Genomic DNA, 144,179 nt, shown 5'->3' on the forward strand with positions numbered 1-144,179 from the left:
TAGAAAGGTCTGCAGACTTTAGGAATTGTTTGGTTTCTCTTTGGATTGAGGAATGTTTGTATGGCTGGTGGCCAGGATATCTGCTAGGATCCATTTTTTGGAATATTATTATTTTTTTCATCTGTGATATAGTCAGCTGGTTTCCTTTAGTAGCTGAACCATTCCTGCCTGCTGCCAAGTGTCTGCAGGTATAGGGAAATCATAAACTTATTTTCACATAAGCGTCTGTCTGTTTTCTTAAAAATATAATGGGATTTTTGTTAAGATCGTGTATAGTGAGCAGGTTTTCTGTGGATCATGAATTACCAGATACAACAGCACTAGTTCAGTACATTTATTTACACAATTTATTAAAACAATCATGACTATTTACAGTATTTTAACATTTGCTAGATACAGTTTTGCTAGATTAAAATAAGAAAAATTCAGTATAACAATATATGCCTTGGTGCAGCACACATCAGCTTTGTTCCAGCCAGAGATCAGCTTGAGCTCACAGCTACCCTTAATAACTTTTTTTGATGTCTCAAAACAGCACAGCTCCTTTAGCAGAAAAGAATGCTGTCTGCAATATACTGTAGGTTTTAAAGCCCACTAGTATACTCCAGAAAGCGAGGACATGTGTCATTGAGGATTCAAAAAGTAATTAAGACTCTACAGGCCTACTTGCTTTGGATCTGCTACCGCTTCCCAAATTCCAGTAGCCGGCCAGCAGCTGCAGACCTAGACAGCTGTGTAGAGTGCAAATCTCACTCCAGAGGTCCAACATGCCCCCCTAATAAGCCACAGATAGAGCTTACCAATCAGCAGATAACATGAGCTTTCCTGATTAGAGAACTCTAGCTCTGAAAGTGGGGGGACATGTCAGACCACTGCAGCCAAACTCACACAATACTGCAGTCTGGCTCTGCAGCCGTTCATTCTATTTACTTTCAGAGCCCTGAATTACATGGTTCATTTTTTTCTCTAGGGGTACAGTCAGGCTTTAACCTTTTGTTTTTAAAGTTTTTTTTTTAAGGGAAGCTGCTGAAACAGATACCTGTGTGCCATATGTGTGCATATACCTTTTATACCTTTCATTTAAACATTTTTATTCACACTTAATTAAATATGAGGTTACTGCTTTATAACAAACACAAATAAAGTGCTTTTCTTTTTCTTTACAATTATACAAAAAAGGGAAAGATCTTGGAGCACATTACGCTTTGGTAAAGTAAACCTGGAAGCAGTGAAAAACAGTCTGTATAAAAAAGGCACCCTTGGGTACCTTGTCCTACCCATTTATATGTGTATTTTCTTAATAAAGGTCCAATTCTTTATGTAGTAGCTGGTTTACATGCACTGCAGTTATATTTTTAAAAGTAAACTGAGTTTATGGTTTCCCACGTTTGTGCAATACACTACTCGGTGCAACTTTCCTAATTAGGTGTTAGTAGGCCTTTAGTGAAAACCTGTAGTGAGCAAATACTGAGGTTGCCATTTCTGATGTACTAATATTAGTTGCTTGGCTGTCTCTGGCTTCTATACTTTTTTTAGTCAATGACAGTGAACAAGAATGCCACCTGAAAAGACAAAAGTCCAGATCTGCATACCTGTTTCAGGTCAATGACTTACAAAGTACTGATGTAATCTGAACAGCCTAGCAGCCAGGAAGCTAGCATTTTTTGAAGTTAAAACCAGTAATGGCAGCCTTCAAAATCTCGTAGTAGAGTTTTCTTTTATCAGTGCCTCTATGTTGCCACTATGTGCCATAGGAGCCCCTAAAATCCTATGCAAATACAAACCTTGTGAAAGTTAGGGCTAAGAAACACTCCGACAACTCTTACAACTGACTCTTTCCCTGCTTTGACAATTCCTAAGTCAAGTTCACATATATCTGATTCCTGTGTGCCAAGTTTGCCTGGGTACACTGGCCCATTTATTTGGGGTTTTATGAATCTCTACAGGACAGTATGAAAATCCCTGTTAGGGCCAATTCAGAGTACTGTGTTGCAGTAATGCATGTTAGAAACAAGTTTCCCTAACATGTCTCAATGCATGCCTTTAAAAGTGTGGCGTGTTGCAGGTCATTGTGAATGGCACCCTATCACAATCACATTCCAGAGCATCACAATGTCATCTGTTGCAGTGTTCTGCACCAAAAAAAAAAAAAAAAAAAAAGGCTCACGTGAATTTCTACTTGCATTTGGACATCATTCTTACTAAATAAGTGCCCCAATACAATGCACGTCAACACACAACATAACACAGGTTAGTGCACATGTGGTGACACCGCAGTTCAATGAGAATATGTACTCCAGCCTAAAGGCACAACAGGGCGCCTGCTATGCAGAATAAGTTAATATGATTCCTTTGTACTGCTTACATAAAGGCAAAAGCAATGGCAGTAACCCATAACAACCAATCATCCTGCATGGTTTTAAACTGTCCTATAAATACTAAAATAGATTTTCATTTACAGCAGTCCAAGATTTAAAAATTGCTGTGGGTCACTGCACTTTGCTTATCACCATTACATTTTTGGACTTAGAAATTAATAGGTGGGCAATTTTCTGGCAATGGTTTGGTTCTGAAATCTGGTTGGCCGTCAAAGACATTACTTAAGTGACAACCTGGTCAACTGTATACCGGACACTGTGTCATCTAAGGGATAGACCATCAGGCAGCAAAGTCTGATGACCAGTCAGGCTTTAAAAAACACCCCTGCTGCTGTCAGTTATTGTGAAACCAGCATTTACTCTAAAATCATAATACAAGTTAGAATTATAGGCAAGTGCATTAGTTCAGGAATAAAGGTGAAGCAGTGTATCGTTTACTATAGTGTTCACTAAAAGTTTATTACAAACAAAGTGAAAGTAAAGAGTAGAAACCTTTAAAAAATAACTGTCAAAAAAACAGTTCACATGAATATAAAAAATCTAAAAACAATGAAGTGCCCAAGATCCAGTTACGTACAGTAGCTTTTGGAAGTGCAGGTGTTAAACCGGTCATTCGCCCTGTGGTTTCTCTCTCTAGTAGTTTCCTAGTATCATTTTTGCTGTGTTTACATTATTTTACATTACATTAACTATTTGCTTCTATTAGGAAGCACATTTTTGGGGGTCCCAGTACTACAGCAAACTAACATCTGTAGTCCCAGTGTAAAGTCTTCAGCGTGACATTAAAATATAAAATCATGTCAAACGGTCATAAAGTTAATCATTTCTAATATGGTATTAAAAACTACAGTAGTGAGGGCAGAGATAATTTGGAAGAAATGCATCAAAACACACAAGAATGGATAGCTCCAAGCATTCTTGACAAAAAAACAAATTCCTTTATGTACTGATTGGGAGAGTGAGATGGCTTCCTCCCCACCAGTACAAATGATTGAGTTTGGAAGTATGGCAGGTAGACTTTGCTGTTGGGAGCATCCAAGTAGAAAAGGAAAGGGCAGTTGTGCCTGCGTGCAAATGCACCCACTCACATGCCAAGGGAAATTTACAACAATCTCTGGGATACAATAATATGGTGATTATTTTTCCATTATAACACTGCACACAATGAAAAGCACTTTGTTTTTAAATAAGGACTAAATCCTATGCTCATTTTTATTTTTCAAATGATTAGATCTCCTATACAATCTGATTTTTTCAGTCCCTGCTTTTATTAATATGAATATTTTCGTTTGCTCATTTGATTTTATTAAGCAAGCTTATAAATTTGGGTGCCATCACAGAATGCAAAAAGGTCATGAAAGAGGAACGTTCCAAGGTGGACATGCACGGTGCACCTCATCTGGCATTTTACATGTCACCATGTTCATAACATAAGGTTAGGTATACCTATATCAAAATAATTATATGGCCATAATGTTTAAAGCTGAACACTTGGAACATTGTGAGCACCAAGATGAGGATTATGTGTGCCAGTAAAAATACTTTGAGTGCTGCTGGGTCATGACAACCAACAGGACAAATGCTATATGCCTACCCTTGTGTAAAGGGCTCAATATCCCAAAGCAACCAACTGACAATTGTTATTCAATACCATTTCTACCCTTAGGTGAAATCTCTTGCTATGTTGGATCACTGCATTTTTTATGTTCATGTTGCCTATTGCACTGCTTTATAATATACGCCCATAATATACGCCCACTAGGGCAGACTAACATAACCCATGAGTAGTAGATCAGGGGTATTTATCATTTAGCATTCACAAATGCCTGTCCTGGTGTTTTCCCCTTAGTGGAGTTCTCTATGCTAAGATGGCGGTGCTAACATTTTTATTACAATAAAGACATTTCCATAATTGTGAATCAAAATAGAAAAGATTCAACACTGCATAACAGGACCAGCAACTTGTGGCTTTCCCAACAGCAAGTAGAACTTGGAGAGTCACAGATTACTATATCATGCCGTCTACCATTCACAGTATAATGAGAATAAGCAAATTGCCTTTGTGGCAATGGTTAGCAAACTGTAAACTAATGTGTTTGTGATAGTTACTCATTTCATGAAGCAACATCTAATGCCAAAAAGAGATTACATTGCTCTTAACAGTCCTATGTCTAAGATAGTGTCAACAATGATATTTTGCACTCAGTGTTGACTGATTATATCCATTGAGCTAGTATAGCCAAGGAAGTGAAAGATGAATGTCTGTTATGGTTACTGCACTTTGCATTAGTAAAAAGGCCTCATTGAGGTATCTACTGCTTCAAAAACTGGAATTAAAAAGACAAATATATATTTTTTAATTAAATATAACTATATTTAGTGTGAATATATTAAAATACAATTTTTTATAGGATTTTGTTGGTCTGAGCTATATAAACCTGAGTTAGAATATGTAGGGACAAAAAAAAAAAAAAAAAAAGATTCAAATCAATGAACAAAAAAAATTAAATAGGTAAGGATTTTCCAGCTTCTGCATTCTCCAGGTCGGTTACTGTGATTTATACGAATAGAAATAAAACCTTTGCAAACAACATTTTTGCTTTGCGGTTAAAAAAAATAAATCGCTGTACAACTAAAACTCTGCATTCACTTAGGCTAGACAAGCTAGGTTCTGCATGTCCATCTTATGACTTTACATTGTGCACGTGGGAGGGGTTTTCATTTTCAAATGTCGGGTTGTCTACGTGTGGAAGAACTTCAGTTGCGATTGCTGATGAGTCGTTGCTAACAAGCTCAGCATTTTCATCTGTGAAAGAAAAAGACAAGCTTGATTAACAGACAGAAAACAGATATTACATGGCAAAGCAGAACACTGCAATAGTAATTTGCCAACAATTCTTTTTTTTCTCTAGACTGATATTATGGGATGACTGTGCTCTGCCCCATCTTCCAATGGCTGTCTTGTGTTGTCACCCAGTCACATGCACTTCTACACTAGACTATAAGTGGCCATGTTCACACACAAGGCAGATCTGGTCCACTTGTCACAGGAAGGTCACTCCGAGATATTCAATGATTGGAGTACATTCATGTGGACAGAAAATACAGGCAATCAACAGTGTTGCAAACACAAAAGATCCTGCGCTAAAAAGTAGGGATGCACCGAATGTTCGGCAACCGAACATTATTCGGCCGAAAATAGCAAAAAAAGCACTTTCGGTGTTCGGCCGAATAAGTAAAAAGGCCGAATAAATTTGTGCCGAACAATAGGGCTGAACGATAGTCGATATGATATCGACTATCGTTCTGTGGCCGTAGGTGATATTCATATCGCCGAGGTCACGATATTTACATAGGCAGAGGGAAGGGACTCGGAGGAGGACAGGAGGACTCACAGACTTCCGTGTTAGGCAGGGGAAGCCGGGACACTTCAGCGGTGAGCATACATACATTACTCACTCGTGCACTGCAGCCCGCCCCACACATTCAGTGAGTCTTACTCTCCTCCCTAGTTTTTTCAATGGCACATTCAGGGAGCCAATCACGCCGTGATTAGCTGCACAGCGAACCAATCACGCGTGCCTGCACACCCGATTGGTTCCGCTGTGCCGCTACTCGCGGCGTGATTGGCTTCCTGAATGTGCCATTGAAAAAACTAGGGAGGAGAGTGAGACTCACTGAATGTGTGGGGCGGGCTGCAGTGCACGAGTGAGTAATGTATGTATGTGGCTGTGCTCCTTTCCAGGCTCCTACTAGTCCACCTCCAGCCTCCTACTACCACCACTATGAGAGACTGTCACTGTATAATCTGATCGAGTCCACACTGACACTGACTGACTGTCACTGAGTAATTGATGTTACCATATTAACCCTGACCTGCCCAGTGCCCTGTATCTGCAATTAAAATTTACAAGGCTGCCTGCATGCTTCCTGATTTCCATTCCCAGCATCCTTCCCAATCCCTACAGTGTCACTAACATTAACCCTATGGTACAAGGCTGCAGTGTGCACTGAATCCCATTCCCTACAGTAACATTTAGGGAGAGAGAGACATGAGAGGACGAGAGAGAGAGAGACACGAGACGACAAGAGAGAGAGAGAGAGAGACACGAGAGGACAAGAGAGAGAGAGAGAGAGACACACGAGAGGACGAGAGAGGACAAAAAAATTTGCAAAATAAATGGAAAAAAATGTGAAACACTGCGTTCGGTATTCGGCCTTCGGCCTTCGGCCAAGCATTTCATTATTATTCGGCTTCGGCCAAGAATTTCATTTCGGTGCGTCCCTACTAAAAAGTGATCAATTGAATTGATAACTGGTGAAAGCAGCTGAAAAGACTTGATCAATAGTAAAATCAACAATATAGGGCAAAAGGTAGTGCAGCGCTATCAGATATGGTACAACCCATATATAAAAAAGTGAAATATTAAATAAATAAATAACAATAAATAAAAATGGTGAACAACAGAGTCCATGAAGTGATGAATGTGAATATAAAACCAAAAAGTCCCAGAGAGGTGATGTTAGACCCGAAGACTTGAATCCAAAGATAAAGGCAGGAGTGCACCCGTGGAATAAATAACAGAGTGGCAGCTTACCAGAAGCTGAGGCCTCCAACTTAATGGAACGGCCACACACGCCAAGATATGAATCCTAATGGATTGCCTCCTTCATAGACCAGGTGACATATATTCCTCTACATCATATGGGAACTCCGAACATGGTATCGTAAGTGTGTAAGGGGAAATAAGCAGCACATAGTGTAATCCCGTTTAATTGCACACAAAAATTTATTTGAAATTGCAATTATATAGGTATCTTGCATATAGGCACATCAAAATCAGAGCCAAGGCAGAAACCGCGGCATCCCGCGTGTGTGTAAAAGCCGGCGTCTAGGGGGCGTGACAGTTACCTATGTAAGTGCAATTTCAAATACATTTTTGTGTGCAATTACACGTAGTTCCCTCCAGCAAGCAGGGACTTGTACTTCTATCTATAGTGGGCAGAGGGGTCTCGGACCCCTGGTCTGTCCTGCCCATGGAGGTGGTGTCCTCCTCCTCTGCTCCCTGCCAGCAGGTCAGTCACCGCCCCTCAATCACCTGTCACTGCTGCACTGGGTTTGTTAGCAGAGCCGGCCAGATAACAGACCATGACCGATCTTGTAGGTGAAACGCCAGTCGCTGTAAAGTCCTGCCTCCTGTGTATAGACTCCACACTGGTCCAATGCTCTCTCTTGGTTTTTTTTTTCTCATGCAGACATTTACTTGGGCCACATGCTGATGTAAAGCAGCATGGCCTGTCTCTCTTCCGCGGCTGGGGATGTGCTCATATACACCATACAAGCACGGATTGCGGTTAGAAAGATCTCAAAGCTACCACAGGGAGGAGGAATATTTCTAACACTGAATTATAGCAGAGTACAGTGGGTAAAATATATAATTTTGGGCATGTTTCTACTGTTCTGCAACTTACTGCGCATGCATTCCAACATGGCCGCTATGCATTCCAATAGGTTTCCTAATGTGACAGAACAAGAAGCAGAGGACATCTTCTTACACCCATACAAGTCTTGAATTTTACATTTATTTTAGTAGTAAACTCACCTTATATACTGAATCACAGTATAACATTTGCATTAATATTGTATTCTAGTAAGTATAGCAAGAAACCTGCAGGCAGAAGGTGGTGACGGCCATCTTGGTACAAACCCCACTGCTCAGCGACAAACTGCTGATTATATAGTGAAATAGTCTTTCAGTATATAAGTGGCATTTACTGCTAAAATAAATGTAAAATTCAAGACTTGCATGGTTGTAGGAAGGTGTCCCCCGCTGCTTCGTGTTCTTTCACATTAGGAAACTTATTGGAACGCATTGGAACGCACAGCCCCATGTTTGAACGCATGGCGCATGCACAGTAAGTTGTTCTCGTCCGAACATCACTACCGATTGCAGAATCTGATGAACAGCCTCCCACATTCACTGCAATTCTCAAAGCATGGTGGGAAGTGTAGTTTGAATATAGTGTAGAGAGAGTAGAGGAAATTATGTAATCCCTTTTGTAACAGCTCCTCCTTGGCAGAACAGATGCTGCATCTTTTGAGTTAGAGAGAGGACTTCCTGAAATTTGATTAGAGTTCTCTCTTCTTGTGTAGGAGGGGGGGGGGGTGTACTAATGGGGGATTTTTTTGCTGATCACAGAGTTTTGCTTTAATGATTATACTACCAAAATTAGTGTGTGCTTTAAATTGCCTCCAGCATCGTTCCAGCCATTTTGATGAAGCCCAGAGCCTCTGAATAGCAGTAAATCTTTAGGCTGTCAGCAGATCGGCCTCTACAAATTCGGCACAGTGCCTAAAAATAGAGAGCAACAGAGCATGTGCAGAGCAGGGTGAGACAGTGTATGCCTTCATTTTAGAAACAGTGTAGGCACTTATTTTTAATGTTTTACATAGCTATACCTGCAAAAGGGGCCAGCCTGAAGCGATCTAGCAGGACTTCATTTCTGACTAAAGTTCCACTTTTAGTAAATGCCTTCCGGTTAATGTTTGCATCTATGTTAAGCTGTACAGGTAGTGTGCCCGTCAGCAGATGTAGTTCTTCTTAGTGGGTGACAAATGCAAAAGAATGTTCTTCTTACAACCTCCAACTAGGCATTGACTGAATAATTCATACTTTCTCAGCTCCGTTTTATTTGTCCTGCAGTAAACCAAACTGCTCTGATCCAGACCATGATAGTGTAGAAAGCTGACAAGTTCCTTGTTACTATTGAGCTCTTTTCTGTAGCAGGTATGACTGGTTTGACCCAGAGCCCATGAATGTAAAAAGATCCAACCACTTGTAATAGGATAGGCTTAGGAAAGTGTCAGAGATGAACTCACAAATGCAAAGAAAGGGTCTTGGTAATTATTATGAGTGTTTTGTAATGGAAAAAAGAAAAAAAAATGCTTCCGTGTTAAATCACATTAAAATATGTGCTTGGAAATCTAAGGCTTTAATGCAGTTCAGGAATTTTTCAATTTGTCATTGGCAGTATTCAACATACACTTACATATGTTTTCAGAGTCTTCTACTGGCTCATCGGCACCTCGAACAGAGGCATATCCAGATGACGCGTTATCACTGCGGGTCTCATCATCCACCTGTACAGCGCTCCTCTGCAGCTCACTAGACACAGATGCGATCACCATAGCATTATCTGATTCGTCTTCTTCAGCCTTAAAACATTCACACATTGGAGAGATTAGAATACCAAACTATGTATATGAATGCCGGGCTGTTATGAAAATAGTTACAATTCTGGTATGCTCATCTGTTTCACAAAGGTAATTTTCATTATTTATTATCGCATCTGAACTGCATCTTTTGAAACCCAAAAAAGAAAGGAAAATAGAGGACACACCAGTCTAGTGCATTATCCTTTGCAACGAATTATTATTCAACAAGTATGTGCATCATACTCACAAACCAAGAGGAAATACAAGCAAAGTAAAAAGTCCAAGTCCACCAAGTTCTCCATTCAGCATGGTCTTAAAGTTAAAGATAGTCCTGGAATGAAGACCTCGAAAAATAGCTTAACATGTTTCGAGGATGTCCCCTCTTCTTCCGAGTCTTCATTCCAGGACTATCTTTAACCATAAGACCATGCTAAATGGAGAACTTGGTGGACTTGGACTTTTTATTTTGCTTGTATTTCTTCTTGGTTTGCGAGTATGATGCACATACTTGTAGAATAATAAATCGTTGCAAAGAGTAATGCGCTAGGCTCGTCATCCTCTATTTTCCTATCTTTTTAGAGTTTCACCTGTGTCTTCCCTGACTTGAGAGTGGCAGCACAGTCTTGTAGGCGACTACACCGTCAGGAGTCAGGGTGTAAAAGATCAAGTTGCATAGCACTTCTAAAGCGCAGGAGCATTACATTTATTTTCCAGTATCTTTTCAAAGCCAAAGCAGTTATACCAATTGAACAGTGGGAGGCAATGTTGCATTATTAAATATGCAATAGGTACAAAAAAAAAAAAAATGGTTTGTATTTCAAGTAGGAACTCTTCATGTATGCAGTATAAAGCAGAAAATAAGTAGTAATTTTAGTTTAAAATTCTAAAAACGCAACTTACATGAATTACATGTATAATGACAGCTTCTCCTTAAGAAATTTCTAATACTGATGACCACTGCTGGCGAATCCAATTTTCACTCTTGCAGAGAAAGTGAAAATTGTATGCTGCACAACATGAGGATCTTCAGCGTCTGACACTGCTGTGTGCATCGGATGCTTGCACCTCCTCGCTGCATGCTATGACCCTGTAGGGAGAACACTAGTTACATAGCAGCTGGCAAGTAGAGCCACAGCAGTCAGCGGAGAAGGCGGCATCCCACACCTGATGTTTTGAATGTTATAGATCCTAACAACACTTCTATTTCTGCTAGAGAATGAATTTGTCAGAGGCCGTATTGCCAAATATAAAAACACATATACATACATATGTACTAACAACAGTGTCGCCTTAAATACAAGGCATCTAGCAGAGTAATTCAGGAAATGAAACTTACTGCAATTCCTAATGATTTCAGAATGTCACACTTGCACATAGGGCATGTTCTGTGCTCAAGCAGCCAGGGATCAATGCAGTTTTTATGGAAGAAGTGGCTGTGAAATTAGAACAAAAACAGACAGTGAGAAATGATGTTTGTTGGCATACAAGACCTTTTTTTCATGAAGGCAGTGGCCCAGGATATGTAGCATGCAGTCACTCCATCTCTATATTATGATCCTCAAAGGCCAAGCATGCAAGTTACATAAAAAAAATAAAAAAAAAAGATGCAGCATTTTTGTAGTGTTCTTGCCAGTGCCCATACACTGTATTAGAATTAAAGGCTTTACCAAATGTGCATTTGGCAAAGTGCTGGTTTTAATGTATGCTGTTTTGCCTTCAAGTCAGGCTGCAGCATTTGGACTTGTGTTAATGAGCTTTCGACTTGTTTTGATGGCATTAGCCTGACATCCGTTTTAACGCCAAACCACAGGTTCCCTTCCACTCCAAGTAGTTCTTTTAGGCCAAACAAACTATTTTGCAGATTGGTGTAGTTGTCAGTGCTGTAAAAACTGTAGCATCAGCAACGTACATTATACAGTGCTGTGTTCCAGCAGCGGTACTGGGACTTTCCGTCTACTACCAGGACAAAATCAAGTTGGGCCGAGTGCTTCTATTTGTATAAATGAATACAAGGCTTCCTCTGACTGACAGAGGTGGAAATTGTGAGGTAATCCCTGCCTCTCCACCTCGGCCAATCAGAAGCAGCCTTGTATTCATTCATAAAGGTACACAGTTTCCTGTGAATGGCTGAGAAGCACTCAGCCCAACTCAATTTTGTACTAGCAGCAGATAAGACGTTCCTGTACCGCTGCCAGAACACAATCCTAGATACTGTATGTAGCTGATGCTCCAGTATATACGATGCTGACAGCGGCTGCATCAATAAAGGAAATATTTTGTTTGGGCCAGCTTGGCTAGAACAAACTAAAAACTGAAAATAAATCTGGAGTATAGCTTAAAATGAATTCCAGCTTACACCCAACTAGCCTTAAAATTTCCCCCTTCTTAACACCTATGCCAAACAACCGTTAAGAAAGCTATATATACTTAATTAGTTTAAGCCCTCAGGGAGAGGAGAGCGTGCTCGAACAATGGCTAGTAAAGCCTGGAGTAGTGATGTCACCCATAGGATTCAGTGGCCTATCTGTTGTCACTCCCTCCTCTTCCCTCCAGCCATGTTTGGCTGATGCGGGATCTGGATCCTGTGACCAGGCCCAGATAAACATAGGGAGTATTGGGGCTGCAACTCCAGGCCCCTACCTTAATGTAGGCCCAGCAGGGGCAGACTGACCATTACTGAGGGCCTGGGGCCAGTAGGGTGCCCCATGAGTGGCTCTTGGTATCTCCTGCAGCAGGGGAAATATTTCTCCCTGTATGGGTCTCTAGGCTTGCAATTGCCCCCTCCCCCCCCGCTGCACCAATCACCCCCAACTGCCCATAGCCCCCTCCTCTCTGGCTGCTGCGGGGCATTGTCAGGATGGACATACTGATCACCAACTTCGTTCATTCATAACTGAAGCATAGTAAACCGTTTCCCAACTTTACTTTGTGAATGGACAGCAGCCTCTGTGTCCTGTTCATTCATCTGCAGTGCAACAAACTACAGAGAAAGGCACTGTGCAATGTGTCCTCAGTCCCTTTCTTGGACTCAAAAGTGAGACTTCAGGGGTCTGTTTAGATCCCTGGTATCTCGCCAAAGCCCCCCAACACTGCTGTTTAAAAACAACTTGCAATAAACAAAAAACAGAAACCATAGAATAAAAGTAAAATAACTACTGACACCATCCACTGCCACTCGCCACCCCCACCAAAAAAAAAAAAAAAAAAGCATTGTGAAAAAAAAAAAAAAAAAAATCCTCTGCCCTAACATTGTCCATTGCCCCCCTACCAAAAAAGCATTGTGGAAAAAAAAAATGTAAAATGGGTCCTCTTGTGCATACAGTGGGAAAGAGCGGTTTGCTTAAAATTTCATTTTATTAATTTCCATAAAGAGTTTCACCAAAATCCTCAGCACCAGGCCCATGATGTGTCTAATCCGGGCCCTGCATGTGACCAGATCGCAGCAGCCTGAAAATAGGTACTTTCTTAAACAGGTTAGTATAACGTTTTAGAAGAGGGAGGGGACAGTTGTAAGGCTAGTTAGGTGTAGTTACTTCTGCTCAGGTGTATGAAATGTCCAGATCACTGAGCTGTACTTGCCAAGTACACATTAACTTCTTTTGTACAGTCATAAATGGGTATTTGTTACAATCTTTATCCCCCCCCCCCCCACCCTTTTGAATTGCTAAAATATATGATTAGCTGTCAATTTCTTGATTTTTCCTCTTTTTTTACTTGTATCCACAGGGCAGAAGATTCAGGTTAAAAGCCAACATAGAGGCTGCCCTATTTTCTGCCTGATCTCAATACCAATAACAGACCTAAGGCAAAAAGTCAGGATTACACGTGAGAAAAAGGCTTTGTCTGGACTCCTTCAGCAGTCCAGAGATAATGGCGCACATTCAGGTCTTGAATCAGCTTCTGTGTGGGGTTTATAACCTGATATTTCTGCTTTGACAAGGAGAGAATGCATAACAGGACACACACCTATCCCTGAGAAGTAAAGCTGCATTATGTGTAGAACATCCCGAGACTGGAGATTTACATTATTACACAAACCTTCACTATATTACTAAAAGTATTGGAACGCCTGCCTTTACATGAACGTTAATGCCATTCCAGTCTTAGTCCGTAGAGTTCAAAATGGAGTTGACCCATCCTTTGCAGATATAACAGCTTCCAATTTTCTGGAAAAGCTGTCCACAAGGTTTAGGAGTGTGTCTATGGAAACATTTCTTCCAGAAGCGTATTTGTGAGGTCTGGCACTGATATGGACGAGGAGGTCTGACTCGCAGTCTCCACTCAAATTCATCCCAAAGGTGTTCTATCGGGTTGAGGCCAGGACTCTGCAGGCAGTCAAGTTCCTCCAACCCAAGCTCGCTTAGCCATGTCTTTATGGACCTTGTTCTGTGCACTGGTCCAAATCATTTGGTGGAGGGGGGGGGGGGAGATTATGGTGTGGGGTTGTTTTTAGGGGTTGGGCTTGACCCCTTAATTCCAGCGAAGGGAACTCTTAAGGCATTAGCATACCAAGATATTTTGGACAATTTCATGCTCCTAACTTTGTGGTAACAGTTTGGGGATGGCCCCTTCCTGTTCAAACATGACTGAGCACCAGTGCACAAAGCAAGGTCCATAAAGACATGGATGAGCAAGTTTGGGGTGGAGGAACTTAACTGGCCTGCACGGAGTCCTGACCTCAACCCAATAGAACACTTTTGGGATGAATTACAGCAGAGACTGCGAGCCAGGTCGTCTCGTCCAACATCAATGCCTGACCTCACAAATGTGCTTCGGGAGGAATTGTCAAACATTCCCATAGACACACTCCTAAACCTTGTGGACAGCCTTCCCGGAAGAGTTGAAGCTGTTCTAGCTGCAAATGATGAGCCAACTCGATATTGAACGCTACGGACTAAGACTGGGATGCCATTAAAGTTAATGTGCGTTTAAAGGCCGGTGTCTCAATTTTGGTAATATATTGCATTCCTAACTGCTCCTCAGTCAGTTATCTGTAAATATTATGGGGGGCATATTATTCTTTAAGACAAGCATCGTTTTTTTTTTAGTTTTTAGTGTATAAACCCAACAAAATAATATATTGCAGTTCACCAGTTCTTCGATATTGTGGCTGCATTAGATTTCTTCTTAGATTTTTTTTCTCCTTTTTCCAATGATCCTGCCAGTAATACGTTTTCTGCCCTAGGGTGTCGACACTCAATACAAGCCAAAACACGACTGCTTGAGATTTCAGTGTAGCATTGTCAGCTTAATACTGAGGGTGTTCATGGTCAGGAAATATTTACTGTAAAGTCAAATCAGGAAGCCTTGAATTTATTGGTTTAAATCCTGGGGTTTTTCTTTACCCGCTCTTAACCTTTGATCTGTTCTGTTAGTCTTTTTGTCCCAAATACCTTGTGAAACCAGATATACTCTAAGGCAGGCCATAGACGATTCGAATTACGTACGATTTATCGTTCGATAAACGAAAGCGGCACTCGTGCACATCATCGAGTGTACCATCAATCTCTACCGGACACACTCCCTACTGTTCTGTGTTTTGTTAGGCGAAATCATACAACTCCCCCACTAATGATACGAAATTCGGCCGATTTTCGCAAAAAAACCCAACATGTTGGATATGTGAATTTTTGCTGTCGTACGAAAATCGAACGTTTTACATACCACACTAACGATACGAAAATCGTTCGATAACACTGCCATTTACGATTTTCGAACGAAATTCGAATCGTCTATGGCCTGCCTAAGTCCCCCATCCAGGTCCCACACCACTGCTTTTTTCGGGCGGAGAGACCACTGATCCTGCCCTACAATGCCCTTGAGATCGCAAGTCCCATCCACTCCCTTACTCTTAAGTCCACCTTTTCCTCGATCCCAAGAGGACCCTGCCGCAGACCATCCTATAGAAGTGTCTATGTAAGGCAAGTATTGATGTGGACACCGAAAGAACCACCCAAAAAAGTAAACCGCTAAGGAAAGGACTTGGAGCTTGAGCAGCAAGTGACCACGGCTACAGGTTAGTAAAAAGGTGGTGGCTTTTATTAATATAGCAATTTGAGCTGGGAAAATTTTATCCTGAAGTGGGGCTTTAAGAAAAAAAAAAAATGAAGAAGTCCCATAAATGAGGAATTTTATTGTTCACTGTTCATATCAGCGTTTTACTAGTTCAGTGATAGCGGTATAAGTCATTTGTATGACAAATCAAATCGAAACTTGCAATTTGGCACAGCGATTATTTATTGCACAGCATTACTCTAATCTTCCTCTTATCCAGGCAAACAAGTTACTTAGCATCAACTAAGATGAAAATAACATTTAATCTGCAGTAAAGCTCTAGAGTTTTAAAAAGACTTGTGTCAGCCATTAGAGGACGTCCGTGTGGGGTTTTTGCTATGGAACAATAACAGCTCTATGATAAGTATAAGTGCCACAGTAACATTTTGAAAAGCTAGAAAACTGGTTATTGAAGCATGCAATTTATGTACAGTAAATAATGTAATATTGGTTATGATTGTATGAAATACTTACTTGCATGTTAAAATACGCACAACATCATTTGCTTTGTAGGTTTCTATACACACAGCACAGCTATCACCATCCGGTCCAAGTACCTAGGGAACAGTAAAACTGAGTCAGACACTGAAAAAGAATACATACGCACACGGTATTGCCAAATGGTTATAATAGGTTTGATTGTATAAAAAAAAAAAAAAATTAATTGACGTGGATTATAGCCTGTTCAACAAGTTCTCCCTAACATTTATCTTTGTAAATACTTGTGTAGACAAATGCCAGTGCCAAATTCCAGATGGATTATTAAACAGGTTTCAGAATAATAAATAGGGGAAAAGGAATGATACATAAACACAAATTGTAGCCGGTTAAAGTAATTTTCCAAAAATATAAATTTATTGATGGCAGTTTATAGTGGTTTCAAAAACACTAAAAGTTGCAAGCTTCTGTGAACAGGGTACTCGACTTCACTACTTTAGGGGCCAATCACACCAGAAACTGTACATAACTGCATGCTTACATGCATTTAAAGCATGCTTGATGTGCAGTTGAATGCATTTTACATGCATTAACACTGCGTTTTCATGTAGTTGCAGTGCATTATTTTTATTTTTGGGCTTGCTTTTTTGGCTTAAAGGGGCGCATTTGAAGCATGTTTGTAGCACGTTCCCTGCATTTGCGGTGCGGAAAAGAATGCAGCATGATTTTTTTTTTTTTTAATTGCACAGTGCTGCAATGATGTGAACGGTGCCCATAGGATTACCTTGCTTTTGGGCTGCCTATGCAGTTGGGAGTGCATTTAAAAGATCATCCAATTGCATCCCACTGCGTTTGGTGTGAAAGGGCCCTAACTGTAAGGGCCCTTTCACACCAAACGCAGGGAGATGCATTTTTAAATGCACTCCAACTACATAGGCAGCCCAAAAGCAAGGCAATCCTATGGGCACCGTTCACATTGCAGAAAAAAAAAAAAAAAAAAAAAAAAAAAAAGAAGGAGTATGCTGCATTTTTCCACACCACAAATGCAGGGAACGCGCTACATATGCGCTTCAAATGCATCCCACTGCGCCCTTTTAAGCCAAGCCCAAAGACGTATAGAAAAATGCACCGCAAACCCAGTGCTAAACGCAGCACAAAACACATTCAAGTGCGTATCAAGCGTACCTCAAGTGTGTCAAGCTTGCTTCAAATGTAAACATGCAGCCAAAAACACTAAGATATGTGCCATTTCTGGCGTAAATGGGCCTTTAGAGTCACATTCCCGCCAGATACAGTAGGATGCGTTTTGACTGCACTCCCAACTGCACAGACAGTTCAAAATCCAGGTTATCTTATGAGCATAGTTCACATTATTAAAGTACATAGCAGAAAAAAAAAAAAAAAAAAAAAAGAAGTACAGCATGCTGCATTTTTCTGCATGGCAAATGTACAAAAATGCACTGCAACATAGCGCAATACACATAAAAGCCCAAAGAAAGAAGACGGAAGTGACCTCAAAAGGAAATGCGAGCTTAGGCAAAATGCACTGTAAATGCTTGTAAAAAAAAGTGCATCAAATGCACATAACCGCGCACGCAAAAATGCACAGTAAATGTGCGCCCTTAAAGCTGAACCCCTTCATAAGCAAGGATTATCTAAATACAAAAGGAATGTGCATTCTTACTTGAATCTTGTCATGCTTTGTGTATTTCTAATTTGTGAAACTTTGCCTTGTGCAGGAGCCTATTGTCCTTAAGACCAGTCACTGCTGCTCTCTCCCCTTGTGCAGAGTGACTGGTCTCTCTCCCCCCCCCCCCCCCAGCTTTCTGCAGGCAGCCTGTAGTGGGTGGAGTCTGCAGGGTTCCTCCCCCAGCTTTGCACAGAATATGTGACAATGCATGCAAATTTTTTTTTTTTTTTTTTTAATCCTTTGTGGCCATTTAGGGATATTTATTTTTTTTATTACAAAAGGTTGTGCCTGGGATTCAATTATTTTGTTATATGATCAAGCTGCTTAGGAGTATTCTGTGGTTTAAACAAAAAAGGGCTTGCTTTATATGCAGACCGCAACATTTCAGGCACTAAGCATTGGTGGGGCATAGCTCAAGCCAACAGACTTCAGAAAGGTTTAAGAGGCCTAAAGTATAATGTAGTGAAATACATTCAGGTTTGTGATCTAATAATCCCTTGGGGTAGATATTCATTTTAGTAGTGTTTTGCATTTTTGGCGATAACTACACCCCTGTTTGTTGCACAGGCGTCACAAAGACTGATGCAAGGGAAAATTTTACCAATAGAATCTCAAAAAAAAAAAAAAAAAAAATCCCACATTATAAAAAACTAAAAATACATTTAGAGCTATAGTTAGGCTTTATTAGTAAAGAATAATTCTGCAATAACTCAAAATAGGCTCTTACTGGACTCAAAGTGTACTTTTCCTTTAACAGAAAAAGAGCTTCTGATTATCTAGTTTTTCAGGTGATCGGGTTTTCCGTTATCAGGGTTCACGGATTAGGAGTAAGTTTATTTCCAAACAATAACAAATAATAAAATGAAGGCTTTATCATTAATCTGATGAAACAGCATTATCTCTATGGGCAAAGTTTTTCATGCAGCATGTGAACAGGTCTGCAAGTCTTGAATAACAACAAGTGGCCCTATGTGAATTGAAGAGATGGAAATCGCTCCAGGGATCTATTGCTGAGGTCATACAGAAGGAAAGCTGACAAGCGGATAGGAGCTTTTCCTGCTGTGACTCACAGGTCTTCTCCCTCTAGAAAAGACATGTTGTTTACAATGCAGATTTATGAACTTTTCTCATTAAACAAAAAAATAAATAAAAAAATCAAATCTTCCACTACTTTATTCTTGTCCTCTGGGGACTTTTGTGAAGATAAAAAAAAGGTACCGCATGAATTATTGTCCCACCAATATAGAATGTACATTTTACCAAAAAAACTCTTGCAGGTTTTCATTACAGTGGTTGTAAACCCTTACATATACCCAGTTCAGTGACTGGCCTCAGGTGCTGCACAGGGATGAAATAAATCTGTTGTAGCAGTCTATCTGCAATCTTCTCTACATTAATTCAAAATACTGCATTTTTAAGCTTATCTGAGAGTTCAGAAAAAAAAGGGGAAAGAGCTAAAACTACACTCTGCAGAGCTCAGTGATTAGAGCTCCGAGAGCTGATTGGAGGGAAAGAGACCCCCAGGGCCGGTGCTACCACTAGGCAAACTAGGCGGCCGCCTAGGGCGCACTACCACCTAGGGCGCAGCCATGGCCAGTGAGACTTTCCTCTCCTGTCACCTCCTCATCCCCGGTGGATGTCACCTCTAGAGAGGGGAGGCACCTTGTATATAAAGGGGTGTGTGGGGTTAAAGGGGGGCAGTGTGTATATGAAGGGGGTGTAGGGTTAAAGAGGGGCAGTGTGTGCAGGAAGGGGGTGTAGCAGAGTGAAGTGTTAAAAGGGGACATTATGTACAAGAAAGGTGGCAATGTGTGCAGTTATTTTTTTATTTTGGGGGGGGGGGGAGGTGTGCAAGTAGCTGGTCTTGCCTAGGGTGCAAGATAGTCTAGCTCCGGCCCTGGAGACCCCCCCCCCCTCCCACCCCTCTTCACACAGCTCGCAGGAAAAGGGCAGAGGCGGCCAAACAGCTGGAGATCCCTACCCGGTCACCTTTTTTCTCCTGCCATCAGAAATACTGACAGCAGACGTAAATGACACTTAGTGCTCTTAATTGAAATAAGTACACACTAGAGAGGGATATGCATTGTGCATATTTCATGTCTGAGATCTACAACCACTTTAAAACTATTAGGTCATAGGCACACAGCCATACAGTGACTGTGCCTCAATAACTGAAAGAAAAAAAAAATACCTAAAAATATATACACATTTTAGGCTGGGTTCACACTATTGGAATTGGATGCGGGTTTCATATCTCCGAAACGGCTCCGGTGCAAATTGCACAGGAGTCCCGTGCGTCTACTGGTCCATTTCAGGTCCACTTGAAATTGGGCCTTAATGGTTAATCATCTTATTGTGCAATTAAGAGAGTCTCTAGTCAAAGTGCTTCACAAAAATACACGCTGGGTTTACCACTCCCCAACTTATGCACTATTCACCAGGTGAAGTGCAAGCTCACCTTCATTGTAGACCCCTGAAGGGTCAACTAAGCATGTAAGCTGTTGATCTGGTTTGTCGCTGTGTATCTAGCTCGTTTTTTTTTTCGGTGCGGTGGAATAGGGGGTTCTCCCCAGGTGCTTTACTATGTCATCTTGGATGAAGGTAACACAGGGTCAACCACAAAAACCTGTTAATAAGAACCCTATGACCTGCTTGTGAGCTGTGTGAAGCCATTTTGGAGAGGGGACCCTATTGTCCTTAAAGGAACCTGAGCACTAGGGATGATCGAACTTTTGAAAAGTTCGGTTCGACCAGAACACCCGAACTTCACGAAAGTTCGGCCCGGATTTCAGAACCCCATTGAAATCAATGGGACCCGAACTTCTGTAATCAAAAAACACCATTTTTAAGCCCTAAAACCCAATAAATGCCCCTAAAAAGTGCCTAGGGTTCTGGGTCATGCCCCATTAACTATTAATCACACAAAAAAAAGTTCTTAAAAATTGTCATTTTTGATAAAAAAGCCGATTATTGAAAAATTAAAAAAAAAAAAAAGAGATTTTTTTGATTTTTACTTTGGATTTAGTATCTGGGGGGTCTAAAAGGTGTGCATGTGAAGTTTCAGCTCTGTAGCATGTCCAGAACCATGAAAAAAAAAAAGATAATTTTTCAGTAGAACAGGGATGTGGTTCGGGAGCCTCCTTTAACTTTAACACCTATATGATCTTTTTTTCTGGTTCTGGACATGCTACAGAGCTGAAACTTCACAGGTACACCTTTTAGACCCCCCAGACACAAAATCACACAAAAAAAGTTCTTAAAAATTGTCATTTTTGATAAAAAAAAGCCAATTATTGAAAAATTAAAAAAAAAAAAGAGATTTTTTTGATTTTTACTTTGGATTTAGTATCTGGGGGGTCTAAAAGGTGTGCATGTGAAGTTTCAGCTCTGTAGCATGTCCAGAACCATGAAAAAAAAAAAAGATAATTTTTCAGTAGAACAGGGATGTGGTTCGGGAGCCTCCTTTAACTTTAACACCTATATGATCTTTTTTTTCTGGTTCTGGACATGCTACAGAGCTGAAACTTCACAGGTACACCTTTTAGACCCCCCAGACACAAAATCACACAAAAAAGTTCTTAAAAATTGTCATTTTTGATAAAAAAAGCCAATTATTGAAAAATTAAAAAAAAAAAAAAAAAAAAAAAAAATTGGATTTAGTATCTGGGGGGTCTAAAAAGTGTACATGTGAAGTTTCAGGTCTGTAGCATGTCCAGAACCAGAAAAAAAAAGATCGTTTGTATTAGAAAACTTTAAGCACAGGAATATGGCTTCTCTGCTGTAACACCTTGCCGGTTTAATAGCAGGCATTTTTTTGGGTTCTTTGCAGTCAGGAAAAACATCTGAACTTGTGTATAGTGGTACTGTGCACAAGTTCTGATGTTTTGCCTGCCTCCAAAACCCCCCAAAAAATGCCAGCAAAAACACACCTGGGCATCTTTTTTTTTTGACGCTAGCGTTTTTTTGGCATTTTTTGGGGTTCTTTTGAGGCAGGCAAAACATCTGAACATGTGTATAGGGGGTATATATAGGCATATATGTCTGAATATATACCCCTAGACATATATAGGTGTGATAGTAGCAGAAATATATTACTGTAAATGATTTCATTAGCGCAAGCATTTATTTCTGCTACTATCACACCTATATATGTCTAGGGGTATATATTCAGACATATATGTCTATATATTCCCCCTATACACATGTTCAGATGTCATGTCTGACATCAAACATGTCCTCAAAAAAGCACTGGCAGTGGCAGCCCCTGCAGCATTAAAAAATGCTTGCTGGTGAGAAGCCACATGCCTGTCCCGAAGCAACACAGAGAAATGATCATTTCTCTATAGCGGTCACCCTGCTATGGAAGGGTTTTGTCACCCTGCCATAGCAGTCACTGTCAGTTAACCCTACACTACACTACGGTCCCCTGACACTTAACACTTTCCCTACAGAAACTAAATTTTTGAAGCTAACTTAAGTGTAAAGGAGCACTCTAACTACACTAGATATCCCTTTCCTCACACTAAAAATAGCTAAATGACACTTTTAAAGTAAAATTAACAGAACTGCTTCCACTCTCTTCCATGTCCAGTATAACAATGCTGGGAATATGGCGGGGGCGATCTTATATACTGGGGGGCGTATTCACTAATGATTGGTCTAGGGACCCCCTAGTCACTCCAATCACATTCCTAGCATTCTCCTGCCCCCTCAATTGGCTTTTGCTAATGGTTCTGGTCCAATCACGGGCTTTTAAAGCCCATTTCCTGAAGCATTGCATTTTGGGCGGTTCTGGTTGCCGAATTCCGAACTTTTTGGGCAAAAAGTTCTAAATTCGGCCGAACCTCGAACACCCAATGTTCGGGCCGAACCGATGGTGGACCCGAACCGTTCGATCATCCCTACTGAGCACCAGTATCTGGTCCACCAGACTGGTTTGCTTACATCACAGGTGTCAAACACAAGGCCCGTGGGCTGAATCTGGCTGCCAGGCCATTTCATGTGCCACTCAGACCCAGGGCTTTATTTCAGCTGGAAAGTGGTGGAACTCCATTCCGCCACCTCTGGTTCTTGCAAATCCCTGCTTACCCTGCATGGACTCATGGGGAGGCACAGCAGTGCTGACCAATGATCTACCTGCAAGTGAGAGAGACAGGAAGTACTAGAGCCGGGCAGATGAGATGTGAGGAAGCTTTTTGGGGGGTGGCACTCTGTACTCTGCATGCTGCGTACGTCTTATCTTTGCACTCTGCACATAGAACACCCATAAACACAGCACACTATGTCATACACTCCTCAACCCTGCACACTTGTGAACTCTACACTCTGTACACTACATACACCCGAGTATCTAAGTAGATGCATAGTCTTACAGATACAACCGGCCCCTTGAGGACAACCCTAATGCTGATGCGGCCCACAATGAAACTTCGTTTGATACCCCTGGCTTACATGCTTAGTTGACCCTTCAGAGGTCTGAAATGAAGGTGAGCTTGCACTTCACCTGGTGAATAGAGCACAAGTTGGGGAGTGGGGAAACAGCGTGTATTTTTGTGTAGCACTTTATTGAATAGAGACTATCTTAATTGCACAATAGGATGATTTACCATTTAAGCACAATTTCAAGTGGACTTTTTATTGCCTTTTCTATTACTTCCTATGTGTGTTCACTGATAGTTTGCACTGGCACCTCATTTCTTTGAAATGTGTATATATTTTTAGTTATTTATTTTTCAAATATCCCCTTATTCAGTTGTTGAGGCAGCGCAATCACATACATTTATATACTTTCATTGTGAATGTGGGAACACATTTGAGGATTGCAGCAGCTTTACAGTATTTAAATGTTTTCCTTAATAGGTAGGAGCGCGCTACTACTTTATTTACATACAGGGGCTGTAAAGTGTGCAGAGCCTGTGTAATGACATTCCTGGGATGCACTGCCTTCACCTACAACTGGCCATTGAGATTCATTAGAACATAATGTACATAGTTACATAGTAGGTGAGGTTGAATAAAGACAATAGTTCATCCAGTTCAACCTGTGTAGGTGTGTGTGGCTGTAATCATCTCACATAGCCCTGAATGTTCTGATCCTTGAGATGCAAGTCTAAGAGTCTTTTGAAAGCCACCATACTTCCCGCAGGAACCACCTCTTGTGGTAGAGAATTCCACAATCTTGTAGCCCTAACAGTAAAGCACCCCCCCACGTTGCCTGAGGTTAAAACGCTTCTCCTCTAATCGCATTGTATGCCCTCTTGTCCTCATGCAATCCCTTCGAATGAACAGCTTTTTTTCTAAGCCGAGATCCCCATTGAGATATTTATAAATTGCTATTATGTCCCCCCTCAGGCGTCTCTTCTCCAGGGAGAATAAATCGAGCAATTGCAGACGCTCTTCATAGTTAAGGTCCTCCAATCCCCTAATTAGTATAGTTGCCCTTCTCTGGACTCTCTCCAGCTCCAACACATCCCTCCTGAGGACTGGCGACCAGAACTGGACAGAATACTCCAGATGCGGTCGAACCAGAGTTTTATAAAGTGGAAGGATTATAGTCTTATCTCTGGAATAGATCCCTTTCTTTATGCATGCTAATATTCTGCTGGCTTTGGCAGCTGCCGCTTTACATTGCATGCTATTGCCTAATCTATCATCAACCAAGACTCCCAGATCCTTCTCCATTTTTGATTCCCCCAAGGGTTCCCCTCCTAACGTATATTGTGTTTTTATGTTTTTAGTGCCCAAGTGCAAAACGTTACACTTCTCCACATTAAACCTCATTTGCCATGTCGTTGCCCACACCGTTATTTCGTCCAGGTCATTCTGTAGGATATCTGCTTCATGCTGTGCAGTTATTGCCCTGGCCAATTTTGTGTCATCTGCAAAAACTGATAACGAACTACTGATCCTGTCCTCAATGCTGTTTATGAATAAATTGAACAAGGTTGGTCCCAGGACTGAGCCCTGGGGCACCCGCTTACTACCTCAGACCAATCTGAGTATGCACTGTTTATTACCACCCTTTGGACACGCCCTTTTAGCCAGTTCCATATCCAAGAGCAAACCCTGCTGTTGATACCTGCAGACCTTATTTTATAAATTAAGCACTTGTGGGGAACTGTATCAAACGCCTTAGCGAAATCCAGGTACACCACATCCACTGGTCTGCCCCTATCTAGCTCACAGCTCACCTCCTCGTAGAATGTTAAGAGATTGGTTTGACAAGAATGCCCATTTGTAAACCCGTGCTGATTACTGCTGATGATGTTGTTGTCTTTAGCATACTCTACGATATAGTCCCTTATCATCCCCTCCAGAAGTAGTATGTGGTTGTGCAGTGAGGATTGCATAAAGCAGTGATGGTGAACCTTGGCACCCCAGATGTTTTGGAACTATATTTCCCATGATGCTCAACTACACTGCATAGTGAATGAACATCATGGGGAAATGTAGTTTCAAAACACCTGGGGTGCAAAGGTTTGCCATCACTGGCATAAAGCACCTGCATGGGCACTGACATATATGCCGAATGCAAACTATCTCTTCGTGTGGATCATACTTCGGTATGCATGCACTGTTCACAGCCCTCAGCACACAACAGTGTACAAACCACCTCTAATGAGGTATGCGACGGCAGTGGGTCCTGGGAATGTCATTGCGCTGGTTCTGCATGCTGTACAATCATTTTCATGAAGCCTAAACCTTACGCAGTCCAAAATTTTTTTTTCCGTATGTTTGGCAATGTTGTCTCTTGGTATATAGTTTTCCTAAGCAAACCATCTTTTTGTAAACTGTTATTAATACCTATTTTTATAAGTTGTAGGCAAACGTTAGCGTTTTATGCATTTGCCTTCTGCCGTGTCAAAAAAGTACCTAAAGTTTTTAAACACTACCATGAGTTGTGCATTAGACATAACTAATGCTGTGACCTAGGGTACAAGTTACAAAAACATATTCGCTCTTTGCAACTACAGTATATAGTTTTTATTACCTTTTTAAGAGTGCATTTTTCTGATTTTTACTTTGGAAATCTAGAATGAATTTACAGAATTTGGAGTGAATGCTTCTAAAGCTAAAGTATGGAAATTGTTCATGTGCATATAGGGTAAGTAACAGCAATTTACATTTATTATCTGGTTACCTTACAGCAAAACTAAACTCTCAATCCATATTACCCATTTTATATCATTATGAGGTTACTCTTCGTAAATAGATAGAAAGGTATAAATATATTTACGTAAATATAAAAAATAAAAAAACTAGGCCAAAATGATGGCATGCTTCCCAGGAGGCATCATTGGCATTTTTTCACTTTCATCTGGAGGTGGTGGTGGTGGTGGGGGGGGCTTTCCCAGCTAAGTACGCCTACCTGTCTGCTTGCCTGAGCTAGGGGCAGTGGGATTTCAGGAAGTAAATGTTACATGAATCTTTCCCTACTCAGGATGGTCGCAACTAGAAATACAAGGGTGTTTTAAGTGATTTCTCAACAAAATAACACACGGAGACATGGATAGATGGGAGAGTTTGCTTTGAATAGTAAAAATTAAGTTTAGTTTGTGGTGCTCAGATACAGTTTTGTTCTGCTTTGGGAAAATTACATATAGCATTTTTAAGGCTGTGATTTGGTGTGCAATTTACTGCACTAAGCATACATAGGCTAAATTTTTTTTTGGGGGGGGAAAAAAAAAAAAAAAAAAAATCAGAATAAAAAGGAACTTTACTTACCTTTAGTGAAAGGTGTCCTATGTTCTGCTTTGACCACCTTTCGTCCTGCTCTAATGTCACCCCCCTCCAATATTTCAGTGCAAGGAGGGGGGGGGGGGGTTAAAAGAACTAAGGGACTGTGATAGGCATTATGTCCATCCTTTCCACCCAGCTTCTTCATTCACAGAAGCTGTACTAAAATTGTGATCCTTGAATGGAGGGTGGGGGGGGGGGGGGGGATGATTGAAAAGGTCCACCCCCTCCATTCATAGATCTTGTTTAATTCCTAGAAGCTGTCATTTGGCTTCTATGAAGGGAGAAGCTGGGCAGAAAGGAAGGGCATGGTCGAGAAATCTTGATGAGTGCCCGTCACAACCCCTTAGTTCTAATAACCCCTGCTGCACAGGAACATTGTATTGGGGGGGGGGGGTTAATTGCAGGAGGAAGATTTTGTGCAAAGGGGACACATTTTGGAAGCACAAGGGACACATCTCGGCTGCACAAGGGACACATCTCATTGGAGGTAAGTACGGATTTCTTTTAGTAAACATAGGCTTTAAAGCTAAAAGTAAATGCTATAATAATGAAAATCTGCAGCAGGTAGGGTCTTTTGTAGAAGAGAATGTCATTTTTTTTCTGCAAAAAACCCCCTAAAAAACGGGTGAATAGAACTTTTTGCGAGTTCCTCTGGATTAGGGGCCCGCCCACCTGGCTCTGAAGATCTTACGAATGCCCAGAGTGGAGGTTTGGCCTTACCGAATGCGGCGCTATACTATACGGCATGTCATTTGGCTAGGGTCCTGGATTGGTACAGGCATGGGTCCCTGGAACAATGGGTCCAAATTGAGGGATCTATTGGGGCTTACTCCCCGGCATCTCTTCTGTGGGGATCACATCCCCTGTCGAGATTGGTAGCGGCCCTTCCGAGGATCGGTGCCACTCTGTCCATTTGTCAGAGGGTTTGCCAGGACGGACGGCTCGCTCCCCGGCCGCCCCCCCTGCTCCCAGTGGTCGATAATCCGGACTTCTCCCCGAGTGTGAACGATCCTGGCTTTCGCACTCTGAAGGCCAAAGGCCTATATCAAACTAGATACTTTATTCATCGAGGACAGTGGGTTTCAAGGCAGATACTGTGTTCCGATCGCTCTTTTGCGCTCTAACATTTTGGCAAAAGATAACTTGCCCATTTCTTGCATTCTCTTCTGCTGCCAACCTCCTTCGCCAGACGTCTCACGCCCTTTGAAAACCTATGCGCAGATGTTTCTCCATTGCGTCACGCAATCTCCCTGCTCTATCGCCTGTTGTCGATCCCTGAGCCTACATTCCGTCCCTCCTATATCGCCCAGTGGGAATGCGACTGATTTATCCTCATCGGATCACCAAGTCAACTGTCTCTTGTTCTTCCTGTTCTAGAAATCAGGAGGCGGGATATACATTTTTTAACTAGGTGGTATTATACCCAGGTCAGACTTCATAAAGCGTTTCCCTCCTGTTCTGACCTCTGCTGGAGATGTGGGGAGGAAGTGGGCTCCATTCTCCATATCTTCAGGTCCTGCAGCCACATACAGTCTTTTTGGCTGACCGTATTGCGCATTACACAGAAATTCACTAGTCATACCCTTGCTCTGGACCCGGCCCTTTTCCTCCTGCATTACCAGTTCCCGAGGGCGTCTTACCGGATATGGATATTACCGCTCCTGCTTACTGCGGCCAGAAGCTGCATCCTCCTGCTTTGGAAGCAGTCCCAGCCCCCCACGGTGGCTATGTAGCTACGTAAATTTGCGTATATTAATGGGATGGAAGATCTTGTGCCCACCGAACGGGGTACGAGGGACAGGTTTCTTCAGCGATGGTATTACTGGCATGAATTCACATTTTCCGATGAATACAGAGACCTTATTGCCTAAAAGGACTCGGTCCGATCGGATGGCCATCTCCATCATCCCCCCCCCCCCCCCGTCCTTGCCCTTGACCTTCTCTGAGCTACACCTCGCTTTCATTCTGCTTCTCTCAGTTACACCCAACTTCTGGGCATGGAAACAATCTCCTTTCCCCCGGGCATGCTTGCAGTCAAGCTCTCATCCTGAGATTACGGTTGTGGCTCGTACCCTGGGTTGCATTTCCTTGTTCCCGTATACCGCCCATGTGATAGCCGTCGGTGGGAACGGGATCTGCCCCCCTGAGGTGTACCACCTTGACTTCATTCCCTACGTTCGTCTCCACAGTTGGCACTAGTAATTCTAATTTGGTTAATTTGTTAGCGAGATGCTAGTTACTTTAGCTTGCAGGTTATTTACATGACAAAGTAGGAGCTGCTCTCATGACTAGCCGTTTTTCTCACATGTGCATATTGTTATTTTTGTTTATCTTGACGTGCTGTTCTGTTATATACAACTGTTCACGACTGTATTGTATGCCTTCTATATCTAAATAAAGAACTTACAAAAAAACCTTAAAGCCTAGGAAACACCAAAAAAACTGACCGCTCCGATCAGAGTCGCTGTATTAACAATCCGATGTTAGTCCAGCATTCTCCCCTGCTGAGCTATTGTGTTTTGAAAGGGGGGACACCCCCTGTAATTCAGTTTTAAAAACAGGCCATCTAGGTTGTAAATTATACAATACAAAGCAATCTGTATTGATATGCTGATGCAAGGATGCTAATAAAATGTAAAAGAGTTATGATCTACATCATCCGAAATAAGAAGTCTATGTTCTGCACAAGGATCTTACATGTAAAGTATTGCAGCACATATAATAATAATCATGCATGTCAGTTACCTTATCTCCTTGCTTTATGGTGCGGAGCTGAAGCTGACCAATGGCCTTCTTTGCATCATCCTTTAATCGTTTCTGCAACACAGAATTTGGGTATTACATTGTTAAAAATTTCACACAAAAAAATAAAAAAATAAAAAAGAAGAAAGAAAAAAAAAGAAAAAAACAAAAAACAAAAAACAAACAAAACAAAAACTGCTGCCCAAAAGGCCACACTGTTTTAAGGTAAAATGGAAAATCTCACATACCATAAATGTGAAAAGTAGATTAACCATAGCTCAGGTTTAAAATATCCCACTATATATTACTGCATTTAAGAAAGTTTCTTGAAGAAAGGCATTTATATTCACACATGACCTTTCTGTAAAATATTCTTTCATCCATCTCTTTACTTTCCTTTGTTAAAGGACTAGGTGCTGAAAGCTGCTAAACAACTTCTTATAAAATGGATTAATAAAACTGAAAGTCCATGCTTCATGTTGTCATAAATGGCAGTCATCAGTGATAAGGCAACCACTTCAAAGTGCAAATAGATAGTATTCAAACATGGATCACTGCCACCACCAGAAAGATTGCAAACTCACCTGATGTCATGGCTGCCATTACAGCAGCAAGAAAGCCTCCAAAATACTTGTGTGTCACTCTGGGTATCAACCCAGTGGATATCTTCCGCCAGGTTACCGTAACAGGTTCCAACTTGAGATAAATCAGCTCAGCTGATGAAAAATTACAGCTATCATTGTCTGAATCTCCTTGGTTCTGGCCCCATAAATCATAGAATTACATATGGGTGGGATGAGAATGTAGAGGCTGGTGAGGGTATAAGGAACATGGAGTGGAATGTTTTGTTCCTAGAACACTGCCTGCACAGCAGGTGGAAAGGAAAATGCAGTAACTTGTTTACTGTGGGAACTTCCTTTCAGTTGCACGGTTTCCCCAGAGTTATGCATGTTCACAATCCACTCACCAGCCTCTACATTCTCATCCCACCCATGTGTAATCCTATGATTTATGGGGCCAGAACCAAGGAGATCCGGACAATGGTAATTGTAATTTTTCAGCACCTGAGATAATTTATCTCAAGTTGGAACCTGTTACTGTAACCTGACGGAAGATATCTACTGGTATGATACCAGAGTGACCCATAAAAGTGTTTGAGGCTTTCTTGCTGCTGTAACAACAGCCATGACATCTGGTGAGTTTGCAATCCTTCTGGTGGGGCAGTAATAGATAATTGAATGCTATTTATTTGCACTTAGAAGTGGTTGCCTCATTATACGGCATACCTCGCGGTTGTCTACACAGCAGCGTCCTATTACACCAGCCGCGAGGCTGAATAGGAGCTGAGAAGTGGCTGGAGCGGAGACTCAGCCATTATTGCTTTTGCAACGTTTTGCATTTATTGCAGTTGGGCATATGTTTGCTGTGACACCTATTGTTTGGTGCTTTGGAGTGAAAAGTTTTTTACCACTGCAGTGTTTTTTATGGAAGTTTTTTTTTTTTATCTACACTGATGTTCGTGTGAGGTGTTAAATAAAGGTTGTTAACCTTCTACACGAGGAGGAGCTTCTTTTTTCTTTCATTTTGAGCCTACATCAGCATTTCAAGGATCCCACTCATCTACAAACCAAAGTTGGAGCGGTGTACAAGCGCAGTTTGATTCTTTTTGGCGTACGCCACAGGAATCCACGCCATCTGGTAAGTGAGCTACCTCACCACCTAGCACTTTGCGGTGAAGCGGAGGGTCGCTGATATCACTACACCAGTATTATTTGCACTCAGAAGACTTTACAGCGCTATTGCACTTTTCTTTTAATCAGCAGTATCACAGACTTTTATTGAAGCAATTCACTATCACTTCATATTTATTATTGCATATTAATTTCTATTGCACTTTTAATCAGCAGTATCACAGACTTTCATTGAAGCAATTTATTATTGTATATTTTAATGTCTTAAATATTTTGGATTTGGTATTATTCATGCACTTATATATGCACTTTTTGATGTTTTTGATGTATTTGAGATATCGCAATATTTCAAAATCACTATAGCACTTTATAAGTCCTCACAATAACTTAAGGTTAGCGCAGTTTTTTTCTGTTATTTACTTTATGATAACATGAACTTTCAGTTTCATATTCTTAATCAATTTTATTTTTATATGTAAATTTTAATTCACATTTAAAATGTGTTTGATTAGGTTTAGTGCGCTACACTTTCTTATCTCTTTAAAGTTGGGTATACAGCTTATGTGCTAGCCGCCTTGTTCTTTAGCATACAGCGCAGAATCCTTTACACCTTTTTATTTCTCTGCTAAACAACTTGATTGCATGAATATAGCTAAAAATTATACTAAAAAGCTGATAAAAAAAACAGGCATGTCATCCTCCTAAAACAAATACAATCACATAGATCTCCTCTGACCCGAGAGTTTTGTATGACAACAATTATGGCAAACTACTGGAACAGATTGCAGTAGACTTGAAGACATAGCATGGACTACCCCTTAATGTGGTTCAGACTTACAAATGTGATAAAAGTTAACATTCTCCCTAGGATAATATATTTGCTGCACACTATACCGATCCTATTGCCTCAAGCTTTTTTTAGGTGCCTATATCCTTTTTTAAAATTTGTCTGGCATGGTAAATGACCCAGACTCGTATATGGGGTACTACACAGACACAAATTGGATGGTGGGACAAGTCTATCAGATGGGTCTTTATTACAAAGCTATGATGCTAAAGAGTATCCTTAACTGGACTCATGACTTATCTACGAAAGTCTGGGTCCCTTTAGAAAAAAAGACTCTGGCGGGCAGGAACCTAGCGCGAGTGCCCTGGTTAGACGGGGGACAGAGGATTTTCAAATTAGACTGATATTTGCTTACCCAGTGTATCTGGGTAAGCAAAAAGAATAAGCTCAAAGTAAGGGAACATCGGCACCTACAAATAAACATTCTCTGGTCCAACTGTAAAAGGCTAGACTGGGCAAACAAAATGAAGGACTGTAGGTAACCCAGGAATCCCATAGATGGTGACAGGATATAAGGTGAAACTGGCGATGTGAATACGGTTATCCCTGACGGATAGGGGATCAAGTAACTGACATCTACAAAAAAGGCTTTACAGGCCGGTTAAAAGAAAAACTACAGCATATTTTTAGTGTGCACACATTTTAGTTCAATAGTTTCAAATTCAGTGGTGATCTAAATGGTTTTTGGTGGGGCCTTCATAGTTTTACATGCATCCATTTCATATTGTAATTGAAAACGAATCTGCACATTCTCGTTTCACATCATGCATAGCATTTAGCATCCCTGCAAACTACTTCTAAGATATATGATATTAGACACCCCATTTAAGCAGACTAATAAACTGGTAAGAGAAGAACATTAGATCAATACACAATACATAACATGTACCTCAGTTCATATTGCACAGCCTAAATGTAAGTCAATAAAAACTTTAAAGAAAAAAACAAAAAAAAACAAACACTATAGATATAGAGTACTATAAAACATTTTATGATTGTAATACGCTTTGTATAGACTGGAATCAACCACAAAATATTGAAAATCCAGACATACTGGAAAACTTTAACCTAAAAGTAGAGAGACTGTATGTAAATACAGAACCTTTTATGGAATACAGTAAATTACTTCATACTGTACAAACAAGTTCCATTCCCGAGAGCACGTTCTTAAAGTGTTACTTTTTCCACAGCAGTATTATCAGTCTGTATATGCAGTAAAGCATGCTTATTATACTCAATGTGGAACCTAAGGGGTTAATCTTCTGCATGGAGTATAAAGGCTGTGCAATCCTGTCTTTCTGATTCTCCTTTTAACTGACTCCAACCCATCTCGTGATAGAACAGAACATTCGGAGTCAGGCTGCACATGCTCAGTTTGGGGTGTATTGCTAGTAAAGATGGGTTTGGGCACATTCACGTTCCCACGTGCCCAATCCCGCAGGAGGCTGACACTGCACTCCGCTAATCACAGGTGGTGAGATGTTTCCCGATCTGTGCAGCTGCCGATCAGGAAATCTCTCACTGCCTGTGATTAGCGGAGTGCAGTGTTGGCTTCCTGGCGGGATCGGGCACATGGAAACTCGAACACGCCCAAGCCCATCACCAATTGCTAGAGAGTTTCTTTTTTCTTCGGAGAGCGCAAGTGATCAGCACAGGGCCAACCAGCACTGTCTAGACAGGATCAGGAAAGAATAAAACTCTTTCGACAAGCTTTACTAGGAAAGGATACAAGTCCCAAGACTGCTATATACTGCTGATGAGAAAATATATTTAGCAGTTTATATTTACTAAAATAATTGCATTTCCATGTTCAGTGTACTGTGGGAGACCAGATATAGTGAATGCAGGTTCTGGGTTTAGTTTCACTAAAAATTTGTAAGTCCAACAAAGTTAGCATGGTACTCAACCAACACAATCAGCCCAATAAATTACTGTAATAGGTTTAGAACACATTTCACATGAAGAAAAAAAAAAATGAAAGATAGCGTACTATATACAGTAAAGTACACACAAGTAAAACCACTTTTAGGGGATGCACGCATAAGAATATATATGTTAGCTCTTTGCCCCCTACCCACCCCTCTCTCTCTACCTCCCCCATAAGAAGACATACTACTTTATCATTTCGGGGTGGGAGACGGGTATCGGACACCTCTTAGGGTGTGGGATGCAGGCCTCCCCCCCCCCCCCCGCAATTTCCTTTCATACAGCTACATCAGCCCTCTAAACCCTACAGAGAATAATAATGCGTACAATTGCACAACTGTCACCCCCCTCAACTACTGACTCCAACCACACTTGATGACAGATCAAGAGGACTTGAAATTCTTTCCTTTATGAACAGACAACATTTCTTAAACATGTATATTAAATCCACTTTCTAGGACTTTTACAGTTCTGATGTTCCTCCTGTTGGTTAGTTCTGATGCCACAGAAAACTGATACTCGTATGTTTCTACTCACGAATTATGTATTCGCAAGCGCATACTGTGTCATTAAATACTTGTTTGCATTGAAAATGCTGTATGTTTTACATTTGATATACAATATAAATATTTTGGGAAAAAAATATATGTCAGAAATGTTAACTAACTCACATGATTGGACATGTAAACCCATGTTTGCATCTTTGAAAGTTTGCAACTCGAAAGTTTAGATGTAGGGGACTAACCGTACATACGGTATAACTTACAGCATAGCAAGTTCACTCCCCATAGAATGGTGCGCTCACTGCGTAAACTCTAATAAAATTGGATTAACCTACTTCAATACAGGGCACTTTCGCCCCCTGCACTTACTGGCACTGATGAGGTAGCACTAATATGCAGCAATGATGGGCACTAGTTGGCATCTTTGATGAGCATAGGTTGGCACTGATAATGCAATGATTAGCAGCGCAGACCCCCCCCCCCCCATCAGAAGAGCCGGGCTATTCGGCTCTCTACTCGCTCCTGGTCGGCGCAAACTGAAGAAAGCTGATAAACGCCACTTCCTGGTTGCGGGTTACGATGTGACCAGCTGTGACTGGACACAGCTGATAACACGGTACGTCATAGGCTCTTTACTGAAATTGGAGATGCGGTTTGTCAGAGCGACATACCGAAGCACTGATCGCCGTTCTGCGCATCCTCACGGGCGCGCGCAGCTTATCCTGCTGGACGTCATAGGACGCCCAGTCAGGATAACAATCACTTTGTGGTGGTCATTCTGCCATATGGGAAGGGGTTAACAATTTATATACCTCTGAACACAATAACTGAATTCCACACATCACAAGACATTAGAGGCAGTCTGTGCCAGTCTCTCTTCACAAATCAATTACCAGCGATTGTGTTTTAATCAAGATGATGTCGGCCAGTTAGCTTCAGAGCAAAGCTCTGACAGATAAATGAAGGTTTCCTCATAGGTAAATGGTTTAAAAACAGTAATTGTAGCCAGGGCTGTCTCCAGCCTGTACATTAAATACTGAGTAACAGCCATTGTCAACAGTAATCAAAAAGTCCCGATGTCTATTAACTTCATCTGACAACTTATCAGTGTTATTTTGTTTGGAAATGCTTGGCAAAATGAATAGGTCAATGAGATCATACTTTCCGTCCCAGCTTTCAGGCTAAGTTCACCTTTTGAACATGTTACACCCGAATGTAGGGTGTAACATGTTCAGCAAGCCTCCTCGCCCCCTTCCCTGTGACAGCATGGAGGGTTCCTCTCCTCCGCAGCCACTGTACCATTTTAAAATCTGTGTGGCCTTACGGGGCTCTTTCCCCACTGCTGCATCGTTCATTCAGTTAATGAACAAAATACAAGCCTCGTCCCCCACCAGGGGAGATGGACTTGTAGTTTCAATGAACAGCGAAGCTTGCTGATCAGTGCACTTGTAGTCCATTCACGCTCCCTCCCACTTTTGTTTTAAAATTTTTTATTTATAACTTTTATAATAGAACAAACAATACAAACATAGAAAAAGTCAAAAACACTCCCCCCCCCCCCCTCCACCCCCTTGGTAGTGCAGTGGTTCTTGGCATGTAACACACTAACACAGAGAAGGATGAAAATACCCCCTCCGGGTGCTTACTAGTAATCAGGAGCGGCATAGGAACCAGTCAGTGCTTCAAGTTATCAGACAGAGTCTAGGCCAAACTCCCCAAGTCTCAAGTACGGTAATCACTCAAATATACATCACTTATGAGTCTCTTATGTAGCCAACCAGCATTACCAGATCTTCTCAAATTTGTGGGGACATCCCCTGCTCAAGTAAGTAGCCTTATACAATGGGAGCACTTTGTTGACCAGGTCTTTCCAAAAAGGACAGGGAAGGAGCAGCTTGCTTTTTCCAATACAGAGGAATAGCTTTGCGCGCATAAAAGAGGGCGACCGAGAGCAGAGTCCTCGGATGTCGTCGCGGTGCTATGCCCTCCACCAGGCCCAATAGGCACACCGAAACAGATAAGGGAACTGCAAGTGTAGTGAGATCACCCAGAAATCCAGTGACACCCTTCCAGAAATCTTGTATCAACGGGCAGAGCCAAAAAACATGGTCAAAGTCAGCTGGAGACGCAGTGCATCGCCAGCATTCCGAGGAGCCTGAACCATAAATCGTGACCAGCCTAGCCGGGGTATAGTAGGCCCTCTGTATATACCTCTCCCTGGCCGAAATCAGCATATTGAAGGACAGTTCCCACATGTCATCTAAATCCTCCCCCTGCAAATCAGGGACCAACACGGTCCACTTATCCCGACTCCCTCCCACTTTTAAACTGAAAACCTGTAAAGAGGTATAGGCAGAAAGTTGGAGGGAGAGTGTGTAGGAGCCTGACACCTACCATGGGTGCAATATAGGTTCTTGTAGAAAATTAAAAAATACACATTTTTTTTAAGCTGCAAAAATATGTGCATTTTATTTTTTTTGTTAAAGGGGAGCTTATCCTGTGCGCAGGGTATAACATTCTCAGTGCCAGTGTGTACCCAGCCTTACTTTCTCTATTCAGGATGGTAAACATTGTATACAGACAAGTAGGCAGATAAGAGTACATTCCAAGTAGTGTAAATAGTAGCTGGCCAGTAATAACTGACAGTACGATGCCACTTTTTGGGTGGACATCCCAAGGCGATCACAATTTTTGGAATATAAGAAAAAAACATGCTGGTATAAAGGCGGTTAGGTGTGCTTACTTTTTAATAGTCACCCACTGAAGTCAAGTGCAAGTCTTTTGTCTAGTGGACAAAAGATTTCTGGAGACTCAAACTGAATTGTATGCCATTGCTAAATGTCAAGGATAAACCCCAAATACTTTATACCACCTCCAAAACTACTATTGATGGTCAGTGACATTTTAAACACCCCCCCCCACCTCCATCATTAGTGGTCAGGGACATTTCACCTTCCCTCCGCTCCGCCCCCAAAAACAATCCCGCAACATTGGTGATTAGTGGCATTTTAAAAGCACCCACCCCTCCACCTTCTGGGGATTCTTTCCTCTGCCTCAGCTGGAGGATTTCTTAATGGATTATTTCAATAATCCTCCACTCTCCCCTTTCTCTGTTGCAAGAAGAAATCATACACTGTTTATACTCGTGATCGATTGGCTCTGTAGCTTTTGCCTGTGATCTGCTTTGTCCAATCACAGCAGATCACTACAAATGGATGCACACAAACAAGGACGTACGGGTATGTCACTCCACCAGAGTCGGGGCACCAAATGCTATTTAGACTGACAGTTGTAAAGTGGTAAAATAAAGGAACATTTTTTTTTCTAAGGGCCAGTTTACACCACATGCAGTCCAGTGTGCGTTTTTTTTTCTGCATCAAAAATGCATGGATAGTACGTTATATGGTGCGTTCCTGGTCCAGAAAAAAAAAGTACAACATGCATTTTTTCTGCACTGAACTGTACTGGAATGCGGTAAAACACATCAAGAATACACTGGAAACGCACCTAACCACACCAAAATTCACTGAAACACGTCCTTATTTAAAGGTAAAGAAAACAAGAGCGAGGGGAAAATGCACTGGAACGCATCAAAAAAAGCACTGGATCGCACCGAAAATGCATTAAAAAAACATATGCAGAAAAGCATCCAGAACACATCTGGATTGAGTTTCTATGGTGTGAACTGGCCCTTAGATCCCCATCATGGAAATGTACTCTGTCTGTCCTGATCACCAGGATTGAAAGTGATGGGTAAATCTTAGTTCTGAGTTCCCACCAGAACCAGAATAGAGGGGACATTTTCCAATGGGCACATTTGTTGCCATGACAACTGTCTAAAGAGCTAATTTCCCTCACACGGAAAATATGTTTGCACTTCCTGTTGAGTTTACAGGACAGGAAGTGAAAAAAAAAATATATCTCTTTATGAAGACACAATAAGGGTGGCAAAAAAAAAAAAAAAAAAAATCTTAGAGATTTACCTATTCCCTATGCGAAAATTAAACAAAAAAAAAAAGTTGATTCTAGATCTACTTTCAGGGATGTGAAGAGATCACACCACCTTTTACTCTTGAATATCTATCATCTGTGGCCACCTTAAAGCTGGTCATTCACTAGGACGTTTGACCGCTTCCTGGGAAACCAGCCAATCCAAGTTCACATAGTGAGTGGCCCTGTTGGCTGCCTCCCACCCAACATCCATTGATTGAAATATTGAAGTATCTAAGTTGTCAAAAGAAAAACATTAGCCAAACATCCAAATCGGATGCAGGCATTGTTCAGATATATTGACAGCTAGCAGGACCAGCTATCAAAATACAATCGGCATAGTGGGAGATTTGTCCATTCACACTGTTTGCAGGCTAAACGAAAAAAAAAAAAAAAAAAAGAATGGCCAGCTTTAGTCTGTTCACTTCTGAGTGAAATAGCATACCTTCTGTACAACACTCTGTTATACACAGCTCCGTACAACACTATGCACAGCTCCGTACAACATAATACTCTATACACAGCTCCGTACAACATAATACTCTATACACAGCTCCGTACAAAACTATGCACAGCTCCGTACAACATAATACTCTATACACAGCTCCGTACAACATAATACTCTATACACAGCTCCGTACAACATAATACTCTATACACAGCTCTTTCATATATAACAGCTTATCTTTCCCCATGGAACATAGAATTCGGTTTTGTTCAGGGTTTGGAAAAGATTGAACAGTGAAAATCAATGGTGTGTGGAGCCTATTGTATTAGGGTGTGCACCCCAGAGCATAAACACACATGCATGTATATCAGCAGAGCAGTGGATGGTGTCAGCAGAGATTGGTGACAGTAGTTTATTTTCACTCTTTTTTTTTTTTTTTTTTTTACAATATTTGTTTTTTTTTTTTGTTTTTTTTAGGAGCCCCATTGGGGGGAGGCTTTGGTGAGATATCAAGGGTCCAAACAGACCACTGACGTCTCACTCTTGAGACAAAGGGATTGAAGACAGATATTCCCCTTTCTCTGCAGCCTCAGCTGCACAGGACAGTGAATGAATGGGAAGTGCTCTGTGCTAAGCGCCTTCCTGTTCATTCACAAACTGAAGCATAGTAAACAGAGTTTACTATGCTTTAGTTAACTGCTTGCCGACCGCCCACAGTAATATTACTGCGGCGGTACGGCTCCCCTGGGTCCAGTCACGTAGTACTACGTGACTGGAGGGGAAGCGGTTTCGGCGGCGCGCTCCCGTTGTGTTTAGACACGGCCAGGGGAGGAGAGGCGGCGATTGCCGCCTTCCTCCCCCAATCGTCCGGGAAACGGAGAGAAGACCCGTCTGCTTATGTAGACAAAGCAGGCGGATCTTCTCACTGACAGGCAAGGACAGATCAGCAGTTTCAGCTATACTGAAACTGCGATCTCTGTGCCTGTCACAGAACCCCCCCCCCCCCCCCACACACACACACAGTAAGCATTAGGCATACATTTAACGCCTTGATCACCCCCAGCATTAACCCCTTCCCTGCCAGTGTCATTATTATAGTAACAGTGCATATCTTTAGCACTGATTACCGTAGTAATGTCACTGGCCCCCCCAAAAGTGTCAAAAATGTCAGTTAGGGGTCCGATCTGTCCGCCACAATGTCGCCGTCCCGCAAAAAAAATAAAATAAAATAAAATCGCGTATCGCTGCCATTTCTAGTAAAAAAAACAAAACAAAAATAAAAATAAAAATGACAAATCTTTCCCGTAGTTAGTAGATGCAATAACTTTTGTGCAAACCAATCAAAATACGCCTTTTGTGATTTTCTTTTTACCAAAAATATGTAGCAGAAAACAAATTGGCCTAAAATCTTCAAAAATTGTGATTTTAAAATTTTTATTTTGAGAATTTCATATAAAAGAATGTGAAAAATAAGGTTTCCGTTTTTCAAAATTGTCGCACTTTTTTTTTTTTTGTGCTATAAACAAAAGTCGCACAGGTGATCAAATACCACCAAAATAATGCTCTATTTGTGGGGAAAAAAAGGATGTAAATTTCGTTTGGTACAGCGTCGCACTTGTCCGTTAAAGTAACACCGTGCCGAATCACAAAATAGGGCCTGGTCAGAAAGGGAGCAAATCCTTCTGAGGCTAAAGTGGTTAAGAATGAACACAGGAGCGACGGGTACAGATCACTCATTGTGTTCATTCAGAAAGGAAGGGGCCAGTAAACTAAATATTTACCGACCCCTTCCCCCGCTTTCCATCCTGAACATTCCCTGCAGCAGCCAGTGGAAGAAGAGAGGAGGGAAGCTGGCAGCACTGTAAGGTGGAGACAGGGCACTAGGAAAAAAGGGAGAAATCGGCACTGCACAGGCGATTGTGTGCCTAGGCACACCTGGCACACCCTGTGTGCATGCCTATGGTGAAAATATTACTTTTCTCCTTTCAAAAATTGAGTACAAAAGCCAAGATTAGAATTATCTTATCTAAAGCATTAGCATATTGTGCGTACTGAACAAAGGTGAAAGTACAACAAATTATAATGAGAGGTAAACATTGATATATACCAGGATATGAAGCCAAGAGCTCCTTTCATTTGTTTTACTATTCACATGCATGCAGTAGCTAACAGACATCTAAACTTGTTATTCACTCCAAAAATAGAAAGTGCCCATTTCTTTTAGACTACAATTGTTAACCAAGAATAGCTGCAGTTTCAGGGCAGACTGGTCTCTCAAGAGTATATGTTTCTTGGGTGGATCCCATGCTCATGTTTCACACTGACTTCTAGGTTCAGAGGATTCAAGAGCAAAAAAAAACAAAAACTGCACTACAAGTGGGCTACTGTAGGTAAAGCACCTGTTAAGGCAATAAAAAAAAAATAATAAAAATCATGTTTTGTAAATGTAATCACTTGCCAACTGCCCCCATACATCTACTGCGGGGCAGCACCTCCTACAGTGAAACTACGTACCTGTACGTCATCGCCTCTTCCGGGTCTGGGCATGCACACGCGCTGCTGCCTGTGACCAGCACCCACTTTGATTGGACAGTGGAAGCCAATCAGTGTCGGGACCCGCCGATCGTTCACGAGAGAGGCAGATCGCCGTTCTGCTAGTAGAGGAGACCGAGATCCTGCGTTTCTGCTAAGCAGGAACATGGATCTCTGTCTTCTTTCAGCCAAAGCACCCCCCCCAAGCTAGAAAGCACTCCCTAAGCACATATAACCCTTTGATTGCCCCTGATGAAAACCCCTTCCCTGCCAATGTCCTTAGTACAGTGAGTGCATTTTTTTTGGCACCGATTACTGTATTGGTGTCACTGGTTCTGAAAAAAAGTGTCACTTAGGGTCCATTTACACTAGCGCGACTTGTCAGGCGACTTGGTCACCTGACAAGTCGCGGTCGGTCGCCTGCCATTGATTAGCACAGGACCCGTTCTAATAGGAGCGACACAAGTCGCTCCGACTTAGAAAAAGGGTCCTGTACTACTTTGGGGCGACCTGGAGGAGACTTGCATTGACTTCACTTTTTGTAGCTGCTGACTTTTAATAAACACAGAAAAGGCTGGAAACCCACATCCAGTTTGCATATATGTGAACCCTGCCTAAGTGCCTTTCCATGCACTGTATATTTTATGGGAGTTGTGTTTCATTGTTGTATCTCCCATACAGAAAGCATGTTTGTCCCTCCTCTGAGTCATTCAACTCTGTATGTGTAACTTGAGATCCTCATATTATGTGAATTTACAATAGCAATAAACATCTGAAACCCCGGAGGACCAGATTTCTAATTGTTGGCTGAAAGGGGTTCATAGGAAGTATAAAAACATTAAAATTTCTACTGCTGAACATAATAGTCACAAAGAAGGTTCCCGTACCCCAGGCCCAGACCACTTAGCTATACAAGAAGTTGTGTGTATTACATGTAGGGCATAATTCACTAAAAAGGTTATCGCATACGTTAGGACAGTCACATGACCACTCAACGCATGCGATAATGAAAATGTAAAATCACTATGGCTCTTATGCGGTATTTAGCGCAAACCCCTAAAAACGTGTTCAACTGGTCCAAGCTTGCAATTACTATGATTAGTTTAAAAGATAGGTGGGAAAGTGCAAGCTGGAGCAGGTGTCAGCTAGGTTTTAGTCAGAAGTTGTTTCTGGAGGCTGGCAGAAGGCATAGCAAAGATGGAGCCCTTTGAATTCAACCTTCTGGAATTTAAAGCAATGCAGAAGAGGAGCAGAAGAAAGAAATCCGGGGACTTTTTTTTTTTTTTTAAAGTAGTAATGGCGACAATTAGCGACTTATAGCGTGACTGCAATGTGTCAAAAAGTAACTTTTGACACTTTGTGGGAACCAGTGACACGAATACAGTGATCAGTGCTAAATATGTGCACCGTCACTGTACAAATGACACTGGCTGGAAAGGGGTTAACATCTAGGGCAATCAAAGGGTTAAATGTGTGCCTAACAAGTGTTTTCTCACTGTGTGGGAGGTGCTTTCACTAAAGGAAAGCATAGATCCCTGTTCCTGCTTTGCAGAAACACAGGATCAATGTCTTCCATATGGACAGAATGGCTATCTGCCTTGTTTACATAGGCAGACTGCCAGTCTGCGGGTGTACAGAATGATCCACGGGTACCAGCGGACATTGAGTCCGTCGAACCGACTGATCGGCTCAGATACCCAGAAATGCAGCAGGACTATCATGGCTCTGGCTGGCTCTGTCACGACATGACTGCTGGGTGCCAATGGTGAACTTATAACCAATAGGTTAACAAAATCAGCACCCAGCAGTCAGGTTATGTGACACACTGACAATGCACTGCCAGCCAGAGCCATGAAAGAGTGCCTGCTGCCCGTGAGTTATACCATCCATTATGCCAGAGAACCTGACTCCGTGTTACAAAAGTCTCACTCTCCGGGCCCCGACTACTACTCCGCCGGGGAAGGCAAGGAGATCAGGCGTCTGGCCGGGACTTGAGCCAAGGCAGAAGAAGAACATGCGAGCGGGAGCGGAAGGGGCATGCGCCCGAAACTGAAGAAATAGTCCCTCCGCCCTGACCGGCACATGATCATCAGAACGGGGGGCAGATCAAGGAAAAAAAAATGCACCCCCTAAGCTAGTAGGAGCGGCAAGTGGGGGTTTGCAATTCAGAATTTATTTTTTAATTCTGCACTAACTGGCTTTGAAGTTGCCCAGGCCCCTGTTCAAATCCCTCATTCCGGGGACATCTGGTCACCCTATTTTAAAAAGGAAAGAAACTTTAAGGAGCACATACTGCTGGATAAATTCACGAATGCTGATACCTTGCAGAAGTTCAGGTTATTCAAGTCACTAATCATGGAGATTTAAATCCAGCTCATAGGGTACCTTGAGCCCTCAACACAGAGAAGCCATGCCATGCCAGCCATGACTAAATTGCTGGCTGCCTTACACTTTTTTGGAAAAGCTTAATATCAGATGATCGTGATATCTTTCTGAAGTATGCCCTAAATACTGCATGAAACTATGCGGTTAGTTAACACATGCAACATTTTAAGAAGAGTTTCTTTGTGAATTACAGTTTTTTTTCCTGAACGTTGTGCGCTATTTTACCACATACTCGGATGCAGTAAAATATCGCTTAGTGAATTGTACTCATAGTTACTTAACTGTAGAAGGTACATGTGAGTTCCTGACCACATGGATTAGTTGACAAACCATAAAGATGATAAAAGTGAATATGGTGTCTTGTCATGTTATATTATGGAACGGTCCTTTTAGCCTTTCTGTTGTTCGTGTCTTTGTTTTCCTTTCCGGTTGCCAAGGGCACACATACAGCATTTAGGAGCTTTATGATTTGTGTGGTATTTTATCTTGCATTTGTTCATCCTGTTTGTGATAAGTGTGGATATGACCCTATTATTTTTAAGGCATCATAGTCCCGAAGAAGCAGACAAGTGCCAAGAAAGCATTGATATTATGGATGTCTAAACAAGGGTACATTTGTAAAGTGGAAGTATTTTTTACAGATGTGCATTTTATGTACAGTGTATATTCTTATAAATGCAATTTTTAATAAATTTAAATTTGAGCAAATAAAAAACTAATGAAACAAAAACAAACCCAGTCTTTTTGTAGGTTTCTTCATATCCTTGCCCCGCACTTGCTCATTGTACTAAACTCCCATTTGCAAGGACCAGGCCTTGCCATTAGAATCAAACTATGGCTCAAATCATAGTGATCCATAAAGGGGGTAAGGGTCTCTCCATTTACACTAGTTACTGTTAAGGTCGATATCTAACAGGTTCCAAAAAGTTTATATCTACCCTGACCTCTTCACTTTAACTGTACTATCCACCCCCACCAAGTGGTCCATATGGATTGCAAGTGGGCTTCTCTCGAGACCATCCAAGCAATCATACAAAAAATAAATAAAAAAAATTAGGATGGCTTAAAAGCAGATGAGGGTAAAACACAAAATGCTTCAAAGTCACAATTAATATGGGGACATGGTGTATATCTACCAGACATACAGCATACATCTCTAGTGCTGCAAAGTACACCTTACTAGGATAAGAGATTGGTGTACACTTGTGTTGTCAGCACTGCGCTCGCACCCGATCATGGGATCTACATGGTCAGTAGTCCAAGCCCTCCCCAATGATTATAATACTGGGAATCCCTCCTTCCTTCCTCAGGTATCCAGGAACTGGCATTCACATAGGGCCCTACACTTCATCAAAATGATATTGGCCTTGAAATTGGCCTTCTTATGCTGAATTCTACAGGGACCCTGAGTTAGCCCCTATGGGACAATGGTAATGGGGACAACTAGCTTACTTTCTGCGTTCTCCCCCCATAGCCTCCACCTTGTGCAGAGCTCCGGCTCTCATTGAATGAGAATGCATTTATTCTAAACTTGTCAAACACGCGCTAATTTTTTAAAAGCATTCAAGAGGATAATGACCTTGTACTCGCTTTTATGAATAAATGGAAACCAAACCTTCAGATGGACTCCGCCCTGAGAAATGTGCAAAACTTTACACTGGTTTCTTTATGGCTACATTCAAATGAGTGGGCAGGGGCAGCTGCCAGCGATAAAACATAGATTGACAGCAGAGCTACATGTTGTATGCACACAGTGTGTGCAAACAGCAGTGGCTGTCAGATTTGTACCCTGTAAAAATCAATGGCCAAGGTCATCTCTGTTGTATGCAACTGCTCATCTGACTAGTAAATCTTCGTGCTCAGTTATAGCTCTCACCCTCCTAAATTCTTCAAAAGATCAGTTATAATCACATGGTGTTTTGTAGAAACAAGCTAACATCCCTACTGTGAAATATTGATTTGACAGAATCAATGACCTCAAATCTATGACCTGAGCTCTCTAAAAAAAAAAAAAAAAAAAAAAAAAGGCATAGATGAAGAATTTCGAATCCTTGGCTAAAATTCCCGTCTTCATTGCTTCCACTGGTGAGACCAAAAAAAAAAAAAAAAGGAGGCCGCTCTGTTAAAAGCTGTCTAATGCATTTCACTCCTTCCAAAGCTTAACTATAAAGTCAAGTCTCAAGAATTGGCAAAGGGGGCGAATCCCTGAAACACATTGCCTGCTAGTCCCATTGGCTCTTTCCTTCCACATATGCCTTCAGCTGTTGCAGATGCTGCTTACTTTGTCAGCTGAGCTAGTCCAACACATTCATGCTTTCTACAGGAGTGACTGCTCCGCTTATTTTGTTTCAACTCTGTCAGTCTCAATTCATGCAGACTGTGGCCATCTTTGGATACCAAGCATGTGACTGGATATTGTTTTTACTGCCAAATAAATTTGCTTGCGACCATAGCTGATCCCTGGAAGCTAGAAATCACTAAAGTAGACACTGCCACTTCAGTAATTTCCAGATGCTTCCAGGTCCCATGCTGAGCGGCTGGCCTGCTACATTGTGAACAAAGGAAATCAGCCGCTCAGCACAGGCGCCATTCAGAAAATGCTTTGCAAGGTTAGGAGGTGGGAAGCGGGATGATAAGGTCACACTCTCCACCTCAGAGAATGCTTTGCATTTATTCAGAAAATGCAAGGCATTCTGAGTGGCACCCATGCCAAGCTGACAATCTCCTCTGTTCACAAAATGATGAGCCAGCCACCCAGCATGGGCCCTGGAACCCAGTTGAAATCAGTGATTTAGCAGTGTCTGCTTCAGTGGATTTCCACCTCCCAGGGGCATGGTGTGTATATATATATTACACACACACACACATATACACACATATATATATATATATATATATATATATATATACACACACACACACACACACACAATATATACATATATATATATATATATATATATATATATATATATATATATATATATATATATATATATATATATACACACACACACACAATATATACACATATATATATATATATATATATATATATATATATATATATATATATATATATATATATATATACACACACACACACACACACAAAAACACATAATTACATATGTCCAGCTTAGACCAGTGTGTGTGTGTGTGTAAGGCCCCTTTCACACAGGCGGACCGTTCAGATCCGCCAAAAAAACGGACAGGCGGATCTGAACGGTCCCCCCATGTATTCCTATGGGGCATCGGATGTCAGCGGAGACATGTCCGCTGACATCCGACCCGATCCATCAAATCTGGACGGATGGAAACCCTATGTTCCATCCGTCCAGCGGATCGGATCGGATGGGATCGGGTGAGAACGGACTGACGGTCCGTTGACATCCGATTTCCCCCATAGAGATGCATGGGGAACTGTCAGCTGTGTCTCCGCACACAGAGCGGAGACACAGTTGTCCTCCTGCTGCTCAGCGGGGGATCGGCGGCTCGATCCCCCGCTGAGAAAAACGGACTTTGTCCAACGGACGGAGTGTGTGAAAGAGCCCTAAGAAAATACCCTACCTGGAATTCATATTAAGTATTTCCTGAGAGAACCAGAAGTTCAGGGAAGCAGCACAGAGAGCAGGAGGTAGTAGCATTGAAAACTGTAAACTGCAAGGGCTGGGTAGGAAGTTTAACAAATAGTTTACTGGGGAATGTTTTATTCTGCTGTTCTCAATGGATTACGCTATAAATGCTGCACATCTAATACTACTTTAATAACTCCATATTTGTGCCAATGACAACACAATTTTGCTGATATTGTATGGCCATTGGAACACATCCCACCTCTTCCTTCCCCCACCCCAAAAAAAAAAAAAAAAAAAAAAAAAAAAAAAGTCTCATACCAGGAACCATTTGAGAGAACTTTAAGAACATGTGTAAATGGGTTTTAGGACTGGGTGTGAAGCCTAATGGCAGTGAAGGTGCAGGTAAATAGTCCCCATGCTGACCAAAGTCCATTATTTCGTATCTTTAGAAGGAAAATAGAAACACTGGCACGCCCAATGAATCATGAAAGCATTATCTAGGAATGTAAAGTTTCTGTATCTTTCATCAATGAAACTGCAAAGTCTGCCTTGATGAAACACCACACTAATTAAAAAGGAAAAAAATAAATAAATGATAAATTACATTATTAGCCAGATATAATAAAGTAGAGCTTCTGCACCAATGGGAGACACTTTGCAAAATACCGTAATAAAGTAATATAGATATTGTATAAAACAAGGGCTCTCGGGCTGTCGTGGGAAGTGAATGTATGGATTGGATAATAAAGGTTGCTGCTGGCACTTAAAGCTGATCCTACGTCTTAAATGTGTGGTAAACTGTAATAGTGCTGCGCTACCTTTTTAAAGTGCAAGAATAATAATATTAAATGCAAGTGGATGAGTTACTTTATGTGCAAAAAATGCTGAATAGTTGTTTAATAGATGAGATAAATAATATCATGTGTGCAAAGGAAACAGATATAGCATAAAAATTATATCACATAAAAATACATAATTATCAAATTCTTGTTCTTAAAACAATTTATATTATATAGGGTACACATTCATGTGATAAAGTGCTGATATTGCATATTAGTGTGCAAGCATAGCGGTAGTGCAAGTGATAATAAAAGTGAATCAGCTCCACTGGCTGAAAACGTAGACTGAGGATATGGTGAAAGAAGGTATGCTACGTGACATAACAGTAACTCCACTGGTGATAAAATCTCTACAGAAAAAATAAAAGTGAAAAAAAAAAAAAACATTTTATATAACAAATAATGTATTAAGTGTGAAGTGTCCAATAGTCTTGTTGTTGAATCGCATGCACGGGTTACTTCAAATAAATTTCAAATTTGGCGCTTAGTGATGTAATCAACATACATAAAAACGGTCATGCAAATTGGATCATGTATGTCCAGAGAGGGAAAACCAGTCATGTGACGACAACCTTTGGGTGCTGTACTAATTGCAGAAAGTGAGTGTGAACTACCGTGATGGTGCCTCCAAACTGTGTGGCCTGGCTTCTCACCTCTCACTTTCTTGCAAGTAAGCCTTGTATGTAAACCGGTAAATTCAGGGGGTCCTGGGTGGGTGGGGGGGGGTCCCTCTCAGGGTACACTTACCACTGAAAGGGTGGGGGGGATCCCTCTTTCATACGGGCAAACTCAGATTAGATCAGCAGGGGATCTGTCTGCCGATCCCCGGTTGATAGGTCTGTGTCCAATCAATTTCTGCAGTGTAAAGACTGCTCTGCTACATGGGTGGCCAGGTGTAAACAGACTCTGCCTGTCTGTTTACACCCAACTGGCCTTCGATCCACCTACATGGAGGGGGACTGATCTCTTTCAGCTTGTTCTGAACAGACGGAATCGGATAGGGAGGTAGGCAGGTGTAAACAAATCCATTTACACCCACCAGTCCATAGGGGTGAATGGAGGTCTGATCAGGTCCACCTGAAAAACTGACAGGCTGAATTGATCAGACCCGTCATTTGAAAGGGGCTTTATTGTATGCACCGATATGGGATGCACTATACATTTTTTTTTTATAGCTATTGTATCATATTGCGACACTATTTTGATTAAATTTTTCACTAATACAAACAAAAATGAAAGTGTTGGTTCACACTACCGCGACTTGTCAGCCTGACAAGTCGCGGTCCATTGTGTGCTAGGGGAACCGTTCTAATAGTCGCTCCGACTTAGAAAAAGGGTTCCTGTACTACTTCGGGACGACATTGGAGCGACTTGCATAGACATTCATTATATGAAGTCCGTGCAAGTCACGCCGAAGTCGTGGTGCACGCGACTTCACAGGTCGCCCCTGAAGTCGTGCCGCGTTAGTGTGAACCGGCACTAAATGTATTTTATTTGGATTTTAGGTAAAAAACCAACACAAAGTGACACAGAATTGTGAAGTGAAAGGACAATGATAAATGGTTTTGAAATTTTTTTTACAAATAAATGTGAAAAGTGTGGCATGTATTTGTATTCAGCCACCCTGGGTCAATTACTTTGTCTTTTTGGGTATGTCTCTACCAACCTTTGCACATCTAGGAGACCATTCTTTTTTGCAAAAAAACTCAAGCTCTGTCAGAATCGATGGAGCATCTGAACAGCAATTTTCAAGTCTTGCCACAGACTCTCAATTGGATTTAGATCTGGACTTTTACTGCGCAATTCTAACACATGAATATGCTTTGCTCCAATTCCATTGTTGCTCTGGCTGTAGGTTTACGGTTGTTGTCCTGCTGGTGAACCACCTCCCATCTCAAATATTTTGCAGACACTACAGGTTCTCTTCGAAGATATCCCTGTATTTGGCTCCATCCACCTTCCCATCTGCTCTGACCAGTTTCCCTGTCTGGGCTGAAGAAAAATCATCCCCACATGGTGTGTTCAGGGTGATGTGCAGTGTTCCTTTTCCGCCACACATAGCATTTTGCTTTTAGGCCAAATACTTCAATTTTGGTCTCATCTGACAAGAGCACCTTCTTCCATGTTTGCTGTCCCCTCCACATGGCTTCCTGCAAACAGCACTTCTTATGGCTTTTTTATGGCTTTTGTATTGCCACTCTTCCGGCCAGATTTGTGGAGTGCACGACTAATAGTTGTCCTGTGGACAGATTCTCCCACCTGAGCTGGGGATCTCTGCAGCTCCCCCAGAATTACCATGGGCCTCTTGGCTGCTTCTCTGATTAATGCAGTCCTTGCCCGGCCTGTCAGCTTAGGTGGAAAGCCATGTCTTGGTAGGTTTGCAGTTGTGCCATACTCTTTTCATTTTCAGATGATCGATTGAACAGTGCTCCGTGAGATGTTCAAAAGGTTAAGAACATTTTTTTTTTTTTTTTTTTTTTATAACCTAACCCTGCTTTAAACTTCACAACTTTATCCCTGAATTGTCTGGCATGTTCCTTGGCCTTCGTGATTCGGTTTGTTCACTAAGGGTCCTTTCACACGGGCGGCCCGTATGTCCGTTTGGGGATGAAAAATGAACATAATGTATGTTTATGGGATTGCGGACATTAGCGGATGACCATCCGCTGACATCCGTTTCGCGTCCATTCCGTTCCATTTTTTGAGACAGAAGAGAACCCCATTTTTCCTCCATTTAAAAAACAAAACGGAACGGACACAAAAACGGATGTCAGCGGATGTCATCGGCTAATGTCCGCAATCCCATAGACATACATTATGTCCATTTTTCATCCGCAAACGGATGGATGAAAAACTGACATACGGAACGGACCCTACTGAAGTGTCATCCGTGTCCGTTTAAAAAAAGTCACTGAGCGGAACAAAACTGTAGCTGGCCATGTGAAAGGACCCTAAGGTTCTTTAACAAACAAACCTCTGAGGGCTTCACAGAGCAGCTGTATTTACACTGAGATTAAATTACACACAGGTGGACTATGTACTAATTAGGTTACTTCTGAAGGCAAATGATTCCACTAGATTTTAGTTTCGTTAGGGGTATCAGAGTAAAGGGGACTGAATACAAATGCACACTAAACTTTTCAGATATTTGTAAAAAAAAATTGAAAATCATTTATCATTTTCCTTCCACTTCACAATTATGTGCAGCTTTGTGTAAGTATCACATAAAATCCCAAAAGATTACATTTAGGTTTTTAGCTGTAACATGACAAAATGTGCAAAATGTCAAGGGGTGTGAATACTTTTTCATGGCACTGTATAACAGTTTGGCCACTTCAGTGAAGAGAGAATGGTTATGTACCAGAGGCATCTTCAAATACAGCCAGTGGCGTAGCGTGGGGGGTGCAGGGGGGGCCGGCCACACCGGGCGCAACATCTGGGGGGGGGGGCGCATCTGCAGTGTCACTGTCTGTTTGACTTTGACATACACAGTTCACACACTGTCTGCGGCTCCCTCCATCTTTAGGCTGGGAGATGTCCAGCATGGCCGCCCTATGGCTGAAAATGGCGGGTCGGGGCGGGGCTGGACTGTGCCTCACCTGTCCATTGGTGTAGGGTGGGGTGGCGTTGCAAGCCAAGCCCCGCCTATGCCGCCTCTCCTCACTGCTCAGTCAGTTTAGCAGCGAGTGAGTCAGCAGCCTGGTGCTAGTCTGTCTGCATTGAAAGGGGGCACGATGATCTCTCTGTATTGAAGGGGGGCACGCTGGTCATTCTGCATTGAAAGGGGGGCACGCTGGTCATTCTGCATTGAAAGGGGGGCACGCTGGTCATTCTGCATTGAAAGGGGGGCACGCTGGTCACTCTGCATTGAAAGGGGGGCACGCTGGTCACTCTGCATTGAAAGGGGGGCACGCTGGTCACTCTGCATTGAAAGGGGGGCACGCTGGTCACTCTGCATTGAAAGGGGGGCACGCTGGTCACTCTGCATTGAAAGGGGGGCACGCTGGTCACTCTGCATTGAAAGGGGGGCACGCTGGTCACTCTGCATTGAAAGGGGGGCACGCTGGTCACTCTGCATTGAAAGGGGGGCACGCTGGTCACTCTGCATTGAAAGGGGGGCACGCTGGTCACTCTGCATTGAAAGGGGGGCACGCTGGTCACTCTGCATTGAAAGGGGGGCACGCTGGTCACTCTGCATTGAAAGGGGGGCACGCTGGTCACTCTGCATTGAAAGGGGGGCACGCTGGTCACTCTGCATTGAAAGGGGGGCACGCTGGTCACTCTGCATTGAAAGGGGGGCACGCTGGTCACTCTGCATTGAAAGGGGGGCACGCTGGTCACTCTGCATTGAAAGGGGGGCACGCTGGTCACTCTGCATTGAAAGGGGGCACGCTGGTCACTCTGCATTGAAAGGGGGCACGCTGGTCACTCTGCATTGAAAGGGGGCACGCTGGTCATTCAAACTTGTATTTAGATGCATTTTACTTTAATTACATCAGTATTTTCATAACAAACAATACATGTGCTTAGGGGGTAAGGGTTTCTTTAACTAAACTAGTGGAAGAGACTCGAGTGCTAAAATCCCGCGAGTTAGGGGGCGCAAATTACTTGCCCTGCCCCGGGTGCTGACAACCCATGCTACGCCACTGAATACAGCAAATAAAAATAATTACTAATCTCTTTGCAGAGGTCTGCTACCTCCTGCTGAGTCAATGCTAGACCTCTCCAATAAGTGGAGAGCATGAGCTTAGCCAGAGCATGAGCTTAGCCAGAGCATGAGCTTAGCCAGAGCATGAGCTTAGCCAGAGCATGAGCTTAGCCAGAGCATGAGCTTAGCCAGAGCATGAGCTTAGCCAGAGCATGAGCTTAGCCAGAGCATGAGCTTAGCCAGAGCATGAGCTTAGCCAGAGCATGAGCTTAGCCAGAGCATGAGCTCAGCCAGAGCATGAGCTCAGCCAGAGCATGAGCTCAGCCAGAGCATGAGCTCAGGCTGGACATTGGCTGTTCGCTCCGTTCAGGGGCCAACCAAATTTGCAGGGTGTTTGGCGGTAGTTTCTCCTGGAATGCACTGCGCTCTGATTGGGCAAACATGCTTCAGGTATGGGCCCCCTAGCTTCTTAATTCCTTTACATTGATTATTATTTTTTGGTTATTCTAATGACATATCAATAAGTAATGAACATGTAATTATTATGTGTATGTTTTGTTTCTTTAGTAAACCATGCACTATATATCTTCATTTTCCCTGAAGAAGCTAGTTTGGCAAAACCGGTCGGAAATTGATGTATAATAGCATATATACTCATTTGTTTACATGAGCATGCTAATCTTGATCAATGTGAATGTGTTTTTATTAAATTGTATAAAAATAAAGTGGATACATTTTATAAAATTTGATGTTTTTTCTTAAACAAATTTTGTCCAGAGTACCGTTAAAGTCCCATATTCCAAATTCCCCTTCTATACATATTTATAGGGATGCTGTTTCTTTGGCTCCACCCACAATTTTTTTCCATATTCTGATTGGGCAAAGCCCCGGATTCGCCGCAGGATCACTTATGGGCTGCGGCAGAGACGCATCCCCCCTCCCACCGATTCCAGACCATTTTCCCCACTTATCGGAACAGTCGGTAGCGGGGAAAACGATCCGGTCCTCCCAGGTGCTCGGCAGGAAGTTGAGTGAGGTCAATATGGCCCCCATTCTATTCTATGGCCTTTAAAGGACCAGAGCAACGTCATACGTCACTTCCTCCCAAGGGCCTTAAAGGTCTGATCTTTTTTTCTTGCTTTTAAGGGTAGATGTGAGATGGGAGGTCTTTTTGACCCCAGATCTCACATTAAAGACGACCTGTCCTGCTTATTTCTATTACAAGGGATGTTTAGATTCCTTGCAATAGGAATAAAAAGGGATTAAAAAAATAAATTGTTTAACCATTTGCTGACCGCCTGCCGCAGATATACTGTGGCAGGCTGGCTCGGCTGCCCAAATCGACGTAGGGGGGTATGTCAGTTTGCCAGAGAGGTGCTGGGGGCAAGATCGTGCCACTGGCGGTGCGCTCCTGCACCCACTAGGCAGCGGGAATGCCGATCCATGGGATCATTTCACAAGTCCCTCTCCCTACAGCTAGAAAACACTCCCCTAGGCTCACAATTAACCCTTTGTTCACCACCAAGTTAACCCCTTACCTGCCAATGTCCTTATTACAGTAACAGTGCATATTTTTAGCACTGATTACTGTAGTAATGTCACTGGTCCCCCCCCCAAAAGTGTCAAAAATGTCAGTTAGGGGTCTGATCTGCCCCCCGCAATTTTGCAGTCCCGCTAAAAATCGCAAATCGCCACCATTACTAGCAAAAAAAACACAAAAAAAAAAAAAAAAAAACAACACACACACACACACACACACACACACACACACACAAAAATGACAAATCTTTCCCCTAGTTAGTAGACGCAATAAACTTTTGCACAAACCAATCAAAATACGCTTTTTTTCAGAATTGTCGCTTTTTTGTTTATAGCGCAAAAATAATCGCACAGATGATCAAATACTACCAAAAGAAAGCTCCATTTGGGGGTAAGACATCAATTTCATATAGTGTTGCACCACTGCGCAATTTTCCGCTAAAATAACGCAGTGCCGAATTGCAAAAAATGGCCTGTTCATTAAAGGGGGCAAATCCTTCCAGCCCAGAACTGGTCAAAAGGGACAGTGTAAAAATAAAAAAAGGTAAGCGAAAAAAATAAAAAAAAAAAAATGTAAAGCTACCCGTCCCTCCGGGCTTGCGCAGAAGTGAACACATACACAAGTCGCGCCCACATATGTAAACAGTGTTCAAACCACACATGTGAGGTATCGCTGCACTCGTTAGAGCAAGAGCAATAATTCTAGCACTAGACCTCCTCTAACACTAAATTGGTAACCTGTAGACATTTTTAAAGCATCGCCTATGGAGATTTTTAAGTACGAGTGCGCCCAATTTCGAAGCATAAGACATGGGTATACATTTACTTGGCGTAACATTCTTTCACAATATAGAAAAAAATTGGGCTAACTTTACGGTTTTCTTATTTAATTAAAAAAAAAAAGTGTATTTTTTCCAAAAAGTTGCATTTGTAAGACCGCCGCACAAATACGGTGTGACAAAGTATTGCAATTATCTTCATTTTATTCTCTAGGGTCTCTGCTAAAAAAAAAAAAAAAAAAATACAAAAATGTTATATCTAATGTTTGGGGGTTCTAAGTTTTCTAGCTAAAAATACTGATTTTAATTTGTGAACAACAAGTGTCAGAAATAGGCCTGATCCTTAAGTGGTTAAAGTGTTAAAAAACCCAGAACCTGCATTCGCTATATCTGATCTCCCATAGTACACAGAACATGAAAATGCAATTTTAGTAAATATAAACTGATAAATACCATTTCTCATCAGCAGTATATAGCAGCTTTGTGACTTGTATCTGTTCCTATTAAAGCTTGTAGGAGGAGTTTTCTTTCTTTCTTCCTTAATTCTCTGTCTGGACTGTTCTGATTGGCCCTATGCTGATCACATGCACTCTCCCAAGAAAAAAAAAAGAAAAAAAAAAAAAAAAAAAAAACTCTGGCAATACACACCAAACTGAGCATGAGCAGCCTGACCCCAAATGTTTTGTTCTATCACGAGATGGGTTGGAGTCAGTTAAAGAAAAGGAGGATCAGAGAGACTGGATCACACAGCCTTTATACACCTTGCAGAAGATTAACTCCTTAGGTTCCACAGTGAGTATGACAAGAATGCATCCCTGCATATACAGACAGACTTTACGGTTGTGGGTTTAGTAACACTAAGAATGTGCTCTCAGGAATGGAACTAGTTTGCACAGTATGTAGTAGACTTACAGTATTCCAATCTTTTGGAAAAATGTTTTATATTTTTACATCCAGAGTCTCTACTTTTACTGAAAGATTCAAGTTTTCCAGTAAGTCTGGACTCTCAATATTTTGTGGTTGATTCCAGTCTATACAAAGCGTGATTGTAATCATAAAAGCTTTAATAGTACTCTATATCTATAGTGTGTTTTTTTTTCTTTAATGTTTTTATTGACTTACATTTAGGCTGTGCAATATGAACCCAAGTAGTTATGTATTATGTGTATTGTGATCTACTGTTCTTCTCTTACCAGTTTATTAGTCTGTTTAAATGAGGTGTCTTAGATCTTCAAAGGCGTCAACAGGGATGCTAAATGTTAAGCTTGATGTGAAAGAAGAATGTGCAGATTCTAAAAACCACTAAACCACTAAAATATGAAATGAACGAGTGCAGCCCCCCCCCCCCCCCCCCCACAAACCATACCAGACCACATGCCCTCAACATGGGGGTGCTTTGGGGCGGGGGATTTTATTTTTTAATAAAGAAATTGTCAAAAACTGTTTGTTACTTTGACACTTTTTTGGTGAATGGGTAAGGGTACTATGTATCCCATACTCATTCACATGGGAGGGTGGGATCTGAGGGGCCCTCTTGTTAAAGGGGGGCTTCCAGATACCAATAAGCCCCCTGCTCGCAGTCCCCAACAACCACAGCCCAGGGTTGTGGTGAAGAGGCAGAGACCCCTCTGCCCCAAAGCAAAGGCCCCTCCCCCCCCATGCGCATGTTGAGGGCATGTGGCCTGGTATGGTTCAGGAGGGCTCGTTCACCCCCCCCTTTCTGATCTGTCATGCTGCATGCTCAGATAAGGGTCTGGTTTTTAAGGGACCCCACGTCTTTTTTGGGCGTTTTTGCTCTTTAATAGCCGGATTCTGGCATTTGCAACCATGAGTCATTCAATTTTAAATGTGATTCGACTTTTTTCTTCTTTAGAAGTGTCATTTTTTGTTGCGTCATGTTCGATATATGCTACAGATGCCCCACTTTACAGGCAGACTGAGGGAACCACCCCAGGTACTATATTTAAGACTTTTTTTTGTTTTTTTTAATTTATATTGTACTTTTTAGCATCATAGCTATTATACTTTAAGCATCATTAAAATCCCTACTCCTGAAATAACTACTGTTTTAGCGCCGGTTCACACTTGTGCGATGCGGGAACGTTGCGAATATGCAGCGTGATCCCGCATCGCATCCGCACATCTGGCAGTTCACACTGCCATATGCGATACGCAGGGGGTGTCAATTAAATGTTAACGACACCCCCAGTTTGATCGCATATCGCAGTGCGATCTGACAGTTCACACAGAATCGGATCGCACAAGTGTGAACCACTGTGCGATCCGATTCTGATGCGGCTGAAAAAATGCCTCATGTGCGTGTTTGGTGCGGATACAGTGCGAATTCAGCCATACAAAGTGTATGGCTGAATTTGCATCCGCACATGAGATCGCATGTAATGAAGAAGCAGTGCGCTCCGAATTACATGCGATCTCGCAAGCCGCACAAATGTGAACCGGCGCTTAAAAAAAAAAAAAAAAAAATTGGCATTGATACATGTCCCCCAGGGACCCCCATACCCATTTTATAGCCTAAATTACTTGCATATGAGCCTTCAAAATGGGTGCTTTTGATTTCTCATGTTTGGCTCCCATAGACTTCAATGGCATTCGCTGTTCAGGGCAGAACTCTTCCCGTTTAGACGTTCTGCTGTGAACCGAATCGGGGGGGGGGGGGGGGGGGGTTGTTCGGCCCATCTCTACCCCAGTATAACATTGGCATCAAAAGGAATTACCATATGTATTTTTAAACCCTATTTTAAGTTATAAAACTGGTCATATTACTTCGGGCCTTGATTGTCTGCAATTGACAATTTAAAGTGTAACTCCACTTTTGTAGAGAAAAAAAACAAAAAACACAATTCCCCCTGGGTGATCTATATACATTGCAAGAATTTTAATAAACGTTGTTACAGATTCCTACCTTTTGTTATTCTGAAGAAATCCGTTTTTTTCTCTGTGCCCCTGTGCTAAGTCTAATGGGAGTGGTTTCATAATTAACCAGATGCTGCAAAATCAGGGCTCCCATGAGGAAAGCTGTTGGCCTGCATCCCTTTAGACGTGTGTCTATTGGGAGTAACTTAATTGGGAGTAACTTAGCAAAAATGAAATTTTTGCTGCAGGGGATGCCTGATATCTGACTTGCACTTTAGTGTAGACTTCTGGGAAAATCAGTAGACTTCTGGGGAAATCAGTGAGCCAATCACGCAAGCAGGAAAGGTTACTGTGGGGGGGGGCATTCTGTATGCAGAACACCTCCAGGTAGCCATATTGCATTTTACAGAAAATTACAGCACCGCAGATTGAAAATGAAAGGTAATTTTCAATTACAATATGACTTGTGTCACAATGGTGTGTATGTAAATGTAAATCCCACACACACACACACACACACACACACACACAATTTGCTATGTTTTTTTTTCCCCATGAAAGTGGAGTTACCCATTAAAACAATGTGACCCCATTATTTCAAGGAATCTAGCTCTTTACAGGTCAACTTTATTACTCACTAAGCCTGCATTGCTTCATATAAAAGAACATTATTATGTGACATCACCTTGCTATTTTAACTTATGAATTTTTGGATTTGATTTCCTGCTTATTACTGATTGCTTGTATCACCAATGGGTTTGATCTCTTATGTAGATCTTTATTATGGCTGTATATAAAAGTTATATAGCTGTATATAAAAAGGTGTATCTCCTAATCATGGCTGTATACATAGGAAAGGTTATGCCCTTTTGTAGATGTTCCACCTATATGGTTACATCCAGTGGTGCATTTAGGTTTTGTGCTGCCCTAGGCCTGACTAAACTTGGGCACCCCCTAATTTAAATATGACCCACCCCTTCCTGTAAAGGCCACACCCCTTCCTGTTTTATGACCCGCTTTGTCATCTGTAAACCACAACCACACACTATCAGTGCCCATCAGTGCAGCCTCATCAGTGCCCATGCGGTCTGTCCGAATGTCCTCACCGGTCAGTATTATAATACCCACAGGTAGCAGTGTGACCGCTTTATGGGGGTGCAAGACCGATTTGCCTCCTGGACCCTGCCCTCCAGCCCAATTCACCCCTTAAGCCTGGCACTATACTTAAAGTGTAGCGCAAGCCGGTGGGGACCTTTTCCGTGCAGGAGACGGGAGAAGGCTGTTTTTTTTTTAAATTTTCTTTTGGGGTGCTGCTTTTTTGCTGCCCCCCTGCAAAGTGCCGCCCTAGGCCTTGTTGGCCTAGGCCAAGATACAACACTGGTTACATCCATGTTAAATGATTACTGTGAGAATTTAAACCAGGATTCCCTACGGTTGACATAAACTTTGCTGTACAATCTTCCATTTAGATCCTATCCACAAAACGCAATTGCATTTTGCTTAACCACTTGCCGCCCGCCCGCCGTCATATTACGGTGGAGCGGTGCGACTATTGTTCTGGGCCGCCGTCATATGACGGCGGCACATTCAGGCAGGGCAGGCGCGCGATCGTGTGCGCGCCGCCCTGCACTGCCGGTGTCGGCATGTCCCCGGGACACAGCCAATGGGCATGGCTGTTTCCCACGTGATCGGCTGTGTTCCAATGACACAGCCGATCACAATAAAGGAGCCCAGAAGATGACCGCGCATGCGCGATCGGGAGCGCGCAGCGCGGTCATGTCGGTGGCTCTCTGTTCCCTAGGAACACAGCTAGTCACCGGCAGTAGTAAACAGTCACTGACAGTGACTGTTTACTATGTGATCAGCTGTGAATCCATTCACAGCCGATCACAAAATGTAAACACAGAGCAGTAACTCGCTGTTACTAGCTCTTCTCCCCTCACACAGTTTCCAGTGTGAGGAGAGCAGAGCCAGACACAGTGAGTTACTGCTCTGTACACCTGTGAATGTAAAATCACAAAAATAAACTTGTCCCCACACAGTCCTCAGCCCCCCCAATTGCACCTGTCACCCAACAGTCACCTCATCAGTGTCCAGAAATTGACACCCATAACGTTCACATGTGAGCGTAGCGATCGCGGGCAGAATCACAGCGATTCTGCCCGCGATCCGGAAATCATTGCAAATCGCGGGACGCCTGTGCGTTGCCCGTGATATGCAATAGCACCCCAAACGCTGTGCGATGTTGCCGCGATTTCCGCATGCCGAATCGCGGTAACATCGTGCAAACAACGCATGACGCCCCAAAAAAGGTACAAGAGTTTCTTTGGGGCGTCATGCGTTGTTTGCGCGATGTTACCGCGATTCAGCAGGCGGAAATCGCCGCAACATCGCACAGCGTTTGGGGTGCTATTGCAAATCATGGGCAATGCACAGACGCCCCGCGATTTGCAATGATTTCCGGAATGCGGGCAGAATCACAGTGATTCTGCCCATGATCGCTACGCTCACATGTGAACGTAGCCTAAAGTTCACCTGTCACCAGAAACTGCCATCAGTACCGCCGTGCACCATCGCCCGTCACCTGTCACCCATCGGTGACCATCGCCCGTCACCTGTCACCCCATCAGTCACCGTCACCTGTCACCCCATCAGTCACCGTCACCTGTCACCCCATCAGTCACCGTCACCCAGTCACCGTCACCCGTCGTCACCTGTCACGCCATCAGTGACCGTCACCTGTCACGCCATCAGTGACCGTCACCTGTCACGCCATCAGTGACCGTCACCTGTCACGCCATCAGTGACCGTCACCTGTCACGCCATCAGTGATCATCCGCAGTCAACCGTCACCCGCACAGCCCATCACAGCCAGCATGTCAAAAAGGATGTGCAGCAGCGAGGAGGCCCTTCAGGTCCTTTCCATGACTGATGAGAGCACCGGGGAGCTCTCATCAGTATCCGAATCCGATTCGGAATTTGAAAACGCTAATAGTAGCGGATCGGAGATGGACTCGGACTATTCCTGTACACTTTCCTTTATACAATGTATTTTGGGGTGCAATTTTTGCTATATACATGGTTGGCTTTCAGATAAAGGTGGTCCCGGTGGCGGATTCGCCGCGGAATTACCCTTACAGTGCAGGGGAAGAGGTGCCCCCCCTCCCGCCGCGTCCCAGACGTTTTCCCAGCTTACCAGACCCGCCGGCAGCGGGGAAAACTATCCGGTTCCGGATCCTCAGAGACAGGAAGTCGAGTGAGGGCAAGATGGCCCTCACTCGACTCTATGGTCTTGGAGGACCGGAGCTATGTCAAAAGTCGTTGCCTAGCAACCGGTTTAAAGGGCCGCTTTTTTTTTTTTCTTTTTTAGTGTAGTTGTGAGGTCTTTTTGACCCCAGATCTCACAATAAAGAGGACCTGTCATGCCTATTTCTATTACAAGGGATGTTTACATTCCTTGTAATAGGAATAAAAATGATCAAAACATTTTTTTTTCAAAACTGTAAAATAAAAAAATAAATAAAATAAATAGGAAAAAAAAAATGAAAGCGCCCTGTCCCTGTTAGCTCGCGCGCAGAAGCGAATGCATACGCAAGTCCCGCCCACATATGTAAAACGGTGTTCAAACCACACATGTGAGGTATCGCCGCGATCGTTAGAGCGAGAGCAATAATTTGAGCCCTAGACCTCCTGTAGAAATTTTTAAAATGTTGCCTATGGGGATTTTTAAGTACCAATGTTTGGCGCCATTCCGTGAGCGTGCGCAATTTTGAAGCATGACATGTTGGGTATCTAATTACTCGGCGTATCTGTGAGCTAGATAGGGGCAGACCAGTGGATGTGGTGTACCTAGATTTTGCTAAGGCGTTTGATACAGTTCCCCATAAGCGCTTAATTTATAAAATAAGGTCTGCAGGTATCGACAGCAGGGTGTGCTTTTGGATACGGAACTGGCTTAAAGGGCGTGTCCAAAGGGTGGTAATAAACAGCGCATACTCAGACTGGTCTGAGGTAGTAAGCGGGGTGCCCCAGGGCTCAGTCCTGGGACCAACCTTGTTCAATTTATTCATAAACAACATTGAGGTCGGGGTCCGTAGTTCAATAGTTTTTGCAGATGACAAAATTGGGCAGGGCAATAACCGCACAGCATGAAGCAGATATACTACAGAATGACCTGGACAAAATAACGGAGTGGGCAACGACTTGGCAAATGAGGTTTAACGTAGAGAAGTGTAAGGTTTTGCACTTGGGGACTAGAAACATAAAAGCACAATACACGTTAGGAGGGGAACCCTTCGGGGGAGTCAAAAATGAAGGATCTGGGAGTCTTGGTTGATGATAGACTAGGCAACAGCATGCAATGTCAGGCGGCAGCTGCCAAAGCTAGCAGAATATTAGCATGCATAAAGGGATGTATTCCAGAGATAAGACTATAATCCTTCCACTTTATAAAACTCTGGTCCGACCGCATCTGGTGTATTCTGTCCAGTTCTGGTCGCCAGTCCTCAGGAGGGATGTGTTGGAGCTGGAGAGAGTCCAGAGAAGGGCAACTAAACTAATTAGGGGATTGGAGGACCTTGATTATGAAGAGCGTCTGCAATCGCTTGATTTATTCTCCCTGGAGAAGAGACGTCTGAGGGGGGACATGATAGCAATGTTTAAATATCTCAATGGGGATCTCAGCTTAGAAAAAAAGCTGTTTAGTCGAAGGGATTGCATGAGGACTCGGGGGCATACAATGCGATTAGAGGAGAAGCATTTTAACCTCAGGCAACGTGGGGGGTTCTTTACTGTTAGGGCTACAAGATTGTGGAATTCTCTACCACAAGAGGTGGTTTCTGCGGGTAGTATGGTGGCTTTCAAAAGACTATTGGACGTGCATCTCAAGGATTAGAACATTCAGGGGTATGAGAGATGATTACAGCCACACACACCTAATCACAGGTTGAACTGGATGGACTATTGTCTTTATTCAACCTCACCTACTATGTAAATATGTAACATTATCTTTCACATTATGGAAAAAAATTGGGCTAAATTTACTGTTTTCTTATATTTTAATTTAAAAAAGTGAATATTCTTCAAAAAAATTGCATTTGGAAAACTGCTGCACAAGTATGGTGTGATAAAAAATATTGCAACAATCTCCATTTTATTCTTTAGGGTCTCTGCTAAAAAAAAAAAAAAATTATATATATATATATATATATTATATATATATTTATATATATATATATATATATATATATATATATATATATATATATATATATATATATAGTTTGGGGGTTCTAAGTAGTTTTCTAGCAAAAAAAAATGGTTTTAGCTTGTAAACACCAAGTGTCAAAAATAGGCCCAGTCTTAAAAGTGGATAAATGGACAACTTTGTGTGTAAAGTGCTACTTGGATGTTAGGCCTCTGTATGTGGTTAGGCTGTGTATAAGTGTTACACATGTGGTATCGCCATACTCAGGAGGAATGGCAGAATGTATTTTGGGGTGCAATTTTTGCTATGTACATGCTATGTGTTGGAAATATTTCATAAATGGACAACTTTGTGTAAAAAAATGCATTTTTATTCCACAGTTTCCAAAAACTTGTGGAAAAAAATTACACGTTCAAAAGACTCATTATGCCTCAAAAATTATACATTGGGGTGTTTGCTTTCCAAAATGGGGTCATTTTATGGTGGTTTCCATTGTTCTGGTGCTCCAGGGCCTTCAAAAGTGCGATAGGTTGTCAGGAAATTATATGTGTAATTTATGCTCCTAGAATGCCGGACGGTGCTACTTGGATGTTAGGCCTCTGTATGTGGCCAGGCTGTGAAAAAGTCTCACACATGTGGTATCGCCATACTCAGTAGTAGAATGTGTTTTGAGGTGTAGTTCCAAGTATACATATGCTGTGTGAGAGAAATAACCTGTTAATACGTCAATTTGTAAAAAAAAAAAAAATCTTCATTTTGCAAAGAATTGTGGGAAAAAATTACAACTTCAAAAAACTCACCATGCCCCTTATTAAATACCTTGGAATGTCTACTTTCCAAAAAAGGGGTAATTTGAGGGGTATTTGTACTTTTCTGACTTTTTAGTGTCTCAAGAAATGAGATAGGCCTTCAGTACATCAAGTGTGATCAATTTTCAATGAATAGCACCATAGCTTGTGGACTCTATAACTTTCACAAAGACCAAATAATATACACTTATTTGGGTTATTTTTACCAAAGATAAGTAGCAGTATAAATTTTGGCCAAAATGTGTGAAGAAAAATTACTAATTTGCAAAATTTTATGACAGAAACAAAGAAAAATGCGTTTTTTCACAATATTTTCAGTCTTTTTTTATTTATAGCACAAAAAATAAAAAACCCAGTAGTGATTAAATACCATCAAAAGAAAGCTCTATTTGTGTGAAGAAAAGGACACACATTTTTTTATGGGTACAGTGTTGCATGACTGAGTAATTGTCATTCAAAATGTGAGAGCGCTGAAAGCTGAAAATCGGTCTGGGCAGGAAGGGGGTGAAAGTGCACTGTAGGCAAGTGGTTAAAGATACATACCGAGAAATGGCAATTTTTACTTTGGTCCGGCTTGGAGTAATGCAAATATGTAGGTTTAATACAATATAAATGGTATATAAAAAAAATTATACATCAAGTGCACATAGAAAAGATTAAACTATTATATCCAAGTATTTTCTATATTCTTGACATGTTTTAGGTCTACCACAGTTTCTTTAAGACTGGATAGTTGACAATAAGCACTAACTACTGAAGGTGGGAAAAAGAGGATAAAAACGGAGGGGTGGTGGTGTCTGTCTCTATGTGAGAAGTGATCTCAGAGAGTGAAGAAGGACCTAGTTGATGAAGAGTGCGAGGAGTCTCCAGCAGTATGGGTGGAAATGTACATGGGTGTGCGTAATATCAGGTTATCATTGGAGTTTGTTATAGACCTCCCAGTGTTAATGAGGTGGTGAAGACTCCGCTCCTTGCACAGATAGAAAGGGCTGCAATGGCTGGGGCAGCGATAATGGGGGATTTTAATGTAGCAGGTTTTCCAGGCCTGTGGCCTGATGTGGGTCTGCCATCATTACTGGTTACCTCTCCAGCCCACGTGAGCTGCCACCCTGGGTGTGAGAACTGAGACAGGGACAACTCCGGCATCTTGGTGTTGTGTTTTTTTTTATTGTAGAAAAGGGGGATGGGAGAAGGGAATGAGTGGGATACTCCTTTAGGCTTAATTACACTTGGGACTTTTTTTTTTTTTTTTTAATATTTCTTTATTGTTTTTCAAAAATGTATATACGATAACATCCATTTACCCCAAATACATTTATGGGGGCTTTATAAAATCGACATACATTACATTCTAAACCTTAAACGTTTCTATACCCATATCCCTAGTGTCCCCCCCCCCCCCCATCCCTAATCACCACTTTCTCTTAAGGCTATATAGTCCCCTGTTCCTTTAAAAGCTTTCCATTCCTCCCAGATATCCCCTCCTCAGATATTCCAAATTTCTCGTTCTTTCCACCCTTCTAGTCCAGCCCCCCCTCGAGGGGGCTTCTTCTTCTTTCTGCCAATTTAAGGGAATTAAGCTTTTTGCTGCATTTAAGAAATGAGGAATCAGTGTTTTTTTATATTGTTTTACTGAATTCTTTGTACAGTGAAATAAACCCACGGGTCTTCTGGGATATCTATGTTTACTATTTTTTTTATTAAGGTTATCACTTCTATCTCCAATATTTGTTGATTTTGGGGCATTCCCACCAGATATGGGCCATTGTTCCCACTTCCCCGCCAACAATAGTGCGTACTCCCAGGCTTAAACCTACAAACTTTATCCGGTGTGTTATATCACCTAGAAATACATTTACAGTTCATTTCCGCGGTATTGATATCTATCGCGGAACTATGGACCAGCTTTAAACTCTTTTCTAAATTATTACACTTGGGACTTAATCCTTGAAAAATGCCCGTTGGCGCTTCTGTGACGCTAGCCGACGCTCACTAACACTGAGAACACACCGTAGCTTGATAGAAGTGCTGGATCCTCGACAATAAGTCCAGAAGACCTAAGGCTGTAAATTGTAGAATTACTGACACTGCTGTACTGCAAAGCCACTGAATACTCCCCTCCTGCCTTGCATTGGCTTGAGGTAGTACGTTATAGGATTCTGTAAAGCTGCAACTGTTAACTGACACTCTGTACATCTCAGGCCCAACTGCAGGTGCCCCCTTTAATCTTGAATTCTTTGGGGTCCACTGACTATGTACCCCCCTCTGTACCTTCAGGGTCCTCAACCTAGGTACCCCCTTTCAGCTAGCTGGTACTGGATCCCAGAACCTCTTCCGGAGTGGTCCCCTCTGACTCTGGCAGACCCCCAGGGAATATCCGCAGTACTCACGACCTGTGTAGGCTTTCCTGGGACTGGACCCCTCTCGCGCTCCGCAGGATCTCGGCACACCAGACCCCCTCAGCTCAGCAGTACTCTCCCTCCTGGGACTCTGCTCCAGCCAAAGACACCCTGTCACGCACTACCCCCAAACACTCCCAGAATCCTTTGCAACATGATCAGCCTTCTGGGGTAGTTACAAGCTTGGATGTGTCCTCCGATTGGACTTCTCACACTGTCCTAGGAGAAGCCTCTCACAGAAGCAAGTTGGGATACTTCTCCCCTCAACAGGCACATCTGAAAGCCCTGACACCCTAACTAAATAAATCACAGTCCTGCTGTTAAGCAGACAAGACCCACTATACATTTACCCAGCACCTACCTGTAGGGTGCTACATTAACTACCTAGAAATTGGCACTGCTGGAACAGTTAAAGGGCAAACATTTATAAACCTATTACAAGACAATTTTATGGTGCAGTTTATTGAGGCCTCAACTAGGAATGGTGCTCTGCTGGATCTGGTAATCTCAAACCACGCAGAGCTTATGTATGGTTTGAGACTATCACAGCAACTAATATGAACTAATATTCATATAAAGAACATTTGGGTAGCAGTGATCATAACATAATTCCATTTAATGTTAGCTGTGGGAAATATAAAAAACACTCAACTTTAAGAGGGCAAATTTTGCAAGGATGAGGACTGCTCTTCAAGACTTCGACTGGGAGGAAATAATGGCATTGATGAACACAGAACAGAAATGGGAATTCTTCAAAAAGACTGAATGCAAAATCACTGCAAAGTATATTCCCATGGGCAAGAAGTTTAAAAGGCTAAAAATAAAACCTATGTGGCTCTCAGCCAAAGTTAAAGAAAAAAAAAAATAAAAATAAATAAGAAAAGAGCTTTTAAAAAAATTAAGGAACACGGTCATTGTTTAAATATAACAGATATACAGAAGATGTAAAAAGGAAAAATCACATAAAAGGCCACATAGATGAGTTCTTGCTGGAAAAAAAATATTTTAAGCAATAGACAGCATGGATTCAAGACAGACAAATTGTCAAACAAACCTGATTTCTTTTTATGAGGTGGTTAAGTAAAACCTTGGACAGAGGGGTTGCTGTGGATGTAGTATACTTGGATTTTGCTAAAGCATTTGACACCGTTCCCCACACACGGCTAATGTGTAAGGTAAAGTCTACAGGCTTGGAAAGATCAGTTTGTAAATGGATAGAAAACTGGATAAAAGACAGAATTCAGAGAAGAGTAGTTAATGATTCATATTCTGAATGGTTTAAGGTTATCAGTGGTGTACCCCAAGGTCAAATGTTGGGACCCTTACTTTTTTAATATCTTTATAAATGATAATAGGGTCTGGGATTAAAAGTACCATTTCAGTCTTTGCAGGTGGCACCAAGCTATGCAGTGAAATAACATCCTTACAGGATGTCTCCAACTTACAAGCCAACCTCAACGCACTGTTTCATTGGGCAACTATGTGGCAAATGAGGTTAAAGGTTGATAAAATGTTAAATGATGCACTTGGGGGATAGAAATATACATGCATCATACATACTGGGGGGGGGGGTACAACTGGGGTAATCCATAGTGGAGAAGGATCAGGGGGTTTTGGTAGATATGCTTAACATGCAATGCCAAGCTGTGGTTTTCAAAGTGAGCAAAGTCCTTTCTTGTATAAAAGAGAGGCATGGACGAGAGAGAGAAAGAGAGAGAAAGAGAGAGAAAGAGAGAGAAAGAGAGAGAAAGAGAGAGAAAGAGAGAGAAAGAGAGAGAAAGAGAGAGAAAGAGAGAGAAAGAGAGAGAAAGAGAGAGAAAGAGAGAGAAAGAGAGATAATTTTTCCCCTGTACAAATCATTAGTAAAAACCTCATCTGGAATATGCAGTTCAGTTTTTGGGCACCAGTTCTCAGAAAGGATATCTGGGAACTGGAGAAAGTGCAGAGAAGGGCAACCATACCAATAAGAGGCATGAAGGAGCTCAGCTATAAGGAAAGATTAGAGGAACTGCATGTATTCTCTGAGAAGAGGTAATTAAGGGGGGGAATTATCAACATGCACAAATTCATAGGGGTTCATATAATGAACTTGGTGTCGAGTTATTCACTGAAAGGCCATCACAGAGGACAAGGAGGCACTCTTTACATCTAGAGGAAAAGAGATTTTGCCTCCAAATACAGAAAGGGCTGGGAAAAGTGGAATAGTCCCCCCTCCAGAAGTGGTTCTGGCCAGCTCAGTAGATTGCTTTAAAAAAGGCATGGATTCTTTCCTAGGTGTACAGAACATATTTGGGTACAAACAAAACATTTTTAGGTGAAGTTGATCCAGGGAATATCGGATTACCTCTCAGGGGATCAGGAAGGAATTTCTTCACCCTGCTATAGCAAATTGGATCATGCTTTTCTGGGTTTTTCACCTTCCTCAGGATAAATTGTGGGTATAGGATTGTGAATAGGGGATTGTATGGTTGTGTTTTTTGTATTTTTTTTTATAAATTGGGTGAGCTAGATGGATGTGTGTCCATTTTCCTATGTAACTATGCGGCTAGCTAGGGCATTTGAAATGCCAGGGTCACGCTGCCCACATGAGTCCACCAACTTCCATTCCTAGGTAAAAAGAAAAAAAAACAGTACTGATGAAGGTAGAGAAAAGACTGGAAACAACCCAACAAAAAAACACCAGGGACATTACATGCCCATGCAGGAGCCCTATAGAGGATGGTCTATTTAAATAGACTTTGTGAGTTTGTTCATAACTTTGTAAATGGTGTCCAGTCTTCGATTCTTTTTACAGGGACTTTTTCTTACAGGGACTTTTTCTGACTGTTTACAAGTGGGTAGGGTAAACTTGTGCACAACACTGTCTAATCTATCAAGTCTGTAAGTAACGAAGACAAGATATGTATATACATTTGGGATGACTTGCTGGATATAGGTCTTGCATGGGTCCATTATAGATAGATCAACTGAATTTGTATGCAATATGCAGGGTCATCCACCCAGTCCTGAAGAAGTGGTGACAGACCACAAAATTCAGGTAGAATATGATGCAGAAAAAAACAGTTTATACCCGGGGGGTATGGTGCGCGTTGCGGGCTGGAGTGTCTGGGGGGGGGGGGGTCCGTCTGCTGCTCCCCGACTGATTGAACACCAGCTGCCACTGCATAGAAGTATTGAGAGATAGATAGCCAGATGTTTCATAGACCTCTTCATCTGTCACGTTACTTAAGATGACATCATCTTATTAGGCTTTCAAAGAACTGGGCTTACTAGTAAACTATGTGACACTAATTGTGCACAATACAAGAACAAACATCCACGTTTCATATACTTAATACACTGGCTCAGGCTTGTATGTCCCTAAACAGCTTTGTTCATTCTCAGCTTTTCTTGTCACACTATTATTAAGCAATTAAAAGGGTTAGGCAGCTAAAATCTGTCTGAGAACTTCTCGTTCCCTTATGTACAAGCCAGGTGTTCCACTTTATATAGTATAATGTCTTCCCCCCAATAGAGTAGTTAGCTTGACAATTACAAAATGTTCAGCTCTCGCTCTGTAATATTTACTGCCTCTAAAGTGATTCTGAACATTATTAATATTTCTTTTATAGAGTGGCGGCTAAACTTTACCCGCTACAGTGAGTCATGCTGATCAATTCTGAGCATGTGCATACAATGCTATTGTATGTAGTGCAAAGTGAGTAAAACTAAATGATAGAACAAATGTAAATCCTTTATAAGTAAGCCTACACATGTTTAATAATTGAAGGCAATTTTCATATTGTTCCATAAACCCAATAAAAGTGAAATGAGACCTTCACAGCTTTTCACTGTTCATGAATACATACAGTATGGGAGAGGATCTTTACAATGCAATTCAGCTTTTACTCAAGTTTATTAAAGAGCTATTGTAGTTTGTAGAGAAATATGGTTGCTGCCATTGCCAGCCTTTTTCTACAAAAACTAGCTACCTGGCTGTGTTTGATTTCAGTACCTCTGAGCTACTGAACTGCAACAAGCATTCAGCGAATTACATTTTTGGAAGCTTGAGAAGTCAGAATTTCTCATTTCTAAAGTTGTTCCAGATCATTAACTCCAAATAATTGAGCCCAAAGCCTTTGCTTGTCAGCCAGCACACATTATCAGACCAAGAGGTTATACATGGCAACCTACATATTTCCTCTTGATCAGGGTTTGTGGTGAGACTGATGAAGAATTCTGGAAGCATTTATTGTAGCTTGACATTTCTATGGGCAACAACAGAAAAGAGATTAAGGCGAGTACCAGTAAACCTATGTAAATTTGCTATCTTACTTCTGTGATTTGTATAACCTTGGACATTTAGATAACTCTGCTTTAGATAGAGCTATGCACACAAGGGATACAATGGATGCAGACCACTGGTAAATCAAATGGATTTTTTTTCACAATTTCAATTACGATACATTTGGCAAAAAAGGATCAGGCACAGCTATGTGAAGATCATTTTCTAATTACTTCTAAATATGTTGAATGGAGACACTTCATCCCACTGACTTCAGCCTTGAAATTTCCTAGGCTTCCTGGAACCAAACATTCTAGAGATTATTCATTAACAATGCCTTTTCTTACACAACAGGAATAAGCCTTCAGAGAATTCATAATAAGACCCTTTGCTAATATTGCTTTCCTTACTGTAAATTCAAACTTCTGTTTTCTTCGGAGTGGATCTAATGGTTATACATTTCACTATCAGGTTGCTATCCTTACAGTCTCTTGGGATTCTGCAAATATCCACTGTATACACACACAGTATTATTTTCTGTCCATGTGTACAATATTGCATGCAGGGTTCTCCGCTCACTTAGTGAGATGTGCATTGAAATTGTTGTAATTGGTTTCGGAGATCTGCCATTTACCAGCCTAGCTAGCTGCATCTGCCAGCCCAGGTTGGTCTGCAGTAACATCTGTATTAGTCTGCTGACATAGGTCTAGGTCATAGGTGAGAGCTCAGTTATTCGCTGTAGAGCATCACATTTCCGTAATTGTCTAATTAGGAGTATAGCACTGTATATCCATGGAGGACAACATCCTCAGACCTTGTGCGTCATCACATATCACCCTCACTCCAGCATCCACTATTTGAGTCATGTTACTTTAAGCCACACTGTATAGTTAAAATGAAATGGCTGATCTGGCAAATATTGTTTCAAATTAAGATAATCAAAGTATACATACAGACAAATGTTTTAATTTACTTTTTACTCTATAGGAGTGGAGAAGATTAAGATCCCTCTTGGGTTTCACTGCTATGGGTTGCCTAATTGCAAGCAAATTTTTAGAAAGTCTATTTTCATAAAACCTTTAACATTACTGGCTGCCACATCTGATAAAGTAACAATGTGACATCAGAAAAAAAAACTTTTGGATAAGTGTTAAGTTAACATGCAACAGTTTTAGGTCATGAGACAAGTTGCAAAAAACAGTAGGACCTACAGAAAACATGCAGGTATCACTCCTCTTATTTTTGGGGAGACATCTGCCCATCTATGGAAAGTAGAATTATTGTATAGACAAATGCAGAATGCTAGGCAGAAGGAAAGCAGATCTGATGCAAACAAATTACCTTACATATAAGGCTCAAGAGACATGCAGACACTGAAACAAAAAAAAAAATTAAAAAAAAAAATAAATAAATAAAATCTAAAAAACAATAGCCTTGTGCTCCAAAAATAATATCGTAAAAGGATTAAATGACCTGTAATCTATTGTTCATGGAATATTTTTTTGCTGACTACTTTAACATCCTCATTCCTCCATGAGTTCCTAGACCTTCCTTTCTTCTCTTTGTTTGGAACAAACCATACATGTTAGTTGCAGTCATGCGCACTAATATTTGCACACTACGAATCCCATTATCTATAGTCCATAGCAGGGAATAGCAGAGAATCTGTTTTATGGCCATTTACTCAATGATGTCAGTGGGGGATGCCAGAGAGAGTGAAGAGTCAATCTTCGTTTAAACTCCATGTGAACTATAATCTTTATAAGACTTCTTATGATCTGTGAGGTCAAATTAGGAGATGAGCAGATCTGATCATCACTGGGTGGTAGAATGTTCTCTTGCTAGCACGGGCATTTCCTAGAGAAGGGAATCACAGATTTACAGCTCTGAGTAATTGGATCATGTGGGACCATTTAGTACGTTTTTCTGATATGTGGGACCTGGTTGTTTAGGATACTTTATGGACACTTTACAATTTCTAAATGAGAATTGTATGATGAATATATGATCTATATTTTTGATGATTATTGGAGGTCCATACACAGTGTTTTTTGGGTAGCACTGCACTATTTTTACTTACAGTATGCAGATTTGTCTTTCTTTTATTTAAAACAAAAAGTTTATTCTTGGGAACTGTAGGTTTTAAATTTGACACTAAGCACTATAAATGGCATCTTAAGTAGGGTATACACTTTTTTTTTCTTCCATTTAACCAGAGGGTTGAAGGTAAAAAACCTCACAGGTCCCAAAATCAAGCAATGTTGATAGAGGGACCTCTCCCACTGTGTGTTTGTACTCTGACACCAAGGACTCCCTCCTATCTCCCCCAGAATATGCTGATCAGTGCTGTAGCTATTGGCTGCATGTGCTGATCGAATGATGATTTACCAGCATGACCATTCATAAGAAAACAGTCTTTAGGCCTGGCTTCTGTTGAACAGATATTGGTACACAGGAACCGAAATTTGGCTGGTTCCCACTGAATTGGCTGATTTTTACCTAGCTTTAGCGTAGAACCTCCATTTTGTGTTTTATCAATGTGTACACTGGCTTTTTTACCCTGAAGCATAAGATCCAGTTTTCCAAATCTTCAAGTTACTTTCCTAGAGAGTGTCAACACCACATAAAGAATGACAGCCTGTGTTTGCGCTAAGGCTGGGTGCACAAGGCAGCTTTTTACATTTAATCAGCAGGGTAAACAAAACAAAAAAAGTAAGGACGACTGACAGATTCCTGCATCCACATCAGCACTATTGTATTCTGACAGGGCCAGCCGGGCCAGCCCCCCCCCCCTCCAGCATGCCCATTCAACAGACGCTGGTTGCATTTTTTTTTCCACTAAAGCCAGTCGGATAGCTGTACATACTGAGAAAACATCAGCCAGTTTCTGCAGTACCGGATGATTTTTCGCCCGTGTGTTTTGGGCTTAAGACTGTTGCCTGAACACCGACACACCATCATAGTGTCAATTACAAGTATTTCCTGTGTAAGGATAACCTGAAATTTCAGTTAATGAGTACAGGATGAAGAGAATTAAATGCACAGTACATCCTTCACCCTTGAACGATATACTGTAGGTGCATTTCCTGGCTATTTGCATAAAACCACTTGTTCGATTACCTTCTATTAATTTCTATGAACGCATTGTGAAATGAGAAAAAAAAAAAAAAAGTAGTACAACAAAAAATAGGTATAGAAAGTGTCTCATTCCTCAAAAATGTATCCCCTGTAATCTACATACTTTTCAAATATTTAAAAGCCGACCACAACTTTCTCTATATAGGATATACATTATGATGTATGCATTGCTCCCAGATCATGAATTAAGAAAAAAAAAAAAAAAAAAAAAAAAAAAAAAAAATGTTCCTATATTGTTGAATAGCCCAGTAAAAAAGAAAAGAAATGTCCCCTAGATAAAACTTTTTCAACCAGGGTGCCTTGACAAAATGCCACAGGTTTTCATTGTACACCAATACAACCTTCCAGCTGCCAGTGTCCTAACAACCAATGATGTCATAGGTTAAGGAATTAGGGGGCCTACACAGCATCCTTGTTTGCCCCCTTTCCTTCAGCACTGGGGTCATTTTATGTGAGGGAGAAGAAACACTGGAATACTAGTCAGTATCAGTGTACTTTGGAAGAATAAATAATCTCCAACGTTGACTGTTTGTATTAAAAGGTTGTGTTATGTAAAACGGTTTCGTTTTTTTACATTTCAGAATGGGGTGCCTCAATATCATGCATCATTTTAAAAGGGTGCCCTGACATACAGTAAGTGGTGGTATCAGTTTCCAAACACTATTATACAGTAACTAAAGTAATCCCAGGTTATATGAATGAGTACGTCACCTAAGGTTATTAACCCACTTTACAAAATGAGGCCAATTAGACAATTAAACTTATTACCGGTCATAACTGCAAAACTATGGTTTCAAACCTAAGCCAAGAACAGGCAATATATGGTTATTTATTAAAAGGAAAAAAAAAAAAAACACACACACACACACACACACACACACACACACACACACACACACACAAAGTGAACTCGACAAATCTTGACAAAACAACAGATTCTTGAAAGAATCTTCTCAGAAAGCTCCTATTGATGGTAAACAATGCTCAATGAATTTGCAAAAAATGTAAAATGACAAGTCCTTCAATCTGTATGAATGTTCTGCTTTAGGCAGCAGCTGTAAATATGGAAAGACTGCACCATTTCACTCATAGTTAAGACTTTTTGGGTCATTATATATCAGTTCCTGTATGGTGTGACCATTCACTAAAAAAGGGACTATAAGATCAAGAAAAAATTGACTGACAACCAGGGCCGGACTGGGGATAAAATTCAGCCCTGGAAAAAAATTTCATACCAGCCCCATAGCATTATTTTACCGGCCCAACAGCATAACGCCATTATTTTCTTGTTCATAAAAGGGAAAACCATGCATTTTAAAGCAAATTTGAAGAGTGTACTATACATAGATAAGATAGATATGAAAGCATACAGGGCTTTATATACAGTATAAAAGCAAATTCTAGTTAAAAGTGGTAAAAGTGCGGACATGGTACAGGACATGTCAGGGGCTGTGCGGACATGGTACAGGACATGTCAGGGGCTGTGCGGACATGGTACAGGACATGTCAGGGGCTGTGCGGACATGGTACAGGACATGTCAGGGGCTGTGCGGACATGGTACAGGACATGTCAGAAATATTAGGGGCCCTAATACAATGCAGTCCCCCCCCCAGGCCCTCTCCCCCTAATACAATGCTGACCCCCCTGGCACTCTCCCCCTAATGCACTGCTGATCCCCCTCCCACCCCCCCTAATATACTGCTGACCCCCCTAATACAATGCTGATCCCCCCCCGCCCAGCTGTGCCTAATACAATGCTGACCCCCTCCCCCTAATACAATGCTGTTCTCCTCCTAATACAATGCTAACCCCCTCCCCCTAATAAAATGCTGACCCCCCCTGGGGCCCCCTCCCCCTAATACAATGCTGTTTTAAGTTTGGGGGGGGGGGGTCAGCATTGTATGAGGGGGGGGGGCGGGTCCGCATTGTGTTAGGGGGAGGTGGTAGGTTAACATTGTAGTAGGGGCCCTAATATGCTGATTCCCCCCCCCCCCCAGCCCATTTACTCTTGCCTGGCTGTCAGGCTCTGCTCCGCTCCTTCAGTCAGTCTCAGACAGACTTGTAACCTGCGATCATGCTGCTGCTGGAGTGGCATCTGTGTGGGAGGGATTGGCGCCGTGACCGTCTTGCTTGCAGTCAGATGATCCACCGCCGCGCAGCCGCTCCCGCCGGATGTGACGTCATGCCGCTCGTAGCGGCTGACGTAGGAAAGTGTATCCGTCTGTCATTGAAGCGCAGCGGGGGCCGGGGCTGCAGCGGCCATCACAGCGGCCAATGCTTAAAGCGGCCGGGTGGCCACAATGCTTAAAGCGGCCGCATCTTAAAGCGGCCCCAGGGGCGGCGGCCCACCGAGAAATTTCCCGGTGTCCCGATAGGCCAGTTCGGCCCTGCTGACAACCTTAACTTTGGACAAAAAGGTGCCAACCACACCCCCTGTCCAGTCAACAGTGAGGTTGAGAGGCGTCACGTATATGCATACTGTAACAAAAATGTGCATGTTTTAAAGTAGTTCTATAGGATTGCAATTTATTTTTAATATTTTTTATTGCAAAATTTAACATCTGTATATACAATATGTATATCCTTTACATTTTCATACATATGTAGCAATATTTCCAGGTGTTGGGCCTGATGTGGGTCTGCCATGGTCACCGGTAACACCAACAGCACATCTCAGCTGATTGCCCAAGTGTGAGATCTCAAAGAACTGTCCGGTATCTTTGTTTGTTTTGTTTATTTTATATGGGGATGGGAGATGGAAATTAGTGGGATAATCCTCTGGCTCAACTAGGTACAAATTGGGACACTTGAGAAAAAATTGCCTTTCAGCGCTGACTTGACGCCGGCTGGATGCCGACCAACGCTTGCTGGCACTGTCCTGAAGACTGACTTCTGACGCTCTGGTTAGCTCAAAAGTCTTTGACACTGCTCCCTCCAGTCCTTCCTGACTGAGGTAGACTTTAGTAACACTGCTGCAACTCTTAACACTGTACTCTTTACACTTCCACTGTACACTAAATACTTCAGGGCCCAACCACTGGCACACCCTTTACTCTTCAGGGGGGAACACTGGCACCCCCTTTCCTTGCTCCTGCACCGGCTAGCTAGCTCCAGGATCCCTCTGACCTTCTCCGGAGTGGTCCCCTCTCACTAGGCAGACCCCCAGGGGCAGTTTGCAGTACTGTGCTCATGACTGGGAATGCTTTCCTGAAACCAGTCCCCTCTCAGCTCCGCTGGGCCTCAGCACACCGGATCCTCTCAGCAGCTCAGCTCTCTGTCCCCTCAGACAAGCCGCCTGGGACACCAGATTCCTCGACAGGAGGATAGACAGCCACACTCTCCCTCCTGTGGCTCTGCTTCCTGCCAAAGACGCTGCGTCATGTGCACCCCTCAAACTTATACCCACCCCCCAGAATACTGTGCGGCAGAATCTGCCTTTCTGGGATAGATACAAGCCTGGGTGTGCCATTGGGCGGGTTTCCTCCACTGCCAAATGAGAACCCTCATTGAGCACAGTGGGGAACTCCCCCAGTCTCAACAGCCACACCTGGGAACCATGGCAGCCTAGCTGAAAATCATAACCCTGCTGATAAGCAAACAAGGCCTACTACACTTTACCTAGCACCTACATCTTAGTCCCCCAAGGAGAACCCTTTATTCAAAACGCTCAAAACTACTAATAACTAAATCATACAACTCTAATTCCTTTAACCTGGTTGCCACTGTTCACCCTTTATCTACACCACCTTGAAGCATTTTTCTGTCTCTTTTCTTTTTTACTTCCCCCTTCCTTTCTTTTTTTCCCCCCTTCTCTCCTGTTTTCTTAAGATCGCTTTTTACTACTTATCTTCCATTCCTAAAGTAACATTAGCATTAGTCCATACATACCATATCCTATGATATTTTTGTGTCACTCCTCTATGCTCATACATTATTTTTTCATAGGGTAGTATTTGATTACCTGCTTTAATTCATTGATCCATTTTACCAGAATTTGCTTCCGTGCCAGAAATAAAAAGTTTCCTGCAATAGAATCTTAGTATGTCGAGACCATGTCTCATCCTTTAGTATTCCCAACAAACACACCTCAGCAGTACACAGAATTGATCTACCCAATACAATTGACAGCTTTTCTATTACTTGCTTCAAATACCCTAAAATAAGATCACAGTGCCACATTAAATGTAAGAAATCTGCCCTCTTGGTGGCATTTCAGATTCTCAGCAATTATATTATTGGGTCATTAGGTCAACTAGATACACAGTTTGAAGATGAACATTTGGCAAATATCTACATCTAGCGCTCTACCCCAAACTCGCTCATCCATGTCTTTATGGATCTTGCTTTGTGCACTGGTCTAAATCATATGGTGGAGGTGGGAATTATGGTGTGGGGGTTGGGCTTGGCCCCTTAGTTCCAGTGAAGGGAACTCTTAAGGAGTCAGCATACCAAGACATTTTGGGCAATTTCATGCTCCCAACTTTGTGGTTACAGTTTGGGGATGGCCCCTTCCTGTTCCAACAGGACTGTGCACCAGTGCACAAAGCAGGGGCTATAAAGACTTGGATGAGCAAGTTTGGGGTAGAGAACCTGACTTTCCTGCAGAGTCTGGACCTCAACCAGATAGAACACATTTGGGAGGAAATGAAGCGTAGACTGGGAGCCAGGCCTTCTCGTCCAACATCAGTGCCTGACCTTACAAATGCACTTTTGGAACAATGGTCAAACATTCCCATAGACACACTCCTAAACTTTGTAGACAGCCTTCCCAAAAGAGTTGAAGCACTGCGATCCGCCAGCCAAGACGCACAAAAAGGGCCTTTATCCTCTTAAGCCTTTTACCACACATCAAAATGTGAGTTTACATATGCTTATATGTTAGAATAAACCTTTGAAGGTCTACACTTAGAGGCGCCTCTGTCTTTTCTTCTTTTGCCTGCATTTTAGAAACCCCGCTTCAGTCTCTCTCTTCCCTTCCCCCCCCCCCCACAATCTGCTGATGGCTGCCTCTGACACAAGTGGACTTTATCATCTTACGGTGCCCCCCACAGTGCAGGACACTAAGTTCTATATAGACTATAATCAGCCCCGATTTCAGTTGTTTTTTGTTATAGATATAAAGAAAAAAAAAATTATTTATATTATATATATATATACATACATACATACACACACACACACACACACACACATACACACACATATTACACACACTGTAGATATAGCTATATATGTGCCATTTTATATGCAAGAAGACTTGTATATCTACATATTCAGTACTGAGATTTATAACAGCATAACCAGGTTGTTTAGCGGCATTTTCTCCAATGCATTTAGAGAAAAACAGCTAGGACATTTTGCTGTCCCTAATCTGTAATTGAACAGTGAAGGAGCGTATACTAAATAGATCATGTCTCTGTCAAGCTTTCCTCTCCTCCTGTCAACATGTTTCTTGCAAGCACATGTGCACTCCAGTACAACTTACTGACTCCAAGCGGTAGCCCTCCCTCACTCAGAGCTCTTTGGCACATGGGGTTATGGGAAGTCGATTTGGAGTCTAAGGGAAACTATTCTAAGTACCCAAATAAAATATATAAATATTGTTTATAATGAATACACACACATATAATATATATATATATATATATATATATATATATACACATACACACACACGTACACACACACACACACACATATATACACATATACACTTATTTTTTTTTTATATTATTTATATTAAGTTATATTTAAAATCTTCCACCTGGAGTTAATTTTGAAAGTTTTATTCTGCTTCCTATTAATAAAAAGATTTCCTTTTAAATCCTTTAATATTTAGGCCATGTTGCAATAGTTCTCCTGCCACAGGCAAAACGATTCAACATAATGCATCTACAATTTTTCCTAATGGATATCACTTCCTCACCGGCTAAAAGCTTCAGAAACTCGATCACAAGCAGAGGAGCACCAATAGAGTGACATTTTACTGGTGTGGGCAGTTAGGGAACATCAGGAGAAGGCGAGTTTAAAAACTTAGTATGAGGTTATGGAGCCATGAAATTAGCTAAATAATCATCACAAACACTTAAAAAAAGTTCTTACCATTTTTTGGTTCTGAGCTCGTGTGTGTCTCCACCGGCGAGCTGAGTAAAAGATGAAGTAACCCACTGTAGCTGCCGTGACAACGAAAAAGGAAATTGACACAAAGAAGATGGAATAGTGGTTTACCCAGGAACCATGTTTCTTTCCCACTTCAATAACCATGGTGACCTGAATGCCATTATGAATCAAGTTTACAATCTCATTCCCTTTCATGTTTCCGATCATAATGGCAACTGTATCTTTTGTGCCTATAAAATAATAGCAAAAAAAAAAAAAAAGGCTGTTAGCAAAATTTTAATTCTTTGCTTTAGAAAACCTACATATGAAAAGATATTTTTACATAGAAAACATAACATGTTTAATTGGTTCTTAGTTTTCCCCATTCTTACCAGGAGCAGATGTATACCATTGAATGACAAGTTTACCTTTTTTTTGCTAAAATACAGCTCCCCTAATGTACCAATATAGCATTAAATGTTCTTTTGCAGAAAAAAAAAAAAAAAAAAAAAATCTATCCTAAACAACCCTTACTTCCGAGTCAAGCTGGTTGTAAAAAAAAAACAAAAAAAAAAAAAAAAAAAAAAAAAAACACACGTCATTACTTTTTGGACAGACCTTAGGATGTGAAAACTATTAAGACATAGGAAGGAATTCACCAGCTAACTTAATTAAAACACACCCTGCAGCTGCCTTGCCCTTCCAAGAGATGGCTCCCACCCACCTCCTCAGTCCCCCGGTTTTCCAATGCAATCAGTGATCACCATTCTCACTAAATATACACGCATTCATATTTTTTCCCCACCATAACTTTCATCTTGCATTGATTTGGCAGTGTGCGCAGGAGCTGAGCGATCCGATAACAGCATATGTGTATAGAGCTGTGTAACGGAACCGTGACCCACAATGCGCTTGTGTGCTTCCATCAGAATACCGCTTCCTCCAGTCTTGAACATAGATATCAGATATTGTAGCCACAATATACAAGTCTAGCACGCAATAGCTTGTATAAGATCTGTAACATTTATTGAACAAAAACGCACACCGAATATATACCCCACCAGGTCAGGTGCCTGATTACATTATCATTTGCAGATGCAATTGTGTACAGAATTATAAACATATCTAAGGAACAACCAACACAAACAGTATTCTACTTTCCCACTAGCAACTAATAGAGGACAGTGATTTAACTTGAGCCAACTAGCAGACTTGCCGTCATGGAGCTCATGAAGTATAATGCACATTATTATAAGTGTAAACGCATCCCCACAGTAGACAATAGGTGAGTTTTAATCAGCACAATCAACAATGTGTGGAAGACAGGTGATTGAGCTGATATTAGCATCTGCCATGAGTCCGACTGTGCGAGCAGTCCTCTATTGGCAATAGGCTGCTAGGCCTTTAACATGGATCCTAGGCCTAGAGACCCAGAGTCTGTGTCTTGGGGAGATGTGGACTTGAATCTAAAAAGTAACATTACTCCAAGAGTCCCCCCAGCATACCCACAAAGAGCAGTGTTCCCTCAAGCCAGGGCCCATAGTCAGTAGGCAAGAGGCTAGCCTGAAGTCCCCTCCAAAAGCCCCTGTCCTGAGTGAGTTTGTCACAAGCTGTACAGTATTATAAAAACAGGAGAAAATGTGTCCAAGGTTCTGCAAATATCACTGTACAATCTCCTTTAGATCTGCCATCAGTTATGTAGTGCAAGGGCCTGCATGATTGAATACAGAGTGTCCCCTTATTATATATAGTTTCGGTATATCTAAAGGAGGAGATTGTAAAATCAGATTGTATAGCGTATGGCCACCTTTATACTTCTAAAATTAACTAGTTGCGCACCAACTATTGTTGGCCAACAATTGTTAACTCCACACCAAAACGCATAAGCAAACATGAAAAAATGTGACAAAACCCAGCAAAAAAAAAAAAAAAAAAAAAAAAAAAAAAAAAAACACAAAACCAAAAAATAAAAAAAACAACGTGCAACCTGCATCACGCCAAAAGGTCCCATACAGGGCAGTCCATTGAAATCAACGGGCTGCCCTATGGGTGTCATGAGAAAAAAAAACGAGCCAAAAAAAGTGCGCTCCCACTACGCTAGGTGTAAATAAGGCCTAAAAATGAAATTGGTTTACACAAGAACAATGAATTACTCAAACAGAAAATGCGAGCTTTGGCTTGCGTTTCAGAAACACACTGCAAACACCAATAAAGCACAGTAAAAATGCACCACACTCCGCAAAAAAAAACAAAAAAAAAACAAACACCACGCATGCAGGAATGAGAGTTCCCCCCTCGCAATGAAGTAAATGGGGCCTGACAGCTGAGTGTCCCCAGCTACTCCCTCCTATATACTTGAATAAAGTTGGTCATACACTATGCAATCTCTGTACAATTTATTTTAGCTTTAATAGAACCTGGAGCAATCTATTCAATTTGTATCAGACAGGCCTTGCACTACTACATTGCTGAAGTAGATCTAAAAAGGAGATCATTGTACAATAAAGTGAACGCACCCCATCACGCCCCTTTCTGGGATGCAGCAAGGCAAGGCAATTTGGGATTCAGAGCTTACTGGATGACACAATTTAGGTACCCGGTAACTTTTTTTCTAAGAAGTCTTCCAGGGCAGCACCTGAGAGATAGGCTCCTCCCACCTGAAACAGGAAACACAGTCCACCATTATAAAAATTCCAGTCATACCTTCAGCCTCATAAAAATGCCAGTCATATCTTCAGAACGGATGCTGCCCTGGAAGGCATCTTAGAAAAAGAGTTACCAGGTACCTAACTGTAGCAAGTAATACTTACTAGGGAGGGGAAAAGTCTGGGGCACCTTACGACCAAATATCTGGTCTTGACTGGACAGCTGGTCAATATGGTACTGCCTTGCAAAAGGTATCAAAGCTCAACCATGTCGCTGCCCTGCAGATCTGCTCCGGTGTTGCCCCGGCTCTTTCTGCACTTGACGATGCTTAAGCTCTGGTTTAGTGGGCCGTGAGGTTTAGTGCTTGGTAAGAGTTTTGAATATCAAGTTTTATCCATCTGGTTATCATACTTTTTGAAGCCGACTTCCCTTTGTTCACTCCTGCATAGAGGATGAATAAAGTGGTTGTTTCTCACCACACTTTAGTTCTTTTGGAGGTAAGCTATCATGATCTTTCTTACATCCAGCTTGTTATAAGTGGCTCTTTCTACTATCCATAGAATTTAGAAGTCAAGGAATAACCACCTCCTGAGTTCTCTGGAAAGTTGGAGACTTTGGTAGGAAGATGGGTCTGGCATGAGTATAAAGGTTATCTGACAGAATTAAACAGTAAGGTTCATGGATAGAGCCTGAATTTTGCTGACTCTTCTTGCCGATACCAGCGCCACCTAGAGTACTGTTTTTAGTGTGAGGTATTTATCTGAACTATCCTCTAGTGGTTCGAAGGGTGCCAAGAGGAATCCTTCGAGTAACGTGGTGAGGTCCCATGTTGGGAGTTCTGCTGCACTTCATGTGTGCGGCTTTTCTTAATGAATCTTATGAGCGTGTCTTCTGCCAGCCTAATATCTAGGTGGGAAGATAGGGCTGCCACTTGAACCTTAAAAATGTTATGGGAAAACCCCATGTCCGCTCCTTCAAAAAAAAAAAAAAAAAAAAAAAAAAAAAAAAAATCTAAAAAACTGCTGAAACAGACCCCTTGTCGGGGTCTCCTTTGTTCTCGTACCAGAAGACAGTTTTCCCTCACTCTCATAGATGGCTTTAGTCACCGGTTTTCTGCTGGCTAAGATGGTGTCAATTACCCTGTTAGACAGACCTTTGTTCTGCAACCTCGTTCTTTCAGGCACCAGGCTGAATACTTCATGACCTTGTGGCTTGGGTGGTTGATCTGCCCTTGCCACAGGAGGTTTGGCATGTCTGGAAGTGTTAGATGAGGCTGTATGCCGAGGTTTCTTATGTGACTGAAGCAGGGTCCCCTCTGGCTTGAGCCTGCATGGGATCTCAGCGATAGTAGTAAGTTTACATCGTACATGCTCTGCCCTGAGCCGTGCAAGCAAGATATGCTCTTTTGTAGATTGGCATTTTGTTTGTCTGCTGATTCGCAGACTAGAAGCTCGTCTGGACATAGCCCTTACCCTATGATTTGGTGCATTAGTTTTTTTTTTTTTTTTTAGGGCTTCGGCCCTTAGCTTTGAGCAGATCCTGGGTACTGACGAGACGCCAACCGGCAGAGCTGTGTATAGAAGATGTGGAGGGGAAGCTGGCCCTTGCACCACAAATCCTAGGCATCTTTGAAACTTTTTTGCTATAAGTACATGTGGATGTGCCTCCTGACGATCCACTGTGGCTATTAAGATTCTCAGGTACTTGGTCGGGGGGGGGGGGGGGGGGGGGGGGGGGGGGACCCATAGGAAAAAAAAAAAAAAAAAAAAACACAACGAATTGAGTAGCCTGCTTTTCCATGATTTCCTCCCCTGGCAAGCGAGAAGCATCCCACCTTCTCCCCGCCTGGGGAACGTCATTGTTTTTTGTTCTTTAGGATGGAAGGCTTGAGGATCAACTCTCCTTTGCCTTGTTTGTTTTGTTGTGTCCAATGCTTTTTTGGTCCAGTTTTCTCAAATCTTCTGGACTGGCAAAAGGGTGTTTTCCCCTGGCTCTTATCGGTTTGAGGAAACACCTAGTTTTTGGCTGTGGTTCTGTCCAATACCCTTTCCAGGTCTGGTCTGAACAGTAAATCACCTGTGAAGGGATGCTGCATAATCTATTTTTGAAGGTCAGGTCTCCTTCCCATGGACTTCAGCCACAGGCCTCTCCTAGCTGAATTAGGCGAGTGGTCCTGGCGGATATCCTTATGGATTCTGTTGACGCGTGCGGCAGGAAGGCTGCTATTCTGGTTAGAGTGGGAATGGTTTTTACCAGTTCCTCTTGGGGTATCCCCTTCTAGAAGTTCTTGCAACTGTGTTAGCCAGACTAATAAGGCCCTGGCCATGCAGGTGGAAGCTATAGATGGATTTAGATTCCCTGCTGCGACTTTCCAGGCTCTTCTTAGAAGTACTTCAGTCTTTTTATCCATAGGATCACTGAGAGTTCCGGAGTCGTCAAAAGCTTGGTCAGCTTGGTTTGCGATTCTGGCGAGAAAAGCATCTACCTTGGGGCACTTAGCCCAGGGTTTAGTATCCTTCTCAGTGAATGAATACCTGTTGTTTAATTGCAGCTGGGGTAAAGAACTTCTTCTCTGGTTCTTCCCATTCTCTTTAAACTTCAAGCTTTTTAGAGATTCATGTACCGGAAATGTTCTAGGTTTATTTGGTTGTAAATCTTTGTACATCTTATCGTGTAGAGAAAGCTCTGCGATGATTTGCTCTTTGATATCCAGTGTATGTGCAATGGCTCTCAGTAAATTATTCATGTGTTTCGGAGGGAAAAAGTTTACCCTCTGCTCGGACTCCGGTAATGAGGACCCAGCATCAAAGGCCACCTTCAGATTCTGATTCCGAGCTAGCTGCATCAGATCTCTGCTCCACTTGATCCACCTTATCCCTGCTGCATGAGGGGATGGGTGCATTGCTGGTAGATGGCATGCTGGCCTGGCTGCAGCCTCCAGTTTTTCTATGGCTGCAAGAAGGGGACCCATTGTGCTTTTAATCTCCTTCTTAAAAGAATTAAGCACATCTTTGAGGAACCCCTGTGATTCCTTGGCCACCATTTTAGTGATGCATTTCTGGCAGAGGTTTTTTTTTTCATTCTGAAGGAACTTGTGACCGCAAGAGGCGCATGCCTTGCTATTGGTATTTGCATTTTTCTCTTCTGGGGTCTTTGTAAGTAAGCACAAAATACCCAGTGAGGCAGGCAATTGCCATACACAACAATAAAAAAAGTTTGTTGGTGAGGTAAGGACAGAGAGAACTCCAGAGTGCTCTGGCTTACCTTGTAGCTATCCTGACCAGCAGGATCTGCAGAGCAGGGTGGGGAGGCATCTGACATGGTCAGTCTCAGAATGGGAACCACAACATAGGGGGCCTTTAACTGCTTCCTGCCCAGCTCCAGCCCCACCCCAGCTGCCCCCATACAGGTTGGTGAACATACCTGTATTGACCCATCCTGGTATTCTATGGTCAGTCCCATCATCTGTTTTGTGAGTTTCCTTGTATAAAAACCACGCCGCCGCCCGTAAGTGATGTCAGTGGAGATACACTGCTCCATTTTCTACTTCCACCTCCAAGATGGCTGGGGACCGGAAGTGACGCGATGTTCCCGTCCCGCCACCATCTTGCTCCTCCAAACCACTAGGAGCTGCAGGAACCCGAAGAGCCCACAACTGCACTGCTAATGCAGTCAGGTGGGGGCGCCCGATTCGCGAGGCTACCATATGCGGGGGGGGGGGGGCGCCGCCCGCCGTACAGGCCCAGGGCTCTGCCTGGAAGCTCTTTGAGGTCATGACCAGGTTTTTTTGGGGGGGAGGGGGGGGGGGAGGAGAGAAGCCGCCGGCATCCTGATAGCTGGGGAGATGGTTGCATACCTCTTAATAGGGTGAAGCCAGTGGTTCAAAAATTTTAGTAACCAGTTCCGACTTTCAATGCACCGTGACCAGCGAGCCCCCCCCCTTTCAATGCACCGTGACCAGCGTGCCCCCCCCCCCCCCTTTCAATGCACCGTGACCAGCGTGCCCCCCCCCCTTTCAATGCAGCGATCATCGTGCTCGTGCCCCCTTTCAATGCAGAGACCAGAGTGCCCCTTCAATGCAGAGGTCATCATTCGTGCCCCCTTCAATGCAGAGATCATCATTCGTGCCCCCTTCAATGCAGAGATCATCATTCGTGCCCCCTTCAATGCAGAGATCATCATTCGTGCCCCCTTCAATGCAGAGATCATCATTCGTGCCCCCTTTCAATGCAGAGACCAGCGCGCTGCGTGCCCCCTTTCAATGCAGAGATCATCATTCGTGCCCCCTTTCAATGCAGAGACCAGGCCAGCGTGCCCCCTTCAATGCAGAGTGAACAGCGTGCCAACTTGCCAAGCCCCCCAGACCAGTGCATTTTATTTACCTGTTGTAGCGCCTTCTTTGCTTCAGTCCCCGTGTCTCCCGCGTCCCGCCTCCTCCTCGGCCAATGCCATTGGATCCGTGTGACAATAGCAAATTTTCAGTCGCTATTGTCACACAATGGGTGGGCTTGGGGCGCACTACTCTGAGCCCCGGGTCCACTCTTTCCTACTAGAACTAAGCGGGGAGTCGCAGGGACTTCCTGGGAGGCGGCGGCAAAGAGGAGAAGGGGTGACGTTACTGGTTGTTAGACGCTAAGCGGCTCTAGCCTAGCAACCAGTGCAGTGTGTGGGCTCCGGCCACCTCCCTGCAGCGCCGACAGAGGAGGGAGCAGCAGAGCGGTCATCAGGAGGATGATTTTTATATTACAGATGGTCAATCAAACTCACAACACAAGGCGGTTCTGCGAACTTTCAAAACGTTAGTAACCGGTGCGAACTGGCTGAATCCCACCACTGGGTGAAGCCTCAGGCGGGGGCTGCTTACCCCGATGTGCTGCCCCTGACCCGCACTGCCCAAGGCTCGCTGAGCTTGATGGGAGGCTGGTCTGGGAGCCTCCTGCAAATAACACAGAGACTGAAGAAAGTAACAAACAGATGCAGCTCCTGTGGGTTCGGAGGAAACACAATCAAACTGAGGCTGAAGGTATGACTGGCATTTTTATAATGATGTACTAATGTGTTTTCTGTTTCAGGTGGGAGGAGCCTCTCGTGCTGCCCTGGAAGACTATTAGAGAAAAAAACTTTAAAACACATTTGACATTTAAAAGCTTCCATGCATAAGGCAATTGAGAGATAAGCACATTGGTATGGCTGGGCCAGAAATAACAATAGAAATAGGAACTAAATATGAAAGTGATATTCTGCCCGAAAAGGTTAACTTAGCCTTTAAAGCAGAAGTAACTAGAAATATTTTTCCTTTCGGTACAGTTTGATATAAATAGTTCTAAACCACCTACCTACTATGGAGTAGGTCCCCTTTTTGCCATCAAAACAGTCAATTTTTCTGCCAAAACAACCCTGACCTGTCGATGCATGGATGCCACAAGACCTCTGAAGGTATGTTGTGGTATATGGCACCAAGCGGTCAGTAGAAAATCCTTTAAGTCCTGCGAGTTGCCAGGTAAGGTCTTTATGTAGCTGACTTTTTGTTCCCCCCCCCCCCCAAGCCCATCCCACAGAGGCTCTATTGGATTGAGATCTGAGGAATTTGAAGGCCAAGTCAACACCTTTAATTTATGTTCCTCAAACCATTCTTGAAAGATTTCTGCAGTGTAGCAGGGCATAGTATACGGTTTAAAGAGACCACTGTCATCAGGGAATACAGTTTCCATTAAGGGGTATACTTGGTCATCAACCATGTTTAGATAGGTGGTACATGTCAAAGTAGCAGCCACATGAATGGCAGAACCCAAGGTTTCCCAGTAGAATATTGCCCAACAGATCACACTGCCTCCGTTGGCTTACATTCTTCCTATACCGAATCCTGGTGCCATCTCTTCCCTAGGGAAGTCACAAACACACACACACACACACACACACACACACACACACACACACACGACCATCCACATGATATAAAAAAAATAAAAACATGAAAAAACATGATTCATCAGACCAGACAACCTTCTTCCATTGCTTCGTGGTGAAGTTCTGATGCTCACATGCCCATTGAAGGCACTTTTGATCGTGGACATGGGTTAGCATGGGCACCCTGACCAGACTGTGGCTGTGCAGTCCCAAAAACATCAGCTTCAGGGACAACATGTTTTCCTCCTGCCTAATACATCCCACTAACTTTAAGATACCATTGCAAAGAGATAATCAATGTTATTCACTAAACCTATCAGGGATGGCTCACTGTCAAGGTCTTATATAGTTATCAACCACATATACATAAATTTTCCTCCAAATATAATCTTGCAATCTGTCATCCTGCACATACAACAGGTGATATTAAGTAATGCATATAAAAAGCAGCACTAGAGGTTTATAGTTTGTATTGCTTATGGATTGTATTCCATCAGTCAGCCTGTTCAAAATGGTTAAAAAAAAAAAAAAAAAAAAAAAAAAAAAAAAAAAAAAAAATGCAGTGGTAAATCATGGAGAAACTAAAGTAGGGATAGGTGTAAAAAATATGTTTATAATATATAGTGTATTGTACCAACACCTCTGTAAATAAGGGAGGCAAAACCTTATGGGTCTCAGATCAAGTCTACTGGAAACGAGACGATCTAGGGGTCCCACACAAACAAATCCTTAAATCACCCACACATTTTCAACCAAGCAAAGTTAGACTAAACTCATAGGTGTGCGCACAGGGTGTGCCAGGTGTGCCCAGGCACACCCTAATCACCCTTTGCAGCACAGATTCCCCCTACTGTCCTGGCTCCCAACCCCCTTACCCCCACAGCTCTTCCAGCTTCCCTCCTCTCCTCTCCAGCCGGCTGTTGCTGTGGGGATGTTTTAGGCTGAGTTGGGAAAGGGGCCGGTAAATATGTAATTTGCCAGCAACCTCCCTTTCTGAATGAACATCGTGAGTGATCGGTAGTGTGTGTTTGAGCTTTGGTGTGCACACCCTAAAGCATTAGGCTGCGCACACCTATGACTAAACTTTAGATACTGGTTAACACTATCTGAACAAGCTTATTTGGTACATTAGCAAAAGTAAAAAAGGTGGTGTGTGTGTGTGTGTGTGTGTGTGTGTGTGTGTGTGTGTGTGTGTGTGTGTGTGTGTGTGTGTGTGTGTGTGTGTGTGTGTGTATATATATATATAAAAATACATACACACTGTACATTTAAATGGAAGGTTTAATCCCCCCCCCCACTTAATGACCAGGCCATTTTTTGCGATCTGGCACTGCGTTACTTTAACTGACAATTGCGCAGGCGTGCAACGATGTAGCCAAATACAATTTATGTCCCTTTTGCCCCACAAATAAAGAATAAAGCTTTTTGGTGGAACTTGATCACCTCTGGTTTGAATTTTTTGCGCTATAGGACAAAAGACCGACAATTTTGGGGGAAACCCCCCCCCACACACAATATTTTTTACTTTCTGCTATAAAAACATACCCAATTAAAAAAAAAAAGAAAAAAACCTAATTTATTAGTTTCGGCCAATATGTATTCTGCTACACATTTTTGGTAGAAGAAAAAAAGAAAAGAATCCCAATAAGCATATATTGATTGGTTTGCACAAAAGTTATAGGGTCTACAAACTATAGGACATTTTTATGGAGTTATTTTTTTTTTTTTTACTAGTATTGGCGGTGATCAGCGATTTTTAGCAGGACTGCGACCTTGCGGCAGACAACTTTGACACCCAATACTTTTTTGTGTACCAGTGACGCTTATAAAAACGTAATCAGTACTTAAAAAAAAAAAATGAATTAAAAAAAATAAAAAATGATCTCCCTGTAACGACACTGGCAGGGAAGAGGTTAACATCAGGGGCGAGCAAAGGGTTAAGTGTGCTCCTAGGGAATGCTTGCTAACTGTGGGGGGGGGGGTGGCTTAGATAGAGGATGACAGATCCATGTTCCTGCTTAGCAGAAACACAAGATCTCCATCTTCCCCCGACAGGCAGACCGCCATTCTGCTTCTCCTGCGAACAATCGGTGGGCCCTGGCGGAGATCGCGTCTACCGGACCCGCTGTGCCCAATTACAGCAGAAGCAGGTTGTCGGCAGTGCGTGCATGCCCCAGACTGCACAAAATCATGTACAGGTGCATGATTTCGAGCAGGAAGGCCGCCCTGCCACAGTATATCCACATGGGGTGGTCCATAAGTGGTTAATCAACTTCCCCCCCCCCACCAAAAAAAAAAACCCACACCACACACGATTAAAGGAGTGCTTGTAATATTCTAAAAAGGTAGCTTTAGACTGATACAAAGGGGGACTTTTCCAGCCTTGCAAAGTATTCCTAGATTAGGTGAAGATAATCTTAACGCCCATGTAGTGCTACCCCCATAAAAAGCCACTGGATAGGATGGGTTCTCTGATCTTTGCCTCAACCTTCTCAAGAGCCTCAGCCTCCCCTGACTTACCAGGTTGAGTGTACAAACCTACATTATTACAGGAAGTCCCCAAGTCAGTCATACTTCATACCAAATCATATTGCTATATCAAAGAAAACAGGCACCAAATCAGGTAGTAAATGCAAACTTAATATATTGGCCCTCAATAGGAGTTGGTAACTAGGCAAGCATAAAATGGCTTAACAATGGTAATACCACAGTGTAGCATACAAAGTGATTACCACTAGGCACTAAACACAAAAGAGGAAATTTGGCATCCAGAGCATCATAAACAGTAGCAAGGCCAAGTGCAGCAGTAATAAAGTTTAGTCTGCCGAGTGCTGGAGCCATATTGCCAAAGCACATTAATGGCAGCAACGCTAGCCCCAGACCAACTGAGTATGCACTGTCCAAAAGAAGAGAGGATGGTAGGGAAGGGGACAGGGGAACAAAGGGGCTTGCAGAATAAATTATTATGGGAGGGGCAATCCTTTAAGATGTTCTCTGCTGGCTAATGTTGGGGCCTTTAAGAGCATTGGTGCACTTAATGACAGTCCCAGTTAACCTGCATGCAGTATAGCTATAGTATTGTATCGGCACAGGTGCAAGGGGTGTGGTATTAAGTACACTTGGTTTCCTGCTCTCGTTGGCTCAGTCCCTGCTAGCAGTATCAGCATTAAGTCTCTCACTGCAGAGGGGGGCCCTCACTCTCTCCTCGAATACCTTTGTTGATCAGCAGGGGGGGGGGGGGAGCAGAGGTTGATTGTATGCTCCAGTCTACCCATGGCAGCAATGCAGGTTCTGTGATGTGGGCGGTGTGGCACTGCCCCAAGGTGTCCTCACTCCCAGTCTCAGGCTTGGATCTCCACTGGTATGGTCTCCCACTGGCAGGCGGATATCCAGACAGAGGTGCCCTCTCTCTAACTCCTTTGTGCCAAGAGGAAGAACTTTCCCAAGCAGTTTAGTAAAAATCATCTCTCCACTCCTCCTACAGCACAATACAGTACCGATTAGGATCTGTAGCGCAAGGAGTCTAATTTTTCCCCCTTATTTGGCTTCGGTCTTAAACTCCCAGGATTCTTTGGGAAGTGCAGCATATCAGTATCTCAGCAGAGAATAATTAAAGGCAAGGTCTCCTTCTCCATAATGCAGCCCAGCACCTGGCTACATCTGTAACCTTTAAAATCGCTCAACACAAAAAAAAAAAAAAGGCCTTAAATACAAAGATTTCTTCATTAGTTGCTGTGTGAAAAATTATTTGTCTTTGGATGTGCCTACACCAGCACAAAAATGATCTAACTGTGCTAGTTGCTCAGATGATATGCTGAATCAAAGGCCTGCATCAGGTTGTAGTTTAGTGAAGTCAAAAAGTCCTTATCTACATACTTGGCCCTAGTCAAAGCATGGTAGACTCTCAGACAGGGTTCCTGAATCCTGTGCATGTTGCTTGCAAGAAGAGATTGGCAGTATATATTGTAGCACATGCATGTAGCCATTAGGATCCAACTCATCAAGGATTTTTTAAAGCAGTTGACAGTCCAAGCATAAGCCTGCCTCCGTAGTCATGTTAATTGAAGGGCAGGCCAGGATCATTCAAGGTTACTTCTACCCACAACTGATTAACATTTGTAGCTGTTGAATTGTTTTAGCTTCTCAGAATCTCCAGTAGTGCCCGATATAAAGAGAAGAATTAAATATACTCCTGTGACCCACAAGAGAAGTAAAACTTATTTTAAAATTCATACTATGAAGATTGTAACAGGATAAGTTAACACACCTAACAGTTCATCGAAAGACCCAAAAGTCCATAGGTGAACACAAACCAAACTAGTAACTACGGAGAATCTCACAAGTGGGAGTTCCATAGAGCTATATGAAAGCATTGGTTGACTCAGAGGAACATATCCCACCACTAAAGGAAACATCTTAGGTTTTAATGGCCATTAAAAAGAGAAGTGCAGAATGAGAAAAAAAATAAATAAATTGCGCACCTAGGTGGGTGAAGCAATGCTGCAGCTGTCCCTTACCACTTCTACACCAAGACCACTGATTGCTCAATTCTCTGGTCCACTCTGAGCACAGAGTGGAGATGGCCAGTCACTGCTCTGTACCTCCAGCGCTAATTGGAGCGCTTGACTGTGGAGGGGCAGGAGTGGCTGGCTTAGGCTCTCGGCAGCATATTGAGAGGCTAAACTAGCTACCAGTTAAGCATCTAGGTGGATCTCGACAGTGTGGGGATCACTGTAGAGCCTGGACCTGCTCTGTGACGTCTGGGTCTTGCAATCCTGTTTCCCAGAGGAGAGATATGGCCAAAAGAGTTTGAGCTATGACTCAGAACTTGATATTAATCATTATGGTCAGATGTAGAATAAAGGACTAAATGTACTTTGTACTGCAGACAAAGAGCAACATTTGTCAAGATTCTTCCTCTGGCTCCATACCCAAAGCACACGATTGAGCTCAGATTATAGGTTTATGAAGGCCACTGCAAACAATGACAACGATTAACAGAAAATATACTTTGAAACCTTTTCTACCGATACCTGGAACACAACCAAAAGAACCAGGAACATTTTCAATTTAACAAGTCACTTCCTTCTACCACCAACCACTTAGCTCCAGTCATTGTATATTTTTGTACACCAGGGTGATCTGCAAACTGACAAGCAAATAAGAAGTCAAAAAAGGTGATAAACAACATCCACATGGGGTCAAAGTCATACAAGATATTTTAAAGGGCGCAACTTAGTCAACACAACAATATTGTGGATTAAACCGATTCATACTTACAAAAGATGCGAATGAGTTCCAGCCTGTCTATCAAAAGACTAGTGAACCTTATACTATGAAATTCCTATGCGGATGAGATGAACTATAAAAACATTCATTTCTAAGTAGTATAAATATTATGCATTTTAGTACAGGAATATATTCTCATGAGATTTAGAATCCTCAGCAAGAGTGCGGCCACTGGAACCAGAAGTTGTAGTCAAATGCAATTTTTTTTTTCTCCCCATCCTAGGCCTATATTATATATATTTTTTTATAATAAATATATATATATATATATATATATATATACACACACATATATATATACATATATATATACACATATATATATATATATATATATATATATATATATATATATATATATATATATATATATATATATATATATATATATATATATATATATATATATATATACACACACACATATATATATATATATATATATATATATATATATATATATATATACACACACATATATATATATATATATATATATATATATATATATATATATATATATATATATATATATATATATATATATATATATATATATATATATACATACACACACACACTTTTTTTTTTTCCCCCTTTCTTCTTCCACATTTAACATTTGGTGTAGTATTTGGGTTTAGGTACTTTTTTTTTTTTTTTAAATGGTACAAAACATTTCTATACTCATGCCCCTACACCATATGGATCTCCAGGTCAGTACTACAGTAAAGTTAATGATTGGTTTAATAAATTCTGGTTTTATAAATTCTGGTTTACAAAGTCCAACTAAACAGCAAAATTGAGATTTGGCAATCTAGTGAATTACCCACCTCTGCCTCTATGCGCCATCCACATTACCTTCTCAGTGAATTAGCATCTCAGCTATAGTTAGAAGTTAAAAAAGTCATAAAAATTCTCAGTAAAATACTGGATTAGGTTTTCTGGAAAATAAACCAGGTTGCAACTTTTGTTGTACAACCTTATCCTTAGCAACAAATGACTCCTGACATAAATGGAGGCAATTTAAAGTGTTATAGTACACCATTTACAGACAGATAGATAAAAATCCTGCAGTAATATGTTATATAGCTGAAGTTTATCACTCAACTATGAGAACAGTGTTAATAACCCCATCCTACTAGGGAGACATACAGATCAGGTAATTGTATGGAAAGAATGTGACACGCAAATGTTAACGGAATGTTGTACACTATGGCTCAGACCAGATCTAGTCACTCTGGTGCAAGACTAAACATGTTTTAAAGCCTTGGACATCCTTTCTGTATCACGAAATGTCACAGATATATTCAACAACCACAACATAAGCTCCAAAATGCTAGCAAGTCAAAATGAGCAATGCAGCGATTTCAAGTTTGTTCAAACATATCCATTTACACCTAAAACTCTTATTGAACAAGGGAGTGCCAATTGTTTAGAGCAACCAATTCATGCTGAAATTCACCACATGATGGATTCTGATTTGTTGCTATAGGTAACTGCAAATAAGAAATTTAAATTCTTATTAAAAGAGGATTGTGTGTTGGGAGGGCAAGTTGCCTGAGCTGTAAATCCATTGCATCCCTATTACATTTAAAATCAGTAGGGCAGTTCAAAATCTAGTGTTTGTGAATAAGGAAGAAAAACATTTTTTATCCAGCACCTCTAGGGAGTTTTACATTTGAATTTGTAAAGTGACTATAGGTGCAAATCCGGAAAGAAAAAAAAAAAAAAAAAAAAAAAAAAAAAAAAAAGAAAAAAAGAAAGAAGTTTTGGAAATGCATTTGCTTCCCTTTGTCAGTACATGACAAAGAATTAAAAGGAAAAGTAAAAGCAAGGGACACAAAAAAAAAAAAAAAAAAAAAAACTTTTAAAATGTTCCTCTGCGACTGAGTCACCAGGGGTGTGTGCGCAACTAATTATATAACAAGCTCTCCGCGTATACATAAAAAAAACCTCCCGTTACCTGGGCTTTTGATGTAAACAGACATGAGAGACTCAGTTCACTAAGCTAGCACACCAGGATAAAGGATGAGATTTGAAAAAAAGCTTCAAAAGCTAAAATAGAGATTTTTATTTCTGTGATTAAGTATAGCTCCTCCTCAGAAGTGCTACTGATCGTCGACCAGAACAACATTCTCCCACATTCTTTGAGCCCAGCCTGCTGTTAACACTCCCTCGTGGGGGGGGGGGCATCATGCAGGCTGAGCTTTCAGTACCTTCAGGACTAAAAACAGCCTTCACATGTCAGAACTTGAACCCCACTTGGTCCAGTAAGAGTTCTTGCCCCTGCTTGTAATTAAGCAGGAGTCGTGGGGTGGTAGTCACATGCCAAGCAAGGGTCACATGAGAGGCCTGCCTTTAGGGTGGGTTCTTCTGGACTATGCTAGGCATTTTAGTTAGGGTCACCGCCTTACACATCGGGTACCTTGAACAGACAACTTAAAACTCTCTCGATGCGATTCTGCACCACCTTGGTCACGGATGCATTTAGGAGGGGCACACCCAGCAAATGCCCTGTCCAGCGATGGAGAACCAGTATCACTGGAGGAATGGCATGAACATGCATTCCAGCCACTACTACCAGGATCGGCATCATGTCACTTCCAGATGGCTTGAGCTCAGTTCCAGCGGCGTTCCAGCATCAACTACTCAGGGTTATATTGCCTGAGGGAGAACTGAACCTAGCAAACTGTCAAACAGAAGGGAAGTCATGCCGGTACCAGAACTAGCAGATGAAACTCATGTCCATGACGCTCTGCCAGTGATACTGGGTGGCGTGCATTCCAAGACTGGGATACAAGTCAATCTATGGATACCTGCTTTTAGTCCATCACAAAGCATTGGATGTATACCTGGCTTACATATGGGACATGTCTGGTTTCCAACCCATGAGCTATAAGATACATTGGTATATTTCCTATACGGTATTGATTATGACAGTTATGTATGAATGATTTCTGTTGTATTACACAATATATGGGGGAATTGAAGACATGTGGATACATGCCTATATTTCTTAGGTTTTTATATATTAATTTACAGTGCCTGGCAAAAGTATTCAACCCCCGACCTTTTACCTATTTTATTACATTACAGCCTTAAGTTCAATGTTTTGTTAATCTGAATATTATGTGACAGATCAGACCACAATAGTCTAAGTTGGTGAAGTGAAATGAGAAAAATATATACATAAAACTATTTTTTAGAAATAGAAAACAGAAAATTGGCATGTGCGTATGTATTCACCCCCTTTGTTATGAAGCCCATAAAAAGCTCTGGTGCAACCAATTACCTTCAGAAGTCACATAGTGAAATGATATCCACCTGTGTGCAATATAAGTGTCACATGATCGGTCATTACATATACACGCACCTTTTTTGAAAGGCCCCAGAGGCTGCAACACCAGCAAGGAGGCACCACTAACCAAAACACTGCCATGAAGACCAAGGAACTCTCCAAACAAGTAAGGGACAATGTTGTTGAGAAGTACAAGTCAGGGTTAGGTTATAAAAAAATAAAAAACCTGAATCTTTGATGATCCCCAGGAGCACCATCAAATTTATCATAACCAAATGGAAACATCATGACAACAGCAAAACTGCCAAGAGATGGCCGCTCACCAAAACTCACAGACCGGGCAAGGAGGGCATTAATCAGAGAGGCAGCACAGAGACCCAAGGTAACCCTGGAGGAGTTGCAGAGTCCACAGCAGAGACTGGAGTATCTATACATAGGACAATAAGCCGTACGCTCCATAGAGTTGTGGGCATGTTTTGTAAGTTAAATGATGCAAATCCTTAATCCATGTTAATTCCAGGTTGTGGGGCAACCAAACAAAAAATGCCAAGGGGGTGAATACTTTTGCAAGGCACTGTATACCCATGTTTTTAACATTTTATTAGGTCTAAAGTCACATGAGTTGAAGCCCAACCATCTGCCAGTGGGTGGAGCATACAATTATCAATAGGTGGGACTCATAGTATTTAAAGGTGGACTATGCAGCTTATAAAATTGGCTTTGAAGGAAGAGGGGACATCTTCAGGGATCCTGGCTGTCTATGACACTGTGCACACAGATATGCTTGACTTTTCATGACGTATGTGAATATGCATCTGTTTTATTTACTTGATAAATAGGTTATTGCAAAGGTAATGTGCAAGGTTGGTGTGCCCTCCTCTCGTTTTTTGGTCATAAGGTGTAGCAAAGAACGGTAAGAATTTCAGACACCAATGTCCTCAAAAATGCATTAGGATACTCTTCTCCATGCTTCTCTTGCTTTATGACTACTACTAGCTTTGTTGCTGTACCACCATTTCCTTTGAGAGAGTTTGTTCTACTGATGCTTTGGTTTCAATGCTTTCCGAGGCCAAGACTTGGACCACGTATTCAGTAGAAATACTGTCATTTTTGTGAGATCGATTTACAATATGCTTGTTCCAGGTCAGCAACTCAAAACATTTTAAAGCCAGACACAACCAAGAAACTAGCATTTTTTTTAAAAATACACATCATGCAAAATTGTAACCTGAGCAAAAAAAAAAAAAAAAAAAACGTATGAAATATAATCTAGAATGCTTTGTCTAGAATTTAGGGTTTCCGTCTTGGTTTTGTATGACAATTTATCTTAAAGGACAGGTTCCAGATACATTTGATTCTCTAAGTATATAAAAATTTCAGGGTAGGATAAATAAATCTAGTATTAGATGACATAGTGGTCTTTATGTTTGCTACAATTTCATTATTAGGTCTATAGCCTCCCTCAGTAGTCGGGTGGGCAGGTGTTGTCCTGCTTGACCCCCCTGCCGAATGTACAATATTTGACTTATGTAAGGCCCACTGGTTGTAAGGCCCACTGGTTGCTTAGCCTCTTATGGCGCGTTTCCACTGAGCTTTCTGGTACGGTTCGGTACGCTATTTATGCCGTTTCCATTATGAATGGTACCCTAATTTCGAACCGTACCACTTTTTGGTACCCTTTCGTTGGGGTACCAAGCACATTAGACCTGTACTAACTGGGTGGAGCTACACTCTGCAGAACTTTGATTGGTTTACAGAGAATCGTCTATCACCGTTTTCCTGCTGTGACCAGCTACACCACGCCTATCATGAAAAGGGTACTATTGGCAGTGGAAACGCAATGTGTACCGTACCGAACCGTACCACTCAGTGGAAACGAGGCATTATTAGACTATAACAACTTGTTTCACAATACAAGTTTTCAACATAGTTGACCTCTTTGGCGTAGTTCCTGATAACCAATGGTGAACTTCCATGGATTTCTGTCTTAAACTCCCTATCTTTAAAACATGGCATCATCGTTAACGTCTTGTTACTGTTTAGGTTGACAGAGCCATACTGCACGCTTTTGTATTAAGTTGTAACGTTTACTGATTCTGAAAACTAAATAAAAACAATTAAAACAAATATAATCCAGAAAAAATGATGTCCAGTACAGAGGAAAACTGGGAACTAGTGTAAAGAATTTTGCAGGCCAGTAGGTCGAACATCTCAGATTACACTGTAGTTGCGATGAAAAAAAAAAAAAAAAAGTTAAGAGGTGAGATCACCAAGTGTGATAGGTTCAGTTGATTTTATTATCCAAAGTGAGAAACACCAAAGTAGTTTACATGTTTTGGGTGCAGATTACTAGGGTGCACTCACACTCCAGCAGTTTTAATCATGTCCAAGCATGTTTAACCCCCTTGGCCCAATTTGTTTGTGTAGTGCTCTGAAATGTGCCTGATTACGTGTATTGTGCCTGTGACCACTTGGAAGAGGTGCTCAAGGACACAGTTCACTTGGTCTGGTTCAGCTTGCTGCAATATGAACATAGATATATAGATTACTGAGCACAAAAGCAGGAATTTCTGTGGACTTGCTGACAGAGGTGATGATATAATAGATTTGTCCAGGAACACTTGTTAATAGCCCAGTGTTAGTGAAGACCAGTAGGGTGGGGTGGGACGATTGAATCCAGGCACAGTTCAGTTCAATGGTGCCCAGTGTGAGTGCACTCTACTCTAAGGGCTCATTTAGGTAGACACTGAGACCCATCCTTGGTGTTGAACCACTATATGCTATGTGTGAATCCAGCTTGGAGTTGTGCAGAGGCAACCCATGGAAGTGATATGCAGAAGCAGCAGCTGCACGGACACAGTCACATATCAAAATCCGACATGTGGGTAGGAGAAAGTGCATGGATCTGAATGCACAGGGGTTGATTTACTAAAACTGGGAAGTGCAAAATCTGGTGCAGCTCTGCATGGAAACCAATAAGCTTCCACCCATGTTCACATTGATCCAATTTGACATATCAAATCAGAGCCACTTGCACCATCCGAAACACACAGCAGACAGTGGCTTAACACAGAGGACAGGTCTCAGTGCATGTCTGAATGATCCCTAAAAGTTTAAGTAAGGGCCCTTTAACATGGCTTTCCAATCAGGTCCGCCTGTCAGTTTTTTCAGGTGGACCGGATCGAATTCTCCAATCTACCCTAAGGAGCAGTGGATGTCAGCTGCTGACATCCACCGCTATCCAATTTGATCCTGTCCGCAAAATCCAGATGGATGGTGGTCCTATTTTCTATCCATCTGGTGGATCAGATGAAAACGGCAGATGGTCAGTTTTCACCCAATTTCCCCATAGGAAGGGGGGGAACTGTCAGTCTCCGCTCTGCACAGTGAGGGGAGACGGGACGGATCTGTAATCTGCCTGCTCAGCGGAGCGATTCCCCGCTAAACAAGTGGAATCCATTCAACAGACGCCCGTGTGAAAGGGCCCAAACAAACTGGACTGGGATTGAATGGTAACATGCATGAAAGTAATAAAATGCAGGAAGGCTCATTCAGAGTGCTAATCCGAAAACAAGGTGTAGCATTTATACATTTGAAAACTCTGTTCAGTTTATCAAAATACATTTTGAACAATCTCACTTAAATCAGTGTTGTGTTCATTTTTTGTTACTTTTTATATACAACTTGGCTGGAGTTTTTTTTTTTTTTCTCTCCCTCTCATTTCAAAAAGCTCCTCTTTGCAAAACTGCTGAAGACTTTGAAGCCACAAAAACAATACATACTCTGCGTGCAATCAGTAGAAGGTGAAAAGCAGAGGAAAACTTATGGTTGAGAACAGGGCTGGTGTGGGATAAAAGATAAAAAATAAGTGATAAGAAATAACACCTTATTCCTGCTCCAGGGCCCAGTAACATATCATTAATGTTCAGGTGTCTTCCGGAGGGAATTGTCCTGACACATGAGAATAGATTTTTGTACCACAAATGCGCCATGAGAATCCTTGTCAACAACTGCCCCATACATACACAATACATTAGGAAATACAAACTCATAATATAGACAACATACAAAGTACTACGCAAATGAGGCATTCGTTTATAGAAGAGCTTAGATCACCATAAAAAGATAAAAAAAAAAAAAAAAAAAAAAAAAAAGAAGGGCTACAGAAAATCTGAAATGCCACCAATTTACACTCTACATCTACTGCAGAAGGGAACAGCCTATAAAACACAGATAGACTGGAATATTCAAGAATCATATCTGTGCTTATTACATCATGCCAATCAATCAGTACATATGGTGCAAAATAAGGGAAGCTTACTTTGGATTATGAGAGTTTAGCTTTATTTTTTTTTCCCTGGCTCAAACCTACTCAGCTACAACATGCTGAAAAGGAGTAGGTGGTGTGACCTCATGCAGGAGCTCAGATTCATTTCTTGGTATGCACTGTCATCTGCTAGAGGCAGTTGGACTTGTGTTTTAACATTTCTGTTATTACAATGGTGCTTATGCAGCCATTTTACATATAGACACATCTCAGAGGAGGTCTTTAACAAACAACTCAGGACATGGAAAGGTGGTCAGTCAAAAGAAGCTAGCTTTGCAGTACAGTGGTCTGAAAGCTCTATGTAAGTTTGGGACTGTAGCTGCCTATCTTTTGTATTGTTCCACTGTACAGGAGCACAGTTAGACCAGGGGTTGAATGCTGTCCCAATAGTAAAGGCGTTGGATGCTGTGCCAACAGTAAAGGTGTTGTAAACCTAGCTCAATTCAGTATTGAGAGGGTAACCATTATGGAAAGCTATGCCATTACTTTGTCCTGAATAGGTAAAGTGACAGCCTGTTCTAATAGCCCTACTCCTGCCAACAAGATATATGGCCCGCCAACAAGGTAATGCCACTACTTTGCCATTTTGTCAGAGCCCTCCCTCTATTGCCTTGTAATGGCTGTAAGCCTTAAACATGAAATAGCAAAGCATACCCCTCTATAGTGTGTACTTGTTTCAATAAAAAGCACAAAGTGTCATTTCTGTCTGTAGCTTCATTCCTCTGCTAGGAGCATGAATCACACCTGACAAGTCTTCCTGACACCAAGAGATAAATGGGGACAGGGGACTGAGCTCCAGCAGATGGACAGCCTCAGCTCTGTTCCTGTGTGTGTGTGTGTGTGGTCTCTTCATTCAAATCCACTGTCAGCGCACTCCTGGAGCTTTGAGTTTGATCTCTACGCCCCCCCCCCTTTTTTTCTCTTCAGATTCTCAGACAAGCTTTATAATTTCAGCACTTGAAATGCTTGTAGAGATACAACGTATGTAGGAGGCCAGTAACGTCACTAGGTATATGTGAGGACTTACAACCATTTTAATGTTGGGCTTTTGAATATGGGGGGGGGGGGGAGAGCACGTGATCTCCCCTAAAGGATATGAGTGTTTTGGCCTGGGTGGTAAATTTGCAGGCCTAAACACGGTCATATGCCCATTCAGGGCATTTCTCTTTTAGAAAACTTGTCACTGGAGAAATTTGAAGGGTGCCCTTCCTGACTTCTTTGACAATTGCTAGTTGTCTTATTTTGATACCTTGCCTGAATACTTTAGGGGACTTACCTAGAACAAGCATTCAGATGGCGGCTTGGGACTCAAAAAATCAAAGTGGATGACCCAACATAAAAGGCCATGACACACAGCATTATAAAGGAAATCAGAAATGGCAGCCCCTGTGCTTTCCCCCCCAACTTTTTTACTTTCATTAACATTTTGGTTTTAGTTTAGTTTCAACAGAACTAAACTATTGGAAAAAAAAAAAAGTAGCAAGGGTGCAGAGATTCAAAAGATAGTAGCAAATGTATTTACAAAACATAGCACCATATAGTGATGCTACTTTGGAAATCTACCATATTTGCTACTATCTTTCTAATCCCTATTAAGCCCTTGCTACTTTCTTTTTTCTATGATTGACTAAATTGTCCCCTGATTTCACTGAGGAGCTGCAGAATTATTTTCATTATTGAGTAAACTTTCATTAGGGATAGCTCATGGACTCCTTTCCACATTATACATTTATGAGCTCATTAAGCTCCAGATGGACTAAATATATGTGCTTATATTGTATGTCACAATTTTTTGGCTGTTCAAAACAATTTTCCTTGGTTAATGTAAAGGACAATGGTGGGCTGGGTAAAAGGGTATGGTCAAGTAAATTAACTTAATCTAAAAAGGTGTACTCATCATTCACTACACAAAACAAAAAAAACACACAAGATTTAGCTACAAATATAGACTCCAAATATCTGAAAAAGCAAAAAAAACTCAGAAGAGCATATAATAGAAAAGGTAATTGCTGCTATTAAGTAAAAACACTAGATGCATTAAAATCGTCATGCATTTTTTTTTTTTAACCTTTTTAGATTTAGTAACTCTGCCAAGCACTACAATATAGCTTTCAAACAACCAAGACGACAATATTAAATATATATTTTCTTCCTGAAAAAATTTGGATACAAAGCAGTCTGAATGACAGATTTAATAAAATACCACCATTTTTTTTTATGGATTTGTCAGGGCTGACAGTAACTGGCTCAGTAATTACTATATCAAATTCTACATTTACAATAAAATATCTATGTTGGAAAAAAATAAAAAAAAATTTACACTTAACAGACCGAATGAAACTTCCAGGCCACACTCTGGTGCTCTAAACATACACTAGCAGAATCCTTGCCTATTACGTCCCCAAGATCTGAGAGCTGCCAATGTTCAGAACTATGCCGGACTACCCATCCAAAATATGCCCTCATCCGCTCAAGTGAATTCTTTTTTTTTTTTTTTTATTTGCTCTTCTATGTTTTGCGCAGTGTGTCATTTTACTTTGTTTATTCATGGATTTCCATACACTACTGATATTTTTTAGCTGTAGGTTGCTAGGGTTAAAACATACATAATTGAATGCAGCGCATTTTTGGACCATTTTGCAAGTTTCAGAGAAAGAGGGCAATCACTGATTTTTTTTTTTCCATGCTACATGCACAGAGATTATACATAAATATGGTCTTGAAACTCACCTGGATGAGACATTTCAATGACCTCATTGTCATCTCCATTGTTGTTGTATATGACCACTGCTCTTGCTCCCACCATAGAAGCTGCATTGATTTTATCACTGAAGGTGCAACCCCCTCCTCGCTGTATAAGTGCAATCCAAGGTCCATTCCAATTCTCGGGAATACTGAAGTTCACATTGGCTGTACATGCATAATAATTAGAACTCCTATGACTCTTTGGTAGAGCCACCAGTCCATAAGCTCTGTCCACTGGCGATTCATTGCCATAGACCCCAAGCTCTCCCTCTTCAAACAGTGTCCTGTTGTCCAACACATAGGAGAGATTGACATTGGCTGTCCACAGGATGTCAGCTTTGGAGCCCTGTACACCCAGAAAATATAGCAGTAAGGAAACAAAGGCTCCCCCTGATTGAAGCCTCATTTTTTTTCCTATTACAAGGCAAATAGTTCTACTAAGGAAGCACCTCTAGACAATCTGTACTAGAGAGTATATCTGGGATACAGAAACCAGATCTGTTTCCTTCACTCTGTCCACTGATTCTAAAGTGAACTCCTCCCTGCATTACCTGCACTGCAGGTGCTCTACAAAACCTTCCCAGGGGCGGGGATCTCACTTAACCCTTTTGTGCTACTTCACAATATTCTATGGACTATTCAACAGGTACAACTAGTTGTGGGGAAGCATTGCATATTGTAATGGGATTGTATTACAAATAGTTTATAGCATAGGTCAGAGCTCTCTAAAAAGTTCTCTGGAAAAGCATCAGCATTGAATAAACATGTTCAGCTTTTTGTTAAAGCTGAGCTAGCATTTTTAGCCTGTAGCAGAATACTGTGTTGCACAATACAGTGCTCTATTCTATATATATGCAAATATTTTTTGAACTTTAAAGAAAAGTTACACCTGCAAACCTTTGGGCGTAGATATTAATGATGTACATTTATAGAAATACATCAGTGTCTATGTTAGCCTGATTGACCATGCTAAAAGTCACAGAGCACTCTTTCTCTCTCCTCCATAAGCTCAGCTGTGGATGTTTGCCCAATGGGAATCTACATATTTGTACAATAACCTTTTAACCACTTTACCACCGGAGGATTTTGCTGTCTTACGTCCAGGCCACTTTTTGCGATTCGGCGCTGTGCGACTTTAACTGACAATTGCGCGGTCGTGCGATGCCGTACCCAAACGAAATTTACGTCCTTTTTTTCCCACAAACAGAGCTTTCTTTTGGTGGTATTTGATCACCTGTGCGATTTTTACTTTTTGTGCTATAAACAAAAAAATAGCGTAAATTTTGAAAAAAATAACAATATTTTTCACATTTTTTTATATGAAATCCCCCCCCCCCCCCCCCAAAAAAAAAATGTAAAAATCAAAATTTTTTTACATTTTTGGTCAATTTGTTTTCTGCTACCTATGTTTGGTAAAAAAAAATCACAATAAGCGTATTTTGATTGGTTTGCGCAAAAGTTATTGCGTTTACTAACTAAGGGAAAGATTTCTGTCATTTTTGGTGTTTTTTTTTTTAATGAGTAATGGCGGCGATCTGCAATTTTTTTTTTGCGGGACTGCGACATTGCGGCGGACAGATCGGACCCTTGACTGACATTTTTGACACTTTTGGGGGTACCAGTGACATTACAGTAATCAGTGCTATAAATATGCACTGTTACTGTAAAAATGACACTGGCAGGTAAGGGGTTCATTTTTTGGAGAGGGAGGGGGTTAATGTATGCCTGGTGCTTACTGACGTGTGTAGGGGGAGGTGACTGAGTGACACAGGGACAGATCGCAGGTTCAGCTATGCTGAACTCTGCAATCTGACCCTGTCTGTCACTTGGTGATCCGCCCGCTTTGTTTACACAAGCGGGCGGATCTCCAGACTTGATTCCCCGACGATGGCCACTCCTCCCCTGGCCCGACTCCCGCTGTGACTGAATACAGTGGGAGCGAGCCTCCGGCGTCGCGCGCATGCCTCCCACAAGGGGAGGAGTCCAGCGACGTAGGTCTACGTCGCTGAACGGGAACGAGCCACTTTGCCGCAGTACAGTTAACGTGACTGGTCGGCAAGTGGTTAATATGGTGTCTGAAGATACAAGTTGAATAGGTTCCCCTTAGCATGTAAACAGCAGCCTAAAATGTCGCATTCAGCAGGCACTAACAGTTAGAGTTTTAAACACACTAACCAAACGTTTTTCAATATTCAAGCATTTTCAAAATCTTACAGCACCATTCACACCAAGCCTGGGAGCACTAAGCCCCGGTTCACACTACTGCGTGTGCGGGGTTCGCATGTCATGTCGGAGCGCACTGCTCCGACATGACATGCGATCAGCTGTGCGGTGCGAGTTTAGCCATACAGTTTCTATGGCTAAATTCGCATCGCACCCGCAGCAAACACGCACAGGAGGCATTTTTGCTGCCGCATCAGGATCGGATCGCACAGCGGTTCACACTTGTGCGATCCGATCCTGTGCGAACTGCACGATCGCACTGCGATATGCGATCAAACTGGGGGTGTCGTTAAGATTACATTGACACCCCCAGCGGATCGCATATGGCAGTGTGAACTGCCTGGGGTGCGTGTGCGATGCGGGAACAGGCTGCGAATTCGCAGCCTTCCCGCATCGCATCAGTGTGAACCGGCACTTAAGCTTGCTAACAGCTTGCCTAATTGGCATGACAGCCAGGAAACTAGCATTTTCAAAAAGAGAGGTGTGAAGCTCCTTTAATCACTTCAGCTCCAGAAGGTTTACTCCTAGTCATGACCAGGCCATTTTTTGCAATACAGCAATGCGTTACTTTAACAATTGCGTGGTCGTGCGACACTGTACCAAAATAAAGTTGATGTGCTTTTTTTCCCCACAAATAGAGCTTTCTTTTGGTGGTATTTGATCACCTCTTCGGTTTTTATTTTTTGTGCCATAAACAAAAAAAAAAGACCAACAATTTGGAAAAAAGTATATATATTTTTTTACTTTCTGCTATAAAACATATCCAATAAAAAAAATGTGAAAAAAAAAAATCAAATTTCTTCATCAATTTAGGCCAATATGTATCCTGCTACCTGTTTTTGGTAAAGAAAAAAAAAATCCCAATAAGCGCATATTGATTGGTTTGCACAAAATTTATAGCATCTACAAACTATGGGATATATTTACGGAATTTTTCTTTTTTAAATATTTTATTTTCTAGTAATGGCGGCGATCAGCAATTTTTAGCAGGACTGCAACATTGGGGAGGACAAATCTGACTAAGTGACACTTTTTGGGGACCAGTGATAGCAATACAGTGATCAGTGCTAAACAATTGCACTGTCACTGTACTAATAACACTGGAAGCGGTTAACATCAGTGGCACTCAAAAAGTTAAATGTGTTCCCTGGGAGTGCTTGCTAACTGTGTGGGGGTTGCTTTGACTGGGGGAAGATGGAGATCCGTGGTCCTGCTTAGCAGACCGCCATTCTGCTTCTTTCAGGAATGATCGCCTGATGCCAGTGAACATCAGGTCCACCAATCACAGCAAGAGCTGGTTGCCGTGAGCGCACATGCCGGAAATCGAAGTGACGTACAGGTTCTTGATTTCGCGCTGAAGGGACGTCCTGCTGCAGTATATGTACGTGGGGTGGTCTGGAAGTGGTTCAATTCTTTCTATAGCCTGTTTTACCTGTGGGGTTGATTTACTAAATGCAAATAGACTATGCACTCTGCAAGTGCAGTGGCACTCTTTTTTTCTTTCTTTTTTTTTAAATGTCAATATGGTAAAGCTTCACTTTGTAAAGAAAACCCAATCGGGTGCAAAAAAAACAAAACAATTTTTTGCTTGCATATGATTGGATGATGAAAATCAGCAGAGCTTTACCACGTTTACTAAGCTCTGGCAAAATTAGTGCAACTATACTTGCAAAGTGCTCAGTCTATTTGCCTTTAGTTGCCCCCTTCCCTCCTTAATTTTTTTTTGGTTTTTTGCTATAACATCCTCTACATTTCTAGGAAAGATTTTGAAGAACCGTGTTTGTATGCATGTACATCTATTTAAATCGAAATTTAAAAAAATGTGAGCTCAGGTATTAATGTTAGAGAAGAGGACCAAGTTAGTGATCAGCAATTCATCCCAAAGGTATTACTTAGGGTTAAGGTCAGGGCTCTGTACAGACCATTCAGATTCTTTTACAACAAGCTCATTAAACCATTACTTTATGGACCTGACTATATACTGTACATAGGGGCTCAGCCATGCTGGAACACTCTGGAACTGTCCTTACCTTGCAAACACCTCTGACACTGTAGGTTCAGACTTGAATTTGGTAACGCTTTTCAATACCCTTATCACACACAATATCAAGCACACATTAAAGGCATTGAACATTGAGTTCAGTAAACACTGCTGTATTGAGTACTTCAAAGTAGTACGAGTTAATTACGGAAACACATGGCTACCAGAAATAAATATTTGATAATAAATGATGTAAGGAACAAGCAGAGTGGATAGATGTACCAATGCATAGGCAGATTAAATAAATAATAAGGAATCACTGGGTAAAACAATATGAATTGTAGTGGTGCTCTCTACAGCACGAGCTGTGGAAGGAGGCCTACCACCAATGCAGACAGGCTCCCCACAGTCCCCGGTGCGGTATTGCTGAGGAAGGTAAGCGTTTACTACAGAAATCAGTGCTACAAATATGCACTGTTACTGTAATAATGACGCTGACAGGGAAGGGGTTAACCTGGGGGTGATCAAAGGGTTAAGTGTGAGCCTAGGTGGGTGTTTTCTAACTGTATGGGGGAGGGGTTTGTGAAATGAACACAGGGAACTGTGATTCTAAATAGGAGGATCACAGGCGCTCTTTGATCATTTCAGAGAGAACAACGGTCTGCTGTGTTTACAACAGCAGACCGTTGTTCTCTCTCAGCGGGGAATGATCGTGGGTGCCCGGCGGCAATTGCCGCCGCTGACCACCTGGATTGTCTTCCCTGCTGCCTAGTGGGGCCCCTAGGAGCGTGCGCTCGCCCCCAGGAGCGCTCCCACGAACCAACGTACCCATACAAAACAACAAAATATACAAGTATGCACTTTGTACCCACTTTTAATGTACAGAGAGGAAGAGGTGGAGCCTAAAGAGGAAGGGTTGTGGTTTACAGATGACAGGGTGGGTGTGAAACAGGAAGGGGTGTGGCCTTGACAGGAAGGGGTGGGCCATAGTTAAATTAGGGGGTGCACGAGTTTAGTCCGGCTTAGGGCAGCACAAAACCTAAATACACCACTGCTCCTAGGTGGGTGATAGATTTTGAATAGCGAAGAGGCAGTTCGTGCTGAAGGCTGTATCTTCTTGCAATTTAGGTGCTGATAATTGAGTCAAGTCTGCATGCAGTGATGGCAAAGTAACAAGGTCCCCTTAACTGTGAAGGGGAAAGTAGATGTGTCTGCTAGCAGTGTCCATGTATAAAAGAAACAGAGTAAAGTCTGGGCAAACTGCTCTCTTACTAATCCCAATTGAAGCTAAGTAGATCAGCTAAGTTCCAAAACATTGTGAAAAAGTGGCAGGGTTTCTATCTCAATGGGTAATGCAGAATCCACATGGGGAAAACAATGGGGAAACGCGACTATGCGATACCCAATGATGTAAAAAGAAAACAACAAAAACAAAATAGCAAAAAATTTAATATAAAATTATATAAACATTATTAATACAAATGGCCTACCAGCAGCATATTACATAAACATAGAAGGATATATAATAAAAAATAAAAACGATATAATTTCTATTATATAGTTTTTATTATATATCCCTATGGATTCTGCAATTGAAGCTAAGGCTCCAGTGCAAGAAGGTGATGAGCAGGTTTTGGAATTCAGTAAATCAGAGTTAGAGTAGAGTGGTGAGTGCACAGCAGCTGTGGTAGCATTGGCAGAAAACCCCAGGTGACGTTCAATCCAGATGTCTCTATGCTCTGGCTACTGAGCACGAATGTGTGATTTGGTATCTGGCAATGGGTTGCACAATGTTACCGAACCTCTGGTTCTGGCGCAAATTGATCTGAAGACTGCTGGTGTGAGGCCAGATCACTGTATCTTCAGTATGACTGCAAGCAGGATAGTGGCTCCCGTCTGACCTCTAAGATGTCCCTGGACCAAGAGAGCAAGACCACCAGTAACAGTCGAATTTATAGACTCTCCCAGAATCCCCTGTGGCTCCAGAATTATGGGATTGGTAGTCCAAAACCAGCTTGACTCCTCAGTAGATGTTAGTTGTTAAACTACATGTCCCAAGACTGCTGCAAATCAGAAAAGGCAATCTCCCTTTAGAGAAGGGTTTCTCAACCAGGGATCCTCCAGAGGTTGCTAGGAATTCCTTGAGCAAAGAACAATGTATGGCTTTTTAGATAAGTTCCCACTGACGCCATTAATCCTTTTAGCTATCTGTAAGGGGGTAATTCTTCCCAATGACCACAAGCGTAAGCAGCATTCTTCCCACTGACCACCACACTAACATATTATGAATTGTAAATAAAGTAATTTTTAGTAGGGGTTCCCTCAGACCGGAAAGTTATTTTAAGGGATCCTCTGTGTTGAAAAGGTTGAGAAAGGCTGCTGTAGAGTCTGAAAGTGATGCAATGTGTACGCCTGAGCATTGGAGGAGAAACGATCAGTCTGTTGTGCATTTTTACCACTTGCCGACCAGTCACGTTGACTGTACTGCGGCAAAGTGGTTAGTTATCATCCAGCGACGTAGACCTACATTGCTGGACTCCTCCCCTTGTGGGCGGCGCGCGCACGCCGCCGGAGGCTCGCTCCCAGCGGGAGTCGGGCCAGGGGAGGTGCGGCGGTGATCACCGCCGCTCTTCCCCGATCGTCGGGGAATCGAGTGTGGAGATCCGCCCGCTTGTGTAAACAAAGAGGGCGGATCTCCTAAGTGACAGACAGGGTCAGATTGCAGGGTTCAGCATAGCTGAACCTGCGATCTGTCCCTGTGTCACTCAGTCCCCTTCCCCCCACACACGTTAGTAAGCACCAGGCATACATTAACCCCTTGATCACCAATAAAAATTAACCCCTTCCCTGCCAGTGTCATTTTTACAGTAACAGTGCATATTTATAGCACTGATTACTGTAGTAATGTCACTGGTACCCCAAAAGTGTCAAAAATGTCAGTCAAGGGTCCGATCTGTCCGCCGCAATGTCGCAGTCCCGCAAAAAAAATCGCAGATCGCCGCCATTACTCATTAAAAAAAAAAACACCAAAAATGACAGAAATCTTTCCCTTAGTTAGTAAACGCAATAACTTTTGCGCAAACCAATCAAAATACTCTTATTGCGATTTTTTTTACCAAAAATATGTAGCAGAAAACAAATTGGCCTAAAATGATAAAAAATTTTGATTTTTAAATTTTTTTTGGGGGGGGAATTTCATATAAAAAAAAATGTGAAAAATATTGTTATTTTTTCAAAATTGTCGCTCTTTTTTTGTTTATAGCGCAAAAATTAAAAATCGCACAGGTGATCATATACCACCAAAAGAAAGCTCTGTTTGTGGAAAAAAAAGGACGTACATTTTGTTTGGGTACGGCGTTGCATGACCGCGCAATTGTCAGTTAAAGTCGCACAGTGCCGAATTGGAAATAGTGGCCTGGACGTAAGACAGCAAAATCCTCCGGTGGTAAAGTGGTTAAACATGTTCTTTTCCTCCCCATTATTTAGTAGCCCCTGTGCTGGCTACAACTGTATGCTGTAGAATTAACAGGGCCCTTCTCTGGAAACACCTGAACTCATTTGGTGAAGATGTCCACATACATTTGACCATATAGTGTAAGAGACCATTTGTCTCTGTTCCCAGACAACAGTCACATTCTCTTAAGTGTTAAGCAGGCTGTACATGATTATTTTTTGTCTTCGTTCAACCAGTGAATCAATCCCACTGAGCTATTGTATTGTGTTGGCAGGGATTCTTTCCCAATGGCAGAATGCAATGATCAGTGTTGCTGACTTTATTCCAGCAGCAATGATCGTTCAGGAAAAACCTGATAAGCCGGATGTGCACAAGTTGATTGATAGATCAACTTGTGTACAACCAGCTACACCATACAAGGATCAATATTAAGTTGATCTCTGCTGTACTGATGATTTTCATTCCTTGGATGGCTGACGGAAAGACCTAAGGTGTGGACAGACAAACAGAGCGTGTCCTTAGGCTGGAGAGAGAACTGACTGTTGAAGTCATGAATGCACAGGCAGAATGGAGGGAGGGAAAAGGATGTGGGTTTGAGTAAACAGGAACAGGGATAAATTAGTTGAGTAAAAGTGATGAGAAATAGTATTAACCACTTAAGCCCCGGAAGATTTTACCCCCATTCCGACCAGGGGGTATTTTGCGATTCGGCACTGCGTGACTTTAACGGACAATTGCGCGGTCGTGCGACGCTGTACCTAAACGAATTTGGCGTCCTTTTTTTCCCACAAACAGAGCTTTCTTTTGGTGGTATTTGATCACCTGTGCGATTTTTTGATCACGCGCTATAAACAAAAAAATAGCGTCAATTTTGCAAAAATAGCAATATTTTTCACATTTTTTTATATGAAATTCCCCCCAAAAAAATGTAAAAATCAAAATTTTTTAACATTTTCGGCCAATTTGTTTTATGCTACCTATGTTTGGTAAAAAAAATCGCAAAAAGCGTATTTTGATTGGTTTGCGCAAAAGTTATCGCGTTTACTAACAAAGGGAAAGATTTCTGTCATTTTTGTTGTTTTTTTTTTAACGCGTAATGGCGGCGATCTGCGATTTTTTTTGCGGTACTGCGACATTGCAGCGGACAGATCGGACCCTTGACTGACATTTTTGACACTTTTGGGGTTACCAGTGACATTTTTACAGTAATCAGTGCTATATATATGCACTGTTACTGTAAAAATACACTGGTAGTGAAGGGGTTAACTTTATTTGGGAGGGAGGGGCTGTGTGTGTCCCTAGGGGCGTGCTTTCTACTGTGATTGGCTGTGGCTTGAGCTGTAAGGACACTGATCAACGGATCTACATAGTAGATCCATGTGATCAGTGTCTTTACAGCGAGGAGAATGACAGGCAGCTTGTTTACACAAGCTGCCTGACATTCTCCCTCTCCCCCGCCGATCGCCGAGTGGCCGGCGGACATCGGGTCCGCTGGTCACACGCGCGGGGGGGTCCGTGACCACGCGGGAGCGCGCCTCCGGGGGCGCGCGCTCGCTCCCTAGACCCTCACAAGCAAGCAACGTAGCCCTACGTTAGTTTGCCTGTGAGGGGCTGACCGCCGACGTAGATAGTCGTGCGGCGGTCGGCAAGTGGTTAAAGTTGGAAAAATGAAAGTAGGTTCTGCAAAGTAAAAGAACCCTTCGAAATACACTATATAAATATTTTGCTTTGCTGTGACATATGAGTATCCATAGCATTCGTTGGTATGTGTTAGCATTTCTACAATAAAATATGATTCATTAAAAATAGTATTTTTTAGGCTACATTCACACCTGAGAGTTACATTTTTCAAGCGTTTTTCAGGCATGTTTTTCTAGCAGAATTGCAAATTTTTGAAGCTATTGTCAGGCTTTTTTTAGGTGTTTTTCATTTCGAAGGTGTGGAGTGCTGCTGAAAAATGGGAGGGAAGCTGCTGTATGAGCTGAAGACACTGAAAATAAGCTAAAAAAAAATGCTCATGTTGAGCTGTTCAGGCATTTCCATTGAGGCCGGGTTTACACTAGCTGCGGACGCGGCTCGCAGCAGGGGTTTGTTCTCCGTTTCAGGTCCAAATTAGGTTCTGAATTTTTGCCTGAATTCTGACCTGAAATGGACCATAAGACGCACAGGTCCCTTTTCCAGTGCAGACTGCGACCACCCAGGAGATGTGTGAACCGGCTCCATTGAGAAACGGTTATACTCTCCTGTCATGTGAATCGAAAGCAGGGGAACCCGCATTCAATTTGCATAGGTGTAAACCCAGCCCTAAGTCTATGGGGACAAAAATGCTTGTTTCTGCCTGAAAAGTAGCTCATATACCTTTTGGAGTGAAAGGCGTTTTGCTACAAGTGACAGAACAATCAGATGTGAATAGGGGCTATTGAAATGAATGGGATTTTGTTTGTTGAGCATTTTTTGAGCTTTGAGCTACAAAACACTTTGGTGTGAACTTAACCGCTTGCCGACCGCCGCAAGTAGATATACTGCAGCGGTCAGCCCCTCACATGCAAAGTGACGTATATATACGTCACTAGCCTGTGAGGCTCTGGGGAGCGAGCGCGCGGTCACGGACCCCCCCGATGTCCGCCGGTCACTCTGCGATCGTGTGGGGAGAGGGAGAAAGGCAGGCGGCTAGTGTAAACAAGCCGCCTGTCATTCTCCCCTGTGTAGAAACACTGATCATACGGTTCTACTATGTAGGACCGTTGATCAGTGTTCCTACAGCTCAAGCCACAGCCAATCACAGTTAGAAACACGCCCCTAGGGACACACACAGCCCCTCCCTCTCGCATAAAGTTAACCCCTTCACTGCCAGTGTATTTTTACAGTAACAGTGCATATATATAGCACTGATTACTGTAGAAATGTCACTGGTAACCCCAAAAGTGTCAAAAATGTCAGTCAAGGGTCCGATCTGTCCGCCCCAATGTCGCAGTACCGCAAAAAAATTCGCAGATCGCTGCCATTACGCGTAAAAAAAAAACAACAAAAATTACAAAAATCTTTCCCTTTGTTAGTAAATGCGATAACTTTTTGCGCAAACCAATCAAAATACGCTTTTTGCGATTTTTTTTTTACCAAACATATGTAGCATAAAACAAATTGGCCGAAAATGTTAAAAAATTTTGATTTTTACTTTTTTTTTGGGGAATTTCATATAAAAAAATGTGAAAAATATGGTTATTTTTGCAAAATTGACGCTCTTTTTTTGTTTATAGCGCGTGATCAAAAAATCGCACAGGTGATCAAATACCACCAAAAGAAAGCTCTGTTTGTGGGAAAAAAAGGACGTCCAATTTGTTTAGGTACAGCGTCGCACGACCGCGCAATTGTCCGTTAAATTCACGCAGTGCCGAATCGCAAAATACCCCCTGGTCTTTTAGCAGCCAAATCCTCCGGGGCTTAAGTGGTTAAGTTAAGTTACTTGTAGCCAGCAGGTAGTGCTCCTGAGGCAGTGCTCTACCATGCTATGATTAGTCTGTCCATGAAGGCAAAGCTTTTTTTTTTTTTGGATAGGGTGGAGATGGTAAAAAGGTCCATAAAGACATGAATGAGCGATTTTGGGGTGGAGGAACTTGGCTGGCATGCACAGAGTTCTGACCTCAACCCGATAGAACACCTTTGGGATGAATTAGAGTGGAGACTGCAAGCCAGGCCTTCTCTCCAACATCAGTGCCTGACCTCACAAATGCGCTTCTGAAAGAACGGTCAAACATTCACATAGACACACCCCTACGGACTAAGACTGGGATGCCATTAAAGTTCATGTGTAAAGGCAGGTGCCCTAAAACGTTTGGTAATATAGTGTATTTCTGACTCCTGCATTCTGTACAAGTTTTAAGCCCCTGTTAGGCTACATTCACACCTATGATATTAGCCCCACTCTACCCTTATTTTTCAAATGTTGCCAAGAATGGATAAGGGAGAAAACATGAATAAAGTATAAGCTGTTTGGGAAAGGCTGGGGATGGGAGAAAGGGGAGGAAACCCACTGCTTTACTTGGAATGGGCTGGATGCGGTTTTAAACACAAAAAAAGATAAATGGTTACTAGTGCTTATGGGAAATAATACTGTAAACTGACAACGCTTTATAAGCGCGTATTTTTGTTTTTCTCCAATTTAACAAGGTTTGGAGTATTGAGCTTTTTATTTTGCTAAGCTCAACGAATATTCAACCTAACTATGTAAAATGGAATTATGTAACAGTAAAAAATATTTATTGGGGTTGAATTCTCACAAAGCTAAATGGCTATGGAAATGTTAATTAAAGGAGTTGTAAATGCAGGAAGGTATTTTTTATCTTAATGGATTCTATGCATTAAGATAAAAAGCCTTCTGTGTGTAGCAGCCCCCCTGCAACCCCCCGGCCATCCTGGGACTCTCCCTCCTGATTGGCTGAGATACAGCATCAGCAGCGCCATTTGTTCCCATGGCTGGTAATTAAAATCAGTAAGCCAATCAGGAGGGGGCAGGGGGAGATGGCAGCTCCATGTCTGATGGACACAGAGAGCTGCAGCTCGGCTCAGGTGCCCCCATAGCAAGCTGCTTGCTGTGGGGGCACTCAATAGGAGGGAGGGGCCAGGAGCAGCAACGAGGGACCAGAGAAGAGGGGGATCTGGGCTGCTCTGTGCAAAACCAACTGCACAGAGCAGGTAAGTATAACATGTTTGTTATTTAAAAAAAAAAAAGCAAGACGTTACAATCACTTTAACCACTTTACCACCGGAGGATTTTGCTGTCTTACATCTGGGCCACTTTTTGCGATTCAGCACTGTGCGACTTTAACTGACAATTGCGCGGTCGTGCGACACCCACATACCCAAATGAAATTTGTGTCCTTTTTTTCCCACAAACAGAGCTTTCTTTTGGTGGTATTTGATCACCTGTGCGATTTTTACTTTTTGCGCTATAAACAAAAAAAGAGCGTAAATTTTGAAAAAATAACAATATTTTTCACATTTTTTTATATGAAATTCCCCCCCAAAAAATGTAAAAATCAAAATTTTTTAAAATTTTTGGCCAATTTGTTTTCTGCTACCTATGTTTGGTAAAAAAATCACAATAAGCGTATTTTCATTGGTTTGCACAAAAGTTATTGCGTTTACTAACTAAGGGAAAGATTTCTGTCATTTTTGGTGTTTTTTTTTTTAACGCGTAATGGCGGCAATCTGCGATTTTTTTTGCGGGACTGCGTTTACTAACTAAGGGAAAGATTTCTGTCATTTTTGGTGTTTTTTTTTTAACGCGTAATGGCGGCAATCTGCGATTTTTTTTGCGGGACTGCGTTTACTAACTAAGGGAAAGATTTCTGTCATTTTTGGTGTTTTTTTTAACGCGTAATGGCGGCAATCTGCGATTTTTTTTTTTGCGGGACTGCGACATTGCGGCAGACAGATCGGACCCTTGACTGACATTTTTGACACATTTGGGGGTACCAGTGACATTACTGCAGTAATCAGTGCTATATATATATATGCACTGTTACTGTAAAAATGACACTGGCAGGAAAGGGGTTAATTTTATTGGAGAGGGAGGGGTTAATGTATGCCTGGTGCTTACCGATGTGTGTGGGGGGAGGTGACTGAGTGACACAGGGACAGATCGCATGTTCAGCTATGCTGAACCCTGCAATCTGTCACTGCCTGTCACTTAGGAGATCTGCCCGCTTTGTTTACACAAGCAGGCGGATCTCCACACTAGATCCCCGACGATTGGGGAAGAGCAGCGGCGATCGCCGCTGCTCCTCCCCTGGCCCGACTCCCGCTGTGACTGAATACAGCGGGAGCGAGCCTCCGGCGGCGCGCGCGCGCCGGCGAGAAAGGGGAGTGTCTGGCGACGTAGGTCTACGTCGCCAGACGATAACGATCCGCTTTGCCGCAGTAGAGCTCTAGTGAGCAGACGGCAAGTGGTTAATTGATAGCAATTACATATATAGTATTCTCACAGCTTGATGCTAATGATAACAAAGTAAGCGTCTTTTTTTGTTTTTGACAATCATTATTGGCAGCCATCCTACAGCACCAGCTATTATTCAACAACTACATGGGAGTTTCTGTTCAACCAGCTCACCACATTTACTGACTGAATGACTTTTGTTTAATTCAGCCAGCATGTGATTACTGTAAATTATTTTGTAAATGACTCCTTCCTATACTTCTAAACATACAATGAAAAATGAATTGATTATTGCCAACGAACCAACACTAGTTCAGATTGACAAACACCCATAGCAATCAATTTTTCTATTTTACGTACTAGTAGAATGTTTGAGCAGTCATGGAATAGTTCACTATTCTTAGCCTATTGCTATTTTGAAGCTCTGTTATGTTCAAACCTCATATCTTTTCTACACTGGAATAATTCTGCTACTTTTGCTCTACATTTACTTTAAACGTTTTGTTAATATTTATTGCCTATGCACTACCTGATTATATCAAGCAAAACTGTTCCCGTTTCTCCACAGAAATTGGAGCAATCGCCGCCTGGTTACAAAAATAGTACGCGTGTACATAGATGCAGTGTCCTATTCAAGTAAACCTTGCACGGCCTGTCGTCATATGACACTGGAAAATGTCTTGCAGGCAAGAATTGTCAGGCCATATTTTGCCACATTATTGGATCAGTTCACAAAGCTTAACCACACGGCTAAAGCTATTGATTTTAGTCATGTGACTGTAAGTTCCAAGTCTTTTTGACTGAAAATAACTTTTTAAAAAAAAGAGAGATCCTTATCCTGGTGTTCCAGCTTTGCAAATTGATCCTCATGTCACTCATGTTGTAGGTGAAAAGGTACTGCTGTGTAGATTTAAAGGGTCGGGCCACCCAAAACTGATATTTTAGTTTTTGGCATATGCTACAGATTTAAAGAGTATGAAAACCCAACATTACATGATATGTGCCTGCTGTACTATGAACTTGTATGAAAAATTATCCTGTTCTCTTTGTATTGATTTCTTTGTACACCAAGAATGTTCAGCTGGGGTTATGACCAATAGCCTTTATCAGTCAAAGCTCCATTCCTAGTGAGAACAACTACCCAGTCCACAAATTAGAGTTCTTGGCACTTAAATGGTCCAGTGTTGACAAGTTATATAATTATCTATAAGGAGCTACTTTTGAAGTAGGAACATATAACAATCCCTTAACGTATGTTCTAACCACAGCCACTGGACCTTGCTGCTGTCCCTGGGAGATTCAACAGGACCCTGCCTGAAATGCTAGGTACCCTACACACTGATGACAAGCATATCTGGAGCCGCAGGGTTGAAGCCATAGTCCATGCTTATAACAGTGCCAGGCATGAGAGTACAGGATTCTCCCCTTATATCCTAATGTTTGGGAGGGAGCCTAGATTGCCCATATACTTCCTGTTAAGACTCTCCACTGATGGTATTAGTCATCAAAGTCATGGTATTAGTCATCAAAGTCATTAGAAAAGAAAAGAATCAAAAGGGAAGTACACCACTAGCGCAATAAAAACATTTATTTAACAAATGATAATAAAAAACTATATAACCCCAGCCTGTCACAGATGTATGGCTATAGTCCTGACCAGAGACAACAGCCTGGTAAACGGCCGTAGTATCCCTCCTCTGCAATGCTAAACAGCAAGCTTTCAAGACAGAGCATTAAGGCTTCCGGCGTCTGCCAATCCTTTTCGTGGCCATGAGGAAAGGTACACTATCATAGGTCGCTCCCATACCTCACATAGCTGGTTGCCATGACGTGTTTCCAGGTGTATCCCCCTTTTCTTAAGTCACAAGGTTGAGAATTACTGCTTTAGTAAAACAGCAATTACACACAAAACACAAATGGATGAAAACAGGAAAAAAGAAATGCAGCACCCAACCAACCACCAAAACAACCAAAAAAAAAAAAAAAACAGCGCAACCACGCAAACCAAAACAAAAAAAGGCAGCGAAAAACAATCAACAGGGACACAAATCCTAAACAAAACAAACCACCACTCAAATAGACAAGACCCAACCTAAATCCACAGAATCATCTGAACCAACAAGCATATCAAATCACATTACTAGCCACAGCACAAACATGCCAGGCTGACTGGACAGCAGTTGGGGGAGACCCCCGTGATTGCTGATCTTGTCTTCAGGACTCAGAAACAAAGACAGATTCAGTATCATCCTCCTTGTACCCTGCAACTGGACTTTGCTGCAATATTCATCTGGAGGTATATCTATTAAAAACTATTTATATCTGGGTATATAGTTCCAAGACTCCTATTGGTTCCTTTACTGATAATACCTGTTTGTAGATTGGATGTATGCATTATTGGTAGAGCTTGTATTATTTCTATACTGATGTGCCTCTATATGCTTATGGTTAAAGTTATATGTTGGTTGCAGTAGTTCTTCTCCAATTACTTTGATTAGGGTACGGGATACTTTCACATGAAGGAAATCCCCTCTGTTCACAGCTGCTTGTGATCCTTATAAACAGCATCCCTCTTAGTGAAATCCGGGGTAGCTCTGGTAACATGGGTATACAGCTGGAGGGATCCAAGCACAAAGGGCCACCAAACAGTACTTTGGTAGCAATCAGAGAAGAGCTCCTCATAGTTGCTGAGTCTTCAGGAGAAGCTGTGTACTATTAGCTGCCTACATGCCACTGCTGATGTTATATCTGCCAAAACTATTGGGAAGTCATGCATATTTTCTTGCAAATTCCTCATCGCCTGCCTGTTAAAAACCAGCATAACTAAAAGCCATTAAAAACGTGCTGACTGCCATTGCCATTCTGAAAACGCTAGTTGTCTTCATTGCTTTTACTACTCTGGGTCACTGACCTATAACAAGCACGCAGCAAGAGAAATTAGATTCTTAATCTGCGTATTTAGAGTCAATGGCTCTGAAGCTATTATGCCATTAGGACAACCAAGCAACTAGCTTATCAAAATAAGTGATCAGTAATTGCAGCCTCTTTCTTGCTCTCAGCAACGGTTTCTTTTACAGCCCATTCAGACTGGCGCGACACGACTTTGTGGGGCGACTTCCGTGCGACTTGTGCGGACTTCATATAATTGAAGTCAATGCAAGTCGCCTCCAGGTCGCCCCAAAGTAGTACAGGACCCTTTTTCTAAGTCGGAGCGACTTGTGTCGCTCCTATTAGAACGGGTTCTGCACTACTCAATGGCGAGCGACCGACCACGACTTGTCAGGCGACCAAGTCTCCTGACAAGTCGCGCTAGTCTGAATGGACTCTTAAAGTGATCATGTGCTTTGCCTATGTAGAGCAAACCAACAAGTTCACTTCATTCCAGGTTCCCACAGCATCTAATACTTACCTTCCTTTTAAAGTAACATACCCAGTACTTTTGAATATGAGGGAGGATGTGACTTACTCCTCTTCTTCCAATGTGACAGTACTGGTGCTTGGTGAATGGCCTGGCACTGTCACACGACAGGACTTCTTCTCTTTAAGGCCTCGTTCACAGTGCGCACAGTGGGAACTTGCGTTACCGCTCACAAGTTTGCACGTTTGCGTGATTCTCAGGCGGAAATGTGTGCTGTGCATAGGGCAGTCCATTTACTTAAATGGGCTACCCTATGTATAATTGTCACGCCAAAGAAGTGCAGGGACCAAACTTTGGCCCTGAGCCAGGAAACACGTAAGCCCTTGTATTATCTGCATGCCATCTGCAACAATATAAATGACTACTTTTGGAAGATCGAGTTGCCAGCTTTTCTCTTTTTACGTGTCATGGTGTTTGGAAGACACCATAAACCAGCTCACCAGCTGCTCACTCCCTCGGGGGAATCATACTAGATAGTGCCTTATTTTCTACAGATTTTGCACTTGTGCTTTGCCGCTCGACAATCGCAGGAAAATCTCACCGCATTTGCAGTGCCAGATGAATGGCACCCTAAAGGGCATTGTGAACATGCTATGGCATGGTGAGGGAGCAGAGGAAAGGTAAATATAGGTAGGGGCCAGGGTTGAAGTGGAACTGTTACATTGCCCTGGAAGGCAAACCACAGGTTTACTTTAACTACTTAAGCCCCGGAAGATTTTACCCCCTTCCTGACCAGGGGGTATTTTGCGATTCGGCACTGCGTGACTTTAATGGACAATTGCGCGGTCGTGCGACGCTGTACCCAAATGAAATTTACATCCTTTTTTTCCCACAAACAGAGCTTTCTTTTGGTGGTATTTGATCACCTGTGCGATTTTTTGATCATGCGCTATAAACAAAAAAAGAGCGACAATGTTGCAAAAATAACAATATTTTTTACATTTTTTTTATATGAAATTCTCCCCAAAAAAAAAGTAAAAATCGAAATTTTTTAACATTTTAGGCCAATTTGTTTTCTGCTACATATGTTTGGTAAAAAAAAAATCACAAAAAGCCTGTTTTGATTGGTCTGCGCAAAAGTTATTGCATTTACTAACTAAAGGAAAGATTTTTGTCATTTTTATTGTTTTTTTTTTAACGAGTAATGGCAGCGATCTGCGATTTTTTTTTTTGCGGGACTGCGACATTGCGGCGGACAGATCGGACCCTTGACTGATATTTTTGACACTTTTGGGGGTACCAGCGACATTACAACAGTAATCAGTGCTATACATATGCACTGTTACTGTAAAAATGACACTGGCAGGGAAGGGGTTAACTTTATTTGAGAAGGAGGGGTTAAGTGTGTCCCTAGGGGCGTGATTCTAACTGTGATTGGATGTGGCTCGTGGTGTAACAGCAGAGATCAACGGTCCTACATAGAAGGACCGTATGATCTCTGCTGTTACACAGGGGAGAAAGACAGGTGGCTTTGTTTACATTAGCCGCCTGCCTTTCACCCCGGTGTAACCGACGATCACGAGTGACCGGCGGACATCGGGTCCGCCGGTCACTCGCGCGGGGGGGGGGGTCCGTGAGCGAGCGGGAGCGTCGCTTTGCCTGTGAGGGGCTGACTGCCGACGTAAATCGTGTTTAGGCAGTCGGCAAGTGGTTAAGGAAGGTGACATAGCATTTTAGTGACTGCCATTTTGTTTCAGAGCCTGTGACACTGCCCCACCTCCTCTATTTGGGAAAGACCACCTGAGATTTTTTTTCTTTCCAAAGCCCATCTAAATGTTGCTCTCTTACATCCGTTTATATATCAGTCACACCCACTGCAAGCCTAAAAAAAAAGATTTTATTATTTTTTTTTTTACCTCCCTCAGTATGAGTTATGCTGTACAGTCACTTTAAGACAGGGATCCTCAAACTACGGCCCTCCAGCTGTTGTGGAACTACATGTCCCATGAGTCATTGTAAAACTCTGACATTCACAGACATGACTAGGCATGATGGGAATTGTAGTTCCTGAACAACTAGAGGGCCGTAGTTTGAAGACCCCTGCTTTAAGAGGTAGATATCAGGTTGAATTCTGGTACTTACCCTTCTTACATAAATAAATATATTTAGCAATGTATCAATGAATGCAGAATCACTTTAGTTTGTGTCTTTTTATCTGCCTAGGGTTTAGCTTAGCCCACGAGTTTCCATTCAAAACAGGTTCTTCCAGTTTACCATACAAAGAGAGCGCATATCTTAAAGGTTTTAGTTTCTACGCAGTCTGCCCAGCCCCACATTACTATACAAGCCCCACATTTCTTTACACATAGCATTTGGTTATCTAAAGGAGTGGGGAATGTTAACTTAGCAAAGTACAGAATGTGAACCTGTGAATTTGTTTTCACTATGAATTTTCCATCATATGGAGGGGAATTACATCAAGATTTGTGCTTGCACATGAGGTTAATGCAGCTTCACTTTACATGCTAAGCAAAGTGAACATTCTCTACTTATTATTAAGCCATCCTCCTGACTCAGTGATATTCTGCTGCAGGGTAAGAAAAGTAATTAACATTCATTTTACCTCTAAAATATTTTTCTTCTGCCATTGCAAAAGTCACATGCAGAGAATACATTAAAGGTGAATAAAAGGCACGGCTGCTTGCAAACACAGAGGGTTGGATGATGGTTGGTCACTAAAGCAGCCATATGCAGCCCAATATCTATAATATGATTGATTTGGGTGTTGCTTGCAATAATTGGTTCAGGTAGGTGGTAATACTAAATGTAAACATTTGCAATTGATGCAAGTGTTCAATTTCACACAGTCCTTTCCTACATTGTTAGAAAACCTCTGTGAAAAGCTATTGTTTCCTTTTCTTGATTGGAATGAAAAAAGCCTTTCACCTCTTGTGTACAGAAAAGGTGGTCACCCCGGTCAGTCCCAGCATTGCGGCTTGCACAAAAACACACGTGAACCTGTCACTAATGTTTAATAGCAGGGGTCTCCAAACTTTCTAAATGTTTTTAGTGCTTCAGACTTTATTGGGGCTGGACTGTGGCCATTGGGAGTAAAAAATGTCCTGGCATTACTGGGAATAAACAACGTCTCATCTTTGGTATTGGGTAATTAGGTAATTATTATTGTCCCATTGTTGGTGTCAGTGGGAGGAATAGTGCCCCATCATTGGTGTCAGTGGAAGGAATAGTGCCCCATCATTGGTGTCAGTGGGAGGAATAGTGCCCCATCATTGGTGTCAGTGGAAGAAATAGTGCCCCATCATTGGTGTCAGTGGAAGGAATAGTGCCCCATCATTGGTGTCAGTGGAAGAAATAGTGCCCCATCATTGGTGTCAGTGGAAGGAATAGTGCCCCGTCATTGGTGTCAGTGGAAGGAATAGTGCCCCATCATTGGTGTCAGTGGAAGAAATAGTGCCCCATCATTGGTTTCAGTTGGAGGAATAGTGCCCCGTCATTGGTGTCAGTGGAAGGAATAGTGCCCCGTCATTGGTGTCAGTGGAAGGAATAGTGCCCCGTCATTGGTGTCGGTGGGAGCAATAGCGCTCCATCATTTTTGTAAGTGGATAGAATAGTGCCTCATCATTGGTGTCATTGGGAGGAATAGTGCCCAATTATTGGTGTCAGTGGGAGGAATAGTGCCCCATCACTGATCTCAGTGGAAGGAATAGTGCCCCATAATTGGTGTCATTGGGAGGAATAGTGCCCAATCATTGGTGTCAATGGGAGGAACAGTACCTCATCGTTGGTGTCAGTGGGAGGAATAGCGCCTAATCACTGATCTCAGTGGAAAGAATAGTGCCCCATCATTGGTGTCATTGGGAGGAATAGTGCCCAATCATTGGTGTCATTGGGAGGAACAGTGCCCCATTGTTGGTGTCAGTTGGAGGAATAGTGCTCAATTATTGGTGTCAGTGGGAGGAATAGTGTCCCATCACTGATCTTAGTGGAAGGAATAGTGCCCCATCATTGATGTCATTGGGAGGAAAAGTGCCCAATCATTGGTGTCATTGGGAGGAACAGTACCCCCATCGTTGGTGTCAGTGGGAGGAATAGTGTCTCATCATTAGTGTCAGTGGAAGGAATAATGCCCCATCACTGGTTTCAGTGAGAAGATTTCAGTGAGAAGATTAGTGCCCCATTGTTGGTGTCAGTGGGAGGAATAGTGCCCCATCATTAGTGTCAGTGGAAGGAATAATGCCCCATCACTGGTATCAGTGAGAAGATTAGTGCCCCATTGTTGGTGTCAGTGGGAGGAATAGTGCCCCATCATAAGTGTCAGTGGAAGGAATAATGCCCCATCACTGGTATCAGTGAGAAGATTAGTGCCCCATTGTTGGTGTCAGTGGGAGGAATAGTGCCCCCAAGGGCACTAGTGCCCCAAAGGCAAGCAAAGGGCTACATTCAGCCCCGGGCCGCAGTCTGGAAACCACTATTCTATAGCCTAAAAAGTTTTTTTTATACCAATTTAAAAAAATCTAAAGCATGCACTTTTTTATTTATTTAATCCATGTATATTATTGATTCTTTTTTTTTTTTTTTTGTATTTTGTATGTAAATGTAACTTTGTAAACATTGCACAGGTGTTATATCCTGAACCCATCACTAGCCTCTGAATAGTGTTAACAGTGAGGTTTTATGTATTTATTGAGAAGGGTGGGAACATTTACACCTCATTTACACTTGCAGCTGGAAGGCAGTAAAAATTTATTTTTTACCACCTCCCAACTGCTCGCGCTTAAGGGCTGGTTTACATTGGTGTGATGCTGGAACCCCGTGAATCCAGTGCAGGTTCCCGCATTGCACCCGACTCGCAGACAGTTCACACTGACATATGCGAACTGCTGGGAATGTCAATACAAATCTATTTAGCATACAATCTGTATGGCTGAATTTGCATCGCACAGACATTGCATGTGATTTGCATAGCAGTGAGGTGCGAATCGCATGCAATGTCTGACATTGTTATAGTGTGAATTGGCACTGAAGGAGTTGAATAATCAGAAGGATTTTTTATCTCAATCCATTCTATACATTAGGATAAAAAAAACCTTCTGTTTGTAGCAGCCTCACCAGCACCCCTTAATACTTACTGCTATCCAGCTATGTCCACGAGTCCCTCGGCCATCCGGGACTCTCCCTCCTGATTGGCTGAGAAACAGCAGCATCGCCATTGTCTGCCGCTGCTGTCAAAGTCAGTTAGCCAATCAGGAAAGAGAGGGGGCGGGAATGAATGGCAGCTCTGTGTCTGAAAAAATACACGGAGCTGCAGCCCGGCCTGGGTGCCCCCATAGCAAGCTGCTAGTTGTGAGGGCACTGAACAGGAGAGGGGCCAAGAGCAGTGAAGACCCGAGAAGGAGGATCTGGGCTGCTCTGTGCAAATCCACTGCACAGAGGAGGTAAGCATAACATGTTTGTTCTAAAAAGAAAAAAAAATTAGACTTTACAATCACTTTAAGCTGAAAAAGCAGTAGACAGGGGTGCAACATGGAAAAAATATCCCTCTATCATGCTTTGCAACATAATGCCTCTTCACTTCCTATCCAACTCTCTCTAAAGAGCAATCCACCGTGGATTGCTCATCAGAGGGGGAAGCTTGTGTACAGGAGCCCTTACTGTTTGAGGTATATAGATGGCCAGATTCAAGAGTCATGTGTGCCACCATCCACATATAAATAATAAATACAAGCAAAACCCAAGAGAGATGGGATTAAAGGCAACTTAGAAGAAGCTGAACTGTGTATGTTAAAATAACAATACTTTATTTATAACATAGTTAAAAGATAAACAGAATAAAATTTGTACAAAATTGCTCTATTAGTTTTCATATATTCCCTATATTCTCTCTGTGTCTCTATATTCTCTATATTCTTTTCATTATCTCATGTATCATTCATATTTGGCACCTTTTTGGGGGGAGGGGGCACTTGGTTTTGACAGGTACCCGCTCCCACTTCTGGCTAAGCTTGCAGTGGCTAACTCAGCTTTGTGCATGCCCAGTAGGGAATCAGCTGTAAAATCGCAAGGCTTCAATTCCGGTTTCCCTTAGCGGAGATAGTGACGGTAGCATCTGATAGCCGATTGAAAAAGTGGCTTGGGTAAAGACACAGCTGGATCCCTGGACAGGTAAGTGTCCTAATATTAAAATCAGCAGCTACAGTATTTGTAGGTTCTGACTTAAACATTTTTCTGCAGGAGCCTGGAGCTCCTCTTTAAGCATCAATAAGAGGATTAAGCTTACATATAACCTGAAGTGACCCCCAGCCCACAGACCCCCACAGCCCAGGGCAGTGGGGATGAGGCCCTTGTCCCCATCAACATGGGGACAAGGTGCTTTGGGTTGGGGGGGGGGCAGAGCCCCCCTGCCCTAAAGCCCTCACCCCCCCATGTTAAGGGCATGTGGTCTGGTATCATTCAGGGGGCTCTCGCTCGCACCCCCCCCTTTCCTAGTCTGCCAGGCTGCGCTCGGATAAGGGTCTGGTATGGATTTTGGATGAAGGGGGGCCCACGCCATTTTTTTATTTTATTTTGGCATTGGGTTCCAATTAAAATCCATACCAGACCCGATGCACCTGGTATAGATTGGGGGGGGGGGACCCCGAGGCCGTTTCTTTTTCCACTTTTTTATTGCCGGCAATGTTTTTTTTTTTTTATTCAGCTGTCAGCCGTGAAGCCCACTGACAGCTGTTGACTCGTCGGTTGTTAAGGATGTCGTGCCCAGCTTCCCAGCCCGCTCCTTAACAACTAGCTATTCACTGCTTTGCCCAATAAGGGCTTAGAATGTGCATCATGCAGTGCAATTTAGGGCAATCGGCAGGGTGAGCACTCCTTGAACGCCCTGCAAATTCGGGTGTTCTCCGAACAGGTGAACAGGCATTGTTCATGCTGAACATTTGCTCGGCCCAAACCATTCACCCAACTCTACTATATGATCACCTTTCAGAACCGATTGTAAACATTGATTGAGTAATGTACATTATCACCAACACACACATTGTTGTGATAGGAGAAGAAAGCTGTTTTAGCGGTTATCTAAGTTTTGCTTGAACACTGTGAGCAGCAGTTCTGTTGCGTGCATGTGCAAACCTGAAAAAAGCACTGCCTATTGCAGGCAACCACTTACGTACATATTATATTATACATTTTTGCAGTGTTTTGTTTGTAAAAATCAAAGGTTATTGTCAGAGGCGTAACTAGAACCTTCAAGGCCCCGGTGCAAGAAACCATGAAGGGCCCCCTGGACCCCTTTACTCTAGTTGCGGGGCCCTTTTATTACAGTCCCGCAGCGGGACCCTTTCACAAGTTCTGCAGTGGGCCCCCTTCCTGCCATCTTAGGGCCTCCCCATAGAGGTGGAATGCCAGGGCCCTGTCGCAAGTGTGACCTTTGCAATCCTGGAAGTTCACCCACTGGTGTCGGTAGTTTTTTTTTTTTTTGGTATTTTAATTGTATTATTTTTATCATTTTATTTATTTTTTTTACAATGTGACTGACTATGACTCTGTCCATTCAGAAAAGGAAGGAGCTTGTAAATTACATATTTACCGACCCCTTCCTGGTTCTCTATTGTGACACATCCCCTGCAGCAGCAGGCAGTAGAGGGAAGGGAGCATTCTGAAGGGGGGGGGGGGGCAGAACAGAAGGGGGTGGGACCAGGGGAGCACACAGGGGCCCAGAGACAGCAGAACACAAGTGAACTGGATAGGAGAAGTGGCGGGGGGCAGCGTACAGAGGAACCAATCTCCTCCATTTTCCTCCTGCAGCTACAGAAGGAAAAAAAGGAGGACAGTGATTTCTCTACATGCTGCCCCCGCCGCCCCTCCTAATTCAGGTGTACAGGGGAGCCACATGGGCCCCCTTGAGCATGGGGCCCGGTTGCGATTGCAACCCCTGCAACCCCTGTAGTTACGCCCCTGGTTATCGTATCTGTTTTCATTTGTTAAAATATTTTCAGCATTTAGCTACTGATATTTGTGAGGCTCTAGTCTATCAGAAAATTTTTAGGCCATGTTTTTTTTTTATTTCCTCCCCTGGATACCTGTGCTCAAGGGAAGAATGCCTGCATTTTACAAATGTATTTAGACAAATTTAGGCACACCTAGTGTTTGGGCATTCATTCATTCCAATGTTATTTAATAATATCTTTTACTAAATTATTTTGGCCATTGTAATGAATAAACACTGAAGCGTTAAATGCGACTAGCATTTAGACACGTTTACACATGTTTCGATGTATTCAGCTTTTGTTCTGCCCAAACGCACCTCTCCTGAATGTGCTGGTGGTGAGTTGTTTTTTTTTTTTTTTTCTAAACACTCTTCTCCTAATATGCCTGTAAACGTCTACGTGTGCATGACCGCATAGGCTAACATAGAGGTGCGTTTAGAGACTGAAAAAAACTGTCAAACGTCTGTAAAAGCAGACATCCAGTATGCATGAGGCCTTAAAGCGGAGTTCCGGGCACAAAATCGATCTTTTTTTTTGTGCCCGTCCGCTTTTTCTCATTCACCTGAAAAGGAATTGGATAGCTAGGTTTTTTTTTTTTTTTTTTTTACTCACCTTGTAATTGGAGATCGAATATACTCACCTATTCTTCACTTCCTCCCTCTACGCCGCGGCTCCGCCGTCACTTCCTGGCTTGCACTGATTCCTGGGAGCTGAATGTCATCGCTCCCAGGAATCAATGTGACGGCACCGGCCCCGCTCGTCACTTCCGGGGCGACGCCGCATTCCCTGCTAAACAGCTTCTGGGCATGCCCAGAAGCTGTGGAGGAATGCGGCGCCGCACCGGAAGTGACGAGAGGGGCCGCTGCAGGCGCATTCTGGGAGAAGAAGACACGGAAGAGGACGCAGAAGAGGATCAGGCCGGCTTCAGCTGCCCACAAGAGAGATGGCAACGCTGTGGAAGAAATTTTATAAGTGAGTATTTCTTCTGGCAGGTAAGTGCGAACCGGGACAGATCAGAGGCTAGCCATTGTGGAATGTACTAGCCCTGACTGTCCCAGGGGTATGTTCACTGAAAATCTTTTTCTGTGCCCGGAACTCCGCTTTAAGAAGAGCAGTAAATGGAGAACTTTAGGTGGAGATAAAATTACGTTTTATGAAAAATTATGGATTCATTAAGGATTCATGAGAATTAAAGACATTCTTTCTTTTCCAATCTGTTTATTAAAGTTTTAACAATACAGAAGTAAAATGGTACAATACAAGAAAAGTACAATTGCATAGCTTAATACAAGAAAGTACAATTACATAACTTATATACATCGACAGATCCACAGAGTCCGGCATATGAAAAGTTACGCAAGTAAGGGGTCGCCCCAACTTTTAATTAGCAATGCAATCAGACCCTCACAAACCAAATAATCAGCTCCCAGGCAGGGAAAATGATCCATAGTGACCGTCCTGCCGTCTCATGGCCCTTCCAAAATGGTCATGAGACCATGCAGAAGAAGGCAATAGAGAAGAGGAGGAAGTGAAAGAAAAGGAAACAGAAAGGTAAAAGAAAAAGGGAAAAAAAAAAAAAAGGTGGTCCCTGTCAGGTAAGCGATCCAAGGATCCCAATTTTTTTTAAATCTTGGCATCTCATCCTGCAGAATGGCAGAGAGACATTCATTAAGCATTATTCTTATTATTATTATGCCGCTATAAAGATTAATACTGTTAGGCGCTGGGTGGGCCTCAGTGCCCCCTCTGTGGGCTGGCCAAGTAGTGCCTGTTGCAGGGATTTGATCCCTGTGAGGGAGTAGATGGAGCTATAGATGCCAATCCAAAACCTGAAGATTTTTGGGCACGTCCACCGGATATGATACGCTGTTTTCTCCTGTCCACACCCTTGATAACATAGGGAAGAGGCCCCCAATACCCACGTGGCCACTCTGGTAGGGACCATGTGCCACCGCAGTAATACCTTGTAGTTAGCTTCAATCAGAGATGTATTAATGAGAGAATTAAAGATGTTCAGATGCTAAATATCTATTCTATTAAAAAAAATAGCAATTTGCAACATTTATGCAATGTATATGAACTAAATATTTTTATGAGCATTTTTATGAGCAAGTCATTTTAGGGTAGAATAAGGAAGTTAGTTAAAAAAAAAACACCTGTGCAGCTTAGTATATTGATGTCAGTGAGTTAGAGCCCATTCACACTAGCGCGACTTGTCAGGTGACTTGTCAGCCTGACAAGTCGCGGTATGTCGTGGCCCATTGAGTAGTACAGGACCTGTTCTAATAGGAGCGACACAAGTCGCTCCGACTTAGAAAAAGGGTCCTGTACTACTTTGGGGCGACCTCGGAGCAACTTGCATAGACTTCCATTATGTGAAGTCCCTGCAAGTAGCGCCGAAGTCGCGGTGCACGCGACTTCACAGGTCGCCCCACAAGTCGGATCGCCTCAGTGTGAACCGGCTCTAAGAGCCGGTTCACACTACCAGGACCAGAAAGTCGCCCCGTGACTTGAAAAGACTTGTTTAGAGACTTGGAAGAGACTTGGAAGAGACTTGGAAGAGACTTGGAAGAGACTTGGAAGAGACTTGTGCACTACTTTGAAGAGACAGGCGACTTTGTCTGTGGGGAATGCCTGGCTAATCTCTTTCTTCTTCCTGGAAAGTCTGATAACAAGTCGTGTCAATTAAGATAAGGAGGCGACTCCCATTGAAGTATATGGGACAGTCGGATCACAGGTCGCCTCAAAGTAGTACAGGACCCTTTTCTGAAGTCGGAGCGACTTCAGTAGTGCCAATTAAGACGGCACTGATTGATTAACATCGCTTTTGTTATGTCAAGCGACCTGGGGCTACACAAGTCGCCTCACAAGTCGTGCTAGTGTGAATGGGCTCTTAATGTTTAAAAGACCTTGTTTTTGCGTAATATTTGTAAATAAATATGTACATAGAAGTGGCCATATTTGTTAATTACATATACAGGCTCTCCTTCCTAGCACTGAAAAGGGACAGTACTTTACTACTTCTTACTAGGGATGATCGAACTTTTCAAAAGTTCGGTTCGACCAGAACACCCGAACTTCGCGAAAGTTCGGCCCGGATTGCAGAACCCCATTGAAATCAATGGGACCTGAACTTCGGTAATCAAAAAACACCATTTTGAAGCCCTAAAACCCAATAAATGTCCCTAAAAAGTGCCTAGGGTTCTGGGTCATGCCCCAGGGACTATTAATCACACAAAAAAAAGTTCTTAAAAATTGTCATTTTTGATAGAGAGCCAATTATTGAAAAAATTATTGAAAAAAAAGAGATTTCTTTGGATTTAGTGTCTGGGGGGTCTAAAAAGTGTACCTGTGAAGTTTCAGCTCTGTAGCATGTCCAGAACCAGAAAAAAAAAGTTTGTTTGTATTAGAATTAATATAGAACAGGTTAGTGGCTTCGCTACTTTTACACCCGGCTTTTTGTTGCAGGCGTTTATAGGGCTTTTTTGTGGACGTGTTTGGAGGCAGGCATGACATCTGAACTTCTGTGTAGGGGTATATATACACACACACACATGTATGTATATATACACACATACACATATATAAGTGTGAAAGTAGCAGAACACTATGCTTGCGCTAATTAAATAATTAACAGGCATATGTCTCCGCTCCTATCACACCTATATATGTGTATGTGTATAAATACATATAAGTGTGTGTGTGTATATATACCCCTATACAGAAGTTCAGATGTTATGCCTGCCTCCAAAGACCCCCAAAAAATGCCCAAAAAAAACGCTTGCAACAACACACCTGGGCGTTTTTGTAGCAGGCGTTTTTTTGGGCATCTTTGGAGGCAGGCATAACATCAGAACTTCTGTGTAGGGGTATATATATACACACACATGTATTTATATATACACATACACATATATAGGTGTTAAAGTAGCAGAACCCTATACTTGCGCTAATGAAATAATTAACAGGCATATGTCTCCGCTCCTATCACACCTATATATGTGTATGTGTATAAATACATATAAATGTGTTTGTATATATACCCCTATACAGAAGTTCAGATGTTATGCCTGCCTCCAAAGACCCCCAAAAAATGCCCAAAAAAATGGCTGCTACAAAAACGCCCAGGTGTCGATGGTCGATCATCCCTACTTCTTACTTAAATCAATATACTTTCTATAGAGCTAAGGGTAGTTTAGATATAACAGAGCATATTCTACTGCCAGTACCCTTTTTATTTTTCCATAGTCCTATAACATACACATGACCACTAGAAATAAGAATTTACAAATCAATTTATGGTACAATAAGCAAGCATAATTGTACTGTCAGGTACATTTTTAACTAATAACTGAAAATAAACACTTACTGCATCTCATTTTTTTTCTTACCCATAAAATGAATGTTATCTCTAAAAGGAGCATTAGGAAATAAATGTGTTAAGGGACAGTATGATCTTTTCCTTCTCTGCCTGTCTCGAACTTTCTATTACCATTCCAAAATTAGCTGAGCAAACAGTATGTCTGTCATCATCTGTACAGTCCGCTGCCACCTCATCTGGTCCATGCTGCTCCTTGAGTATTGATGCAAAACAAGGCAAACAACAAATCACCTGTTAAAGAGAATCTATCTCATTAAGAGGTGCTTACACATAAAGCAAATCAATAACTGAAGTTACATGTTTCCACCAAGTCTGTTCTTGGACTGTTTGAATTTAAGAATATTTTTACTTTTAGTACACTTTTTTTTTTGCCTTTCCCCCAGAACTTATCCAAACCCTGCTCCTCTGAGATCTTTAGGCTTCTTGCACACGACCATAAAGCACAGTGTATGAGTGTACAATGTATTGTTGCCTATTGGAATAACCGCGGGCACCAGTGTCTATCCATGCACATTTATGGGAGTATTTTTCAAAATGTAAAATTTTACTTTTAAGGTTATGCACACACAGCATTTTCTTTAATACATTCTTATTGGCAAAAAATATGCTGAAGCTGTAGCTCCTGGGCACCACAACAATGGACATATTTTACACTGTACACCCATACTCTGTAGTTCACAGCCTTGTGCAGGAGACCATATTCTGTGGCCTGCCCTCCACTCCACCAAAAAGCTTCTGTCTTCACAGAGGCCGTCTGACTGCCAAGTGACTTTACGCTGAAGAGAATGTAGGAAACTCTCTTGAGATTCTGGGTAGAGGCTTTGCAGGGCTAGGTAGGCTACACAGTGAAAATGTTGGGAGGACTACGTTGTAGGTGAAAAGAGGATCCCAATTGATGTATTTCAGGATCACCAGATTACAGAAAGAGGAGAAAGGTGGATATTGCAGTATAACAAAGCCTGGAAAAAACTCCTTGTCCCATCTCATGGTTTAACGTACAGTTTTTACTGGGCAATGATTAAATTTTTTTCTGTAAAATGCGTTAAATAAATCAGTGCCATATAAGACTATTAGTAGTAAATACAACAGTGTCTCTGTGAGCAAGAGGCACAATACACCCATAGCACACAATACTATTTGTTCCAACCGTGGGTTTATCCGCATATTGCATAATCTGCAGTTCTCAATTACAAAAAGCATTTTAAAGTGCATAGAAGATGATATGCAAGTTTATTAGTAATATTTATATAGACTTGATTTGTCCTTTAGAGTTTATCACATGTTACCTTTCCAAAAAAATATTTAACCCTTTCAGAAGAAAACCTTCACGTTGCTTTTGAAGACATAATCATTACCTTGAATGCTAAGATACAACAAACACCTGTAACAAGGTGTTCTTTTGTACACAGCAGAGAAATTGAAGAGTGGCAGACAATAAAATACTTTTACCTGAAAAAAAAAAACTATTTTGGGCAACCTTACAACACCTTTGAGTTGACAAAACAAAACTCCGGAGCCTACGTGCATTGCATCTTGAGAATTGGCTACTTAACCTAATTTTCCGGTTATGACTTGCAAGATTTAACATAAATCCTGTTCATACAATTTTTATCTCGAAACAGCATCACAAAATATACAGCAAATAAAGAATAAAGATGGCAAAATGATACAAGCAGCATGTAAGCTGTGTGATGATTAAAAAAGGGAATGTCAAAGAATGATTTCTGGCTGTTTTAGTTTACAAAATATGACCACAACATGGATAAAATATGCTAGTTCTCAAAAAATTTAAGGTCATTTAGCTCTCCCTATGCACTAATGATTGATTGTTACGTTATCTTTAGTAGAATTCATGCTGTCACTCTCCGATCTACTAGTGCAATGTTCAGTGAGATCCTTTCCAGGCTTATAAGTGGGAAGAAGGACCCTTGGAGCAGCAAATAGGCTGGAATATTTCATAGACTGCTGTAGTTAGGGAATCCCAGTGAACCAGCTGCAATGTGCATCTGGACATGTGCATGTTCCAGCATAAAGCTGTGCACTTGGAAGCCACTGATGGGCATGCGCCTCTGTGTGTATACATGTACATGCTCTGTGGTAGATGCAAGGACACGTGCTTGCGTTTAGTATCAGCGCTGGAATTATGCATTTTATTTAAAGCAGAAGTGCATCCATCATTTCAATGGTTTCCCAAAACAGTTACATTCAAGGTATTCCATGAATGATAGCTGTCACAGTTGCTTGTGTTCCCAGCCAAAGTTTCAAGCCATTAAATGGCTGGCGTCATAACCAGTGCCAGCTGGTTCTCCATGGGCCAGGGGGGCAGCAGACAGACCACACCATACCCCCCCGACCACACCAGCTTCAGCCCGCACACCTAACACCCCCCCCCAGTCACCGGCTCACTCACCCTGGGCAGGCAGCTGCGGGCTTCCCCTGCATCCCCTCCCTCCTCCTCCTTGGCCAATATCATGGCCTCTCCTTTCGGCCAATCGGGAAACGGGTCTCAGGACCCACTTCCTGATTGGCCAGGAGGAGAATCAGTGTGGCAATAGCGAATATTCATTTGCTTTTAGCACACAACTGGGTGGGCTCGGGGCGCAGTGCTCTGAGCCCCAAACCCTCCCTTTTTTCAAGCCTATTAGAGCCTCTGGCTCTAATCCCATGCTTAAAAAAAAAAACCCCATTGGAATCCATGCTTCCGGCGCCCTGCATGTAGATTAGGGGGCCGGACGCAAGGATGGGGGGGGCGGCGCCCCTGCGCCCCTAATGGACGGGTCGCCACTGGTCATAACTGATTACATGTGCAGCACCATGCCAACTGCACATTAAACAGAGGCTAAGACAAAAGCTTCCTTAAATGTAAAGAATAGGAGGGTTTAATTCTGCTTTAAGAACCAAACTGGTTTCCATTCCAAACTTGCTTCTTGACTTCCCTGTACCTTCTGCTTGGACCTTCTGCTTGCCTCATTTTATGCCTGTTGACAACCTTTGCCTCTTCCAGTCTCTGTTTCTGCCTACCACTTGGTACCTTCCTGCCAGCCTGCTTTGGTTTGCTTCAATATTTTGTTGCTGCTTTTGTCTCATATGTGGTATTCTCCCGCTGATGGTGATTGTGACTCAGCCTGCCACTATACTCCTGCTGTTGTTCCAGAGTTCCACTGCAGATCCTACATGTGATTGCCATGATACCTAAAAAGAAATATAGAGCCGGCAACTCCAAAATCCATGTGAATTTATTTCCTTACATGATAAGAGTTTAAAACAGGGGCTAACATGTTTCAGCAGGCATGTTGATTGATGTTTGGTGGACATCTGAGCCAGAGTACCCGCTTGTGGATTCCATTCTGAATTCTAAATTTGCATAATTGGGTCCTTCGTTTTGAGCGCTGTATTTGTCTTCACATTGTGATCGCCATGGGTGGACCTCTGGTGACACTTCCTAGACTCCAGTAGACTGCTTAACATCATCTTCTGTGCCAAGGACTAGTTCATCTCTGCTAAAGCTGCAGGTTCATTTATTGTAGGCATTTTATTTTGGCACAATGTTACTCCTTCTTCCCTGTCCCACCTTTTAGGGGCACTTGGGAGGAAGAAGCACCAACAATAGAATTTTTACAGAAGTGGATCCATAATAAGCGAAAACCTGGGAGAAATGTGTCATGATAACACATGTAATGCTAACCCCGAAAGAGCTGCTTGGTATGACAGGTTCTCTGTTTTGCCACGACTACTCTGTCCCCACTGACACACCTGGTTAGATAGTGGGATATAGTAGGATGTTGCAGACCTCTGTATGAGCTTAAACTACCAGCACTGTATTATAGAAATATACACTAGACTACTTGACTGTGAATAAAGTATATTTTTGCAATGCAAAATAATTGGCAATGCATAAAAGCACAAAACTAGCACAAAAAGCACAAAAAGCACATGTAATTTAATCCATTTGACTACAATGAACCAATTGACATGAATACCAGGCTATAACATAACAGCCAATCCAGATCACTGTGGTACCAAGAAAATCTAAATAATATCAGCAATAACGGTAAAGGACAGCATAAACAGTAAACCATAATCAAATAAACGGCATAAACAAGAAGGAACATTCTCAAAGTATCTCTTCTGCAATAAATCACTAACAGTTGTATTAGAGTGAACTTTGTGTATATTCCCTTAAGTGTAGGTAGGGATATTAGGGATATATATACACTGTATACTGTATCTGTATATGTATGTGTGTGTGTGTGTGTGTAAGAAATTACGCTTTGCTACAATGTAAAGTAGTGAGTGTACAGCTTGTATAACAGTGTAAATTTGCTGTCCCCTCAAAATAACTCAACACACAGCCATTAATGTCTAAACCGCTGGTAAAAAAAAAGTGAGTACACCCCTAAGTGAAAATGTCCAAATTGGGCCCAAAGTGTCAATATTTTGTGTGGCCACCATTATTTTCCAGCACTGCCTTAACCCTCTTGGGCATGGAGTTCATCAGAGCTTCACAGGTTGCCACTGGAGTCCTCTTCCACTCCTCCATGAGGATATCACGGAGCTGGTGGATGTTAGCTTGCACTCCTCCGCCTTCCATTTGAGGATGCCCCACAGATGCTCAATAGGGTTTAGGTCCGGAGACATGCTTTGCCAGTCCATCACCTTTACTCTCAGCTTCCTTAGCAAGGCAGTGTTAATTTTGGAGGTGTGTTTGGGGTTGTTATTATGTGGGAATACTGCCCTGGGGCCCAGTCTCCCAAGGGAGGGGATCATGCTCTGCTTCAGTATGTCACAGTACATGTTGGCATTAATGGTTCCCTCAATGAACTGTAGCTCCCCAGTGCTGGCAGCACTCATGCAGCCCCAGACCATGACTCTCCCACCAGCATGCTTGACTGTAGGCAAGACACACTTGTCTTTGTACTCCTCACCTGGTTGCCATGAGGTGCCATGTTGAACTTCCAGTGACCAGTATGAGAGAGTGAGAGCAATAACACCAAATATAACACACCTGCTCCCCATTCACACCTGAGAACTTGTAACACGAACGAGTCACGTTACACCGGGGAGGGAAAATGGCTAGTTGGGCCCAATTTGGACATTTTAAGTTAGGGGTGTACTCACTTTTGTTGCCAGCGGTTTAGACATTATTTCTGAGTTCTACCTGTCTCCTTACAATAGGGATTTGTCCCAGTTTAGGACCCTCCTTTGGCGCCTGGCCCTGGGTCCACCCTATACCTTCAGCTGCCGATTGGAAACATCCCTATGGATTTTGCTCCATAACATTGGGATCCTGCTGCCTACACATTTAGATTTTTTTATCTACATTAATTTTCATCTATGATTTTGCCAACATTGATGTGAGTGTATAGTACATTATTGTTTCATATAGAATTTGGAACTTCATCTCTCAACTGGAGGTGATTTCTTTGAAATGCACCAATTTTTTATTTTTATTTATGGTTGTTTATGACATGTTTTTTCCTGCAGATATATAAAGAATCATATCTGGACTTTCTCCTGAAGAAGTGGGCGTTGCCCCATGAAACACATAGAGAGCTTGAAAACTTTACATCTTCATGAATGGTGCTTTTTTTCATTATAAATCATCATGATTGCTACGTTTGTGTTTAAATGTCTAATATGTGGATATTGATGACATGACTATGAGCTATATCAATGTTACATATTTTTTGATAGTCAGTTTAAATATGTTGTAATAAACGTTGTACTTTTTTATATACGGTGCTTAATTTTTCTCATGCACCACTCATAAAAGTACCATGGGCTAAGTTCTTTTTGGGTACTTTCCTTGACTCTTAGAACTGAGCCTGTAGTGCTCTGCCACTTTGCAGTCCTTGGCCCAAGAACCAGAGCACCCAGAAGAACACTCAAATGTACCTTGCAATGATATTACTTCCACCACACCTTATAGTTCAATTCACAAATTAAACCATATAAAATAAACTGATAACAGGGGCATAATTAAATAATATGGGACTAGCAATATTGTGCCTCTGCCTCTCTAATTTCCATATCAAAGGCAATCTATCTGGTGGCACAGAATAACCTCTTAGCATTCATAAAAATTAAGTAGTGAATCATTGTTCATATCTTGATTTTTATCAACATACGTTTGCTAAATGCTATTGCTACATGAGTAAATCACTATAAAGTTAAACGGTATTGGGCCCCACCTGTGCTTCTGGGTGACATAGAAGTCCCAGGGTCTGCTATATTAGAATTGATGCCCCTAACCTGATACTTGGAACTCCATTCAGTAGCATATTTGAGTCTAGAGCTGGCCATGGTTGGAAAAAAAAAACAAAAAACAATACATTGATCATAGGCTGCAGTTGCTGATTGACAAAAGTTCTCCAACATGTCTCTTTGACAAAAGTCGATCAAATGACCAATTTCTAATAAAGCGGAGTTCCACCCTAAAAAAAAACTTTTCACTGTCCGCTAGCTTACAGAAACCTGAAAAAGAATTGGATAATTAAACATTTTTTTTTGTTTCACTTACCTTGTTTTTAATGAAAATATACTTACCTTCCTTCCTCTTCCTCCCTCTGCGGACACGGCCGCCGACGTCACTTCCTCCTTGCATTGACTCCTGGGAGATGAGCGTCATCGATCCCAGGAATCAATGCACCTGCACCGGCCCTGCTCGTCACTTCTGGTGCAGGTACATCATTCCCTGCTGAACAGCTTCTGGGCGTGCAGGGATGACGCTCCTGCAACGGAAGTGACTAGCAGGGCCGGTGCAGGGCATTCTGGGACTCCGACATCACCGAAGAGGACGCTCCGGCTTCAGCTGCTCACACCTGAGATGACAGCGCTGGACAAGACATTTTCAAGGCAAGTATTTCTTCTAAAAGGTAAGTGAAACAGGGGACAGTTCAAAGGCTGTCGTTGCTTAAATGCACTAGCCCTGACTGTCCCGGGGGTATTTTTAGGTAATTTTATTTTATTTTTTTGCCCAGAACTCCGCTTTAAGCAGGGATGGCTACACACTCATTGGAATTTGGTCAGTTCCTGTTGAACTGGTCGCATTTTGATCAGAGTATAGCCAGCTTAAGACAAAAAAAAAATATTTTTCTTCTAAAATTTGTGACCCTGTACTATACTGTACTATACTATAAGTTTTCAAATCAAGGCATACCTGTAAAAGAAATACTCTTCATATGATGTCTTCTGGGAGACCAACTATTTCAGGATTATAAATCTTCTGGGTCCTCCACAGCTCTGTTTTGTCCTTCTGACTTCCAAAGGAGAGAGTAGTGACATGGCCATCTATTGGAGAAACCAGGGTGTGGAACAGGTACCCAGAAGGATGACCAAGCAGACCTTACACTTTAAGCCCCCGTTCACACTAAGGCGACCTGTGAGGCGACCTGGTCGCCTCACAGGTCGCCGCAGGTTGCCTCCCATAGTGAAGCTGCGGACCAGTTCTAATAGGAGCGACACAAGTCACTCCGACTTAGAAAAAGGGTCCGGAGCTTCTTTGGGGCGACCAGGAGGCGACCGCCATAGACTTCAATGTTATGAAGTCCGTGGCGGACGCTCCGAGGTCGCGGCGCGCTGCTCGCACCGCGATCTCGGAGGTCGCCCCGGGAAGTAGCGTCGCAGTAGTGTGAACCGGCGCTTAATATTATATTATTATAAAGTATTTATATAGTGACAATATTACAAAATAAATGGAGACAGTATAGTAACAAACCAACAATATGATTATTTACAAGATGCCTTGTATTAAAAACTTTAATATATCGTCCAGGACATCTTAAACAGTCATACCTGCAATTTCATTAACATAACTAATTAAAAATGCTAATGTTTCATCAAGGCTTACATAAAAAAAAAAAAGAAACAGATGTAGATGAACTGCATCATGTTCTAAAAATGTATTGGCAATCAGTGAGTATTAATGCATTAGCTGAAAAAGAAATATGCACTGCAAAGTGCGGGTAATTACGGAAACCCTGTAACTCTTAAAAATGGCAAATGTTCTAAATTTCTAAATGATATACATCACATCATTTTTAGTAACTGTCATAAAAAATGTAGTTACTTAAATGTTTGTCATACTTGTGATGTTGGCAACTGTTGCAATACAAGAGACCTGGGTCACTCAGTAGAAGACCTAAGTTGCCCAGGGTGCCAGAATCTGTCATAATCTTAGCTCACTGACCCTTATCCCCAAAAGTATAACAGCACTTGTAATATACATAAAAGTCATGGTATAACTTTCAGTATATGTTCAGTGCCTGAGTGGGGGACCACATGGAATCATATTGTACCCTATTTAATAAATGGTTTGTCTTTTTATTTGGATCCACTTTGAAATATTAATTGTGGTTACAAATCGAGGATTCTTCTAGGTCAGCGATTGGCGAACCTTGGCACCCCAGATGTTTTGGAACTACATTTCCCATGATGCTCAAGCACTCTGCAGTATAGTTAAGCATCATGGGAAATGTAGTTCCAAAACATCTGAACTTTAATGGCATCCCAGTCTTAGTAAGTAGGGTTCAATATTGAGTTGGCCCACCCTTTGCAGCTATAACAGCTTCAACCCTTCTGGGAAGGCTGTCTACAAGGTTTATGAGTGTGTCTATGGGAATTTTTGACCATTCTTCCAGAAGCAAATATGTGAGGTCAGACACTGATGTGGATGAGAAGGTCTGGCTTGCAGTCTCCGCTCTAATTAATGCCAAAGATTGGCACTCTGTGCAGGCCAGTCAAGTTCCTCCACCCCAAACTCGCTCATCCATGTCTTTATGGACCTTGCTTTGTGTTCTGTTCCAAATCATTTGTTAAAGGGGGGTTTATGGTGTGGGCTTGTTTTTCAGGGGCTGGTCTTGGCCCCTTAGTTCCAGTGAAGGGAACTCCTAAGCCATCAGCATACCAAGACATTTTGGACAATTTAAAGCTCCCAATTTTGTGGGAACAGTTTGGGATTGGCCCCTTCCTGTTCCAACATGACTGCACACCAGTGCACAGTGCACAAACAACCCAGTAGAACACCTTTGGGATGAATTAGAGCAGAGACTGCGAGCAAGGCCTTCTCATCCAAAATCAGTGCCTGGCCTCACAAATGCACTTCTAGAAGAATGGTCAAACATTCCCATAGATACACTCCTAAACCTTGTGGACAGCCTTCCCAGAAGAGTTGAATCTGTTATTGCTGCACAGGGTGGGCAAACCCAATATTGAACCCTACGGTAGTGAGGTCAGGGACTTATGTTGGACGAGAAGGCCTCAGAATTGGGATGAATTTGAACAGAGACTGCGAGCCATGGCCTTAACGTCCACATCAGTGCCTGAACTCACAAATGCGCTTCAGGAAGAATGGTCAAACATTTCCATAGACACACACCTAAACCTTGTGGACATGCCATTAAAGTTCGTGTGCGTTAAAGGCAGGCATCCCAAAACATTTGGTAATATAGTGTATATCCACAGATCAAATTCTTTTTTCACAGCACAAAGCAGGGACTGTGCAGTGACAGAGAAAATGAATGGGATATATAAAATTAGTGCTAACGACAAGATACAGCATAGAGTATTTTTCCCAGAATTCATTTTAAGTGAGAACATTTTCGAAATCACTTGCTAAAGGGATTTGTTTTGCTGTTAATAATCATAGAAGCGCCTTCTTTGTTTTTTTCTTTTTTTTTTTAATTACCTGTCTTGAGCTATGTTATTTGGGGCCATGTTCATGTAGATAGGGACTTTCTAAAAATCTTGGAATCACTCGAACTAGAGCTTGAGAGATGGTAAAAGCTGACAACATTTGCTGTGCATGTGTTTGTGTTGTTACTTAAAGGGTAACTCAACTTTCATAGGGAAAAAAAAATAGCAAACAAAGAAAAAATTATTATAGCGTATACAATTGCGACACAAGTCATATTGTAATTGAATGTTATTTAAAATGACCTTTCCTTTTCAGTCTGCAGCCGCTGTCATTTTCTGAAAATGCAATGCAAAATGGCTACCTGGAATTGTTCTGTACACAGAATGTGTACTGACCACACCCCAGAAACATAATTTCCTGCTTGTGTGATTGGCTCACCAATTTTCCCAGAAGTCTGCCTAAGATACAAGTTAGATTTCTGGCATCCCCTGCAACAAAAATGTCATTTTTGGTGAGATACAGTAATCCCCCGCTACATCGCGGTTCAGTTTTTGCGGTCCCGGTAATTCGCGTTTTTTTTTGTAATGTTATTTTACTATATAAATCATTAAAAATGAAATATTTTTGTGTTTTCCATAGCTCTTGCTATGTCTCTTAGTATCTTTTATGTGTTTAAATGAGTTTCTATTGTTTTAAAAGTGTGTTTAAAGACCTTAAAATGCTTCTACACGTACAGTGACTGTAAAATAAACATGCCTACAATGCATTTTAATAGGGTTTTTCTATTTCGCGGAATTTCACTTTTCGCGGCTGGGTCCGGAACGTAACCCCCGCAATGGAGGGGGGTTTACTGTATTCCCAATAGGAACACGTCTAAAGGGATGTAGGCCCTGCCACTTTTCTCATTAGAGCTTTGCAGGTGCACAGTTGATTGATTGATAATTATGAAACCACTCCCAGTAGACCCAGTCAGCACAGGAGCACAGACAAACACACAGGGATTTGTTCAGAATAACAGAAGGTAGGAATCTGCAACAAAGTTTGTTATAATTCTTGCAATGTACATAGATCGCCCAGAAGGAAAAGTTTTTTTCTCAACAAAAGTGGAGTTACGCTTTAAACGCTAATACTTTATAGCCAGGTTACATTTTACGGCCTTATTTAGGGTGTGATATGTAATATACAGTCATTTGTAATATGGTGCCAAGCTGACCCTCCACAGCAGCGGTCAGACTTGAAATTAGAGAGG

The 144,179-nt window shown here is 42.1% G+C and overlaps 1 protein-coding gene across 1 annotated transcript; it reads right to left on the minus strand.

Moving 5' to 3' along the window:
* Positions 1 to 4,926: 4,926 nt before the first annotated feature.
* Positions 4,927 to 104,461, minus strand: RNF128 (ring finger protein 128). Its single transcript, XM_082264010.1, has 7 exons — positions 103,950 to 104,461; positions 79,756 to 80,003; positions 29,261 to 29,332; positions 16,123 to 16,205; positions 10,931 to 11,027; positions 9,429 to 9,594; positions 4,927 to 5,184 (listed from the first exon to the last, which is right to left on the minus strand). The coding sequence occupies exons 1-7, from the start codon at positions 104,368 to 104,370 to the stop codon at positions 5,063 to 5,065; spliced, it is 1,209 nt and encodes a 402-aa protein (XP_082120136.1). The 5' UTR covers positions 104,371 to 104,461; the 3' UTR covers positions 4,927 to 5,062.
* Between the last annotated feature and the right edge of the window lie 39,718 nt (positions 104,462 to 144,179).

Source organism: Pelophylax lessonae, assembly GCF_965119305.1.
Source record: "Pelophylax lessonae genome assembly, chromosome: 7".
In the NCBI taxonomy this organism is placed as follows: domain Eukaryota; kingdom Metazoa; phylum Chordata; class Amphibia; order Anura; family Ranidae; genus Pelophylax; species Pelophylax lessonae.

What these genes read in the sequence shown, in the direction of transcription:
- RNF128 (XM_082264010.1), bottom strand. Translation starts at nt 104,370, where the DNA reads ATGAGGCTTCAATCAGGGGGAGCCTTTGTTTCCTTACTGCTATATTTT. An exon ending in GAGCTCAGAACCAAAAAATG is followed by an intron (nt 29,333 to 79,755) that starts GTAAGAACTTTT and finishes TCTGTGTTGCAG; the next exon opens with AAACGATTAAAGGATGATGC. An exon ending in TGAAATCATTAGGAATTGCA is followed by an intron (nt 9,595 to 10,930) that starts GTAAGTTTCATT and finishes GAATGTTTTAAG; the next exon opens with GCTGAAGAAGACGAATCAGA.